The 142174-nt window shown below is 42.6% G+C and overlaps 7 protein-coding genes and 1 long non-coding RNA gene across 15 annotated transcripts in view; 1 reads left to right on the top strand and 7 right to left on the bottom strand.

Moving 5' to 3' along the window:
* Positions 1-4459, bottom strand: part of PFKL (phosphofructokinase, liver type) — an 18160-nt gene extending 13701 nt beyond the window's left edge. Inside the window, exons 1-3 of the mRNA XM_051998184.1 lie at positions 4275-4459; positions 1800-1873; positions 448-525 (exon numbers count right to left, since the gene is read on the bottom strand). Coding sequence (XP_051854144.1) covers positions 448-525; positions 1800-1873; positions 4275-4383 — 261 coding nt within the window. The 5' untranslated portion in view covers positions 4384-4459. The remainder of the gene's footprint in view (positions 1-447; positions 526-1799; positions 1874-4274) is intronic.
* Positions 4460-24532: 20073 nt separating this feature from the next.
* Positions 24533-44261, bottom strand: LOC127562444 (zinc finger protein 271-like). 2 transcript variants are annotated; one of them, XM_051998166.1, is made up of 5 exons: positions 34784-44261; positions 33294-33378; positions 32342-32468; positions 31777-31872; positions 24533-29169 (listed from the first exon to the last, which is right to left on the bottom strand). In XM_051998166.1, the coding sequence occupies exons 2-5, from the start codon at positions 33327-33329 to the stop codon at positions 26693-26695; spliced, it is 2736 nt and encodes a 911-aa protein (XP_051854126.1). In that variant the 5' UTR covers positions 33330-33378; positions 34784-44261; the 3' UTR covers positions 24533-26692. The 2 variants fall into 2 exon arrangements, with proteins under 2 accessions (XP_051854126.1, XP_051854125.1); XM_051998165.1 differs by having other exon boundaries at positions 33294-44261.
* Positions 44262-49215: 4954 nt separating this feature from the next.
* Positions 49216-51641, bottom strand: LOC127562449 (zinc finger protein 883-like). The gene has a single exon (XM_051998177.1). It carries the CDS (start codon positions 51548-51550, stop codon positions 49736-49738), a length of 1815 nt encoding a protein of 604 aa, XP_051854137.1. The 5' UTR covers positions 51551-51641; the 3' UTR covers positions 49216-49735.
* Positions 51642-52836: 1195 nt separating this feature from the next.
* Positions 52837-133821, bottom strand: LOC127562447 (zinc finger protein 883-like). Of its 4 annotated transcripts, XM_051998174.1 has the most exons (4): positions 80167-81952; positions 78685-78811; positions 77514-77609; positions 71196-74497 (listed from the first exon to the last, which is right to left on the bottom strand). In XM_051998174.1, the coding sequence occupies exons 1-4, from the start codon at positions 80200-80202 to the stop codon at positions 72678-72680; spliced, it is 2079 nt and encodes a 692-aa protein (XP_051854134.1). In that variant the 5' UTR covers positions 80203-81952; the 3' UTR covers positions 71196-72677. The 4 variants fall into 4 exon arrangements, 3 of the variants coding, with proteins under 3 accessions (XP_051854136.1, XP_051854135.1, XP_051854134.1); XM_051998176.1 differs by lacking the exons at positions 71196-74497; positions 77514-77609; positions 78685-78811 and adding exons at positions 52837-53340; positions 54417-54543 and having other exon boundaries at positions 80167-81959; XM_051998175.1 differs by lacking the exons at positions 71196-74497; positions 77514-77609 and adding an exon at positions 52845-53340 and having other exon boundaries at positions 80167-81954.
* Positions 80962-104426, top strand: LOC127562452 (uncharacterized). The gene is made up of 4 exons (XR_007953679.1): positions 80962-81057; positions 82248-83100; positions 85069-85128; positions 103253-104426. It is a non-coding gene; the product is annotated as an uncharacterized LOC127562452 (long non-coding RNA).
* On the bottom strand, positions 100835-107352 carry LOC127562446 (zinc finger protein 260-like). 2 transcript variants are annotated; one of them, XM_051998173.1, is made up of 3 exons: positions 107290-107352; positions 106810-106936; positions 100835-103248 (listed from the first exon to the last, which is right to left on the bottom strand). In XM_051998173.1, exons 1-3 carry the CDS (start codon positions 107320-107322, stop codon positions 101024-101026), a joined length of 2385 nt encoding a protein of 794 aa, XP_051854133.1. In that variant the 5' UTR covers positions 107323-107352; the 3' UTR covers positions 100835-101023. The 2 variants fall into 2 exon arrangements, with proteins under 2 accessions (XP_051854133.1, XP_051854132.1); XM_051998172.1 differs by lacking the exon at positions 107290-107352 and having other exon boundaries at positions 106810-107062.
* On the bottom strand, positions 108556-114405 carry LOC127562450 (tRNA (uracil-5-)-methyltransferase homolog B-like). 3 transcript variants are annotated; one of them, XM_051998178.1, is made up of 13 exons: positions 113934-114390; positions 113509-113746; positions 113015-113069; positions 111973-112092; positions 111691-111790; positions 110749-110819; positions 110120-110266; positions 109909-110003; positions 109628-109824; positions 109440-109541; positions 108996-109115; positions 108815-108914; positions 108556-108737 (listed from the first exon to the last, which is right to left on the bottom strand). In XM_051998178.1, exons 2-13 carry the CDS (start codon positions 113739-113741, stop codon positions 108611-108613), a joined length of 1467 nt encoding a protein of 488 aa, XP_051854138.1. In that variant the 5' UTR covers positions 113742-113746; positions 113934-114390; the 3' UTR covers positions 108556-108610. The 3 variants fall into 3 exon arrangements, with proteins under 3 accessions (XP_051854138.1, XP_051854139.1, XP_051854141.1); XM_051998179.1 differs by having other exon boundaries at positions 114050-114390; XM_051998181.1 differs by lacking the exon at positions 108815-108914 and having other exon boundaries at positions 113509-114405.
* Positions 124912-127870, bottom strand: LOC127562451 (zinc finger protein ZFP2-like). The gene has a single exon (XM_051998182.1). The coding sequence runs from the start codon at positions 126427-126429 to the stop codon at positions 124978-124980; it is 1452 nt and encodes a 483-aa protein (XP_051854142.1). The 5' UTR covers positions 126430-127870; the 3' UTR covers positions 124912-124977.
* Positions 133822-142174: the final 8353 nt, after the last annotated feature.

Genomic DNA, 142174 nt, shown 5'->3' with positions numbered 1-142174 from the left:
CCTCAGTGTCTGGGCGGCAATGAGCCCGCTCGTCTCCTCGGGCCTTCCTTTATCGGAGCAAAAAGCTGCAGGCGGTCCCGCACAGAAAGGGGTCAAGCACCAGACTGGGGCCCTCCAGGGGTTCCCTGCAGCCCTCCGCCCCCCTTCCCCCCCACTGGGCCCGTGCCCGCAGACGCACAGCAGGGGGATGGCCAAGGGCAGAGAGCCAGGTCCTCCCCTCTAATCTGGCAGCAGGCCTCGCTCGGGGACCCTGGGGGAGCGCCAGGGGCTGGGGCGGGTGTTGCCACAGAGCTGGCCACAGGTTGCATCACAGCCAGGAGTCTGCCCCAGAAGCCTCCCCGAGGCCCCTCAGAGAAAAGCCAGCCACAGGCGGGAGAGCCCCCAGGCCCGCCGGCCACGGCCCAGGCCACCCCCCACCCCCCCAGCCCAGACCCCGGGCCCACTCACCATCTGGATGATGTTGGAGACGCTCAGCCACGTGGCTTGCTGGATGTTGTCGCCCCCTTCCACCAGGCCTTCGTAGCCCTGCAATTAGGAGGGGAGAGGAGGCGGTGAGGTGAGGGGGCAGGGAGGCGCCCGCTCAGCGAACCCACAGCCACACCGAATCCTCAGGAAGTCGGCCCCAGAGGCCTGGGCTGGGGAAGTTCTCCCTGGGGCCTGGGGCCAGGAAGGAGTCAGGCCCCTGGAGCGCGCCCGGTAATCGGCCTCCCTGCAGCGCTCACCCCTGATCTCCCAATCCCACCTGGTCAAGAAGCCTGTGGGGGGCTCACAATTAGGTCAAACACAGGGCCCGGGCGGCTAAGGGACCTGCCTGCTTCTGCTCAATGGGCTCAGCTGGTAGGGATGAGGGAGGAGGGCCCTGCCCTCCCTGCCCAAAGACACACCCACCCACCCCCAGCCTGGGGCTCACAGGCAGGCATTAGGGCACCAGCACCCAGGTCCCGGGGCCAGCTCTGGCAAAGGCCCCTGGGAGCTTGGACCTGTCCTCCAGCACCGAGTCCCAGGGCCAGCACCGAGTCCCCTGGCCAGCACCGAGTCCCGGGGCCAGCACCGAGTCCCGGGGCCAGCACCGAGTCCCGGGGCCAGCACCGAGTCCCCTGGCCAGCACCGAGTCCCCTGGCCAGCACCGAGTCCCGGGGCCAGCACCGAGTCCCGGGGCCAGCACCGAGTCCCCTGGCCAGCACCGAGTCCCCTGGCCAGCACCGAGTCCCCTGGCCAGCACCGAGTCCCCTGGCCAGCACTGAGTCCTGGGGCCAGCACCGAGGTCCCGGGGCCAGCACCGAGGTCCCGGGGCCAGCACCGAGGTCCCTGGCCAGCACCGAGTCCCGGGGCCAGCACCGAGTCCCGGGGCCAGCACCGAGTCCCGGGGCCAGCACCGAGTCCCGGGGCCAGCACCGAGTCCCGGGGCCAGCACCGAGTCCCGGGGCCAGCACCGAGTCCCGGGGCCAGCACCGAGTCCCCTGGCCAGCACCGAGGTCCAGGGGCCAGCACCGAGTCCCCTGGGCCAGCACCGAGTCCCGGGGCCAGCACCGAGTCCCGGGGCCAGCACCGAGTCCCGGGGCCAGCACCGAGTCCCGGGGCCAGCACCGAGTCCCGGGGCCAGCTCTGGCAAGTTCCTCTAGAGTAGGGCTGGGCCAAGAAGAGCTTGTCTCAGCCACTGGGAAGAGGGGCGGCCTCGGGTTCACCCCACACCCCCTCCCATCTATCTTCCCAGCAGATGCTGGGGGTCTAACCTCAGCCCCAGCCCCCTGGGCACCTTCAGTGCCCCGCCCCCCAACCACTGGAAGGACTCCACTTACCTCATAGATGAGGAAGACTTTGGCCCCCACATAGATGCCCATTCGGGTCACGGCCCGGACGGCCGCGTTCATGCCTGCAAGGAAACACCCCAGTGAGCTGGATGGGGGGAGGGGCGCCTCCATCACTGGGTCCCCAAGCACTAGGCCAGTGGGGGGAAGGGTCAAGGTTCATTCCAGGCGGAAAAGCCCTTGGAAAGCCAGAGGCCAAAAGGTGGCCCCTCTGGGCCCTTCGGCTGCTGCTCAGGGGGGCCCGAACCCTTCTCCAAGGCGGTCCCTCAGGTTCTTGCAGAAAATTACGGCCCCCTGCAGTCTCTGCCCACGTGGGGCCTCGGCCTCCATGCCCCTGGTTACAACCCAGAAGAGACCCAAGGGTCACCCAGATGTTGGCCAGGGGCAGGCCCATGGGCTCACACCCAGCTGTGCCGGGGAGTCAGGGAACTGCCTCAGGCCCAGGCCATCACCCCCCACCCGTGTCCTCAGGTCTCTGGAGGAAAGGGAGCCCCCTGCTGGGAGCACTTCCTGTGCAGGCGAGACCCTTCCCCGCCTTCCTCAATTCCCCCTGATCTGCAGTTTGTGATCTGACATCTGGTGGGTCTGACAGAACCAGCAGCATTTGGATGAGGAAAACGGGTAGGGGGTGGGGAGAAGCAGGAGAGGGGGCAATAGCAGGGGAGACCGAGGGGGCTCGGGGTGCTGAGACGCCCTCTGTGAAAGGGCCACAAGGCCTAACCTCGCCCTCCTGGGGAGGCAGGGAGGCTGGCCTGAGCTGAGGCCGTCACGGGGGCCTCTGGCCGGGTTTTCAGGCTTCAGACCAACAGGCCACAGATGGGAAGGGGGAGGGTCGGAGGGAGACAGGAAGGGCTCTGAGGAGCTTCAGGGCCCAGCACCAGGCTCACTTTTGTGAGGAGGCCGGCCTCCCTGCCCTCCAGGCCGAATTATCTACATTCTGAGACTTTGGGCCACCTCCAGGTCCAACCCTGGGAGGGGGCTGCCTCGGGACCTCAATGCCAGCTCCCCGCCTCCCATTCCCCACCATGTGGCAATTTACCTGACTGGAGGGAGGAGGGAAGAGGAAGACGGGGGAGGGGAAGAAAAGGAGGGAAGAGGAGGAGGAGGATGGGGGCGCTAGGCTGTAGAGCAGGGTTCCCTTTGGGGCCAGTGATGGGCTCTCCCTCCCCTGCTCATGTACCAGTCAATCCCATGGATATTCCTTCAGTGCCCAGAGGGCGAGGGGAGCTCCCAGGAGCCATAAGGAAGAGGGCAAGAGGCAACTGAGGCTCAAGAAAGCAAGCCGCTGGTGGCCTGGCAAGGGCACGGGTCTGGAGCCAGAAGACCCGAGTTCAAATCCAGCTGCCGACCTTTACCGGCTGTGGGCCCCGGCAACATCTGCCTCAGTTTCCTCAACAGTAACACGACAGCACGGCCTGGAAGGGTTAGGGTCCGGCGAGGGTTTATGTAAAGCGCCTGGCCGGCAGTAGGTGCAGGTAGCGCTCGCCCTCCCCTGTCCTAATTTTATCGCCTAGCTCTCAATGTCCTGGCCTGCAGAATGGGCCAACAGCTGCTCTCCCCAGTGATTCACCGAGGCCCAGCTCCTTTCCAGTCCTTATCTCCCTCAGTTTCCCATCTATAAAATGGGGAAATAACCCAGATCTGCCCGGTTCTCGAGGCGACCACCTCCCGGCTCCACCCCTCAGCATGAGGGCGAGCCGCGTCTGAGCCAATCAGCGGACCATTCCCGTGCCCGGCCCCTTCCAGCCCCAGCCTGCCTCAGTTTCCCCATCTGTAAAATGGAGGATGTGCTGGATTCCATAAGGGCTGAGGTTAGCGGCCAGCTCCGACCCCCCTGGAGTGCGCAGGGCCAGTTCTCAGGCCAGCGCCAAGGACGTGATCGCCATTTCACGGCGCTTCCGAAGCTCCAGCCAGAAGCAGCCCGAGCCGTGTAGACATGCACGTCCGCAGCCCGCCCCTCCCCCTCCCACGTCCCCGCCCACTTGAGACCAAGCACATGCGCAGTACGAGGCCTGGCTGAAACAGGAGGGCGGGCCCCTCCCCCCTTGCTCGGCTCAGGCTCCCAGATTTCCGCGCCCGACCGGTCCTTCCCCACAAAGACGCGCCCGGCTCCGAGCCCCCGAAGGCTCCAGGACCTTTCCGCCCGGTCTCAGCCCCGGCCCTGTGCCTCCACCCCGGCCCCGATCCCAGCCCAGATGGCCGATTCCACCCCCAAAGCCCCAGTCTCAGGCCATTCTTCGCCCCAGCCCTCCCGGCCGTGCCTCCTCCCTACCTGGGCTGCGCCCGGTTCCAAACCGGGTTCGCGGCCTATGCCCCGTTCCATCCCAGAGCGGGCCCTGTCTCAACCCATTCCTACAGCACGTTCTTCCCCCCGTGATGAGCTGCGCCCAGCGCGCCCTGCTCCGAGCATCCGACGGCCTCTACCCCGTAACGCCCTCCAAGCCCAGTCCCTTGCGCCCCGCTGACCTTGGGCGTCCCCGCCACTCGTGAGCACTCCCAGAGCTCGGCCGGCCCCTGCCCCGCATATCCGCAGCTGCTCCAGGCCCCCCAGCGCTGCTGCCGCCGTGCTCGCCATGATGTCGCCAAGCCAGTCCAGTCGTGCGCTCGGTTCGCTCGGGTCCTCCTGCCTCTTTGGGTCTGGGCTGTGCTCGCCCCGCCCTCAAGCCCCAAATGGGAGGGGAGGAGTTTCCTTCTGGCCCGCCCCGTCCCTTTCCCCAAGGGAGGCCACGCCCCCGGAGGCGAAGGGACCAGGCGACTGGGCAGGACTTTCTGGGCACCCCGAGCTTCTCCCGGGAGGCTGGGGACCCCACCTTAGCCTTCATCATTTGGTCTAGCCCTCTGTTTTACAAAGGGGGAAACTGAGGCCCCTCGGGCCACCAGGTAGGAGCCGAGGAACAAAACTGGATTTTAGAAACAGGGTGACTATAGGGGCTGCCTGCTCCCTGGCACCTCAGACCCAGTAGGTTGGTGCTTGGCAGATTTTTAAGGCAAACGCCTCCTGCCTCTGGGGGTCATCTGGGAGCAACAGGAGGCACCCTCGGATCCCAGCTTCAGCAGGCCCCTCAGTCCCTTCCATACCCACATCTGCAAGTTTGCTCCTGAGGCTGTCTTCTACGATCCATCCCCCTCACCCCCTCCTCAGCTACCGGAGTAAGGCTGGGTACTCCCCTTCAAGGGCAAGTCCTCGGGTCCCCAGTGCCTCCAGGATCTCTCGCAGACCTCCCCAAGTGCCTCATTCCAAGGCGTGAATTTAGGGTTAGTCCCTGTCCCACAGGCCTCCAACCCAAATTTCTGTCTCTTACTGGAGAAGTCAGAGTATCTTTCTAAACTCAGGCACCACCTCCCCAGGAAACTCAGCTTCATCCCAGGTGATGATAGTACCTCCTCTCTCTCTCTCTCTCTTTAAATTTCTAATTTGGTATTTAATTGAGGTTTTAAAACTTGTTCCTTTTCTAGCTTTTTTAGTTGCATGCCCAATTCTTTGATCTTTATTTTATTCATGTAACTATTTGAAGATAAAAAATTTCCCCTAAGAACTGCTTTGGGTGCATCTTATAGGTTTTGATGGGTTGCCTCATTTCTTTGGATGAAATTACTGAATGTTTCTGTAATTTCCACTTGGTTTTTAGTCTAGCTTTCCCTGGCCCTTTATTGAATATAGTTTTATTGTGTTGTGGTCTAAAAAAAAAAAGGAAGCATTTACTGTTTATGCCTTTTTGCATTTGATTGTACGATTTTTATGCCCTAATACATGGTCAATTTTTGTGTAGGTGTTATGTACTGCTGAGAAAAAGGGTGTATTCCTTTCTGTCCTGATTCAGTTTTCTCCAGTGATCTATCACATCTAAGTTTTCTAGGATTCTACTAACCTCCCTAGTTTCTTTCTTGTTTTTATTTTTTATTTTTTGTGATTAGATTTGTCTAATTCTGAGAGGGGAAGGTTGAGTTTCCCCACTAATATGGTTTTGCTGTCTATTTTTTCCTGTAACTGGTTTAATAATGTGTGGGTCAGAAACCATTAATTAAAAAAAAAAAAAAAAAAACTGGATAGATCTCTAGAAGTAAAGCAAAGTTTATTATACATTCTCCCAATCAGGCTGTCCCACCCATCGAGCAGACAATGGAAGGGAGAAAGCACCATAGCGGGCAGGGTCAAGGTTTTTAATCCCTAATGCAAATTCCCCCTCCCACCACTGACCCTCATCCTTATTGACTGAGGATCTTACATTCTAAACACCCCGCAAACTATCCAAGCAATTTAACTTGACCAATAAGTACACGGTTGCCCATATTTGGTCGAAATAGGGAGGCTAACAAGAAGGGGACTCCCTTAGGGAGATAACAGGTAGGAGACACTTTAAGTATGCCCTTGACTTAATGCTTAAAGTCCTTCAGGCCTACTCAAACTTTGAAATAGATGAAGCCTTACTCGATTTTCACAACTGTCTTGAAAGATCTCACCTTATCTCATTCAATAACTTCTCTAAGAATTTGAATGCTTTATCACTTGGTGCTTATACATTTAGTATTGATACTACTTCATGGTTTGTGAGACCCTTTAACAAGATATAGTTTCCTTCCTTACCTCTTTTAATTTGATTTGTTTTTACTTTTGCTTTGTCTGAGATCAGAATTGCCCGTTTTTTTGTTTTTTTGCTTCAGCTGATGCATAATACATTCTGCTCCAATCTTTTACCTTTACCCTATATGTATCTCTGTTTCAGATGTGTTTCTTGTAAACAACATATTACAAGATCCTGATTCTGTCTTTAATCCACTCAGCTGTTTGCTTCCATTTAGTGGGAGATTCCATCCCATTCATATTCAAAGTTATGATGACCCACTCTGCATTTCCCTGGTTTCTCCTGTAAACATTTTTGTTTTTCTCTTTCCAACCTGTCCCTTCTTAGTAGAGTTTGTTTCTAACCCTACCTTTATCCTTCCTTTCTCTTACCTCTTTGTCCTAGTATTTCTATGCTCCCTTTTACTCAATCCCACCCTTTTCTTTCCCCTTTCTCCTCCTACGTCTTTATAGGGTAAGAGTACTTTCTTTCTTTCTTTCTTTCTTTTATTATAATAACTTTTTATTGACAGAACCCATGCCAAGATAGTTTTTTACAACATTATCCCTTGCACTCACTTCTGTTCTGACTTTTCCCCTCCCCCAGATGGCAAGCAGTCCTTTATATGTTAAATAGGTTACAGTATATCCAGATACAATATATGTGTGCAGAACAGAACAGTTCTCTTTGTTGCACAGGAAGAATTGGATTCAGAAGATATAAATAACCTGGGAAGAAAAACAAAAATGCAAGCAGTTTATATTCATTTCCCAATGTCCTTTCTTTGGGTGTAGCTGCTTCTGTCCATCATTGATCAGTTGGAACTGAGTTAGATCCTGTCTTTGTCAAAGAAATCCACTTCCATCAGAATACATCCTCATACAGTATCGTTGTTGAGGTATATAAAGATCTCCTGGTTCTGCTCATTTCACTTAGCATCAGTTCATGTAAGTCTCTCCAAGCCTCTCTGTATTCATCCCGCTGGTCATTTCTTACAGAACAATAGTATTCCATAACATTCATATATCACAATGGGTAAGAGTACTTTCTATATCCAACTGAATGATTAAGTTATTCCCTCTTTGAGCCCAACTTGATAGTCAGGTTAGAGTTGGGAGTCGGGACACATTTAGAATTAGAATTAAGGTTAGGAAAATTTTTCCCTCTATTGAAATAGGTCTTTTGTGCCTTTTCTTGTGATTTAATTTGTCCTCCCCTTTCTTCTTCTCCTAGTACAATTCTTTTTCTACTCCTTGATGTCTTTTTCTTTTATATCATCACATTAGAAGCCATTGATAACCACACCCTCAGTCCATGTATGTCCCCTCTAACTGCCCCAATAACAAATATAGTTCCCAAGTTCCCAAATCGGGATGTAAACAGTTTAACCTTTGAATAATATGTATTTCAGCCCTTCTGCCACCTCCACCTGTCTTTACCTTCCTATGCTTCCCTTGAGCCCTGTGTTTGAAGATCAAATTTTCTGTTTACTTCTGGTTTTTCAATAGAAATGATTGAAAGTCTCTTCATAAAATATCTATCTCCTCCCCTGAAAGATGATGCTTAGTCTTGCTAGTAAATTCTTATTTGTATGCCCAGGTCCTTTGCCTTGCAAAATATGGCATTCCAGGCCCTCCAACCCTTTATCGTGTCCGCTGCCAGATCCTGGGTAATCTTGATTGTTGCTCCTCAATACTTGAATTGTTCTCGTTTGGTAGCTTGCAATATTTTTTCCTTAAGATTATAGTTCTGGAGTTTTACAACAATGTTCTTTAGGGTTTTCCTTGTGAGATCTCTTTCTGCAGGTTATCAATGGATTCTTTTGATGACTATTTCCCTCTCTGGTTTTGGTATATTAGGGCAGTCTTCCATGATGATCTCTTGAAGAATGCTGGGTTTTTTGGTCATAGCTTTCAGGTAGACCAATTATTTTTAAATGGTCTCTCCTGGATCTATTTTCCAGGTTGGCTGTTTTTCCTGGGCCCTTTTCAAGACTATTCATCCATCTTTGTGGCCACTTGTCCCCCATCTCTCATCTCTGACTTCAAGAAGTTGTACTATGATCAGCTGTCACATGTGCATAAAGCATCTGGGTGGCTGGGCCAAATTGGGCTAAGGTAACAGACAGCACAGGTATGGGTGAATCAGAGGAGTGTTCTCCCCAAGCATGTGAAGGCTTCCTCTGGCAGGCTGAGTGGATGAGAGCAATTTGTTTGAAGGGCCATGAAGGCACCTGAACTCGGGAATTGGGGAGCAGACACAGGCGCCTTCATCCCATGAATCCTGGACCTTCTTGTTGTCCTGACTTTTGTCCTGCCACAGTAAGGCCAGTGACTTGTGTGGTTCTGTCTCACATAACCATGAGAAAGTCAAGACATCACCCCATGAAGTCACTGATACTCTTACAAATGAAGGAGCAGTTGCTTTTCTGCTGCCTATAAATGTATCCATGTCTCTTCCTTCCCCCCCAAACCCTCTAGATCCTTGTATTTCCTCCATCCTTTCATCTCTTTTCTCCTTTCTGTGGCAAAGTCCCTTGAGGTGGCAGCCTGCCAGTTGAAAGGCCTCCACACCTCTCTCTCATGCTTCAGCCTCTTCCCCAAGTTCTCTACAACTGACCTTTTCTCACTCCCTTCCTCTTGGCCTCTTTGTGGCCATTGCCTCTCCTCAGTCCCTCTCTGAGACTTCAAACCCTAACTTCCCTAAGTTCCTGACCATCTTCCCTTCAAGTGCCCTGAGCCTTCTCTAACCCCGTTAGGTATCATCTTCCCATTTTTGATTACTCATCTTTGCCATCTTTGGATGTCAACAGCCAGCCAGCCAGCTTCAACACCCCCCAGGCCTCCTGGCACATGTTCCTAGCACCCTTGGGAAACTCCAGTGCCTCCCCCTGCTCTAGCCCATCATCTACACTTCCTGTCCCTTATGCACTCTATCAGCCAGTAGCATCTGCCTACCATTGCTCACCTGGGAGAACACTCACCTCTTGCTTCCCACCCTTTCTAGCAGACTTTCTCCCTCCCTCTCATTTCATCCAAGAGAACTTCTGTTTTATCCTGCGTGCCTCTTGGATGTACTGGATCCCACTGCGAGCTTCTTGAGGGCAGGACTCAATGTTGGCCCTTGTTGATCTCCTCATGGATTAGCCCCAGGCTCCATTAACAGGCTCTGATAAAGAGAGGCTGGGACCAAGGATCTTGGGGTAGGATCTCATTCCCTTCAGTCTTGCCTCCTTAGTATCAAGTGCAGGGAATGCTGGGTTACCCCCTTGTGATTCAGCTTCTTGAAATCCGATAGTTCAAGGCCCTAAAAAGAGAGACATTGGTGTCCAAAAGGAACCAAGAGAGCAGATTAGATTTGAGATTCCATTGGTGGGGGGACCATCAGATGGGGTAAATCCCTTCACCAATCCAGATAGCTGTCTTCCCACTTCTCTCCTCTATCACACTGCAGAGGGCACTGCCCCAGGCTCTGAGTTCAAATCTAGCTTCAGACACTTATTAGCTGTGTGACCTAGACAAGCTACTTCATCCTGTTTGCCTTAGTTTCCTCATCTGCAAAATGAGTTGAGAAGGAAATGGGAAACCATTCCCGTGTCTTTGCCAAGAGAACCCCAAATGGGGTCACAGAATCAGACATGACTGAACAACATACATGTGTATAGAGTCTGATGTGTACTCTCTCCCAGGATGAGGTCAGTTCCTTGTCTCCCCTCAAGATCCTAGCGGAACCCTTAAGAAGTTGGGGAACAGTTAATGTTATCTGCTCAAGCACACAGTCCAATGTGTTCTCTCCTCCAGTAATCACCAAGACTAGTGCATTAATTACCCAATGAAAGAATGAATGAACTTTTACAAAGGGACAGATACTCTGACAGCAAGGACAGAACTATGAATGTTTTCCCCTGACCTCTGGAGACCTTCCTGGATTCTGGGAAGAGTTGCCTGGAAGTTCTGCATGGCCTTGGGTCCAGTTAGATCCCAAAGGCGAGAGGGTGCCATGGAGGAACCCCTCAGCTGCCAGTGGGCTGGGTCCTGCCACATCCCAGGACTGGACCGACAGACTCTGCCTTGCCTGACTCAGCAGATTGCAGCTTCTGAAATAACAGAGCCTCCCATTCAGGGTCTTGTTCCTGAGAACCAATTGTTAAGTTCTCAGTCTGACCGTTCAGGCTTCAGAAATGGGCAAACTGCACTCGGGCTCTGATCTGTTTTGTTAATTATTTAGACAGGAGAATGAGACAGAGAAAATGTTTCTTCAGATTCCACAGAAGTGGATCCTCATTTCCCTGCCTCCCTGTGTGAGCCATTCACTCTCTCAGGCTCACCGGGCCTGTGGGTAATCTATGATTTCACCAGAATTTGGACACCGGGAAGAGGGAAGACAAAGGGAGCAATTAGTCAGTCATTCCATAATCTTACTGTACCAGCCCTATTGACTCACTGTCCCCAAGTCCTCAGAAATCCTTCCCAACCTTTTCATCCCTCCTCAAACATCCCATATTTCCTTTCCCCCCTCGCTCTTTCAGCTGAGAAATCTAAGAACACATGTTTTGTGGAAAAAAGGGAGCTCCCTCTTCCTCATCTTCCATTGCTCAAGTGCCTTCTGCCCCTCTCTTCTCAAGCTGGGCATTGGGGCAGAGGGAGAGGGGCTAAAGGGCTTGGAGGAGGCACATTCTAGGGCTACCCTGAGTAAGTGGTTTTACATAACAAAATAAAGAAAACATGGCAATCTCTGGAGTATTACATCCTATTCATGCACCCCAGTGACCAGTGATCTCTTAGTGGCCAAGTCCAGGAGTCTTTTCTGCTTGTTCTGTTCTCTCTCTGCCACCTGGGGCACCCTGGGGCGATCTCTCCCATTTTCTGCTTGCTTCTCTCTAGGTTTTTAGTGTACTCAATGCTCCAGGTTGTCTTCCTCCTCCTCTGCTAGCTCCTCCTCAGCTGGATCCTCCCTCAGATCATTCCATCTGATCATGAGAGTCCCTCAGGGCTCTGTCCCAGACTCTTTCTGGGCTCTTCTCCCTTTAGGCTACCACACCTGGCTTTAATGATTACCTTTAGACTAAAGACTATTAAATCTAGCATTCCTGCCCCAAACTCTCTAGTAAAGATCAGATCTAGCAGTCCTGTCCCAAACTCTCTGGTGACCCCCAACCCCATTTTTAATTGCCTCACAGACACCTTAAACTGGATGTCCAGTAGACACTTTGCACTCAATGGGTCCCAAATGGAACACATTGTTTTTTCCCTTAAGCCCCATTCCCCTTCTACTTTCTATATTATTGTAGAGGACCACACCCTTCACTGAGTCCCTCAGGTTCCAACCTGAAAGCTATTCTGGATACCCTCACCCTAATACTCCCCCCCCCATCCAATATGGTGTCAAGGCTGTCGATTTCACCTCTTTGAGGTGAACCCTAACCCCCTTCTATCCTGCCCCTGTCCCCACCCTAGTACAGATCCTTACCACCTCATGCTTGCACTATGGCAAGAGCCACTGTGGGGGCGGGGGGCTCTGCCTTCCTCAAGTCTTTCCCCATCTGGACCATCTGGGCTATCAAAGTGATTTTCCTAAAATTCAGGACCAACCCCCTACTCAATAAACCCCAGCAGTTTCCTATTGCCTCCAGGAGGAAATCCAAAATGCTCTGCTTGGCCTTCAAAGCCCTTCAAGACCTGCCCGCCATCCCTTTCCAGTCTTCTTACACCTCACTCCTCACTCTCTAATCCATTCTCTTGGATCCTGTGCCCCCGGCTTCTCAGCTGTTCTATTGAAGCAGAACCTCTATTGAACCAGAGCTGAGAAACTGGGCATTCTTTGTGGCTGTCCTCACACCCTGGGATGCTGTCTATACTCTGTTCTGACTATTGAGGTTCAAAAGGACCCCAAAAAATTGGGGGTAGCAGACCAACATTGCCAGGTATCTCTCCAAAGAATCAGCAGGCTTGAACCCATGTCCAAATCAAGGGCCAAGTTTATTGGAATTGTAATGCCATTGAAGTGGGCTAAGATTTAGGATTTAGCAAAGAACAAAGGGCAAGAAGATAAATTGATAGGAAAAAAACAGAGAGAGCAGGTGCTTTCTGTCACTGATAGGTGGATTTTATGGCTTAGAGGTAGAACTGAGGAGTGGGCTTAGAGGGGGAGTTGAGGAATGGTCTGGTATGCACCTTATTATTATTTCAGAAACTTTGTTATTTCTTATCAATAGATCTTAATCTGGCAGCCAGTATTATCTGTGGAACTAAGCATTGCTAAAACCGGTAGCCTCAGGGTTATTGCCATATTTCCTCCTGAACCTGTATTCCATCATCACTATTGACCTTCTTTCTTCAATCCCACCTTCCCCAGGAAGTCCCCTCTAACCCCTCTCCATTCCAGTTCCTTCCCTCTCTTCATTATTTCCGGTTCATCCCATATATAGTTTGTTTATACAGATTTATTTGCATGTTGTCTCCCTTATTAGATTGTGAACTCCTGGAGGATGGGGACCGTCTTTTGCCCTTTTTGGTACCCTAACAATGGGAACTCAAGGCAAGGTGTTCTTCCCCTCAGGCCGAAAATCCTGAATCACATCGTCCACTCTGAGATCATCTCCCCAATTCCTCTATGATTTGATCCATCAAGGTCTCCCCAACTCCTGGATTCCTTCAAACATCCTTTATTTCTTTTAAACAAATAACTTTTTATCTTCTGTCTGTAAAACCCCTCCCTTCCCAAAGTATTTCACAAAATCATCTTTGGATTTTGTCTGTGACCTTTTCTCATAAATAAAGAGGTTCTTTGGCAGGAAGAACTTCATTCCATTGTCTTTTTTTTTTTTTCTTTTCCTTGTCTTTTTTTTTTTTTTTTTTTTTTTTTTTTGCTTTGTCTTTCAAATCAATAATTGTTCTCCCAAATTTCACCACTAGTACTTGGTATAGTGCCTGGACAGGGTGGGAACTTAATAAATGTTTATTGATTATTTGATGAAGTGTTAAGCTCTGTGGAACAAAAAAAGAGAAAAAGGCATCTCTCAACATGAGTGTTCTGTATGATTCCCCCTTCTTTCTTTTCTCCAGAGAACTCTATTCTCCTCTCAGCTCTAGTCTAACCTCTACTTCCTCTCTCCCTATTTAGAAGCCTCCCATCAAGGATGCAAATCCACCAGAGATGAGGAGGAAATTGGGAGTTTGCTTCAGTTCTGCTCCTTTCTGTTCACTTCTAGCTCTTCAAACTTTCTCTTGCCCTAATCTTCTTGGGGTTTTTATCTCTTGACAACCCTTCTCTATCCTGGAGTAGCCTTTTTTCCCCGCTATAAGTTAGTTTGCTTTTAAAAATAACTCCCAAATATGGAGCAATTTAATTCATTAATTATTATTTCCTTGGTAGGTTTGCATCATCATCATAAAAGCTGACATTTATGAATGCTTAAAATGTGAAAGGCTGACTTGCTGCATCATAGCTGAGAGGTGTTATTCATTCAAATCTCTTTCAGTCCTCTATTTTATTTTTATTTTTGATGCTTTTGGACTTGTTTCCCAATATACTATATCATTACCTTCCACCCTATTTATTTTTACCTGGTAACAAGGGGAAAAAAGGGTTAAATAAGACCAGCCCTCACAGCACTCTGCTATGGAAGCTTGTGTAGCATTCATGCTCACAATCCCCCCTGGCGCCTCCCCTCCCCCCTTTCACTCCCCACTCCTTGTAGGTCAGTCTGTTCTACTGTCCTCTGGTGTCTACTCCAAGCCTAAGAAATAGAATCAAACTTCTCCTTTCATAGAAATTAATTTTCCTGACTTCTCTGACATAACTCCAAATTACTTTCTCCAAATGGCTGAAATAATTTATTGCTCTAACCATAACAATGATCTCTGTTACATAGTTACATTTTGCAAATGTTTGCAAAACATTTCAGATAGATATGTATATCACATGATTTGCTCAAACACACTAACAATGTATCTGTATGTCTGCCTTCCATTATTTTACACTCTAACTTTGATCACTGTGTGAGAATCGGATGGGGGTTTGGTTCCACAGGGCTACAGAAATTAAATTGCAGGGATGGAGAGAGATGAAACTTAAATCAACAAGGTGGAAGCCTAGGAGATGGAGGTTGGGACTCGGAACAAGAGAAAAAAAAAAACTAATTGAAGGAAAATATACTCAGAGATGAGGACTACAAATAAGAATTGAAACACTTTGCAAAATGTAACCAAAGATAGAAACTTAGAATGAGAAACACCTGTAAAATAGAATTCGAGATGGGGGTTTAAAAGGACAGTGCAGTGATGTGATCAGAAGGGGAGACTTGGATTCAGGTAGGAGAATTAGACTCTTCAGAGAGGCCATAACCTTTACAACACTCAGCCAGTAGGGAGTCAAGGGAAGGACTGAACTATGTCAACGTGAAGGCCAAGGGAGAAGGAATAATGCAATGGGAAGAAGAGAGGAGGGGAGATTCACATTCAGTGGGGGGGAGTATGGGAAGTTATGATAATCTATAGTTCTCAGTCAATGGGGAATGGGGCATGGGGCAGGGACTTGCATTTCTGGCATTAAAAAATTGTTTCTATTTTCAGCATACCAACTTCTGCTGTTGTGTAATTAATTAAAACTTTTTATATTTCCCCCCCCCCCAAGTCCAATGAAGTTATTCCTCACAATTGCCACTTTGAGGTGTGTGTTGGAACCTCTGATTTAAATTGATGAATTGATACTAGATTTGAAGTCAAACCCAGCCTCAGAAATTTCATATCTGTGTGAATGTGGACAAGTTACTCAATCTTTGTTTCAGCTTCCTCACCCATAAAATGAGGACAATAGTAGCATGTATTTCTTAGAGATTTTGTGAGACTCAAATCAGATCATTGCTGTTATTATTATTATTGTACAAATAGTTACTATTATAATTATTATTAAACTCACATTCTATTAATGATTCAGAGCAGTTTTCCTCAAATAATTCTTCCTCATTTGCATAGGTTCCTTTAAAAGAGGTAGTCCTAATGGGAACTCTGGACCAGCTTGTGCGGTGGACCAGTTTATTCTCAAGAATTGTTAAAATGAGTGCATCCTGTTTCTATTATCAACCATGATGGGAGCTCAAGTTTTTCCAGACTGTCTTGATTAGTACATATGAGACAACCTTGATGGGAACTCAGTTTTTTCAGACTGTCTTTGAGACAGTCTTATCATCTCATTATACATCCTTGTTACTCTCTAGATCTTATCCCCTCCATCTCCTTTGAGACTTTAAAAGTCATATCCCCTCAAAAGCAAGTTGCTCACTTATTATGACTCTGACTTGTTTAGTTGTATTTGTATGAGCCTGTGAGCTATTTCACATAATAAATGGCACACCGTTATAATCTGTGATGGATGTCTTCTTTCTGTCACTGTTTCACAAATCTGTTTCATATGATCACTTCTGGTGCTTTTAGTTTTCATTCAGTCCTATTATAAAAGCTCACATGTAGCTGGGCTAGTACATATTGTAGCTGAGTCTGCTTCATGTTAAGGTGAAGGAACCTTGATGTAATGTAGCTTTTGGGGGAGATAGCAATAATTTTAAGGTCCCCTGACTTTAGGGGGCTTCTGTTCTAACAATCTGTCAGTGATTCTAAATCTTCTGACGTTGGAATCTGTGAACCTGAGGCATTTAGGGTTAGGGTTCGGGTTGCTATTGTTCTATCAATGATTGTAAAAGTCTTCTGGCCTAGGAATATCATAAAATTTCTTCCCTTGAACTTTAGGAAAGATATATTAGTGATCCCGAGACTCTCTAACCTTCAAATACTATTGTTCTAACAATTTTGTCCGTCAGTGATTCTAAAGTCTTCTGACTTTAGGATAGTCCTAGGTCTTCTGGTCAGTGCTAACCAAATCTCTGAAAGCACTCTTCAGTTCTATCCCTAGACCATAAAATTAGCATATCAGTATCATGAACTGGATAAAGGTGTCTCCTTGCTAAATTCTCTTGGACTTTAGCCCACTTCAATTGGTGACACAATTACAATAAACTTCGCCCTTTGAGTTGGATACGAGTTCAAACCTACAAATCCTTTTGAGACAATTCAATACCCGTCTGTGACTCCAACCTTTTGTGGTCCCTTCCCAACTTCAAGGGCTTCATGCCTCACAGGTTCTATTGTTCAGATTTCTACAGATAATCCCATAGACTGTTCTAAGAAATGTGAGATAACATTTATACTAGGGCAGTTTAATGTAAGATTTATAAACTATGCTGTAATTGATAGCATGAAATCAGCAAGTAGATGGTACAGTGGGTAGAATGCTAAATCAAGAAGATCTTGGTTCAAATCTCACTCTAGATATTTATTGTTTTGCACTTCTGTTTGTTTAAGTTTCCTTATCCTTAAAATGTGAATAATACTATCTCTCAGAATTACTGAAAGGTTCAAATGAGATATTGTTTAGAGTGTTTTGCAAACCTTAAAACGCTATATAAGTAAGCTATGAGTATGATAATGATGAGTCAGAGTAGCAATTCCTAGTTTGAAATAAACGTAACAAATTCACAATGGCCATTCTCTTTGGCAAAAGGTAGGTTTATTTCGAGGAAGTGTTTTTAGACAAAAGAGGAGGTAAAAAATATACACCAGGACTAACATATATGAAATACAGGGGAGAACAATTGGGTTATCATTATCAAGGAAAGGCACTCAGAAGAATCTATTAGAAGATAATGACATGAGGCCTTAGTATGCATTGACTGTCAGGTTAGAGCCATAGAAGAGCTTAGCAGACTAACCATCATTAGCTACAATAAGAAAGTCGCCATTAAAGGGAAAACACTCTGAGGAACAGCACCAGTAACTCATAGTGAGCTTAGTCCTAAAAAGAACTTAGAAAAGAAGCTCCTCATGAGCAGATTTCTTATATGGGAAATAGAGCCTGGGGGTTTTTCACCATCACCATCATCATCATCATCATCATCATCATCATCATCGAAAGAGATGAGGTAAGATCTTTCAAGACAGTTGTGAAAATCGAGTAAGGCTTCATTTACTTCAGAGTTTGAGTAGGCCTGAAGAACTTTGAAGATTGAGTCAAGGGCATACCTAAGTCCCCTTCCTGTTATCCTCCCATGACGTCAGCATCTCCCTATTTCAGTCAAATATGGGCAACTATGTACTTATTGGTCAAGTTCGATTTCTTGGGTAGTTCCCACGTTTAGAATGTAAGATCCTCAGCGAATAAGGATGAGGGTCAGTGGTGGGAGGGTCAGTACATTAGGGATTAAAAGTGTTGCCCCTGCCTCTACTGTGCTTCCTCCCTTTGATTATCTCCTCTACGGCTGGGACGCCCGATTCTTGCGAGAACATATCATAAACTTTGCTTTGCTTCTAGAGATCTCTCCAGCTTTTTTTTTTTTTTTTATTAAATGGTGACCCCTCACCATTTCTGAACCACACATCATCATAATCATCATCATCTTCTTCTTCCTTTCTCCTCCTCCTTCTTCTCCTTCTTCCTCCACCTTCTCTTCCTCCTCTTCCTTAATTCGATATTCTAGAAGTCATGAATCTCCACCTTTCATTACATAGCCAGTCCCTGCTCCCAAGGAGCTTCCATTCTAAAAGGGGGAAGGTAACTGAGGAGGGCTGGGGGCAAAGAACAAAATATTCTTTTCAAATCTCAGCCCCTATTGCAAAAGTCAGCCCCTGCCCCTAAAGAACTTATATTCTTTTGGGGGAGATTATTATTCCTTGATGTCCTTGGGGGTTTCAGTTTTCTAATTTCAATTTCATCTCTCAAATTTAATTTCCATAACTGTGGAAAACAAAGGTCCATTATTTCTCACCAGTGCTTCTACTTGTATCAATGGAATATTAGCTTCCTCCAGCCCCCAAAACCTGGCTCCACAAAAGGACCTTTTCCCTTGCATATTTAACTAGTATATCCTGACTCTAGAACAAAAGGATTTTCCCATGTATGTCATATCTGAGATGTATTGTACCAAAGTTCCCTTTTAATGTCATGACCCAGTTTCTCCAATTGTCCTGTTTAGTTATTCTGCCTCAGGTTATAACCTTTCCCTCTTAATGTTTGATGAGATAAAGGTCTACCTTAGTTGCTCTGCCCCAAAACCCCAGGCTATAATCATTCCCTCTTAAATGGTTGATGAGATGAAGATTTTTATATCTTTAAATTATAGACATTCCTTCTTAATGTTTAACAGGATAAAAGTTTATCCATTTTAGATGTTATTAGAATATCAGTAACCTCCCTCCATTGTGTCATCCTAGGGGCCTCCCCCGCCATTAGGTTATCCCCACCTACGTACTTCCCCCATTATGTCACTGTTCTTGTTATCCTTTTTTTTTTTTTTTTTCCCCTTGTTATCCTATAAAAAAGCTTGTTGTCCCAGTACTCAGACCTGGATTCTTTGAGATGATAGTCTTCTCCAGCCCTGGGACCAAGATCCATCTGGTCCCAGTATCTCTTTCCATTTAATAAACTATTGAATTGGTCTCTAACCTCTGTCTTGCTCAGTTTCTTCAGCATTACAGTATCTAATAACAGGGGTTTTCCCCATGCTCATTTTAGCTGAGGTTGTCCAATTTTCCTGTTCTCTCTTATTCTCCCTGCTCTCCCTAACCCCTCCACTTACTCTGCTTGGGGCTCTGTCTCCCTTAAGGAGAAGGCCCCCAGGTACATTACCCTTTGTCCTAAGTAAATACCCAAATAAATGCTTTTGCTTCATTTGAAGATGTTTTGAGCCTAAATTCTTTCAGAGATGACCCTGCAACCCACAACTTGGTACCCCAATTTTTTGGCATACCCGAATAGTATGACACTGATTTAAAGTGTAAAAAACTAGTAATGAGAGCTAGAGAGAGCTCCCCCAAAAGAGAACTTGAAATGAAGTGCCCCTTCCCCTTCCAATGTTTTCTCTAATTATCACCTTAGAGTAATAAGGATCCTAGGGGGACATCACTTGCCCAAGAGCCTAGAGGGAGCCCCATTCACCTCTTAGCATGACTGAGGCTAAGCTTACCCAGGGTCCACATCTTGAAGACTTGCAGACTATGAGAGCTTCTTGGGGAAACCTTACCTTGCAGAGGAGGTAACAGAGACCCAAGATTAGTTTGTGTCCAAGCTAGGCCAGAGGTTAGAAGTCGCCAGCATTTAATTCGAGGGTTAAGGCCCCACTTGAAATTCTTGCGCCATTCCAGCGAGTCAGAACAAAGGCTCCAGGCTCTGGAGATGGTAAGTGAAGGGGGATGCAGGCAAGGTCCTCTGTGAGCTTTGGCTTTTTGCTCTTGCCTGTTGTCTATTAGGATTAGGGTTAGGGTTAGGGTTAGGGAATGCGTTTCTGAAGTAGGTCTCAAGATTCAGGAGGGGCTGTGGAGCAGAGAGAAAAGCCTCCTATTTTTCCAAGTCTCAAGCTCTCCCTCTGTTTCCATCATTCATTACTCCTAGAAAAGCTTAAGCATTTTGGTAGGACAAAGTTTTTATTTTTTTCCTTTTTTTTAAATTAAAGCTTTTTATTTACAAAACAAATGCATGGGTAATTTTTAAACATTAACCCTTGCAAAATCTTCTGTTCTAAATTATTACTTCCTTCCCCCCATCCTCTCCCCTAGATGGCAGGTAATCCAAAACACATTAACTATATTAAATCCAATAAATGTATACATATTTATACAGTTATCTTGCTGCACAAGAAAAATCTGGAGGAGGACTGAGAAAAAAAACAAAATGCAAGCAAACAACAGAAAGAGTGAAAATGCTATGTTGTGATCCACACTTTCTGTCTGGGTGTAGATGGCTTTCTTCACCAGATTATTGGAACTGATCTGAATCATCTCATTGTTGAAAAGAACCACATCCATCAAAATTGATCATTGTATGATCTTATTGTTGCTGTGTACAATGATCTCCTGGTTCTGCTCATTTCACGCATCATAAGTTCACGTAAGTCTCTTCAGGTTTCTCTGAAATCAGCCTGCTGATCATTTATTATAGAATAAATCCCATAACATTCATATACCATAACTTATTCAGCCATTCCCCAAGTGATGGGCATCCACTCAGTTTCCAGTTTCTTGTCACTACAAAAAGGGCTGCCACAAAGTTTTGAGGAAAAAAATATTTCCAAGGTTGGGGGGAGGCAGAGGTTCCCTCCCTGGCATTGACTGGTTCCACTCAAGTGCCTCCCACTCATCCTCTCCCAGTATAGAAAAAACTGAAGCCCAGAGAGGTCAAGACAAAGTGTTCCAAGTAATGAATTGTCTAGCCAAGATTCCAAGCTGCCTCCTCTCCCTCTCTGGTCACCATCTGTCTTCCCATGAGCCTCCCACTTTGCCTGCTCAGTACAATCCAGCTTCTTTGGAACAAATCAGATGTCCATCACACGGGTAACCATTGAACACATTGTGGCCCAGGAAAGTAATGAAATTATTCCCTTCCTATTGAAATGAATTCAGCTATTAAAAAACAAAAGCAATGAATATAGTGGATACAGAAAAGCAAGGCAAGTTTTATGCAAATGATGCAGAGCCAAGAAAACAACATACACAAACAACTCCAGTAATGTCAATGCCACCTCCACCAAGCAATGGAGAGTGAACACTGCAAAATGATGAAGAATAAACATGGCTCCAAAGAAGAGAATGAGAAGACCCCTCACTTCATTTCTCTGCAGAAGCAGAAGATTTAGAGGTTTGGAACATATTTAAAAAAATTTTTTAATAGAATGATTGTGTTTTGCTGATTTTTTCTTTTTTTTTCTTCCTTTTATAAAATTTTGAGTTATAAGGAAAAGCTTTCTGGGAAGGGATAAAGAAAAGGCAGGGGCAATGTAAAAACCAAAAAGTAGTGAGATTTTATTTTACATATGGCAGTTTTATTATCCAGCAGTAGGATAAATTAATCAAAGGGTTATACCATTACTTTCCTACCTAATTCTAAATGATTTTTGACAATGCCTGGCCCATTTTTCATGTCCACCAACAGAATATTAGGAGACTAGTTTTCCCCCCAGTAATTCAAACCCTCAGTACTGAGTATTGTCATCACCATGAATCTGATGAGCATGAGATGCCAATTTAGAGGTGTTTGGGTAAGAATTTCTTTTATTTGCTTTGAAAGATCTTCTATATAATTTATAGTTGGCATTTTATTCTTCAGGAAGTGTTTGTTGAATAACTTTACTAGAATATGAGTTTTGGTCATACACATAGATATGCCCCATCCCTATAAATCTTCTGAGATAACCATTATAAGGAATCCCCCATTCACTTATTCTGGTTTCAATGGCATCCTTCATATAATTTAAACACTTTTAAGTGTCTGGACCCTACCACTGGGGACAGTCAGGGGTCTCACCATTACTGGTCTTCAGAGTACTACTGGACACGGCCAGCTGTGTTATTGAGAAGAGTCAGAAGCCACAGGAGTGGGAAAGAGAAGACAGCTTTATTGCCAATCAGTTGCATATTCAGGAACTCCTCTCCTTCCCTCTCCGTCTGCCTCCTTTTTTAGACCTTATAGCTCTCACTGCCACGTATAACCCTAAAGAATTACAGCCAAGTTAAAGTTGGTGAGGGTCTCCTCAGATCCCGTGCTCACTCCTGTGCATTTATTACCAGTCAAGGTATTCTCATGCATTGTAATGGGCTGAGGCTTGAGTTGATGCACTAAGGTCCCAAGCATATGAGGCTAAATAGTAATCGGACCATACTCTATTAATATATATGCTTGGAAAAAAAATGGCCCCCGCCCACTCTTTGTGCAAGTCCTGATGTGTTGTATAAGAAATGACATTTTTGGTGGGTGGAGGCAGGGGAGTGGAAAGGGAAGCGGAAAGAGAGACTGCTGGCTGGCATCTTATCACAGCTACTCACATTGCTATTGCCACTGTCCTTCACCTCTGATCCCCCTCTGCTAGCTGGCTTCCTGTTGCAGCTGCCCATATTGCTATTGCAATCCTTCTTCACCTTTACTGAGAATAAAGATTGAAGATTTTTCCCTTAAACTGAATTCCTGACTCCGGCTGATTTTAAATACGTGGTCATCACAATGCATGACAGCAAACACTCTGAAGTCCTCAGCAACGATCAATGATCATAGTCTCAGTTTGATGGAAAACAGGCCCTGAGTACATGCACAATGAGGTCCTGCCTGTACCCATTCTTATTCAATGCTGTTATCCATCAATCTGAAAAGTTGATCTTGCACTACCCCAGCTTGGTATTTTCTCATTTTCTCAGAGCTTTTCTAAGCTTTCAGAAAAGCCCTTAACATACAAGTAATTGAAAAGGTTTCTTTAACTTTTTCAAGTCAATCCTTCTTGTTCAATTATGAATACTTCCCCTGGCCATAGTGAACAGCTTGATAGAGTCATCTCCAAAGAGTATCTCCACTCCCTTTTCTCTTCCTTTTCCATACTCTGAAGTCTGGCTCCTAACAATCATTCCATTGGAAGTATTCTCATGGCCTTTTTTCAATCTCCTGTAATCTTGGACATTTAGAACCTATATCACACTTTCTCACATTCCTAACCTTGATTTCTAGATTTTGGGATAGCCATTTTTCCTGGTTCACCTACTTCTCACTACTTCTAACTCTCCCACAGAGTTCTGTCTTGGATCTTCTTCCTTTCTCCTTCCTCTTTTTTTGGGTCCCATTTCATTTGGTGACCTCATCAGCTTCTATAGATTCAACTATTATCTCTATGATTCTCAGATCTACTCATCTAGCCTTAATCTCTCTTCTGACCTCTAGTCTTGCATCTCCCACTACCTACTAGACATCTGAAACTGGTAATCTCATAGCTATCTTAAACACATGCAAAACTGAATTCTTCCTAACTTTCCCAATACAGTCAAAGGCACCATCATTCTCCAAGTCACTGAGATTCAGAACCTCAGTATTATTTTCTGTTCCTTCCTTGCACTGATTCCTTTATGAAACAATTTCATTATTTCTTGTGGCACAATATTTTTATATCCACATATAATTTGTTTAAAAACCTTCCCCCCTTCCTCATCCTCTTAGTTTCCAATTCTTTGCCACTACAAAAGAGCTTATATGAATATTTTTGGGTGGTACAGGACATTTTTCTCTCTGCCAACAATTCAGTAGTAGACCTGCCTTCCTGTAGCCCCATCAACATTTGTTATTTTCCTCTTTTGTCATCTTTGTTAGTCTTACAGGTATGGTGTGGTAAGTTGATTTAATATTTGATTATTGAGAGCATTTTTTTCTATATTTGGTAAAGTTTAGATTTTTCCTTGTGAAAACTTCATATTTTTTTGACTTTTTAGCTATTGGAGAATGACTTTTAGTCTTATAAGTCTGAATCAGTTTATTTCTCTTAAACTGAGACTTTTATTAATGAAATTTGCTGTGAAGATTCTTTTTACCAAGTTTTCCCTTCTAATTTTAAGTATATTAGATGTTTTGAAAAAACTTTAAAATTTTATATTATCAAAATTATCTAATTCCTGTGATCCTATCATATGTTTAATCACAAACTCTCCCACTTTCCATAATTTCTTCCTTGCACCTATAATGTGAATTTTTAGATGTAGGTCACATATGCATTTGGAGTTTATGGTAGAAGGCAGTGGTCTAATTCTAATTTCTGCAAGATCATTGTCTAATTTTCTTAGTAATTTTTAATTAGTCTTTTCCCAATTGGGATCTTTGGATTTAACAAACACTGGATTTGTTTCCACTTGTTGTACACTTAATTTATTCTATTGCTCAATACTGTTTATTAACTAGCCTCAAATTAGTTTAGATTACTGCTCTGTAGTATAAGTAGAGAATTGGTACTTATAGAGCTGTTGCCTTCCTTCCCACTATTTTTTTTCATCAATACATTTGAGATTCTTGCCTTTTGTTCCTCATGTTCTCAGAAATATATTTTGTTAGTGGTGATGTTATTGAGTTTTTAAAAGTTCTCCAATATATTCTTTAAAAATTTTTTAAAAATAATATTGCTTTATGAATCATGTTGGGAGAGAAAAAAATAAGAGCAAAAGGGAAAAACCATGGGAGAGGAAAAAAACAGAAAAAAGTGAATATAATGAAATTAAACACTAAATTATGGTCTTTTACTATAATGTATTGTGTATCGTATGTGTATCTAATCTATTTCACTATTCCACAGCATCAGACTGTTTTGATTACTGCTTTGTAAGTTAATAGAATATTTTTAATACTTTATTTTTCATATTCAATAGTTTCTTACAGAGTAAAAACAATCCCTTATATTCATGAACCAACTTCTCAACACACCATTTTGCCTCCAGGTTTTTGCTGCCAAAAAGCTACTGATATGAATTTAATATTGTAGTACATTTGCCAGATTGTGATATGCTATGTGCTAGAGCATATTTAATTTTAGGTCAAAAAAAGCATTATCCATTCTGGTTACATTTCTCCTCAACAAGGTCAACTCCTTTATATGACACCATCCCATCCCATTCCCCTCCAGGAACATTGTTATCATCTCCCCTTCCACACTTCCTTTCTCCATCTTTTGTCTCTTTACCTACTGTTGCTGTTCTTTTGCAGTGCAATAAATCTATTTTTGTCATTAATTCTCCTAGAAAGGACATGTATCAATTACATTCATCACTTCTGACTGCCCAGAACAAAACACTTGTCTGGAGTAATTACTTCATAAAATGTGTTGTCTTGTCCTATTATGATAGATCCTTGGGGTCAGGAACTATGTTGTTACTTCTAATTGTATCCACAGAACTTAGGCACAGGATCCAGCACATACTTACCTTTTAACAAATGCTTATTCATTCATTGGGAGATGAAACACATATTTTTGGTAAAATACTGACATTTAAGCATATCTTTGTATAAATATGCAGTTAACACATGTACTTTTTTTAAAGCTCATAGCTGTTTTTTCAAGCTAGAAAAACAAATTCTGCATCTATATGATGCAATAACTCTACTTAATGTTTTTTTTTTTGACAAAGAAAAAAACTTCTAATGGATGTATTTAACACATTTCTCTTTTGAGGAAGAACTGTTTGATGTACAAAAACAGTATTTAAATCATGGTAGAATGCCTATCACTTATTCCATTCATAATCTTTCTGCAATATGAATTCTCTGACATTGTATAAACTGTGCTGACATAAGGAACACCTTCCCAAATTCATTACAATCACAGAACATTTAGGATAAAAGCACTGATTTCAGGCAAGATCTCCGTTTTGAAAGAAAACCCTTTTGCATTATTTTTTTTAAATATAATTAAGCCATTTTCTTTAGTTATTTAGCAATGCAATCAGAGGGAAGACTTTCCACATTTATAAAATTTCTCTTCAGAAGTCTCTATCGTTACACTATTCTAATTTCAAGAAGGCCTGCTCACCGTTTTTTACATTAGGTTTCTTTCAAATGAATACTCTTGAAGACAAGAAAGTTTTGCATTTTAGGAAAAGATCTTTCCTTATTCCTGACATTCCTCCATTGTGACATTCATGGTGTGGCAACTCAGGGAACAAGAGCACCTCCATTCATTTATTTATAATGTTATACTCAGTTACATTAATTAAATTATTTTTCACTCGAATTTCACATTAACTATTTATAAGGTTTCTATCCAAAATGATACCACTGATGTTGGGATACCACTATGTGTTTAGATTTCCTTACATTAAAAACATATTCAAAAGAATTTCTCCTCTATGAATTCCATAATGTTAGGTAAGCTATATCCTAACTTGCAAGGCCTTCCAACATTCAGTCTCTGGTATAGAATAAGGAGCTCTCTAAAGCAGACTTCCCCAATCTCTTTATGTTCATAAGGTTTTACACCCATATATATTAATTAATGTACAGATAGAAGGCCTCTATGGCTGAATGCCTCATAATATTGATTATATTCATAAAGTTTCTCACAGATAAGAATTCTTTGATATAAATTGGAGATATCACATTGAAAACCTCAACACAATTGAGTACATATCTAAGGTTACTATCTATTGCAGGGTAATCTCTATACTTAGACTGAAGGACACCCAATACAGAATATATTTACAAAATTTTTTTCTCTATGAAGATTCTCATGTCAGTTATTTCTTTATAAGAAGCCTTTTTCACAAGATTTTTCTCCAGTTTGAACTGTCTGATGCTAAGTAGTTTACACACACACACAATTTTTTTTAACATTGATTCATCTCATAAAGCTCATCTCCCATACGAAGGTTCTGCTGTTGCTGGGTAAGTTGTACATTCTCTTCAAAGGCCTTCTTATATTGATTATGCTGATAAACACTCTCGTGCCTAATAAGATGCTCACTTTGTCTAAAGGCTTTCCCACATTTATTTATAAGGTTTCTCTCCAGTATGAATTCTCTGATGTTGGACAAGGATTCTGTTGATGAGAAAGGACTTTCCACATTGTTTACACTCAAAAGGTTTCTGTTCAAAATGAATTCTTTCATGTTGAGTAAGATTGCCTTTCTGGTCAAAAGTCTTCTCACACTGATCACATTTATAAGGTTTTTCTCCAGTATGAATTCTCTGGTGTCGAGTAAGATGTGTTTTCCAAAAGAAAGACTTCCTACATTGATGACATTCAAAAAGTTTCTCACCAGTATGAATTCTCTGATGCTGAGAAAAGTGTGTACTCCGATGGAATGTCTTTTCACACTGATCACATTTATAAGGTTTTTCTCCAGTATGGGTTCTCTCATGTTCAGTAAGTTGCCCTCTAAGGGAAAAGGCCTTCCAACAATGATTACATCTGTAAGGTTTCTCTCCAGTATGAACTCTCTGATGTTGGATAAACTGTGGGCTTAGCCGAAAGGTCTTCCCACAGTGATTGCAATAAAAAGGTTTATCTCCAGTATGAATTCTCTGATGCTGGGTAAGCTGTATACTCAAGCGGAAGGTCTTCCTACAGTGGTAACATTTATAAGGTTTCTCTCCAGTGTGAATTCTCTGATGCTGGGTAAGCTCCTTCTTCACATGGAAGGTCTTTCTGCATTCATTACATTCATAAGGTCTCTCTCCAGTATGAATCCTCTCATGCTGAGTAAGTGATTGCCTCGTGGAAAAGGTCTTCTCACAGCAATTACATTCAAAAGGTTTCTCACCAGTATGGATTCTTTGATGCTGGGAAAGATGTGTGCTCCGATGGAAGGTCTTCTCACACTGATCACATTTATAAGGTTTCTCTCCAGTATGGATTCTCTCATGTTCCGTAAGTTGACCTCTCTGGCGATAGGCCTTCCAACAATAATTACATTTGTAAGGTTTCTCTCCAGTATGAATTCTCTGATGTTGGGAAAGATGTGTGCTCTGGTGGAAGGTCTTTTCACATTGATCACATTTATAAGGTTTCTCTCCAGTATGAATCCTTTGATGCTGAGTAAGTGACTGTCTTGCAGAAAAGGTCTTCCCACAGTGATTACATTCAAAAGGTTTCTCACCAGTATGAATTCTTTGGTGCTGGGAAAGATGTGTGCTCCGATGGAAGGTCTTCTCACACTGATCACATTTATAAGGTTTCTCTCCAGTATGGGTTCTCTCATGTTCAGTAAGTTGCCCTCTCTGGCGAAAAGCTTTCCAACAATGATTACATTTGTAAGGTTTCTCTCCAGTATGAATTCTCTGATGTTGGGAAAGATGTGTGCTCTGGTGGAAGGTCTTCTCACACTGATCACATTTATAAGGTTTCTCGCCAGTATGAATCCTTTGATGCTGAGTGAGTGATCGTCTTGCAGAAAAAGTCTTCCCACAGTGATTACATTTAAAAGGTTTCTCACCAGTATGAATTCTTTGATGTTGGGAAAGACGTGTACTCTGACTAAAGGTCTTTTCACACTGATCACATTTATAAGGTTTCTCTCCAATATGGGTTCTCTCATGTTCAATAAGTTGTCCCTTCTGGCAAAAGGTCTTCCAACAGTGTTTACATTTGTAAGATTTCGCTACACTATTAATTATCTGAATATGGGTGACTCCTGAGCTCTGGGGAAAAGCCTTTTCACATGCATTACATTTATAGGGTATCTCTCCAATACAAGTTCTCTGATGAGTTAGCATTCTACTCTCAAAAAAAACCTTTCCACAATCATTGCATTCATAAGGTTTCTTCTCAGTGAAAATTCTCTCATGATAACTAAGATATGAGCTGTGATTGACAGACTTACATTCATCATACTCATAAGGTTTATCTCCAGTATGAGATCTCTGATGTTCAAAAAACTTCACACTTTTTGAGGAAGCCCCTTCAAAGTTGCTGCATTTAGATTTTTTTTCTCCAATATCTATTGTCTGATGGCAAGTAATAAATAGGCTGAGGTTTGTGTCTTTCCCACATTCTTTATACTCATTAATTTTCTCTCCAGGATATAAGCTAAGGGAATCAATAAAGTCTGATTGAGAAGTAAAAGATTTCCCATATTCATTATACTGAGAAAATATCTTCTTTGAATAGATATATTTATTTTGGTCTGAAAGTGGAAGAAAACTTTTTCTGGGTGAAGCATATTTATAGAGGTTCTTTCCTAGAGACATTTTATACTGTGAAAAAAGATTTGGTTTTATCCTGATATTTTGACTGAATGTAGGGCTTCTTGCTTCATTGAGAATTTCTGTTTGGGTGATTTTTTCTTGCTGAGAATCATTCATCTCAATACTCTGATGTCTCCCTAATCTGTCATCAATTTCCCAGTCTTCCTTTAAGTTGCAGAGACAGAGAACATCACCTACAAGTTTCTTGGAGCCTAACTGTTCTATCAAAAAGCCCAGTTTTGCAGTTGACTCTTTGTTTTCAGGCCTAGTCTCCCAATCTGAAATAAAGAAAATGGAAACATTTATTAGAGCCACTTGTTACATACTTAGCTCCTTCTGCTTCTCTTCTTAAAACAGTAATTTCACTAAACGTTAGGGGAAAGAACAATAACACCTTGTTGAGCCAGACATTACTTATGGTCTATAAAAAATTTTCACATTGATCTTCCCAACCACCTTGTGAGGGAGAACAGTTATTAAGACTCCTAAAAAGAAACACCTAAAAAAGAAAAGAGGTGTTAAACAATAAAAGGATTTGGACCTGGTCACACAGGTCATCAATAGATGGGTCTCCTCATTATTATCCTCATGGTCTTCAGGCTGCTTCCTCATAATGGAGTCAGCTCCTGCTATCTGGAAATCACTGGGCAGTGGCTGGATGACTTTCAGTCAGGGAAGATCTAGTGAGAGAGTCCTATCTGGGCAAGGGGCAGAAAGGGAGGTCCAGTGACTGGACTGGCCATCAGCTCCACCACAAATCTTGGGTTCAAACTCTAAATCTTACCACGGTGCTGACAGTTTACTTTTCCCTTTATCTAGACTCCAGGGAACTCAAGGCTATGGACTTCAAAGGCACAATGGCAGGCTATCAGGAGGTGTTCCTGAAGACATGGATCAAAGTCCAATTGAGATCTGAACACTACAATGCCAGCATGAAGAGGGAAATGATGAGCTGAGGGGAGGTGCCCTGGGGCCATGATGAAGAATTCTGACCAATCAGCACAGAGAACCCGGCCTTCTTACTAGCCCAAGATTTACTCTGTATGCAACCCCCTGCAGTCCAGGTCTTGAGCTCAGTGCTGGGAGAATGGGACAAAAACAGGAAACCAGCCCTACCCTGAGGATCAGGAGTACAACAGCTTCTCTCTGTGTGTGCACACATATACACAGAGAAACATGTAATTGTATGTAGATGCAGAGGGAGAGGGGGGAGTCAGCTCCCTAAGGGAAGGATGGTCTCTATCCCAAGCACGTACAGCAGGGACCCATTGCCCTGTCTTCAGGGTTCCTGTACAATGACTGTCTGCTGAGTTCTCCATATTAGTTCCATTGTAGGGTGGCAGGCAGATGGAGTTCTGGCTAAAGTCAGGAATTCTCAGAGACTTCTGTGACCCTAAGCTAGTCACTTAACATGTTTGTCTCAGTTTTCTCAACTCTGAAATGGGGTTCATAAAAGTACCTAAGCTCACAGCTCTGATTGACATTAAAGGAGATCTCTGTAAAGTCCTTGGCACACAGTACATGCTCCATAAACACTTGTTTCCTTCCTTTCTTCATCTCACCAATTCCTAAACATTTCATTTCCTCCGAACAGTTCATCTGATTTCACCCATATTTATTTCCCAACTGCTTGTCCATGGATTCGATGGCTCTTTAAAGTAGCTGATTTCTAAATACGGAATGATTTTTCCTATCCCAAAAGGGGTTCCAGCTTCTTAATGGTTTACTGAGCTTTGTTTTAATAAATAAGAATAATGACTGTAATTCTGAATTGGGCAACCTTGGTGATTGCACCTACAGCCTCGGTGAAAACTTTGTATCTAAGAGGAGCCAAATTTGAGAGAAAGCATCACGTCATCTCGAAGTCATTGAGCCTTCTGGTTTCTGATGTGAAGTCAACAGTCCCACTGCGCCGAGTGCTTCAGCTACAAAACAAGACGTTGCTCTCCAGGCAGTCCCGACCTATTGAGGGAGTCGCCATGCAGACCACCATGCACGATGAGACAGAATTTCAGAGAGCAGAATGGCTGGGAAAGGTTTCCTGGAGAAGGTGGGCTTCCAGCTGGGAACTGAAGGGAGCCAGGGGACGCCAGCGGGGAGGACAAAGTTCCAGGCTGGGGGAGAGCCGGAGAAAAGGCCAGAGCTGGGAGAAGAATGACCAGGAGGGAGGAGAGCGAGAGCACAGTTGTGGACCAGCTGTTAAATGCTATTGGCCGTCCAAGCCCCAAAATGGAAGGAATAGCTTTCCTTCAATGCCGTCATTTCTTTTTGTCTGAGCTTGAGACAATTCAAGCCAAGGCCTGAGAACCCCCATCTAAAGGGGAAATGACAAGTGGGGGGACCCGGGGCCTCTGCCAGCTGAGGGATGAGGTCAGAAGCCAAAGGGCAGAGGGGGAGAAGAAGCCAATGGATGATTCGAGGCCTTGAGCTGAGAAGGGGAGACCAGAGCCAGAGCTGGCACCCGTCCAAGGCAGAGCAGATCACGTTCTGATCTGGTGTGGATGTGGGCCACCGATGGGGACACCCAGGAGACATAGAGAAGGGGATGGGACGTGGGAGCTGGGAGTGCTCCAGACCAAGCACAGGCTGACCTTGGCCAGAGGAAGGAGCGGGTCACGGCACAGAAATAGGCACCCCCTGGCTTGGCTTGGGGGAAAATGGAGGCCACTCTCTGAGCCTCCATTTCTGACTCCTCTAACATGAGTCAGAACAGGTGACTCCTGCCAGCTCCATATCCGGGGCCCCAAGAGCCTTCTCTGAGACGGGACTTGTCAGGAGACTGAGGAGCAGGGAATGGCCCTCCTGGGGCTGACACGCAGTAGGGGTTTTTTTCCACAGGCCTGGGCAGAGGCTGCTGACCCACTCTGTGGGATGGTCGCACTCACCTGGATGGCTGCTGTCCAGGACTCTCCTCTCTGGCATCCAAGGAGCCTCCCCTTGCTCCAGCTGATGGATCATCCAGGGCTTACACCCGGCCAGTCCTGCTCAGGGCAAGTGGGAGTCTTGGGTCAAGGGAAAGCTCCCCAAGCCTCAGCCCAAAGTACCAGGGGAAGCAGAGATGAAAAAACCCAAACCCAAACTGAGAGGGACAGCCAGAGCTGGGAGAGCCACCCCGCCCCGCTTCCTGCCTCCCCCCAACATCCTGGCTCTTGCCAGCTTTGAGGGGCTGAGCCTGCCCAACTCTAGCCACTTCCCACCCACAACCTTTCGCCTCTGTGCCTCTCTCCCCACCGAAGCATCTCCAGCGAGGGGCCCCCTGACCTGCCAAGAGGGGTCCTTACTTCTGAAACCTAAGCTCCTGAAGGGCAGGGGCTCTGACCCTTTTGTCCCTGGGTCCTCAGCACCCAGCACAGGGCCCAGCTTCTGAAGGCCCAACAGGTGCCTCTCAGCTTTCGACCAACGAAAGGCCCAGAGACCCCACAGGGGCCCAGTTCCCAGAAGCCCCCTCACCCAGGCACAGCAGGTTTTGGTAGGTCTCCAGCATCACATCCCGGTACAGCTCCTTTTGAGAAGGGTCCAGGCAAGCCCACTGCTCCTGCGTGAAGACCACCGCCACATCCTGGAAGGTCACTGGCTCCTGAAACACCAAGGGCCTCTGACTGTGCTGCTCCAGGCCCCTGGGGGGAAGGGGCTCACCGAGACCCCTCCTGATAGCCATCCATCATGCATCACAGCAGCAGCCTGGGTTGGGGGGCTCATGTCCAGCCTCACCTCCTGGGGGTCTCAGGAAGCCCCCAGCAGCCCCAGAGAATCCCCTCCGATAGCCTGGACCAGGCCAAGGCCCAAACCTGCTCAGCAGCAGCCCTCCCCAAAGATGGCCCCCGGCTCTGGGCAGGGATAGCAGAGCGTTCCTCTGGGCTGAGGCCCAAGGGCAGGGCAGTTGCACCGGTTGGCCGACACTGGCCTCGGAGACCAAGCCTCCCTGACCGCCAGACTCTGCCCTGATGCTCCTGCGCTCCGTGGCCCCAAGGGGGTCTTGGCTCCTGCATGTCTCCGGCCCTCCCAGATGCAGGGGTCCCGGACAAACGTCTTCCTCTGGGACCTCGGGGTCTCTTGCTGGCGCCCCAACAAGCTGGCACAAAGAGCGAGCCTGGGATGCCCAAGGGGAAGGCCGGCTCTCCCGCATGAAAGCCTGCCTCTGCCTTCCTCACAGCAAGGCTTAGTGGGGAGCCAACAGCAACCCCAAAGCCCTTGACAAGGGCCAGAGTGACCCCTAGATGCAGATGGGACTGACTCCAGAGAGGTGCTCCCTGGAGCGGTCCTCCCCTGGCCAGAGAGAAGTCATCACAGCTGCAGCTGAGGGTCAACAGACTCCCTTCTCAGGGCGGGGGCTGGCTGAGCAGCGCCCCAAAGGTTCTGGGGCTCCGTCCAGATTGTGCTCCCCAGGCCTCAGGCCACTCACCTGGCAGAGCGTGGCCGGCAGGAGCACGGGGGCCATTCCCGAGTCCACAGAGCTCACTTCTCCTCGGGAGGCTGGAGGGGCAGGGCTGGGGAAGAGATCGGGTCATGGGGGGGGGCCTGCGGGGGTGGAAGGCCAACAGCCCCCCATGCCCCTCCTCATGGGAGAGCTGGGCAGGGGAGAAGCCCCCCCACAAGAACCCAGGGAGCCCCATCCCCCTCCTCGTGGGAGAGCTGGGCAGGGGAGAAGCCCCCCCACAAGAACCCAGGGAGCCCCATCCCCCTCCTCATGGGAGAGCTGGGCAGGGGAGAAGCCCCCCCACAAGAACCCAGGGAGCCCCATCCCCCTCCTCGTGGGAGAGCTGGGCAGCAGAAACAAGCCAGGAGTGGGCAACTTTCCTGGGGGAGCCCTGCCCTGCAGGGGAGGGGGAGAGAACCCCTGCAGGCTGAGTGAGCCCCCACCGGAGCCAGATCACGGCAGGCTGGGGAGCTCCTCTGCTCCCAGAAAATGGGGCTGGGCACGGGACTCCCACAACTACTTGAAAGGTCGATTGGACTAGTTTTGGGCATTTTGGCAGTGAGACTCTCCCTGGAGGCCCCACCACCCTCTGCCCGGGAGGGGGGAGGGGGCCATCCTCCCAGACAAGGATTTGCTCATAAAGGGAGACAAAAAGACCCCTCCCCTCCCCAGATCAATTCCTTGTCCAGGAGGTGGAACCAAGTTCCTTCCACGCTCCTCCATGCCCCCCCTCTGCCAAGTGTTCTCATCCGGGGCCGGGGCGCTCAGGTGCCCCGTGGGGGTGCGCCAGGGCTGGCCCGGGCTGTGCCCATGGGCAACATCCGCCGGGAGGGGCCGCGCCCGAGGGCAATGGGGAGCCAGGAAGGCTCAGGAGGGGCGTGTGTACAAGTCCGGGGGGGGGGCCCGACACCATGGGGCTCTGGCTGGCATCCTGGGAGGTCGCGGTCAGTGGCCGGGGGTCTCTCTGGGAAAGTGGGGGCGGGGCGGGGCGAGATCTGCGCTGGCCAAGGCAGCTTCCTCCCCAGGGAGCTCCTCCCCGCCAGGCTCTTCCCCGCTGCCCCTTTCCTTCCAAGGAGCCCAGGCCAGGTAGGGGAAAGGCAGGGACTCCCTGACCCAGAGCCGGGGGGAGGAGGAAAGGGGGAGGAACCAGAGATGGAGGGAGGGGTGGGAAAGATAGGGGGAGGGGCAAGAGGAGGAGGGAGGGGATAGAGAAAGGGGAAGGAGGGGAAAGGGGAAGGGAGAGGTTTGAAGATGAGCGGCGGGGGAGGGGCCGAGAAGAGGGGAGGATAAGGAGGAAAGGAAGGTAAGAAATAGGAAGGTGGGAGTGACTGGGGGAGGGGAGGGAAAGCCCTTGGAGGGGGGAGGGCAAGGGCCAGAGGTCAGGGGTGCAGAAGGGAAAGGGGTGTCCGGCAGAGGGAGGGGCCACACCGTGACCCCTCTGGCCACAATGACCCCCGCCTCCCCTCAGAACTGACCGCGGCCCGGACACCGCCTCTTTCTTGGAGGACTGCGACCCAGGAAGCAAGCCCCACACGGAAGTTGCGTCAGAAGACACGTTCCCTTACCCCACCCCTCTGGCCGTTTCCATGACAATCGCTCCGGAGAGGAGAGGAGGTGCGGGAGCGCCCGGCCTTCTGGGAAACAGGCTCGCGGATCCCTCCCGAATGCGCAGTTGTGCGCATGCGCCACGCCCTCCCCCGCCCCTTTCCCTTTCTGGGTCTCGCCTCTATTTTTCCGCCCTGTAGTTTGACTCAGCGACCCCCCGGGGACTTTCCCAACTCCCTGCCTCCACCTAGCCGCGTGCCGCATAAGGCAAGTCCATCCCCAGGGAAATGTGCGGGAACTGGGGCAAACACTTAAGTGCCACAGCCAATCAGCGTCTGAGGCAGGATTTGAACTCGGCTCCGAGCCCCGCCCTCTATCCCCTGTGCCCCCCGGCCGCGGGGTTCTAAAGGAGCGTCTGAAAAGGAAAGGAAACGCTTCCCGCCCTGGGCAAGGTCAGAGGCGGACACGTGGCCTGTGGAGCCACATTCTGTTGTCTGGGAACGAGGTGACCCGACGGGGCCCCCGCCCTGCAAGGAAGGGAAGAGTTGGGGGGCCCCCGCAAGGAAGCGCGCCTCCAGGGAAGGGCTCTGAAAGTCCCGGGGTGGGAGGGTCCGGGGGTGGGCGAGGAAGCTGGAACCAGGGAAATCTGCCCCCGGGAACGCTTCCCTTCCCCCTCCCCCTAACTCCGCCGTGCTTCCCGGCCCCACTTCTCCTTAGCTGACTCTTGTAGGGGGCCGAGCCAGGGCGACCGCACGGGGGCTCCCTTTCACTGGGTAGTTTTAAGTTCCGCTGAGGAACTTGTTTTTCATACGCTCTCCGCTCGATTTCATTTTTGCCCTTCCCGGCTCCATTGTGTCCCCTCATTTTGCCTGGAAGTTCTTCCCTAATCAAATCTACCTTTTGCCAACGTGAACGCCCGTGAGTTCTTCCCCTGACTGAACCCCGACTTTGGTTCTGCCCTGAGGAACCGCCCTCATCCGGTGGCTACACCTGCCCCATCATTTTGTTGCCAACCCTCACGTCGCCATGCTTGGCAATAGAAAAAGAAGGGGCCGGATTCTTCTGAGGGGTCTTAATGGGGGGAGGATGTTGGCCCTTGTAGCAAAAGGTACCCCCAGAATGATGACGATGTTCCTTTGCCTCTGAGTTCCGCACCTTTGTCATTTCTTATAATAACACTCCATTACAGTTAGAAATTACTTTTTCAGCCATTGCCCACCCAGTGGGAGCAAAAGTCTGTTTCCAGAGTTTTGCTACCTTTTGCTTTCATAAAAGTGCAATTAGGAGTATTATTGTATGTGGCAGTTTTGTTTAGTCATTGATTTCTTTGTCACTTAGGTCCAGTGATGGGATAACTGGATCAAAGCCAAGTGATTATTGTTGCCTTGTTCCTAACTGTTTTTCTGAATGGTTGGACGCAGTCACAGATTCTCCCGACAGTGGTTTAGCGCTGTTTACCCCTAGTTCCTCCAGCGGCGACCACTGTCCCTATGGTGGACCCGATGGGCAGTCCCGATTCAGACGGCTCCCCTCGCTGTCTTGTTGGCTGTTAGTGGTTGTATCTGTGCTCTCAAAAATGCTAATTCAAGCCCTGTAACAGTGGTTGGTTTGGGATAGGCTTTGGTCATAAGTAAATGAATGCAGTGCATGTGATATATGTGTGTGTGTATACAAATGTATGTGAATATATATGAATATATGGGTGAGTGGGTAGAAGTAGGTTTGAGAGTGTGGGTATGGATGTACATGTGAATGTAGATATATTTTGTGACTATTTTGGGGGGCCAAATGCCACTACATTTTTAACCTCAGATTGCAGGCTTCTTTGAGAGACATTTAATGAGAAGGTTTTAAAAACATATCTACAGGTATTTGTCTTCATCTGAAGCCAATGGTTTCCTTTGTGAATAACTTCTAAGATTTTATGTCATCAAAATTTTTTTTTTTTTAATCTTGTTGGGTCACCTCCAGAGGGAAAATGTTTCTTCATGCCTCTTGACCATCGGAGAAGGGCTTTTGGCCATTGATTCCAGTCAAATTCCTACACACTTTAGATACCAGACTTTTACCACCCAATTCTGAGGTGAAGATTTGTCCTCAGTAAGAGTTTCTTGTCTTAGTTTGCTTACTCAGATTTTTTTTTCCTGAAAAAGTTTTTGAATTTTATGGAATTTAAATTGTCCATTTTGTCACTTAGCGTCATCTCCCTTCTTTGTTGGCTTGTGATTTCTTCTTCAACTCAGGGCACATCTTTCTTCCATTTTTCTCTTCTATTTTTCTTTGTTCTTTCTGTTAGGACCTCAAATATTTAAACAGCATCTTCACTGACAGTTTCTGGGGTATTTGATGAAAATGTATGCCTTTGCCCATTCCCTTGAAAACTGTTCTTCAGTTTTCTCCATAGTTTTTGACAAATGGAGCAATTCATCCACTAGTTTGTGTTTACTTAATCTGGAGTATTAAGTTTGATTGTCTCTGGAAGAAGAAAGAGAAGAGTGCAGAGAAAAGCTAGTAAGCCCAAGATGATGGAGAAAGAGAACATCTGAAGAATAAGAGTCACTAGGCCTAGAAAGGGGCAAATTAAAGTGATTAAAAAAAAACCCAACAACAACAACAAAAAATCTCCCAAACATGGCAAATATATGTCAGAGGGGGAGAATGGCTGACCTCAGGATTTTCAAGAAAAGATTGGGAACACAGGCTGCAAACTGGATCAAGAGAATGTCTTAAAAAAATGCAGTAGGGATCCCAAATGGCTGGACTGGTTTCCACAAGAATAAGTCAAACTCCCTTGATGCCATAGTACCAAGATACCTTGGCCTTGGTTCCCCATTTCACATTCAAGGTTTCTATAAAAGTACTAATTGTGAATCATTAATGATAAAACAATCTTTATAGAAATAAAGGATGGTTCAGCTGATTGACAAGATCTTCATCAAAAATGGTTATTAGGCAGATTTCAAACTTAAATGAACCATTTCTAAGTGAAGCAAGAAGAACCAGGAAACAATTAAATCTCTAAATGGAAAAAACATTTTATAATGTCTGGGCTAGCTCTCTGGAGGACCTCAGGATCAGTCAGAATCAGGATCAAAGTCTTTAAAGTCCTTAGGTCTTTAGGAGGAGAAGTGAAGGAGGCAGGCAAGCTGCCACGTGGCTCATCAAAGATGGATCCTGGACTCTAGAGTCTTAAACCTGAAGTCCTCTCCTTAGTGTGCTACGGTAAAGAGGCTCTGTCCCTTTCCCTCAGCCCTCCAATCCTTGCCCCTGATTACTTCATCACAACACATTCAGAAAGCCCTAATAGTGAGGAGAGCCATCACTTCACCATATGTTTATAGACCCATTATCACACCTTGAGTAGGTAATTAGCTTTAAGTGCTTTTCTGTCTTAGATTCAAATATACCTTTTCAGAGTTCCAGCCCTCTACACCATTTACAATTCATTTTCAGTCTAATTAATAAAAGAGTGAATAAAAATGAATTAAAAAATGAAATTGCTTTCAATGCAACTAAGGGCACATCATAATATTTTCCTGATCCTGATTCCCCTTTCCTCATTCTAATTCCTCTCCATCCACAATAACTTGTGTTTCTTTTGTATATAATTATAAGTGGTCATGTTATCGCCTCTAGTAGACTTGAGTTTTGGAGGGCAGGGGCTGTTTTTATATTATTTTTGTGATACAAGCATGTAGCATGAGTTAGGAACTTTTATTGATTTATTGCTTGATAGGTGGTCATTTATCTGTAAAATGGAAATAATATCAACTTTCCAGGATTATGTTGAATAAATGTGATAATTCTAAAGCACTTAGCACAGTGCCTGACATAAATATTATATATCTTACTCATTTTCTTTCCTTTTTGATCTGAATTTTTTTATACAGTAAGATAATTGTATAAATGTTTACATATGTTGAGTTTAACATATGTATAACATATATTGGATTGCTTGCCATCTAGGGGAGAGAGTGGGGAGAAGGAAGGGAAAATTTGGAACATAAGGCTATGCAAAAATCAATGTTGGAAAAATTATCCATGTGTATGTTTTGAAAATAAAAAGCTTTAATAAAAAATAAGTATTACATAAATATTAACTGTTATTATTCTTGAGGTAAGCATAAGAAAAATTATTTTATGTGCAACATGTGTTGAAAATAATGAAATAAAATCAGCAAATAATTTGTTGAAATATAAATTAAGTTAGAAGAAGAAAAAACCCAGGAAAACATTGTACACAGCAACATCAGGATACATAGCAACAGCAAAATACATAGCAGCAGCAAGACTGTATGAAAATCAACTATAATAGACTTAGTTTCATGATCTAAAAAAATTTCAAAAGAAATTTTGAATGGAAAATGCCATCGGCATCCAGAGAGAGAACCATGGAGATTGAATGTAGACTGAAGCATATTATTTTCACTTTTATTTCCTTTCCTTTTTTCTTTCTTGTGGTTTTTCCCCTTTGTACTGATTTTTCTTCCCCAACATATTACAAATGAATGTACACATATAACCTTAACAATTAAATTAAAATTTTAAAAAATAATGCTCCATGAATTTATCTATAAATTTCATGTTACATATTAACCCAATGGCCAAAGAAATTTCTCATAAAAAATTTAAAAGTTCTTAATTATAAATATGTTTAGGATTTTGAATAATTAATGAAAAAGGTAGAGATATAGGGAGCCTAGCATTGCCATGTCCCAAATTATTTTATATCAATCATTTTTAAGCTATAAAAAGAGAACTTGCATAAAGCTTTGAGATCTTGTGCAGATAGTTGACCCAAATTATGGAACCAAAAGCTATCCTCCCATAAATGGTCAGCAGGTATCCACAAATCCAGAGCTAAGAGAAAAAATATGTGCACCTGAGAAGAATATATGCGCTGAGAGTGCTCTGAGAGAAATGGTCATTGAGTTGAAGCTAATGGTTACCAAAAGTAAAAAGAAAAAGAGAAGAGAGCCCAGGATAGAGGCTGGAGTGATACCTGAAGTTAAAGCTGTGGATGAAGACCTGTGATAGTTAACCATAATGGAAGGATTAGAAAGGAAAGAACATTTGCCTGAAAACTCAGAGAGCAAAGAAAAGAGTATCCAGAAGACAACATGATCCACACTCTACCCCTCCACACACACACACACACACACACACACACACACACACACACACGCCAAAAGCTGCAGAGAGCAGTGGAAGGAGAACTTTGGAGAGAACACTTTCTGTGGAAGCCAGATCCTGGAAGGTTTAGAAGAGAGGGAGAGAAGTGAAAATAACTTTGCTCTGTAAGATGAGAAAGGGAGGAGAGATACAGGCCAACAGCTGGAGGATGGAGGAGTGACTAGCAGATAAGGAGAGACTGAGGAAGGGGTAAGGGGAAGTGAAGAATGAAGCAATCTGCTGGAGAAGACAGGATAGGATGGGATCAAGCCTTGGTTAGGAAGTGAGTGGAATAAAGGATGAAATCATGGTGGAGAATGTCAGAGAGATGTGCAGATAAGAGATAGCATGTGGTGAATGGCCTAAATCTAAGAGGTCCCCTGCTGAGAACACAGAGGGAGGTCTGAGGAAAGAATTAGAAAGGAGAAAAGAGGAGGAGGGAAGTAAAGAGGGGAGAGAGAGAAAAGAGAGAAAGAGAGAGAAAGGGAGGGAAGGAAGCAGGGAAGGAGGGAGAGGAAGAGGGAGGGAGGGAAAAGAGAAAGAAGGGAAGGCAGAGATAAAAATGAGGAGAGATGGGGATGAAAAGAAATTGCTTCAGAAAATAAGAGTAATTGAGATTTCTGACTCAGAAGAAATATTAAAAATAGTAATCATCAAGAACAGTGGGTCTCAAACTTTTGTTCTCAGTATCTTCATGTTAAAAAAACTATCAAGGATCTGTTCAAAGAATTTTTGTTCACATGGGTTATATTTATAGCTATTTACTATATTAAAAATAAAAAAATAATTTTGAATTTGTAGACCCTCTGAAAGGGTTTCAGAGACCCCAACAATTTTTTGGACTACACTTTGAGGACCACTGATTAAGAGTAACTGTATTGGTGGGGGAAAATATGTCAGTAGAATATGCCAAATCACACGAGTATAGTAAGATATTATTCAATAAACCTAATACTACAAAGCACTGGGGGAAGAGGTCTTATTCAAAGGGAATTGCTGAGAAAATAAGAAAACATTTTGGCCAAGAATAGGTTTTAATAACAATACTATATATTATAAAGGGATTAAACAATCAAGAAATAAAAGATCTCATCTCTTTCTTAAAAAAAAAAATTGAGGAAAAGAGAAGGTCCTACCTTCCATAACTAAGAAGCAAAAAATTCATAAGTAAACTCAGATTAGAATTCACACAGACCAATTGACAATTTTGAGTATATTACCTTTAAATTTAAAATCCCTTTACATGAATAAAAATGCAGCTAGAATGAAAAAAAAAATATGTTGGGGGAAAAAAAAACTTTACATCAAATAATTCAGAGTAATTTCACACCAATGAAGAAGTAAAACTTTTCTTAGAAGAAAAAATGTTCATAAGCTTTAAGAAGAGAAAGAGAATGAAAACAACATCAGCCTTGCACCCCTCTGATTCCCTTGGATACTACTGGGCAGGGCCTGAAGTGAGGAAGATTGATACTTTCTGGCTGTGAAGTAGCTTACCCACTGCTTGTCCTAGTGTTCTCATCTGGGACAGGACCCACTTCCCAGAGTGCTCAGCATGACATCTGGCACATGGGAAGCACTCTTTAGATAATTATTATCTTCATCCTCAATCAGGATGAGCAGCTCTGCAGGAGGACCATCCCACTACCAGCCCATCCAGGTGCTGCTGGGAAAGGTCTCAGAGTTCCTCTGACCCAGGAAATTCACTCCTGGGCATATCCTCTGGGAGATCAGTGACAGAAAGGAGAGGGATGGAGGAACCAAAGCAGTCATGGCAGAATTATCTGCAGGGACAAAAGCTGCTGAACAAATTCTAATCTAGGCAGGTCATGGAACATGACTATGCTGTAAGGAACAACAAATAGGAAGCCAACAAGCACAGAAAAAAAAAAGCAGAAGTGACAAAAAATACACAGGAAGACAAACCCATGAAAACCAACTGCAAAGCCAACAGCTTGATTCAAACAAAGACCAAGAGCACCCTCTGGTGACCAAGGTTCACATACTTGCTTTCTGGGGGAGGAGATCCTGTTGTCAAGGGCTCCCCTGTCTAGGGGTCAGTCATTGCTCCCTGGGACTCTTGCCTTTGGTCTCTGAGGTGCCTCCTCTCCTTCTCACTGGGACAAGCCATGGAAGATTCCAAACAAGCTCAGCTTTCCAAGAATCACCCCTCCAGAAAAGCTGAAAATGAACACCAGGTGAAAGAGATTCAAGGAAAATCAAGGAATCCAGTCCATAACAACACAAGGACACCTATGGAGGTTCTAATTAGGAATGAGTCAAGGGACCAAAGGCCAAAGTATAATGGGCATGTGGGGACCCAAGAGTTGGGGAAACTCAGCTCTAGTTAGGGACTTTATAAAGAGAAAGAGGGCTGAAAGCAGCTCCCAAGTCTAGCCAGCAAGCTAGCTCCCATTATCATCAAAGCATCAAAGATGCTTCCCCCTACTTCAGCTAGGAGGTCTTATTGGGCTTGGATATTGCCAAAGATGGGACAGAGGGTAAATTCTGAACCCTGCCAAAGCCAGGGCTCTGAGGAGATAAGGACCCAAATAGCCACCCACAACTGTAGTGAGAAATAGCCCCATCATGAGGAGAGCCTTGGCAATCCACTCAAAAGTTGGAAGGGTCAGAACCTCTCAGGCTAGGAACAAAGGTGGGAAAAATGAGGAAACCAATGAAAACTCCTTATACAATAAAGGAAAAAAAAACTATGGAGTAAGAAAAAGCAATGAAGTAAACTCAGAATATCCTAGTATCCCTACCACAAAACAAAGACCAAAAACAAACCCAAATCTAAATAACCAAACAATTACAGCAACAATAGCTTGGACTTCAGCAGTAAGAGTGAAAAATAGAATGGAGCAAATGATTCATTGAGACAAGAAACACTAGAACAGATATAAAAGATTAAAAGAAATATACAGGGATCCTAATGGGTGTCATAGAAAATCTTGCCTGCCAAAATTGACTTTGAAGAATTGGAAATTGGGGGATGCCCATTAATTGGGGAATGGCTGAACAAATTGTGGTATGTGATTGTGATGGAATATTATTGTGTTGTAAGATATGATGAGCAGGATGCTCTCAGAAAAACCTGGAAAGATTTCCCTGAGCTCAGACAAAGTAACACATGCTGGATACAAAGTAACAACAATAGCATGAAATGATCTGCTGTGAAGAACTTAGCTCTTCTCAGAGATACAATGATACAAGACAACACTGAAAGATTTAGGATGAAAAATGCTGTCCATATCCAGAGAAAGAATTGATGACTGAATGCAGACTGAAGTATACCTTTTTGTTTTTACTTTATTTTTCTTGAAGTGTTTGGTTTTTTTGGGGGGAGGCGTTGTTATGTTCTCCATTCAATAAATGGTCAAAGGATATGAACAGACAATTCTCAGATGAAGAAATTGAAACTATTTATAGACATATGAAAATATGCTCCAAATCATTATTAATCAGAGAAATGCAAATTAAGACAATTCTGAGATGCCACTACACACCTGTCAGATTGGCTAGAGTGACAGGGAAAGATAATGTGGAATGTTGGAGGGGATGTGGGAAAACAGGGACACTGATACATTGTTGGTGGAATTGTGAACACATCCAGCCATTCTGGAGAGCAATTTGGAATTATGCTCAAAAAGTTATCAAACTGTGCATACCCTTTGATCCAGCAGTGTTTCTACTGGGCTTATACCCCAAAGAGATACTAAAGAAGGGAAAGGGACCTGTATGTGCCACAATGTTTGTGGCAGCCCTGTTTGTAGTGGCCAGAAGCTGGAAAATGAAAGAATGCCCATCAATTGGAGAATGGTTGAGTAAATTGTGGTATATGAATGTTATGGAATATTATTGTTCTGTAAGGAATTACTAGCAGGATGAATACAGAGAGGACTGGCGAGACTTACATGAACTGATGCTAAGTGAAATGAGCAGAACCAGGAGATCATTATATACCTCAACAATGATACTGTTTGAGGATGTATTCTGATGGAAGTGGATCTCTTCGATAAAGAGAGCTTTAATTGATCAAAGATGGACAGAAGCAGCTACACCCAAAGAAAGAACATTGGGAAATGAATATAAACTGCTTGCATTTTTGTTTTTCTTCCCGGGTTATTTCTACCTTCTGAAGTCAATTCTCCCTGTGCAACAAGAAAACTGTTCGGTTCTGCACACATATATTGTATCTAGGATATACTATAACCTATTCAACTTGTAAAGGACTGCTTGCCATCTGGGGCAGGGGGTGGAGGGAGGGAGAAAATCGGAACAGAAGTGAATGCAAGGGATAATGCTATAAAAAATTACCCTGGCATGTGTTCTATCAATAAAAAGTTATTTTTAAAAATCAGAAAGCTTGATGTTTGACAGAATTCACTTGTAAGTTCATTTTTTTTTTCTGTTTAAAAAGTTTTTGCTTGAGGTTTTTTTTTTTTTTATGAGTATCTTTTCTATGAGACTGTTATTAAAACCTGTTATTTATTTTGAGTATCTTGCATTTTTATAAATAATTACCTATTTAGCTTGTTACAAATTTTGTTGGCCAAGATAGTATCTAATAATTTTGTGATTTACCCTTCAACTATTAATTCTCTATTATTTTTGGTGCTGGCAATTTAACTTTTAATAATTTTTTATCTTTTTTTGTCTCAGTTTTTCCTATAAACTGATTATTTGAATGTATTTTTATTCAATTTTATTTTGATTTTCAAAATTTGTATTTTAGGGTTTAGTTGGAGCTCCAACTAAACCCTAAAATACAAATTTTGAAAATTTTTAAAAAGTGTTGCTTTTCTAACTTCTAGTTGTAGGTAAATTAATCAACATGTTCATTCTCTTATTTCTAGATGAAAATATTTAGAGATTTATATATTTCTATGAGACCGTCCCTAAAGTTTCAGCTTGCCATCTCATTACTGTCATTTTCTTTCACAAAATTATTATTTCTATGATTTGTCCTTTGCTCTATCAATTCTTTGGAATTAATATTTCCTACATTTAGATTTCAGTTCTTTATTCAAAGGTCACTTAATAATTATAATTTTTACTACATTGGGGTGAGTTAAAGAAAAGTTTAATATTTTTCCTTTTCCACACTTAAGAGGTTTTTATACATTTAGATATGTCAGTTTTTTAAAAGATTCTATGCACCGTGACAAACTGATATATCTCTTTCTAATCCCCTTTTGTAACTACCAGAGAGCTATCATATCTAACTCTTCTAAAACTGATTCAGGTCTTTGATTTACTTTTTGTCGTCAGTTTTATCTATGTCTAAAAGAAACAGATTGAGTCCCCCAGCTATTATTGCTTTATTATCTGTTTCTCCTTGTAATTCCACAACTTTTCCTTCCAGTACATAAATGATCTACCATTTGATTCATATACATTAAATACTGACACTATTTCATTAGTAACATTATTTTAAACTGATAGCTTTTTTTTGAAAATGAAAAGCAGCTCTGTTTCATTTTAAAGGGAAGAAATCTGCCCAAATCAGAGAAGGTCTTCACAACATAGAAGGAACAAAACCTCGAAGCTCTTTTTTTCTCAAATACTCTAGATAGATCTCAGTGGGGGGGATTTGGGGATGATATCGTAAGATTACTATTGACAGCTAGGTCATGCAATTTATAGAGTCAGAAAGACCTGAGTTCAAATCCTACCTCTGACTTCATTAGTAAAATGGGGATCATAGAACCCCAAATTATTGGGAAAATCAAGGGAGATATTTATAAAGTGAGAGGTTGAGGAAATGAGGGCTCTAAAAATGGAGAAAAACTAAGTTCTGTAGGGATGAAACCCCTTAGTCCCTTCTTTCATTCACACAGAAGTTATGGAAGTGTTGACACAATACTGAAGGAGGGCCAAGTTCCACAACATGTACATGTCAAAGCAAACTAGGTTAGAAGCTGAGGCCAGGGCTCCCCTGCCTCCCCAGAGTCAAGTCTCCCTCCTGCAACTGTGAAGTGTCTGGGGAAGACTTTACAGCCATTAGCCAGGGAATTCAATATGGAAATGAAGGTATGAGCTGGACTTTGGACTCAGTCCCAGCAATGGCTGAGAGGAACCAAGGAAGCCTCAGTTCTCCACTGGGTTTTTGAGGTTCTTCAGACTTAAGAGGGCAGATCCCAGTATCTTGCCCTACTGGAGTTCCCTTATCTTTTCCTTTTTTTCTACAGGTTTCCATGATCAAACATTTTCCTACAATTCCAAGGAATCCCATCCTGCGCCTTCTCCTAGTCACCCACCTCCAGAACTGAGCCAAGAGCAGGCCAGGTGAGATCAATTGCAGGGGGCTTCGGAGTGATCACTGTTCTCTGGTCCAAGGGCACCAGGAGCCTGACCAAGTGAGGGCTCCCTGGTGATCACTTTTAACCATATCCATTTTTACTGTCTTCTTGTCTTAGGAAACAGTTGCTATTGTTTTCTTTCTTTCTTTCTTTCTTTCTTTCTTTCTTTCTTTCTTTCTTTCTTTCTTTCTTTCTTTCTTTCTTTCTTTCTTTCTTTCTTTCTTTCCTTCCTTCCTTCCTTCCTTCCTTCCTTCCTTCCTTCCTTCCTTTCTTTCTCTTCTTTCTTTCTTTCTTTCTTTCTTTCTTTCTTCTTTCTTTCTTTCTTTCTTTCTTTCTTTCTTTCTTTCTTTCTTTCTTTCTTTCTTTCTTTCTTTCCTTCCTTCCTTCCTTCCTTCCTTCCTTCCTTCCTTCCTTCCTTCCTTCCTTTCTTTCTTTCTTTCTCTCTTTCTTTCTCTTTCTTTCTCTCTTTCTTTCTCTTTCTTTCTTTTCTTTCTTTCTTTCTTTCTTTCTTTCTTTCTTTCTTTCTTTCTTTCTTTCTTTCTTTCTTTCTTTCTTTCTTTCTTTCTTTCTTTCTTTCTTTCTTTCTTTCTTTCTTTCTTTCTTTCTTTCTTTTTTTTGAATTTGCAGCTCCTAATTCTACCTCTTTATGAATCTTGATGTTTGAAGTATTGGTATAACTTTGAAATGGCCACAGTGGTTTGCTAGTCTGCTGTCAGACGCCTGAGGGAGGAGTTATTACCTCTTCTTGAGCTATTTGTACACATTACAACAATGGCCCAAGCCATAGTCTCTCGAGCTAGTTTATATTGGGTAGCCCTTAAATACTGGTCCTACCACAATACATGTCTCCAATGGGTATTAACTTGCCCACAAAAATGTATGTAGTTGGAGACATTAACTGATTGATCAGTCCTATTCTCATGGTACAGGCTAATAGCTACAAGGCAAGTATTTGAGATCTAAATTAACTTGATTCTTGAGTCCTTCTTGCATACCAGCTCCCAGCTCACTAAGAGAACTTGCTAGGATGCCCTATCTCTTAATAGGTCTCCATCTCAGGATGGGACCAGGCAAAATGGTGCTCCTTAGAAACCAGATCCTTGAAGTATGGGCCAATTGAGATAGTAGGTGTTTTGGTTGAGACTGGAGGCCACAGTCATTAAAGTCTACTTATGAATGCTACTAATATCAAAGGGATTGGGAGAAGTATCATCTTGAAAGTACCATCTCCATTTAATAAGAGGCCTGCTGGGTCCTACCAGCTTGTTAGGACTACCTTTTCTATTCAATTCACAATAGGCATCTTTTGATGAAAAGTATTGCCTGCATAATTCACTCACTAGGTCTGGCAATAGCAGAACAATTGCTTTTCACAAGTAGTATATAGAGGGAATTTAGGGGAATTTAGAACTCCAGAATCTGATGGTCATTTGGTCTGGCCATTCGTATTTATCTGCCAGACTCCATTCAGCTTGGTCTTTATAAAGATCTCTGAAAACTTGAGGATCATAAAGGTTCATTGGGGTAAGATTATTGGATGGTCCACTCTATTCCATTCAGGACTGTATTCTGTTCTGTGCTCCAGTAAAAAAAGAAGGGGGAGAGGGGAGGGAATTTATAGGTATTTCTGTAAATTTGAATTCAATAAATGTTAGGGCTTCCCTTTGCAACTATCAAGAAACAAATGGGAATAGATCATTTTGGAATGTCTACATTAGGGGGATTCCCTCTATCCATGACATTTCCTCAAACTTGATAGCAGTCTAGATTCTGGATTGCTTAAGAGTTGGGCTATCATACAAACTATAGCTTCTGCTATCATGTCCCTGGCAAGCTCACTAAACATTAAGTTACCAATTTAGCGTTATATATCAAAACCTTCATAGAGTGAGACCTTGCTCCACTTTTTGGAATACCAGGCTATGGCAGTGTATGTAAATAAAAAAAAGTTTAAATAAAACTGGGCAGATGAAAAAGTCTAACAAACTACTTTCCAGATGAAAGGAAACTGTTCCGCTTGCTCTCAGCTCTAGGAAAAGGGAAAAAGAAATTATGAAGTAATAAATGTCTAACACTCACCTACTCCATGACACTAATTAGGTCAGAGATGGCCTTAACCATTAGCATGGCAATTTCATTCTGTTCCTTTTACTTCATTATAAAATCCCAGCTGCTATCTGCATTCCTCATTGGTCAGAATATAAGGGGAGCAAGTATATTAAAATGCACTAGTCTTCTCTATTTTCATCCCCAGGGAAGAAATGGGACTCCATATCATTTGGTGTTAACTACTCAGAATGGCTAAGTAGTAATTCTAGATGGGATGGTAGAACTATTTGTACAACCTTCGAACTCCACTTAGTTGAGAGTAGCTGACCCTATAAACAACTGAAAAGAACATAGAACTTATTCTAGGATGTATAGACAGAGAAGCACTAAGTCAAACTGCCTCCTAGTAATAACTTTAATTTATGCTTTTTATAATCACTAGAATAGCTGCCAAATATACCATCTATCTGAAATCCTCTTTTGTAACAAAGAAAACAAATAAAATCCAACAGCCAAACCAATCATATCTGATAATATATACCACAGTTTGTGCCCCCTAGTCCCCCACTTCTCTAGTGAAAAGCTGGAGGTCCATTTCCTCCTTTTTTTTCAGGAAATGAAGCAGGACATTATAATCAATCTGAAGCATTTTAGAAATGATTTAATTTTAATTGTCATAATCATTCTGCTTCTTGTTCTTCCAATTCTCCTTTTTTTCTGCACCATTTCACACAATCTTTCCATGGCTCTTTGAATTTATCATACTTATCATTTTTTGATGTACAACAATATTCCAGCTCAAGCATGTAACCTAAGTTTGTGCAATGTAAATGCGCGCTACCCATTGCATTCACAAAAGTGCTATAAATGTTACCTATGAAACATAAGTGTGAGTGCTGGGTCTGGAGTCAGGAAGACTTGAGTTCAAATCTGGACTCAGATACATATTAACTGTAGACTCTGGGCAAGTCACATAACCCTATTTGCCTCAATTTTCCTATCAGTAAAATGAGCTGGAAATAAAAAGATACTCCAGTATCTTTGCCAAGAAAACTCCATTTGGGGCAATGAAGTGTCACAGATGACTAAAATGATTGAACAAGAACATGGACTTTTATTTTCCTAGTGATCTTGACACAAGCCTAGCATTTGGAAAACAGAGTCAAAAACTTTGAACAGCCAAGACGTTTTTGGTATTTTGAGGAGTATTCTATGAAATTTATAAATTATCTTAAGTATTTTTCACGTATTAGTCAGAAAAAAACCATTAATAGTGAATTTCATACAATTTAGCACTTTAATTCGCTACTTGGGGTTTTTGTAGTTGTCCATATTCAGGTCCTATAAAATCTTAGCTTAATTTCCAAATGTGGGGTGACATCTCTTACTCTGATGTCGAGTAAGTGATCCTCTCAGGCTAAAGGCCTTCCCACATTTATTACACTCATAAGGTTTCTCTCCAGTATGAATTGTCTGATGTCTAGTAAGGTGTTCTCTCCGGCTGAAGGCCTTTCCACATTCATTACATTTATGAGGCTTCTCTCCAGTATGAATCCTATGATGTTGAGTAAGGTGTTCTTTTAGACGAAAAACTTTCCCACAGTCAGTACATTCATAAGGTTTTTCTCCAGTGTGAATTCTCTGATGTCCCGTAAGGTGTCCTCTCTGGCTGAAGAACTTCCCACATTCATTACATTTGTAAGGTGTCTCTCCAGTATGAATACTATGATGGAGAGTGAGCAGTTCTCTTGCATGGAAGGCCTTTCCACATTCATTACATTCATAAGGTTTCTCTCCAGTGTGAATTCTCTGATGTACAATAAGATGTCCTCTCTGGCTAAACGCCTTCCCACATTCATTACATTTATGAGGTTTCTCTCCAGTATGAATACTCCAATGGAGAGTAAGGAGTTCTTTTAAGTGAAAAGCCTTCCCACACTGATTGCATTCATAAGGTTTCTCTCCAGTATGAATCCTCTGATGACGAGTAAGGTGTTCACTTAGGCGGAAGGCCTTTCCACAGTCACTGCATTCATAAGGTTTTTCTCCAGTATGAATTCTCTGATGTCGAGTGAGGTGTTCTTTCAGACGAAAGAGCTTCCCACAATCATTACATTTGTAACGCTTTTCTCCAGTATGAATTCTCTGATGTAGATTAAGATGTCCTCTCTGGTTGAAGGTTTTTCCACATTCATCACATTTGTGAGGTTTCTCTCCTGTATGAATACTCTGATGGAGAGTAAGAAGTTCCCTCAGGTGGAATGCCTTCCCACATTCATTGCATTCATAAGGTTTCTCTCCAGTATGGACCCTCTGATGTCGAGTAAGGTGCTCCCTCAGGCGGAAAGCCTTTCCACAGTCATTACACTCAAAAGGTTTCTCTCCAGTATGAATTTTTTGGTGCTGAATAAGCTGTCCTTTCCGATGGAAGGCCTTCCCACATTGACTACATTCATGAAGCTTCTCTCCAGTATAAATTTGCTGGTGATGAGAAAGCTGTGAACTCTGAAGGAAGGACTTCAAACAATGGTTAGGTTTTTTCTCAGTGTGAATCTTCTGATGGGAAGCAAGGGATGAGCCATGGTTGAAAAGCTCCCCATATTTACTATATTCAGTTGTCTCTCCAGTGTGAATTCTCTGATGTTCAATTAGTTGTACATTTTGGACGGCAGCTTTCTCAAATGTAATATAATGAGGAACATTCTTTTCAATATCGATATTCTGATGAGAATTAATATGTGAGCTGAAATCAATAGCTTTCCCACCTTCATTAGAAACACCATGGTTCTTTCTAGGATGAAGTCTATGATATGCAATAAAATCTGACTGAGAAATGAAGGATTCCTCACATTCATTATATCTAGAATCTATCTCCTTAGATAAAGTTTTATGGCACTTTCTTGGTTTTGAAGACAAAAAGAGAAGCTCTTTTCCTATGAATACTCTCTGTTGAGTTAGAAACTTTGGTTCCACACTGACACTTTGGTCATATTTTGTATCTTCATGGTTTTTTACATCACAATAAGTTTTCCTTTGAGTGATTTTTACTTGCTTAATTTTCTCCTCAATGCTCTGTAGCCTCCCTAATCCTCCATCACATGTACAGGCTTCTTTCCAACTGGAGATAGAGAAATCATTCCTTGTGAGTCTATTTTGAGACAAATTCTCCATAGATATGTTCAGTCTAATAGCTGACTCATTGGTTTCATGCTTAATCTCCCAATCTGGAAAAAAAAAAGTAGTAAACAAAGAATATAGAAATATTCTCTATGCCCACCTGCTATACTTTTAAAGCCTTATTTTGAGCTTCCCACTAATAGTACTTATGTGTATTATGGGGATATGAGTGGGTATATGAGAGACACACACACATCTTTCTTGCTAATACTCAAAAGTTTTTGAGAGAAGGAGGAAAGACATTAGCTTTTAACAGAAAACCAAAACCTGGAGAGATGTTTTAAGTTTCCATTGTCACAAGTTTAACTAACAGAAGAAACAGAATGGAGCAAAGTACTTAGAAAAATTAGGCAGTAGCTAGATGACCATCAGTAAGGAGATACCCAGAGAAACCTCCTATAATAAAAGGTCAAATGGAAAGATCCTAAGTTTCACTGACAATCTTGGATATGGATTCTTTCTGTTTAGGATGAGGAAAGTAAGAATACTAAGTCACAGGGGAAAGTTAGGGAACAAGCAGAAAGCAAAAGTGGATGAGGAGCCCCATAAATCAATCTTAGAAGCACTATCTTTACTCTCGTGATACACCCATGAAGATTGAATTTGCTCTTGTTATTTAATTTGCACATGGCTTCATTTATCACTTAGAGCATGTAGCTCTCTTTGGATAACTCTGATGGGCTCTGACCTAAGTCACTTATGGGTGACTTTGCTTATTATCTCAAGTAGGGCTCTCTTTGTGGGGATGTCCTCTTGATCCTCATGATGAATAAGTTACAGAGATGATTATAACTTTGTATCTGTTCCTCGACACTCTAATCTAGGGTCTCTGATAAATTTTCGAGTTGAAAATAGCAGGCTCTCTTGACGATATTGAGTCAGCTCCATGACGTTGGAACCATCACTAGCCACTGGTACACCAAACATCATATGCCTCTTTCCTATCCTATGGAAGCATTCAGAAATGTCAACTTGCCATGAAATACTCTGGCACCATCCCATTAGGGCAGGAAATGTGCTAATAGCAATAATAGCTGTATTTTTTCAAATGGTAGCTGTATTTTTTCCTATTTAACCCCAAGGCTTAATATATTATATTTCTATGAAATTTTACGCTTTTATTTATGTGATTTCATTTGACTTCGTTATGGCATGAATATATGAGATAATTGTTATGATTCCATCAAAGTCCAAACACACAAAAAAAGAGAGAAATTAAAACAGGAGCAGGACTGCTGAGAATATTACATCACAGAAAGGTAAGAAAGAAACAGGACACATCCTGGTTCTGAGACAGGACCACTGGGCTTGGGGTCAATGACCGTGCCAGAAGTCCAAATACTCGTATCCCTCTGGTTACCTGGGTGATCTTAGTCAAGTCACCCACTCCCTGAGCCTCCATTTCTTCACCTTTAACATGAGGGGGTAAGAACAGGAGGCCCCTGGGCCAGACCTACATCTGGGATCCCAAGAGCCTTTTCTGACACTGGGACTTATCACGAGACTGACTTGCTGAGGTGGCAGGGAATGACTCTCCTAGGGCTAACACACAGTAGGTGCTTTTCTCCCTAGGTCTGGGCAGCTCTGAGCAGAGGCTCCTGTCCAACTCTGTGGAAGGACTGCACTGACTGACCACTGGGGACACCATTGTCAAGGACTCCCCTGCCTGGGGTGAGGCACTCACTCACCTGGATGGCCGCTCCCCAGGACTCTCTTCTCTGGCGTCCAAGGAGCCTCCCCTTGCTCCAGCTGGTGGATCACCCGTGGCTTACACACGGCCAGTCCTGCTCAAAGGGTAAAGATGGACACAGAAAGGTTCCACTCAAACTTAGCAATCCCAAGTCTCACCCAGGACACAGGAAACGAAAACCAGATGATGCAGAGATTCAAGGAAACCTAAAGAGGAGACTTCTAACATCTCTGGGGACAAACGACGCGATGGCTGGACCCTGCGGCTGTTCTAGTAGAGCTAAGTCAGGACATCTGCCCTCAGCCTGATGTTTCACTTTGGATCTACCCTATGTAGGCATGGGGCCAAGAAAGCCCCAGGGGGCAGAGCCTGGCACAAAGCCTCAGCCCAGGGGCTGAAGCCAGGAGGAACAGAAGAAAATGCATACAGACCCATGGAGTAACTCCAGGCAACCAGAATACCTCCATACTAAAGCCCAGTGGAGCCCACAAGGACAACGCAGGTAGAGAAATGAAGCAGAAGCCAAAGGGCTGCTCTGGGCTGGCCTTAAACTATTTTCTCTCTTGTTCCTCCTGCTTGCTGAGGGGATCTTGTGGGTGGGGTCTGAGCTGGGACAGGGTCAGCTCTTCCTTCCTTGATTTCTTCCTCTCCTGCAAGAGGGTCCCAACCACAGCCCCAGAGGACCCTCTGGGATCAGAACAAGTACCTCTCTCTGTGCTAGCAATGGTAAAAAAAAAAAAAATACATTATAAATTGTTATAAATTAATATGAAGGAAGGGGAGGCTTCTGGGTGGGAGTGTGATCCATACCCACCAAGGATCCCTTTCTACACAAAGCTTACCATGGCTGCCACACTGAGGACCCTCCCCCAGAAATCCCTGGTGGTTCCTTAGCTGTAAGAAGCCAACAACAGGCTGTTTCTGAGACACAGACCTGAAGCAGCAAGGCTTGCACGGAGTTAACATAAAGGACCAGGACAGAAATCTGGGATACTTCTGCTCAAGCCCAAAAAGCAGAGATCACAATCACAAAGGAATGATTCCCTGGGACCAAAGGGGATGAAGGTCAATCAGTCTCTCTCAGCCTTTGCCCAAGGAAGGACCCAAAGACCCCAGGGTGGGGAAGGGGAGGGGGAGGCAGGGCCCGGGTCCCAGGAGAAGCTGTCCCACCCAGGCAGAGCAGGTTCTGGTAGGTCTCCAGCATCACATCCCGGTACAGCTCCTTCTGAGAAGGTTCCAGGCAAGCCCACTGCTCCTGCGTGAAGACCACCGCCACATCCTGGAAGGTCACCGGCTCCTGAAACACCAAATGCCTTTGTTTGTGCCCTTGCAGGGACCAGCCCTTGAAAGGAGCCGGGGGCGAAGGGCCCAGAGACTGAGCCAGGGCCATGTGGTTCTCGGGATTCTGGCCAGCAAACTCAGAAAATATTTATACTGTAACATCACACAGAAAAACCACCTTGAAAGACTCACTCTGGGGAAGCTCCCATGGAAACTACCCTTCAGAGGGTTGCCAGCTTGGCTTTGGAAGGAAGCATTAACCCTGATGGCCGCCCCTCCTCCCGCCCAGAGCCCTTCAGGTCCCATGCTGCACTCTTCCCCTTACACAGCGCAGTTACATTGTGCAGGAAAACACAAGACACACAGAGTGAGTCTTGGCTTGGAAGGAGAGAACGCGCAGGCGGGAGGAAGCCCAGTTTGTGCTGCCATCAAGAACCTCAGAGCTTGGAAGGGGCCCCAGAGGCAGCGGGAGCAAGCTCAGTGCAAAGGCAAGAGGGTTCTGTCGGAGGACCAGGGCCCGACTTCGAGTCCAGAATTTGAGTCCTGACCTTTCTGAAGGAGATGGACAAGATGGCCTCAAAGGTCCCTCCCAGGCGTCAGCCAGGCTAGAGTGGAAGCCCTTCTGAACTGGGGAGCTCACTCCCTAAAGAGCCCATGATACTTCAGGGTGAAGGATTCTGGGAGCTGCTCCTGACATCAAGCCTCAAAATTCTGCCTTCTGCCACCAAAGAGAACCCGAAGGACCCCCTTCCCCACGATGGCCCGACCAATCCTGGGTACGAGTTACTGTGGCCTCCCCACATGGCATGAGCCCCAAGGCCTTTCCCTTCCTGGGCCCTTCCACTGGACACTTGCCAGCTGCTCCATCCTTTGCTGGGCCAGGGACTGATCCCCTCCCTAGGAGGACCTACCCTCCCCCCTGCCCCCATCCTCCCAGCACATCCAACCAAGGCAGGGCAAGGAAGCTCCTCCAGGTCTCATTCCATGCTGTGGGGACCAGTCAGGCTCTCAGGCTGTCCATCCCCCGCCCCTCATTCTGTCCACCATCTCTCGCATCCCACGGGTCATCCCTGAGGTAGCGTCTGAGTGACCTCCAAATGGTGGGACCCCCCTCCCTGCCCCGAGAACATGAGGGTGCCAGCAGAAGCAAAAAGCAGCCCAGGAAGCTGGCTCTTCTTCGAGATTGAACAAAGCAGCTAACAGACAGTTAGAGCTTCATGCAAATCCTTGCTCCTGCTGCCTGTGCATTTGGATGTCTGGTTCTGGATTCAAATTCCGGAATGGCAACTTACAATGACCTGGGCAAGCTGTCCCAGGGGACTCAATGCCCAGGAGCGGGGCCATTGCTGGAGGCGGGAACCTCCCACTCACCTGGGGAGACCTGGCTGTCAGGAGCATGGGGGCCATTCCCGTGTCCAGAGCTCACTCCTCTTGGGCAAGGGCAGAGAGCTGGGGAGGAAAAGGAAACCATGAGTGGGGCTGGCCCTGCCCTGCCTGAGAACACTCCCAAAGCCGTCTCCCGAACCTTCAGTGCCATCTGCCAGATGTTGGGGATACGTGGGGAAAGAAAGCCCGTCTGGTCCCCCAGAAGCTTATGTTCCCAGGGAGAGGCAGCAAGTCCAGTCTAAGAACACTCGGGTTCACTCCCTCTCTGAGCCTCAGTTTGCTCACCTAGAAAATGGGTAAAATCAGTCCCACCGACCTTGGGGCTGTTTGGGGCATCAGGGGCATAAACCTCAGTGATTATTCCATCAAATGACTCAACCTATGCAAAGTGCTTTGTAAGCCTTAACACACTAAATGCAGGGCATGGGTCTTTTTAGGGTCATCCTGTTTCCAGGGAAAATGAGGTCTAGGTAAGGATCAAAGAGGCAGAGATGGGAGGAAAGGGTGGGGGGTTCCTAGTGCTGGAAGAGAGGAGGAGGAGGAGGAGGGCGAGCAGGCAGGGAAAGGAGAAGGAAGAAAGGGAGGCGGGGGGAGAGAGAGAGACAGAGGAGGGAGAGTTAAGAAGAAAAGACAGAGAAGGAGAAGGAGGAAAAAAGGAGGAAGGAGAGGAAGTAGGAAAAAGGAGAAGAAAGGGAACATGAGGGGGGAGAAGAGAAGGAGAAGGAAAGAAGGGAGGAAGAGAAAGGGGGAATAAGAGTAAGGGAGAAAAGGGAAAGAAGTAAAAAAAGGACGGGAAGAGGAGGAAGGAGAAGAGACAGGAGAGAAAGAGGAGGGGTTAGAAGGTGAAGAAGAGGAGGTGGTAGAAGAGACAGAGAGGAAGAGAGACAGAAGGGGAAAGACAAGAGGGAAGAAGGGGAGGATGGTGAGGAGTAGCAAAAAGAAGCTGTAAGAGAGGGAGGATGAGGAAGGGAGGGGTAAGAGGGAGGAGGGCAGCGAGCAGAGCCTTTGGGCAGGGGGCAGGTGGCCCCGCAGGACACTGACCCAGAGCTCCCCTCGGAAACACCCGTGGCTCCCACCAGAGAAGAATCAGGACAGTAGGGGGAAGCGGAAGTCACTTGTGAGAGCCTGCCAATCAAGCGGAACCTCCCGGCGTTTCCACGACAACTGTTCTATAGTTGACAAGCCCTATGCTTTCTGGGAAACGTAGTGTTGAGGAGCTGGAGAGCTGTGCTCATGCACGATTTAGTTGCTGCTACCCTAGAAACCTGCCAGTGCCCAGGTGGAGGAGGAAGAGGAGGGAGCTGGCTGGGTCTTTGTCCTGTTCTCCTTGCTGCCTTGCAGTGAGATGCCCCAGGCCTGGGACAGGGTGAGTCGGTGGGCAGCCTCTGCATTTTGCCCCAGAAATGTGCTTTCAGCGATTGGGAGCCCGCGCTGGAAGATGCTCTCAGAGGTGGCAGCCACAGCCTGTTCCCCTGTGGAGACTCCTCTGCTGCCTGGGGCCTGGGAAAGGGCCAAGAGTCTCCTGAAGTGGACAGACACAAGATAGACAGCTCAGACCAGATTATTTAATTAAAGCGCCCTTTATTGGCTGGCTGGCCAGTGACTGACCCCACGAGGACAGGCTAGTAGAGATCAGGCCCGAACCTTTAACAAGGTGCACTTTTAAGTGAGCTTGCCACATCCTGGTACAGCCTTGCAACAAGTTTCGGAAATCACCGAGTTTCTCGTTTACAATGGGGATATGTCTGGATGTGAGTGAGCACACAATGGAACCTGTTGACATGTTTTGCACTGTTGTCCCAACTCATTTGGGTCCCCAGTAATTAGAATAGGTAGCCTTTCCCAAACAAAAATGACTATCAGCAACAATCAAAATACTAAAAGAGAGCTATATCCATCTAGCAACAGATAGATGACTAGGCCAAGTACTCACTTATTTAGTTAGGATATAATGACTACATGTTTTCAGATAGGAAACTGCAAGCTCTTGTATCCACTAAACACTTACCCTGATTATAGAAAATTGCTATAAGAGGAAAAAGCAGGGACATGATTATAATCAAAAACTGGTCCTTCAGGCCTCAGGCTGAGAGCACATACATGACAGGATAAAGCATTCTTAGCTTAGATAAACAATTCCACCTTATAGCCAGATTCAGTAATAATCAAGTAGGTTCTTATTCAAAGGAATACTACCAGGAAACTAAGTCAGAAGGATCTCCCCTTAAGCAGAGGCCAAGGTTGTCTTTACAACTCTTATCCAGACACTAACTACTACCTGTAACAATTCAAGATCACATTCCTCTCAATAGCTTGTGGCATTTTCCTTTCAGATGATGGATTACTGGCTTGATGATCAGACAATCATATCTGAATTCAAAACCTTAAATAATATCAGCTTCAGTCTCAGATTATATCTCAAATAGCAGGACTCATTAATCAAAGCTTCAGGTGAATTTAGGTCTCTCTCAAGGATTACATATCCTCAGTAAGTATTGACCATATCAAAGTAGATGAATTTTAATTCAACATTACACAAACCATTGTACTTTAAGATGCTCAATAACCAATCTATATCAAAACATGTTCAGGTATTAACCATGTTCAAAGGACAAAGATAGACTATTTGCTCAGAATTTCCAAAACAATGAAACAACTCTAAAATGACTCAATACAAACCAACTAAAACTCACATAGAATATAAAGTATCCTATTTCACATTAAGGAACCCTATCGGAATTAATTTTCTTCATCCTAAAAAAAAAGTTAATTCAATTTCCTCCAATTGAAGAGTCTCTTTAAACTTTTCTCAAAATATAAATAACAGGTAGAACATCAATATAGTTAAAATTCCTCTAAGCACAATTAATCTTCCCTCCCACCAAAACATTCCTAATTGCAAAGTGAATTTAGGAGGTTATAAATTGTCCATACCAAATCCATTCTTGAGGTTGTTCCACAGGTCCTTTAAATCTGGTGTACTCAGCCTCCAGATTGCAGTCTCAGTCATCTGTAGAGTCTGGTAAAGTCCTTCCATTCTGCTGCTTCAAGGAGGACTTAGTAAACATCCATTCTTCTGCACACTGTGAACTCCAAAGGTGTTATCTGGATCAGCAATCCTTGTTTTCTAAGGGCTAAAAAGGGATGAGGGTTAATGCCTCTAAATACTAGTGTACAGTTTCTTAAAAACTTATCCTTTGTTTCAAAAGAGGTTTTTTCTTTTTTTCCCCCAAATAAAGGTAAACCAAACAGCATCTCATCTGGGGAAGATCACTTCTGGGAACAGTTCTTCTTCTTCTTCTTCTTCTTCTTCTTTTTTTTTTTTTTTTTTTTTTTTAACAAAGCAATGGACAAGCATTTGGTCCAAGGCAATCTAGTCTCTAACATCAATTTAGTAATCCATTTCTTAAGAATCTGATTCATTCTTTTTACTTTCTCTGATGAGGGCAGTTGCCAAGTACATGGAATTGTCACTCAATTTGCAATCCTTTCCTATTATTTCTTTAAAAAACCTTAGAAGTAAAATATGTTCCTTTGTCAGAGTCAATAATCTCTACCAATCCATGCTTAGGTACAATTTGTTCCAATATTATTCCACTAACCCCTCTTAGCAGCAGAGCCCAGAGGAAAGCTTCCACCCATCCTCACTGGAGTTGCTTCATTAAAGCCTAACCTGAATATTTTGGAGCCAGGCTTCCTCCGTACAGAGGGGCACTTCCTCAATACCTTCTTGTTTATCTTTAGACATCTAAAGTGTTTATCACACAACTTCTAGATACAATTTGTTCTACAACTACACATAACCAAAATGTCTTGATTTTATGTCTTTGTTAAAGGTAGAAAGCAAGACAAACCTTAAGATTCAGAATACAGATAATATTTAAATAACCTTGGACCAAATTTCACAAAAATTATACCAAATATCCAGCTGGGCTGACAAAATATTAAAGTACAGCTCATATAATTTTTACAAATTGTCAAATGTACAAATTAGAAAGCATCATAGTAGCTTAATTATATTTCATCTAAAGAGGAAAGTCCTCTTGAGTTGCCAGAGAACCAAAATTTCTTTAAATTTAAAATCAAATGAAATACATACTTAAATTCTAGTAGCAATACTTCAATATCAATGGACATATATTTCTGAAATACCTAAAAAACAAATTCACAATTTTGACACACACTAGTTACTAGTAATTATACAATTCCAGAAGCAGAATTCCAATTTAAACACACACATACATACACACACACAACCCCAAAATTTAAGGTACCAGAAAACTGCCCTTTCAAATCTGTCTGTCCACAGGATTTTAAGAATATGGAGGACTTTAGGACCCTGGGGAAGAGGAGCAGAGAAATTTGAACCAGAGTGTCCCTATGGTCCAGTGACTAGCCCATCTTCCATGCCAGAAATGATGGGGAGCCATGGCAAAAATGTTGGAGCACCAGTGCAAATCCCAGAAGAATTCAGGCCATCCAGGGACACTATCCTAGCTATCACAAACCTGAGAAGTATAGAAAATCCCAAGGAGGGCTGTTTTTTTTCCCTTCTGCAGTTTTGTTTTGTTTGTTTGTTTGTTTGGTAAATCTCAAGTTCTGGCCTTTTTTGATCATGTAAATTAGGCCATATAGGAAAAAAAATTCTTTGGGAGAAAACCCATAATCCCTCTCTCTCGTATCCCACAATTCCTCCCTCTTGCATAAAAGAAACAGACAGAGGCTCTCGGTCAGATTTCAGCGGAATTACGCCAGAAGCCCTCTCTCTGAGGCAAGAGAGATTCATTCGAATATTTTCCACTTGGCTGGCTGGTGGTGGAAGAAGAGTTTTGAGAGGAAGAAGCTATGAGTCAAGATTTCACCGGAATTACATGAAGAGTGGAGCTGGCGGGAGGCAGAAGAAAGCAGAGGCAGAAGCAAAGGACAAAACTGCAAGAGCTCTTAGAACCAAGCAGAGAGAGAGGCCTCTAAGCTAACCGGGCTATATTGGAGACAATAAAAGATCTGAACTTTTATCACTTGGCTGTGTTTTGGGGTAATTATTGATCTGAACTGATACTAAAGCTGCCTCCCAGAAAACCTCCCCCGAGAAACCTGCACCTCTCCCCAGAGAGAACTATTCTACTTATTATAAAAGAAGAAGATCACCACATTTTGGGATGAGAGAATTCAGTTATCTGAATTTTGAAAGCAATCATCTTCTTCAAAAGCAGTACTTAAATGCTAATTAAGAGGTGTGTGGAGGGGAAACAGGAGGAGAAATGTTCATCCAAGACAAACACCTGCAGTTTTTTAGCTATAGCTTAACTTATCATTGCAAAATCTCAAGGCCATATTCTCATGAATGGTCTGGGTTGCTTATGGGTAGGCTGTAACTATAGCCCCCACTTTCAGCTATCCACAGCTGCTGTTTCATCACTCTTCCTCAAAGGCATTTGAGATAGGTAGAAATGAGCCCCCAAAAGACTGACAAATGCTTTTTGAATCAATCACTCGAGAGCCAAAGAATGACCAATCAGTCCTCAGTGAGCCTGGAGGAGGCAAGTAAAAGTAGGGGTATTCAGCTGGAACAGACAGTGTGAGAAGCATCTGCTGACAGCAAATGAGCTGAAGAACCTAATCTGGAAGAGACACTAAGGGCACAGAGAGAAAAAAGGAAATGATCCCTCTTGGAAGGAGGAGCCAAACTGTGCATCATAAACATTTGAACAACATCCTGAGTGAATAGGAGGTCATTTTGGGAGGGTCTCTGTAGAAGGATCTCTGTAGAAAATAGCATCTCAGTTCAGGTGCTACTTTGAGGAGATCCAGAAGTCCAAGAGGCAGAGGTGAAGAGGAAGAGCCTTCCAGGTGGTCATAAAGAAATAGCCAGGACACAGGATGTGTACACAGGACGGTTGGCTCCATCTGGTGAAGAACTTCCTTTTTTTGTAGTAAAACATGATTTTGCATGTGTTCTCTCATTATAAACTCAAGACAACTCAAGACCAAAAGATTAATTCCCATTTTCTTTCACCCATCTCTACAAACAGTTGATAGGGAACATCCATCCAATCAAAAGCAACATGCTCCCTCCTTCCTTCCCTTGAAATGTCATCTGGGTCTTTACAAGTAGATTTATGACTGCTTTTTTGACTTGGAATGTCTTCAGGAGACTCTGTCAATGATTAGACTGCAGGAAAAACCACCTATGGTCCATTTGGATTTTAAGGAAAAGAGAATAGGAAGACGCTGTTTAGATATTCCTCCAATTCTGTTGGGATGTTCTTCAAGTGTTTATTTTATTTTATTTCATTTATTTATTTATTTATTTTGTAGCGCTGAATTCTTTTTTCTTTTTTTTAATAACTTTTTATTGACAGAGCCCATGCCTGGGTAATTTTTTTGTTTTTACAACATTATTCCTTGCACTCACTTCTGTTCCAGCTTTTCCCCTCCCTCCCTTCATCCCCTCCCCAGATGGCAAGCATTGCTATACAAGTTAAATATGTTGCAGTGTATCCTAGATACAATATATGTGTGCAGAACCAAACAGTTCTCTTGTTGCACAGGAAGAACTGGATTCAGAAGGTAAAAATAACCTGGGAAGAAAGACAAAAATGCAAGTAGTTTACATTCATTTCCCAGTGTTCTTTCTTTGGGTGTAGCTGCTTCTGTCCATCCTTGATCAATTGAAACTGAGTTAGATCTTCTCTTTGTCAAAGAAATCCACTTCCATCAGAATACATCCTCATACAGTATCGTTGTTGAGGTATATAATGATCTCCTGGTTCTGCTCATTTCACTCAGCATCAGTTCCTGTAAGTCTCGCCAGTCCTCTCTGTATTCATCCTGCTGATCATTTCTTACAGAACAATAATATTCCATAACATTCATATACCACAATTTACTCAACCATTCTCCAATTGATGGGCATCCATTCATTTTCCAGCTTCTAGCCACTACAAACAGGGCTGCCACAAACATTTTGGCACATACAGGTCCCTTTCCCTTCTTTAGTATCTCTTTGGGGTATAAACCCAGTAGAAACACTGCTGGATCAGCAGGATGAATACAGAAAGGCTTGGAGAAACTTACATGAACTGATGCTAAGTGGAATGAGCAGAACCAGGAGATCACTTTATACTTTGACAATGATATTGTATGAGGATGTATTCTGATGGAAGTGGATTTCTTTGACAAAGACTCAGTTTCAATTGATAAATGATGGACAGAAGCAGCTACACCCAAAGAAAGAACACTGGGAAACGAATGTGAACTATTTGCATTTTTGTTTTTCTTTCCGAGTTGTTTTTACCTTCTGAATCCAATTCTGCCTGTGCAACAAGAGAACTGCTCGGTTCTGCAAACATATATTGTATCTAGGATATACATATCTAACATATATAGGACTGCTTGCCATCTAGGGGAGGGGGTAGAGGGAGGGAGGGGAAAAATCGGAACAGAAGCGAGTGCAAGGGATAATGTAAAAAAATTACCCTGGCATGGATTCTGTCAATATAAAGTTATTATGAATAAAATAAAATATTAAAAAAAAAGAAACACTGCTGGATCAAAGGGTATTTACAATTTGATAACTTTTTGAGCATAGTTCCAAATTGCTCTCCAGAATGGCTGGATGTATTCACAATTCCACCAACAATGTATCAGTTTCCCTGTTTTCCCACATCCCCTCCAACATTCCTCATTATCTTTCCCTGTCATTCTAGTCAATCTGACAGGTGTGTAGTGGTATCTCAGAATTGTCTTAATTTGCATTTCTCTGATTAATAATTACATCTTTTCATATGGCTAGAAATAGTTTCGATTTCTTCGTCTGAGGATTGTCTCTTCATATCCTTTGACCATTTATCAATTGGAGAATGGTTCAAGTGTTTATAATGCATGATTTATCTCTTCCCTCCAAGAGGGACCATTTACTTTTTATTTCTGTGCCCCTAGTACCTCCTCCAGATTAGGTTCTTTAGTGCTTGTTTCTTTGTGGTTCCTCTCTTTGTTTTCCTCCTCTTTTCCTTCCCCTTCCACTTCCTCTTCTTCCATCCCTTCCCCTCCTCCTTTTCCCCTCTTCTGTGCTTCTTTTTCTTTTCCCTCTTTTTCCTTTCTGTCCCTGTTACCCTTCTTTCCTCTCCCAGCTTCCAGGGAACTCTGATCCAATTCAGCCCCCCAGGGATACCCCTGTTTTGGTCTCCAACTCATTCAAAGTATATCAAAAGGATCAAAGGATCAAAGTAATAGATCCTGTCCTAAGTTCCTGATTAAAAAGCTTGCTCCCCATTGCCTCAGATTCCCAAATATCCCATTAAACCTCTCTATGCCTGATCTGCCAGCCTTGTTTCCTGGTCAGCTATCATGCCCTGCCATCCAGATTCCATTCACTGCACAAATTGCCCCTTAAGCCTACCATGAAATTTGCTTTAGCCTTCTCAATCCATATTTTTCTTCAAGCCTTGGCTTGAGACTAGATCTCCTGGAAGACATTTGGTGATTTTTCCTTCTGCAAATTTCTTTGTCTTTATTATCTTTGTACATAATAAAAAGAGCAAATGTTTATGACTCCAAAGCCATAAACCTTGATTCCTTTGTTCCTCAAACTAGCTGATGATCATTGCTAGGTCTGTATCCCAAAGACTTAAAAAAAAAAAAAAGATATATTTATAGCAGTTTTTTTTTTTTGTAGTGGCAAGAAATTGAAGGGGTACCCATTGTAGAAGTACTCTTGAGACATGTTTGTATTTTTTGACCTACCTTACCAGGCAGGTACACTAGACATCATTGGATGAGCCTTTTTGCTGATAGGAGCAGTGACCCAAGTCTTGCTCATTTCCACATGTCTTATGTGGGGCATGTATGTGAGGGCACTGGGAGGTTAGCATTAGTGTCTGATTTTCCTCTGAATAAAACTTTTCTGCTTTCAACCCAGTTTGGACTCCTCTGCATTTTGAAAGGTGGACTTCACCTGGTTGACATTTCTGGTTGACACCATCAATTGGGGAAATGCTTAAACAAGTTGTGTTATACAATGTAATGGAAATTACTGTGCTATAAGAAATGATCAATAGATAGGTTTCACAGAAATCTGAAAAGACTTGCATGAACTGATGCAAAAAGAAATGAACATGATGGGATTTGTTGTCCCCAGCTCCAGCCCAGCCCAAACCTACCTCCAACTCCAAGCCCCATAGAAATAATCATGAGCAAAATAGAACAATGAGCAAACTAACATATTCTGTAACCACATCGCCAGATTATCACTTGATGGTTATAATATATAACATTCTTCCTCTCTCCCTTCCTATCTTCCTTCCTTCCTCCCTCCTTCTCTCCCTCTCTCCCACTTCCTTTTCTCCCTCCCTGTCTCTTTTTTCCCTTCCCTTCCCTTCTTTCCTTCCTTCTTTCCTTCCTTCCTTCCTTCCTTCCTTCCTTCCTTCCTTCCTTCCTTCCTTCTTACCTACCTACCTTCTTTCCTTCCTTCCTTCCTTTCTTCCTTCTTTCCTTCTTTCTTCCCTCCCTCCTTTCTTTCCTTCCTCTCTCCCTCCCTCCCTTCCTTCCTCCCTTCCTTCCTTCCTTCCTTCCTTCCTTCCTTCCTTCCTTCCTTCCTTCCTTCCTTCCTTCCTTCCTTCCTTCCCACCTTCTTACCTACCTACCTTCTTTCCTTCCTTCCTTCCTTCATCTTGCCACTGAACCCCAATGGCCTCTGGAGGAGAAAGCGAGGCTGGTGACTTTGCCCATTCCTTCCTCACTTAAATCCAACTCACTTGCATGTCATGGCATCACTACCCTGATATCTTGCTTCTTTTCAAAGGACAAACCACAAAACACACTATTCACCCAATGGAATTCACTAGGGAGAGACATGGAGGAGCCAAAGCAGTCATGGCAAAATTATCTGCAGGGGCAAAAGCTGCTGAACAAATTCTAATCTAGGCGGGTCATGGAACATGACTATGATGTAAAGAACAACAAATGGGATGGAAGCCAGCAAGCAAGGAAGAAAAAGCAGAAGTGACAGAAAAACACACAGGAAGACAAACCCATGGAGACCAACTGCAAAGTCAATAGCTTGATTCAAACAAAGGCTGAGAGCACCCTTTGGTTCAAGCACTTGCTTTCTGGGGAGGAGACCCTGTTGTCAAGGGCTCCCCTGTCTGGGGGTCAATCACTGCTCCCTGGGACTCTTCCCTCTGGCCTCTAAGGTGCTTCCTCTCCTTCTCACTGGGACAAGCCATGGAAGATTCCAAACAAGCTCAGCCTTCCAAGAATCACCCCCAAGAAAAGCTGAAAATAAGCACCAGGTGAAAGAGATTCAAGGAAAATGCAGGAGTCCAGTCCATAACAACACAAGGACACCTATGGAAGTTCTAATTAGGAATGAGTCAAGGGACCAAAGGCCAAAGTATATTGGGCATGTGAGAACCCAAGAATTGGGAGACTCAGTCCAGTAAGGGACTAAATGAAGAGGAAGAGGGCTGAAGGCATCTCCCAAGTCCAGCCAGCAGGAGATCACCATTTCCCACTGTTTTCAAAGATATTTCCCACTGTTTCAACTAGGAGGTCTTATTGGGCTTGGATATTGCCAAAGATGGGACAGAGGTTAAACTCTGAACCCAGCCCTCTGTGCCAAGGCCAGGGCTGAGAGGAGACAAGGACCAAGTAGTCACCTACAACTCTAGTGGGAAGCAGCCCCATCATTAGGAGAGCCTTGGTAATCCACTCAAGAGTTGGAGGTGGGAAAAATGAGGAAACCAATGAGAACTTCTTACGCAATAAAGAAAAAAACAATTATGGAGTAAGAAAAAGCAAAGAAACAAACTCAGAATATCCAAGTACTCATACCACATATCAACCAAACACAAAAAATAAACCTAAATCCAACTCGCCAAACAAAAACAGAAATAGCTTGGACCAAGGACTACTAGAGTAAGAGCAAAAAGCAGAATGGAGCAAACAATTCAATGCAACAAGCAACACTAGAACAAAGACCAAAGGTTAAAAAGAAAGGCTTCTACCTGCAAAAATTGACTTTGAAGAATTGGAAATTGGGGGATGCCCATTAATTGGGGAATGGCTGAACAAATGGTGGTATGTGATTGTGAAGGAATATTATTGTGTTGTAAGTAATGATGAGCAGGATGCTCTCAGAAAAACCTGGAAAGATTTCCCTGAGCTCAGACAAAGTAATGAGTGCTGGATACAAAGTAATAATAATAGTATAAGATGATCAGCTCTGAAGGACTTGGCTCTACTCAGAGATATAATGATCTAAGACAATTCTAAAAGATTCAGGATGAAAAATGCTGCCCATATCCAGAGAAAGAATTGATGGTGTCTTGATGCAGACTGGTCAACTATTTTTGTGTTTTTTTTTCCTTGAAAGCTTTTTTTTTTTGGGGGGGGGGTGTCTATATTTTCTTTCACTGACTATTAGAGAAATATTTTGCATGACATATATATTGAATGGTTTGCATTCTCATTGGGGATGGGGAGGAAGGAAGGGAAACAATCTGGAACTCAGAGTTTTAGAAGTAAATGTTAAAAAAAATTTTTATAAGAAAAAAAAATAAAACAATGAAAAACTGAATGAGAAAACAGCAAGGAGAATTTTATAATCAACTTGATGTCTGACAGAATTAACTTGTATATTAACCTTCTCTTGTTTAAAAATATTTTTGCTTTAGGAGTTATTTTTTGGAGGGTTATGTCCTTTTAAAAAGACATTAAGTCTATTTCTTATTTTAAGTATTTTGCATTTTTATAAATACTCATTTAGCTTGTAATAAATTTTGCTAGCCAACATAGTATCTAACAATTTCCATGACTTACTTTTAAACTGTCAATTCTTTTTAATTTTTGACGTTGGCAATTGGAATTTTTTCAGATTTTTTGTCATTTTTTCTTTTTTTCAAAAACCGATTTTATTTTTCAATATATTTTTTATTCAATTTTATTTTGATTTTCAAAATTTCTATTTTAAAGTTAGGTGTATTAAAGGAGAAATTTTACCATTCTCAGACAAAACTGTCTCTCTTCCTATCTCTTCCTATCAGGGCAGGTGCCTTATCACTTCTGCAGATCTATTCCTATATACCTCAATCAGCTCTGCTGCTATGCTTCCCAGCCTTCCACTGGCCAATAAGCGACCTGAAAGCGAGGTTTGTGCCAGGTCAGAATGACATAAATTACTGCAGACTGAGTGCAGATTGAGCAGACCAGAATGCCTGGGAAAGTATAGCTTGGAATATAGCAAGCTATGCACAGACTAGGCAGGTGTGATGACATCACCAGGCAGGTGTGATTACCTGGGAGGTCACAGTTCCCAGAATAGTCCTGGTTGGTTAAGATGCCCTGAAAGCTGGATCTCAGAGGTCCCTGTGGAGAGCTCTCTCCATTCTGGGGGTGGCACTAATTCATCATGGAGATGGCTTTGGGGAAGTAAGAACATATGACCACAACAGTACAGGACTGACTTTTGCATCCACCCTCTTTCCAAAAAAAAAGTGGGAGAGGGTCAGTTTGCCAACTAGGGGCAGACTGAGGAACATGGGAAATTGCTCTTGTTGATTCAGAATCCCATTGCACTGAAGTAGCTTCCTTGTTCTTAACTGAGGGAATCATATGGTCCTGAGCTCAGAGCCTGGCAGATGGTGCTCCATTCCCCCAGATTAACAATGGGCCTATTCCCCAATGTCTACTGGTTTAGTTTGGCAGAGGGAATATGCTCTAGGCCAGGCCTGACTCAGGCTGGTTTGATACTTAAAATTTGAGACTGGAATGATAGAAGACACTTACAGTCTAACAGTTAACAAAACACTTCTTGCAAATAACATCACAACTTAAAAATAAGTTTACTTAGCCGTAGCAAGGAAATAAAATTTAATAAAAAATATATTGAAATAATAAAATCGTTTTTTGAAAAAATGACAAAAAATCTGAAAAAATTCCAATTGCCAACATCAAAAATTAAAGAGAATTGACAGTTGAAAAGTAAGTCATGGAAATTATTAAACAGTATGTTGGCTAGCAAAATTTATTACAAGCTTAATTCATCAAAGGTCCCATGTTGATTCTGCTGGCTGTAGCCTTCCTGCAATTGGCCATGGTGTTGGGCCAAGTTGTGAGATGCCCTGAGGGAGGAGCTATTGCCCCTTCCTGAGCTATTTGTCTCTGGCTACCACCCTGTGACAATAATAAGCCAAGCAATAGTCCCTGGAGTTAAATAGTCTATACTGGGTAGGCCTTAAGATATTGGTCCTGCCACAGCACATGTTTCCAATGGGTGCTGATCTGGCTACAAACAAATGTATATAGTTGGAGGTATCAACTTTTTTTTTTTTGATGCTTATATATATGCACTGATCCTGATCCCAAAGAAGAGAGCTTCTGATTGTTCAGTCCTATTCAAGTTCTAGACCAATGGCTGCAATATAAGTATTGGAGATCTAAACCAAGCTGACCCTTGAGTTCCCTTTATACAACACCTCAGCCTACTCAGTTAGGATGTCCTATAGCTTAAGAGTATGGTGTCCAAAGTGTAGCTGTACCTATCTCTCTCATGAGATCAGGCATTCCTTAGAAACCAGATCCTTGAAGTAGGGGCCAATTGAGGTAGTGGAGGAGGTAGGTTTTTTAGTTGAGACTGGAGGCCAGTAATTAAAATTACTTATGAATACTACTAACACCAGAGGGATTGGGGGGAGTAACATCTTCCATTTAATAAGAGGCCTTCTGGGCCTTACCAGCTTGTTCCTATTCAATTCACAATAAGCAACTCTTGATGAAAGGTATTGGTCTGACCCAGCATTATATACTCAGTAGCTAGGTCCAGAAACAGTTGAACAACTGCTTTTTAAAAGTAGTGTGGAGAGGTCATTTTGGGGACCTTAGAGCTCCAGAGCCTGATGATCATTTGGTCTGGCCATTCTTAGGTACCATTCAGCTTGGTCTTTATGGAGATCTCTGAAAACACAAGTTCAGTGGAAGAAGATTGTTGGATGACCTACTTTAGTACTTTCAGGACTATATTCTGTTTGGGGCTCTAATTAAAAAAAAGGGAGACTTATAAGTATTTCCATAATGGGGGCCATCAAAAAACTTAAGGCTTTCTAAAAATCTGAATTCAGTATTAGGGCTTCCCATCCCAACTTTGGAGAAACAAATGGGAATAGCTCACTTTGAAGGGTCTACATTAATGGGATTTCCCTTATCTGTGATATTCCTTTGATAACTTGGCTAGATTCTGGATTGTCTAAGAGTTGATTTCCCACATCTTTCTCTCATGTGAGCTATCATATAAATCGCTACCAAGTCCCTGACAAGTCCAATAAACATTATGTCACCAATTTAGTGTTATACATCATAAAGTGAGGCCCTGTTCCATTTTTTGAACATCAGGCTGTGGCAGTAGTCCTGAGGCAGATGATAAAAGGCATAACAACTCTTTCCCAGGTAAAAGGAAACTGTTTACTCTCAGTTCTAGGAATAAGGAGAAAGACATTAGTGAAGTTCATAAATGCCTCACATTCACCTACTCCTTGACACAAATTATGTCAGAGACAGCCTTAACCACTGATGTGCTGATTTTGTTCTGTTCCTTTTACTTCACTACAACAGTTCAGCTGCTATCTGCATTTCTTATTGGTCAAAGTGAGCATGAGGGAAGAACATCTATTGAAATGCACTGGTTTCCTCTATCTCCATCCCTAGAGGGGAAATGGGACTCTAAATCATCTGGTGTTAATTATTCAGAATGGCTTGGGCAATGTCAAGAGCAGTAAGTAGTAAATCTAGATATAATTCAGGACTGTTTATACAACCAAACTCTACTGAGCTGAGAGTTGAAAAGAAGAAAGACCTTATTGAGTTAACTTTTCTCAGCAATTCATTGATCCAAGACAATTACAATAGAGTTGGCTTAGAAAATGCCATCTACATTCAGAGAAAACTATGGAGACTGAATATAAATTGAAGCATACTATTTTCACCTCTTTTTTTGCTATTTCTTTCTAATGGGTTTTTCTTTTCTGTTTTTCTTTTACAACATAATTAATACGGGAATATGTTTAAAATGATAGATATATGTAACTTATATTAAATTCCTTTCTATCTTGGGGATGGGGGAAGTAAAGACAAGAGGGAAAAAAGGTTTGGAGCTCAAAATCTTACAAAAATGAAAACTATCTTTACATATAATTGAAAAAATAAAATATTATTTACAATTAAAAACAAAAACCAAAACAAAACAAAGACCTTATTCTAAGATGTAAAAATAAAGAGGTATTTGTCAAATTGCCTCTTAGTAATAATTTTAATTTATGCTTTTTATAACCACTAGAATAACTTCCAAATATACCATCTACATAAAATCCTCTTTTGTAACAAAGAAAACAAATAAATAAAACCCAACAACCAAAGCAACCATATCTGATATTATACACAAGAGTTTATGTGCCTAGTCCCTCACCACACTAGTGAACAGAGGTCTATTTCCTCCTATTTTCTCAGGGAACAAAGCAAGTCAATATAATTAGTCTTAAGCATTTTAGAAATGGTTTAGTTTTAATTGCTGTCATCATTCTGCTGCACGTTCTTCTGGTTCTCCTTTTTTCTGAATTAATTTATATAATCATTTCATGGCTCCATGAATTTATCATATTTATCACTTCTTGCTGCCCAATAATATTCCACCTCAAGCACACACCCAAAATTTGTGCAGCCTTTTCACAATGGATATATACTTAATTTTTTGCTACCATTGCATCCATAAAGGTATTATAAATGTTGTCACCTATGGAACCTCTGGACATAAGTGGCATAGTGGACTGAATGTTGAGCCTGAAATTAGGGAGACCTGAGTTTAAATACAATACCTGTGTGATCCTGGGCAAGTCATGTAATTGTTTGTCTCAGTTTACTCATCTGTAAAATGAGCTGGAAAAGGAGATGGCCAACCACTCCAGTATTTTTGCCAAGAAAAGCCCAAATGGAGCCATGAAGTGTCACCTATGACTAAAATGATTGAACAAGAGCAAGGGATTACTATTTTTTTCTAGTGATCTTGGCACATGCCCAGTCAAAAGATTTGAACAGCTAAATTTTGTTTTTTTGGTACTTTGAGTAACATTATATGAAACTTGTAAATTATTTTAAGAAATATTGGTTTCATTATGCTAGAAAAAAATTATGAACATTGAATTCCATCCAATTATTCAGTTCTTTAATTTACTTCTCAGAATTTGGTAGTTGTCCATATTTAGGTCTTACAATCTTAGCTTAATTTCCACATATGGGATGACATTTGTTACTCTGATGTCGAGTAAGTGATCCTCTCAGGCTAAAGGCCTTCCCACATTCATTACACTCATAAGGTTTCTCTCCAGTATGAATTGTCTGATGTCTAGTAAGGTGTTCTCTCCAGCTGAAGGCCTTTCCACATTCATTACATTTATGAGGCTTCTCTCCAGTATGAATCCTATGATGTTGAGTAAGGTGTTCTTTTAGACGAAAAACTTTCCCACAATCATTACATTCATAAGGTTTTTCTCCAGTGTGAATTCTCTGATGTCCCGTAAGATGTCCTCTCTGGCTAAAGAACTTCCCACATTCATTACATTTGTAAGGTGTCTCTCCAGTATGAATACTATGATGGAGAGTGAGCAGTTCTCTTGCATGGAAGGCCTTTCCATCTTCATTACATTCATAAGGTTTCTCTCCAGTGTGAATCCTCTAATGTACAGTAAAGTGTCCTCTCTGGCTAAAAGCCTTCCCACTTTAATTACATTTATGAGGTTTCTCTCCAGTATGAATATTCCAATGGAGAGTAAGGAGTTCTTTTAAATAGAAGGCCTTCCCACATTGATTGCATTCATAAGGTTTCTCTCCAGTGTGGATCCTCTGATGACGAGTAAGGTATTCTCTTAGACGGAAGGCCTTTCCACAGTCACTGCATTCATAAGGTTTTTCTTCAGTATGAATCCTCTGATGTCGAGTAAAGCATTCTCTCAGGTGGAAGGCCTTTCCACATTCCTTACACTCATAAGGCTTCTCTCCAGTATGAATCCTCTGATGTCTGGTAAGTTCTGTGCTCACGTGAAAGGATTTTCCACATTTGTTACATTCATAAGGTTTTTCTCCACTATGAATTCTCTGATGTCGAGTAAGTTCTGTACTCAGATGGAAAGCTTTTCCACATTCATTGCATTCATATGGTTTCTCTCCAGTATGAATACTCTGATGTCGAGTGAATGATCCTCTCAGGCTGAAGACCTTCCCACATTCATTGCATTCATAAGGTTTCTCTCCAGTATGAACAGTTTGATGTCGAGTAAATGATTCTCTCAAGCTAAAGGCTTTACCACATTCATTACATTTGTAAGGTTTTTCTCCAGTGTGAATAATCTGATGCCGAGTAAGAAGTCCTCTTCGTCTGAAAAACTTCCCACATTCATTACATTCATAAGGTTTTTCTCCAGTATGAATTCTCTGATGTCGAGTGAGGTGTTCTTTCAGACGAAAGGGCTTCCCACAATCATTACATTTATATGGTTTTTCTCCAGTATGAATTCTCTGATGTAGATTAAGATGTCCTCTCTGGCTGAAGGCTTTTCCACATTCATCACATTTATGAGGTTTCTCTCCTGTATGAATACTCTGATGTCGAGTAAGGTGTTCCCTCAGGCGGAAAACCTTTCCACAGTCATTACACTCAAAAGGTTTTTCTCCAGTATGAATTTTCTGGTGCTGAGTAAGCTGTACTTTCCGATGGAAGGCCTTCCCACATTGATTACATTCATGAGGCTTCTTTTCAGTATAAATTTGCTGGTGATAAGAAAGCTGTGAACTCTGAAGGAAGGACTTCAAACAATGGTTAGGTTTTTTCTCAGTGTGAATCCTCTGATGGGAAGTAAGGGACGAACCATGGTTGAAAAGCTCCCCATATTTACTATATTCAGTTGTCTCTCCAGTGTGAATTCTCTGATGTTCAATTAATTGTACATTTTGGATGGCAGCTTTCTCAAATTTAATATAATTAAGAGCATTCTTTTCAATATCAATATTCTGATGGGAACTAATAAATGGGCTGAAATTAATAGCTTTCTCATATTCATTAGAATAATCATGTTTCTCTGTAGGATAAAATCTATGATATGCAATAAAATCTGAGTGAGAAGTGAAGGACTCATCACATTCATTATACCTAGACTCTATCTGCTTACAGCAAGTTCTATGACACTTTCTTGGTTCTGAAGATAGAAAGAAGTTCTTTCTGCCAGAATCACATCTGAGAAAATCCTTTCCTAAGAAAGTTCTCTGTTGAGCAAAATCCTTTGTTTCCAAACTGATGCTTTGGTTATATTTATTACTTCCATGGCTTCTTACCTCACTATAAGTTTTCCTTTGAGTGATTTTTACTTGTTTAGAAATGTTCTCCTCAATGCTCTGTTGCCTCCGTAATTTTCCCTCACATGCCCAAGCTTTTTTCAAGCTGGATATAGAGAAATCTTCCTTTGTGAGTGTATTTTGAGAAAAATTCTCCCCAGATATGCCTAGTTTGGGAGCTGACTCCTTGGTTTCAGGTATACTGTCCCAATCTGGGAAAAAAAAAAAAAAAAAGAAAGGAAATAAAGAAAATGGAAATATCCTCTATACCCATCTGCTATCTGCTATATTCTTTAATCCTATTTTGGGCTTCTCAACAATGTGTCTGTGTGTGTGTATGTGTATGCTTCTGTGTGTGTGTGTGTATGTTTGTGTGTCTGTGATACACATCTTCCCTATTGATCCTTAAAAGCTTTTGAGAGAAGGAGGAAAGACAATTCCTATAGTGTTTTGTTTTTTTTTTAACAGAAAATAAGGCTTAGAGAAATGTTTTGAGTTTCCCATTGTTCTAAGAATGAAACAGAATGGAGCAAAGCTCAGAACTTGCCACCAAGTACTCTGGCTCCATTCCATTAGGGCAGCAAATATGCTACTATTGCTGTTATTCTTCAACTCATACCGTGTTTCTCCGATAATAAGACCTATCCCGAAAATAAGCCCTCCCCTTACGGTATAAGATTCCTCTAAAATAAGCCCTCCCCCGAAAATAAGCCCTATTGAGATTGCTACTGTAGTGAAGGTGATCCCCTGCGCTACACGCTACATTACGGTACCCTCTGTATGCACCCTTCCCCTACCCCCCCCCCCCCCCCGCCCTGGGTGAAACGCACACCGCGCTCCGAGCTGCATCTAATCAGAGCTGCAGCAGTGAGCGCGTCATCCTGTTCTTCCCTAGTGATTTGCTTGTTGGCGCCATTGAGAGCAGTGCTGCGGAGGAGAGCTGAGGCAGGACAACATAAAAACCCGGTATGTAAGCGGGAGTAAGGGGGCATGATGGAGGATAAAAGAAGAACTCAGGGGGCATCATGGAGGATAGAAGGAGCACTCAGGGAGCATCATGGGGTTAAAACATTATTGAGGGGCATGATGGAGTGAAAAGAAGGACTGATGGTCATAATTTTATTATTCTGTCTGTTTTGACCCCCCAGACATGAGTACAAAAAGGAAGAGCTATATATACTGTTGAGTACAAGAAAGCAACTGTTGAGGAGTCACATGGCAAGAATCTTGCAGTTTTCTGTAAAGAAAAACTTTTGGATCTTCGAATGGTCAGAAAATGGAGAGCAGATTATAATAACCTCAATCAACAGGTGGAAGAGGGAAAAGGGAAAAAGAGCAGGTCTGGATCAGGTCGGCAACCCTTATATCCTTACTTGGAGATCCTCACTGGTGAATGGATTGCTGACGGGAGAGCAAAGGCCTTGGTTGTGCGCAGGGCTGATATTCAAGCATTTGCCCTTTCAATGGCACCATAGTTTGAAATGGTCTCAGAAGGATTCAAAGCATTACAACACTGGTTGGACCGTGTCCTTCAACAGTATGAACTGTCCCTAAGAAGATCAACAACACTGTTTAAGCTGGAAGATGCTGAAGTTATTAAACGTGCACTTGCATTCAAGTCCTTTATTGATAGGATCGACATTTCCAAGTACCAAACCTGCAATATGATTGCTATGGATGAAACTGCAGTGTTTATGGGACAAGGATCTTAAACAACAATTCATCACAGGGGTGCAACGTCAATCTACATTCCCACCACTGGCTATGAAAGTGCACGGGTCACCTGTGTTTTGGCAATTCTTTGGATGGAAAGAAAGCCACACCTCTAATCATCAGTAAGGGCAAGAAAGATAAGATTGAACGTGTATCAGGCATTTACGTTCTTGAAACCGAAAAAGCCTGGTGTACACAAGCCATTATAAGAAAGTGGGTTGATTTAATGCTGCCACTTGTTATGCGAGGTAACCAAAGAGGTCTGATAATCTGGGATTCAGCCAGCACTCACCATGCTAAAGAAATGAAGAACTTCCTTGCAGAGAGAAAAATAGATCAAGTAATGATTCCTGCAGGAATGACTGCCTATCTCCAGACCCTTGATAATAAACAAGCCATTCAAGGACCATTTGCGCATGGAAGTCAGTGACTACATTGAAGTAGAATGGAAAGAAATCAGCGTGGAAACTTTGTGAAGCCCTGTCTGTGAGAAGTCGTGACTTGGATGAAGAAGTCATGGGATAAAATGACTGACAGCTGCGTCGCCAAGGCATTACAAGCAGGTTACCTGGACAAGACATGTTCATTTAAAGAGAGCTATATTGCTGGACATGGCAGATTGGATCCACTTCTTCTGAAGGAAATAGAGGCGCAAGACATCCAGGATGGAATTCAGGGTATGGACACTTATGACGATGTTGTTGAAGAAGATGACATGATCATTATTGAATAAAGGTACTTTTTTTGGTTCACATTTACCTGTTTATTAAAATTGCTGTCAATGTTCATTAAAATAAGCCCTCCCCTGAAAATAAGCCCTCTGGTGTTTTTCTGTCCAAAAAAATAATAGGATAGTGTCTTATTATCGGGGAAACACGGTAGCTGTATTTTTTGCTGACTAATACCAAAGCTTAATAAATTCTATTCCTATGAAGTTTTATATTTTAGTTTATGTGACTTTATTTTATTTTGTTATGGCATGAATACGTGAGATATTTGTTATGATTCCATCAAAGTCCACATACACACACAAAAACAGAAATTAAAACAGAAGCAAGACTGCTGAAAATATTACATCACAGAAAGGTAAGAAAGAAACAGGACACATCCTGGTTCTGAGACAGGACCACTGGGCTTGGGGTCGATAGCCATGCCAGAAGTCCAAATACTCGTATCCCTCTGGTTACCTGGGTGATCTTAGTCAAGTCACCCACTCCCAGAGCCTCCATTTCTTCACCTTTAACATGAGGGGGTAAGAACAGGAGGCCCCTGGGCCAGACCTACATCTGGGATCCCAGGAGTCTTTTCTGACACTGGGACTTATCACGAGACTGACTTGCTGAGGTGGCAGGGAATGACTCTCCTAGGGCTAACACACAGTGGGTGCTTTTCTCCCTAGGTCTGGGCAGCTCTGAGCAGAGGCTCCTGTCCAACTCTGTGGAAGGACTGCACTGACTGACCACTGGGGACACCGTTGTCAAGGACTCCCCTGCCTGGGGTGAGGCACTCACTCACCTGGATGGCCACTCCCCAGGACTCTCTTCTCTGGCGTCCAAGGAGCCTCCCCTTGCTCCAGCTGGTGGATCACCCGTGGCTTACACATGGCCAGTCCTGCTCAAAGGGTAAAGATGGACACAGAAAGGTTCCACTCAAACTTAGCGATCCCAAGTCTCACCCAGGACACAGGAAACGAAAACCAGATGATGCAGAGATTCAAGGAAACCTAAAGAGGAGACTTCTAACATCTCTGGGGACAAACGACGCGATGGCTGGACCCTGCGGCTGTTCTAGTAGAGCTAAGTCAGGACATCTGCCCTCAGCCTGATGTTTCACTTTGGATCTACCCTATGTAGGCATGGGGCCACGAAAGTCCCAGGGGGCAGAGCCTGGCACAAAGCCTCAGCCCAGGGGCTGAAGCCAGGAGGAACACAAGAAAATGCATACAGACCCATGGAGTAACTCCAGGCAACCAGAATACCTCCATACTAAAGCCCAGGGGAGCCACAAGGACAGCGCAGGTAGAGAAATGAAGCAGAAGCCAAAGGGCTGCTCTGGGCTAGCCTTAAACTATTTTCTCTCTTGCTCCTCCTGCTTGCTGAGGGGATCTTGTGGGTGGGGTCTGAGCTGGGACAGGGTCAGCTCTTCCTTCCTTGATTTCTTCCTCTCCTGCAAGAGGGTCCCAACCACAGCCCCAGAGGACCCTCTGGGATCAGAACAAGTACCTCTCTCTGTGCTAGCAATGGTAAAAAAAAAAAAAATACATTATAAATTGTTATAAATTAATGTGAAGGAAGGGGAGGTTTCTGGGTGGGACTGTGATCCACACCCAGCCAGGATCCCTTTCTACACAAAGCTTACCATGGCTGCCACACTGAGGACCCTCCCCCAGAAATCCCTGGTGGTTCCTTAGCTGTAAGAAGCCAACAACAGGCTGTTTCTGAGACACAGACCTGAAGCAGCAAGGCTTGCACGGAGTTAACATAAAGGACCAGGACAGAAATCTGGGATACTTCTGCTCAAGCCCAAAAAGCAGAGATCACAATCACAAAGGAATGATTCCCTGGGACCAAAGGGGATGAAGGTCAATCAGTCTCTCTCAGCCTTTGCCCAAGGAAGGACCCAAAGACCCCAGGGTGGGGAAGGGGAGGGGGAGGCAGGGCCCGGGTCCCAGGAGAAGCTGTCCCACCCAGGCAGAGCAGGTTCTGGTAGGTCTCCAGCATCACATCCCGGTACAGCTCCTTCTGAGCAGGTTCCAGGCAAGCCCACTGCTCCTGCGTGAAGACCACCGCCACATCCTGGAAGGTCACCGGCTCCTGAAACACCAAATGCCTTTGTTTGTGCCCTTGCAGGGACCAGCCCTTGAAAGGAGCCGGGGGCGAAGGGCCCAGAGACTGGGCCAGGGCCACGTGGTTCTCGGGATTCTGGCCAGCAAACTCAGAAAATATTTATACTGTAACATCACACAGAAAAACCACCTTGAAAGACTCACTCTGGGGAAGCTCCCATGGAAACTACCCTTCAGAGGGTTGCCAGCTTGGCTTTGGAAGGAAGCATTAACCCTGATGGCCGCCCCTCCTCCCGCCCAGAGCCCTTCAGGTCCCATGCTGCACTCCTCCCCTTACACAGCGCAGTTACATTGTGCAGGAAAACACAAGCCACACAGAGTGAGTCTTGGCTTGGAAGGGGAGAACGCGCAGGCGGGAGGAAGCCCAGTTTGTGCTGCCATCAAGAACCTCAGAGCTTGGAAGGGGCCCCAGAGGCAGCGGGAGCAAGCTCAGTGCAAAGGCAAGAGGGTTCTGTCGGAGGACCAGGGCCCGACTTCGAGTCCAGAATTTGAGTCCTGACCTTTCTGAAGGAGATGGACAAGATGGCCTCGAAGGTCCCTCCCAGGCGTCAGCCAGGCTAGAGTGGAAGCCCTTCTGAACTGGGGAGCTCACTCCCTAAAGAGCCCATGATACTTCAGGGTGAAGGATTCTGGGAGCTGCTCCTGACATCAAGCCTCAAAATTCTGCCTTCTGCCACCAAAGAGAACCCGAAGGACCCCCTTCCCCACGATGGCCCGACCAATCCTGGGTACGAGTTACTGTGGCCTCCCCACATGGCATGAGCCCCAAGGCCTTTCCCTTCCTGGGCCCTTCCACTGGACACTTGCCAGCTGCTCCATCCTTTGCTGGGCCAGGGACTGATCCCCTCCCTAGGAGGACCTACCCTCCCCCCTGCCCCCATCCTCCCAGCACATCCAACCAAGGCAGGGCAAGGAAGCTCCTCCAGGTCTCATTCCATGCTGTGGGGACCAGTCAGGCTCTCAGGCTGTCCATCCCCCGCCCCTCATTCTGTCCACCATCTCTCGCATCCCACGGGTCCTCCCTGAGGAGGCGTCTGAGTGGCCTCCAAATGGTGGGACCCCCCTCCCTGCCCCGAGAACATGAGGGTGCCAGCAGAAGCAAAAAGCAGCCCAGGAAGCTGGCTCTTCTTCGAGATTGAACAAAGCAGCTAACAGACAGTTAGAGCTTCATGCAAATCCTTGCTCCTGCTGCCTGTGCATTTGGATGTCTGGTTCTGGATTCAAATTCCGGAATGGCAACTTACAATGACCTGGGCAAGCTGTCCCAGGGGACTCAATGCCCAGGAGCGGGGCCATTGCTGGAGGCGGGAACCTCCCACTCACCTGGGGAGACCTGGCTGTCAGGAGCATGGGGGCCATTCCAGTGTCCAGAGCTCACTCCTCTTGGGCAAGGGCAGAGAGCTGGGGAGGAAAAGGAAACCGTGAGTGGGGCTGGCCCTGCCCTGCCTGAGAACACCCCCAAAGCCATCTCCCGAACCTTCAGTGCCGTCTGCCAGATGTTGGGGATACGTGGGGAAAGAAAGCCCGTCTGGTCCCCCAGAAGCTTATGTTCCCAGGGAGAGGCAGCAAGTCCAGTCTAAGAACACTCGGGTTCACTCCCTCTCTGAGCCTCAGTTTGCTCACCTAGAAAATGGGTAAAATCAGTCCCACCGACCTTGGGGCTGTTTGGGGCATCAGGGGCATAAACCTCAGTGATTATTCCATCAAATGACTCAACCTATGCAAAGTGCTTTGTGAGAGAGAGAGAGAGAGGGAGAGGAGGAGGGAAAAGGGGAGGAGGGAAAAGGGGAGGAGGGAAAAGGGGAGGAGGGAAAAGGGGAGGATGGTGAGGAGTAGTGGAGAAGAGAAGCCGTAAGAGACGGAGGATGAGGAAGGGAGGAATAAGAGGGAGCAGGGCGGGGGTAGGTGGCCCGGCAGGACACTGACCCGGAACTCCCTTCAGATACACCCGTGGCTCCCACCAGGGAGGAAACAGGACAGTAAGGAGAAGCGGAAGTCACCTGGGAGAACCCACCAATCAAACGGGACCTTTCCGCGTTTCCATGACAACCGTTCTATAGTTGATGGCAGCTAAGCCGTCACGCGCCATGCCTTCTGGGAAATGTAGTCTGGAGGAGCTGGAGAGCTGTGCTCGTGCACGATTTAGTTGCTGCTGCCCTGGAAATCTGCCCGTGCTCAGGTGGAGGAGGAACCAGGGAGCCGGCCCGGTCTCGGGTGGGTCGTTGTCCTGTTCTCCTTGCTGCCTGGCAGTGAGATGCCCCCGGCCTGGGCACCGGGTGAGGCGGTGGCGGCCCCTGCCGTTTGCCCCAGAAATGTGCTTTCAGCGGTTGGGAGCCCGCGCTGGAGGACGCTCTCAGAGGTGGCAGCCACAGCTGCTCCCCCGTGGAGACTCCTCCGCTGCCTGGGCCTGGGAAAGGGCCAAGAGTCCCCCAAAAGGCGGCCCCGTGTGCCCCCCCCTCCATGCTGAGCCCCCCACTTCTGGGTGAATCTCAGGTGACCCAGGAATGACAAAATGTCTTTTCCTTATTCTGAAGACATTCTCTTTCTGAGATCATCCAGAATTATTCTCTCACTGAATTGTGTGATTTATGAGCTAGACTAGCGTCTCCGCCAGGAAACTTATGAATGATTTTTCTCATCTGACTAGTCTGTTATAGTCAGACCCAACTTAACCTTCACCAGTGACCTCCATATACTAGAGAAAAGCATTTCTCACTGAGCACTTTCATTATAAATCCTTGAGTTCATAAATGCCTTGTCCCCAGAGTGAATTTTCTGCTAAACAGTTCTATGCTCCATTTCTCTGCCTTCCCTCCTTCAGACCAGTTCTAAGATTTCTATATCGCCCACAAATTCTGGTAGTAAACAAGAACTGACTCTGGCCTGAAGGCTGTAATACATTGATTACAATCACAGGCATTCTCTCCAGTGTCGATTCTCCAATATTTAATAAGTCTTTTTTTCCATGTAAATTCCTTTCTCCATTTACTTCATTCTTAAAGTTTCTCTCCTGTATGGAATCTCTGGTGTCCAATAAAATCTCTCTTCAATCTAAAAGCCTTTCACACTGGTTACATTCATAAGTCTTCTCTCCAGAATGGATTCTCTGATGTGCAATAAGCTCTTTCTTCACTCTAAAGGATTTTTCCCATTGATTACATTCATGGGCGTTCTCTCCAGTGTGGATTCTCTGATGTTTAATAAGATGAGATCTCTGTGTAAAAGCCTTTCTACATTCATTACATTCCTAAGGTTTCTCTCCTGTATGGATTTTCTGATGTTTAATAAGTTTATTCTTCAATGTAAAAGCCCGTTTGAGCTTTTATTTATTTTTATTTATTTATTAGGCCAAGATCTCCAACTGAAAGAAATCATTTTGAAGCCTTTTTTTTTTTTTTTTCCAGAATCTGGAATTTTCTGAAGGAGATCCAAGCCACCCCCAAAAGATCAATGGAGGGTGATTTGACCAAGATCTCCAATTGAATGATGCTGCTTAACTTGGAAAAGCCTTGTTTGAGAAAGTATGCTTTTCCCCAGACTTTTAGGAGTCTGAGACCCTGAATTTAGCTTCAGGGTTCATTCCTGTCACATTCAGTATGAATAGAACATCAGCCTAAGCACAGAGATTATCCTGAATAAAGACTTCATACTCAAGAATAACCTTATGAAGGCTGTCATTTTGTCAAGGCTTTCAGTCTAAAATATTACTCTCCATCAGAAAATTTCAGGAGGAAGATTGTGGGAAGATGATGGAGCAGGTCAAGAAATTCCAAAGTCTCTAGATTTCCCCTACAAACAAAACAAACAAGTTGTGCCTTAGAGTGTAGGTAACAAATGAAAGTGTGTGAAAAACAAATAAGTTTTGGGGCACGGCTGGGTCTTCCAAGATAACTGTTTCCCAGAAGAAAAATTCCAGGAGGAAGGATTAACCAATGTAAAGTGCACACACTTCCAGGCTAACTTCCAGCACCAAGGGGGAGCTAGGGTTAACTGGGTTTAAAGGTAGCCTCAGCCAGAAGCATAGGAACTCCCACTTTTCCAGCAGTTTAGTTGAGTCAGGCATCTGAGAAGAGGAAGATTGAAGGAACCTCTGCTGATAAGAAATCAGCTACTGGGTGAGAAGGAACGGGCATACCCAGTGGGAGTGCTGCCGTGGGACAGGGAAGCTGCCAGCTGCAGGCACAGAGGGGTAGAGTTCTTGGTTTGGGGTTCCAGTCCAGAGAGGAAAAGTAAAGTCCAAGGCATCGCCTCCCCCAGGTGATTAAGCTATTAAATTCTCATTAAAAAAAATGAGTAGGCATAGGAGAAGGAACCCAACCATAGAAACCATGGAAATAGGGATAACAGGGTTTATCTTCAGAGGAGGCTATTGAAATAAAAAAAATACCCTATTATTTCTCTCTCCCACCCAAAGTTCCATGACTACTTGCCCAAAAGAATCTGTAAAATAACTCAAAGACTTTAAAAATCAAATGAAAGAGATTGAGGAAGGACAAAAAAAGGTATAATCCAAGAAAACCAAGATTATAAAAGAAAGTTAACTAACTAGAAAAGGAGATCCAGAGTTAAATAGAAAATGACTCTTTGAAAATTAGAATTAGGCAAGAAGCCTAGACCAAGAAGTAAACAAAATATAAATTAAAATATTAAAGAAATATTAAATAAAATATTAAAGAAAATGTGAAACATAAGAAAAACAACAGATCTAGAGAACAGATCAAGAAAAGAAAACATAATTGGACTATTTAAAAACTATATCCAAAAAAAAAAAGAACCTTGACACAACAAAATAAAGACAATTGTTCTGAAGTGATAGAACAAGAGAGGAACATAGAAATAGAAAAAAAAAAAAACAACTCCTCCTGCAAGGAAAACATAAATATCATTGTTAAAATTTGAAACCCCCAGATCAAAGGGAAAATTTTACATGCAACAATAAAAAAAAAAAGCATTTCAAATATGCTGGAGCTATAAGATTTGCACAGGATTTAGCAGCTATAATAAAAGACCACAGGTCCTGGAATACTATGTCGACAACAAAAAAATTAGGGTTGAAGCCAAGAATATTATATCCAGCAAATTAATATTGAATGAAATAAATTAACATTTATTAAACTCTTAAATTTTCAGGTTTTTGTCTCAATCTTGAATCCAATAGGAAGTTTAACACATAAGAGCCAACATCAAAGACTAATTTCAAGGGACTCAAGGATAAGTTTTTTGTTTTATATGTAAAAATGTAAACCATATGTCTAAGATTGACATTAGTAATTGGTAATCCCAAAAGAAAGATTGGGATAAAGCAGAATATGATATGACCCCAAAAAAACAAAACCATCTAGGAAAAGGTAAAAATAGATACAATAACAAGAACCAACACACAGGAATTAGATGGAGGAAAGGGTTGGTAGTTCTGAAAATCTATTTGCATTGGGATTGGGAGTGAACAATAAATACATATATCATATACTCAGAAGGGTACAGGCCCCTCCAAAATCTATAAGGTGGGGGAGGAAATAAGATGAAGTAGGGTATAGAAGGGTATTTAGATTAACAGGAGTGGAATAAGGTGTGTAGATAAATAGGAATGGAATAAAGAAGGAGGGAAAGAGTAAGGGGAGAAAATAAGGGAAGGATCCATGGATAGATGTGGGATGGCACTGAGGTTAAGTAATAATAGCAAGGCAAGTCAACGGGTAGAAGTGAAGTAGGTTAACAGGGGTAGGAAATAAAAGATATAGACAAACATACCAATAATTAAGAATAGAATTTATTAGATATAAAATTTCCCTTAAGAACTGCTTCAACTGCATCCCATAAATTTTGCTATGTTGTCTCATTGTCATTCTCTTAGGTGAAATTATTGTTTTTATGATTTTTTCACCCACCCTTTTTTTTTTTTTTTTTTCTGAGTCATTTGAGGTTAAATGACTTGCCCAGGGTCACACAGCCAAGATGTGTTAAGTGTCTCAAACCAAATTTGAACTCAGGTCCTCCTGACTTCAGGGCTAATGCTCTATCCACTACACTAACTAGCTGCCCCACCCACTCAATCTTTAGGATTATATTAGTTGCCAATTAATTTAAATCTATTTTTCCCTGACTTTTTACTATATGCAATTTTTATTGCATCATTATCTGAAAAGATGCATTTACTATTTCTGCTTTTCTGCATTTGATTTTTGAGGTTTTTATCCCCTAATACATGATCATTTTTTTGTGTAGGTTCCATGTCACACTGAGAAAAAGATATTCCTTTCTGTCCCCATTCAACATTCTCCAAAGGTCAGTCATACCTAACTTTTACAAAATTCTATTTATCCCCTTAACTTCTTGTTTATTTTGTGGTTTGACTTAATCTAATTTTGATAGAGTGAGGTTGCGATCACTCACTAGTATAGTTTTGCTGTCTATTTCTTCTTGCAATTCTCTTAACTTCTCTAGGAATTGAGATGCTATAGCACTTGGTACATATAAGTCTTCTATTGCTATAACTTCATTATCCATGGTACTGTTTAACAAGATATAGTTTTCTTATCTCTTTTAATTAAATATATTTTTGCTTTTGCTTGATCTCACATCAGGATCGATATCCCTACTTTTTTTTTTTTTATTTCTGCTGACACATAATAGATTTTCTCCAGCCTTTTATCTTCACTCTGTATGTATGTCTCTCAGATGTGTTTCTTGTAAACAACATATTGTAGGATTCTGGCTTTTAATCCACTTTGCTATCCACTTCTGTTTTATGGGAGAGTTCATCCCATTCACAGTCACAGTTAAAGTTGTTTCCTGTTATCTCATCTTCCCTGTTATGCTTTTCTCTCTCCTTTCTTCCTTTCCCTCCTCACCAGTTGTAATGGGCTGAGGCTTGAGTTGATGCACTGAGGTCCCAAGCGCATGAGGCTAAATAGTAATTGGACCATACTCTATTAACATATATGCTTGGAGAAAGAATGGCCCCCGTCCTCTCTTTGTGCAAGTCCTGATGTGTTGTATAGGAAATGACGTTTTTGGTGGGTAGAGGCAAGGGAGTGGAAAGGGAAGTGGAAGGAGAGACTGCTGGCTGGCATCTTGACACAGCTACTTACATTGCTATCGAGATCATCCTTCATCTCCAATCCCCCTCTGCTACCTGGCTTCCTGTCGCAGCTGCCCAAATTGCTATCACAATCCTTTTTCACCTCTTCACTTCAATAAAGATTGGAGATTTCCCCCTTAACCTGAATTCCTGACTCGGGCTGATTTTAACTACACGGTCATCACAACCAGTGTTTTGTTTCTGATTACTAGCTCCCTCAATCTGCTCTCCCCTTTTTTCAGCCCCTTCCCCCTTTCTTATGCCATTTCCCTTTTACTTCTGTTCTTCTTTCTTTTAGCTTCCCCTTTCCTTTCCTCTTTCCCCTCCTACTTCCCTATAGGGTAAGACAAGTTTCTATATCAAACTAAATATGTATAATATTCCCTCTTTGAGCCAATTCTCATGAGATTAAGGTCTAAACAATGCTCATCCCCCTCCCTTTTTTCCCTCAACTGCAATAGTTTTTTGTTTTTTTTTTTTTTGCCTCTTCATGTGATGTAATTTACCCCATTTTACCTTCCCTTTCCTTTTCTTCTAGTACATTTCCTTTTACCTGTTTTATATCATCACAAAAAGTCAAATTTTACCTACACCCTCTAAGTAGCTTTAACAAATATAGAGTTTTCAAGAATTACACTATCTTCCCATATAGGAATACAAACATTTTAACCTTTAAAAAACATAGGCTTTTTCTTCCCTTTTTATCTTGTTATGTTTCTATTCATCATCTTTTCATCAAAAATAATTGAAAATCCCCTATTTCATTGAATATCCATCTTTTCCACTGAAAGATAACACTTAGTTTTGCTAGGAAGTTGATTCTTGGCTGCAGTCCAAGTTCTTTTGCCCTTGGGAATATATGCCAGGCCCTTCAATCCTTTAAAGTGAAAGAGGTCCTGGGTAATCCTGATTGTGGCTCCTCCACATTTGAATTATTTCTTTTTGGCTACTTGCAGTATTTTCTGCTTAATCTGAGAATTCTGAAATTTAGCTACAATATTCCTGAGAGTTTTTATTTTTGAGGTTTCTTTCAGGAGGTGATTGATGGATTGTGTTCTGATCAGTTGATCCCCAGGTATTTTATGCATTTTGTGGTTATTTGCAAAAGTATTTTCCCTATTGTTACTGTGTCATGCATTTTATTATTATATTGAAATCCTATTAATTTTTGAAAACATGTTTTATATTATACTTTTGCATCCATATATGCTTATAAAAGGATTTTGTTAGGATTCTTTCTCTACTTTTAAGAATAATTTGAATGGCATGGGTAGTATTCTTTTATGTTTGATAGAATTTTCTTGTGAATCCTTCTAGACTAGAGGTAATAGTAGTACATAGTAAATAAAAGTAATAGTAAGAGGAGGAGGAGGAGGAGGAGTAGTTGCTGCTGCTGCTGCAGTTTTAGTAGTTCCTTTATATCGAATTCTTTTTCTTTTTTGACATTAGGTTATTTAAGATCTTTATCGGTTTTTCTGAGAGTTTTAGTATATTTTTAAAGGTATTACTATTTTTCTTATGTGTTCTCAGTTGAACAATAGCTGAACAATGTGTTCTGATTATTCTTCTCTAAAATGTAATATTCTCTGGAAGCAGATTTCTTAGGGGGGTCTGGAGGCAGCCTTAGTTTCATTCAGTAATCACCCCAAATGCAGCCAGGAGTTAAAGTCCAAATCCTTTATTGTCTCCTTCAAAGTTTTATCTCCTTCACTTGGGGCTTGGCTAGTTTTCTGGAGGCCTTCCAGATCTTGGTTTCAGTGTTTTCCACAGGACAGCCTGCCACCACTTCTTTGTCTTCCTTAGTTCTCCCCGACTTCCTTCTCTGACTTCTGAATCTCCTCAACTGAACCCTGGCTGAGGCTCTGAGAGCTTATATGTACTCTCTTAAAGGTGTGAATCTCGTAGAATTATAGTAAGTACATGTACTGTACTAGAGAACTGTTAAATACCATGCTAAATAATCATTGTCAATTCCACTGACTTAGCACCTTGTTTCAGTCCTTTGTTTCAAGTTCAAATAACAGGCTAGGCTGATATCTGTTATCACCTCATTTAGTTACTATTTTATTAATTTTATTTTATGCTCATTTCCTTTTAATCAGACTAGTTTAGTGATAAAACTTTTATTAGTCTCTTCAAAGAATCAACTTTTTTTTTTTTTAACTATGTTATTATCTAAAAAGAATGTACTATCTCTGTTTTTTTACATTTGGAATATTCATGTAGTCTACTACATGGTCAATTTTAATAAAAGTTATAATCCAATTCAATTCAGAAGAAATTGTGTCTTTTAAGTTTAGTTTTCTAGAAATTTTTTCTCTATTTTCCATTTTGCTAGAGAGGCCTATTGAAATCTATCACTATTATGTTGCTAGCTATGTCTTCTTGTATCTCAGACAATATTTCTTTAATGAAGTTGGATCCTAAGGCAATTGGAGTATATAAGTTTATTACTGATATTGGTTTATTGTCTATAGTTCTTATCAACATAATATGATTTTCTCACTAATTTTTTTTTTTTTTTGCTTTATCAGGACTGCTTGATACTCAGTAAATTTTTTCCCTGTCCCTTTAGTTTTATTTTGTATTTCTTTGTTCTTTAAGTGAGTATATCATAAGAAACAGATTATAGGGCTTTGTTTTCTTTTCCAAACTTCTATTCTTTTTTGTTTTATGAATTTCCCTCTTCTGCTGTTCATATAGTACTTTCTCCCCTCTCAGTTACTGTATTTTATTCATTTTTTAAAGTGATCATTTAAGGTGGTCCTCCTTCCTTTACCCTGGTTACTTTCCTCTCATGTGTTATCCTTTTCCCACTGGAAACCCCCACTGGGGTTTTGCTTATTTGTTTTTTCTTTCCTGCTTTAATCTAATTCCTCCCTCTTTTTTCTTCCCACTCTAGATAGATTTTGCCTTTCCTCCTCCCAATTATTGCTGTTCATAACTTTTAAATTTTATTTTTGTGCCCCTCTCTAAAGATTTCTCTCATTCTCTTCATTATTTATCCTATCTCCTCCAACCTTACCTTCTGCCCAACCATTCCTGAGAAGATCTGGAACAATCTCAGAAAACATCTCAGAAAGTAATAGTTGCATTATTCTTCTCCACTCTCTCTAAAGAGTGGAAAGATACATAGCTGGTGTTTGTATTCTGAATCTCGGACAAGCACAGAACCTCAAGCATTCAAGAGACTGCCCATGGTTTTCCATATTGTTCTTGGGCTGTAATTTCCCCCAGATCGCCATGGAGGAGCAGAACATTTCCATGTACCTACCTGAATTTGACTAGTTTGAAAGATACCTCTTAAGGATGCATGATTGAGGAGGTACATGTGTACAAAAACAAGATATAAAAACATCTCGAAACTAACAAAACTCAGAGATCAAAACTGGCCTAAGCTGACCCAAGCAAGCATCTGGGAGAGATTGAAAAGGAGAAATCTCCCAGGGGAGGGCCTAGAATGGGCATCTTCAAATGTTTTATTGCAGGAGGAAGACAGAAGTCAGAGAATCATGAGGGTTCATGAATCAGCATGAAGGTTGTCTTAACATGTTCTCAAGGTATGAGGGATATTGAATGTATCCAAGAAATGACTCCTAAGATCCAACTTTTCCAAGTGGGATGGATCCATGAATGGGTCCCTCTTTCTCAATAGATTTTTGGAGCTGTCCCTAGTACCAAGAATAGCCAATTATCTCTAGGTGGTATTTGGAACAAGTTCTTGTCATCCAAGAGCCATTTCATGACTTGTCACCCACGTGCTTAAATGTTCCCATTCACAGGGCATTATTGACTTATACATACAATGATGGATTATATATGTGATGATAAGAAGGAGGAAATAAGCATTTATAGGATGCGTACTATGTCCCACGCACAGTTTCTATGGCTATGATTTAATTTAATTCTCACAGTCACTATGGGAGGTAAGTGCTAGCATGACCCCCATTTTATATGCAAGAAAACTGAGGCAAAGAGGAAAAGTGACTTGTGCAGGGTTCCAGCCAGTGTCTGAGACTGGAATTAAACTCAGATTTTACCGACTCTAAGTCCAACACTCTGTGCCTAACTGGGAAGTCTCCAAGAGAATTGTGATATCCTTGGCTACCCACGTCAAACAGTCACCATTCACTCATCTGTGAAATGGGGACAATAAGGCAATAGTTCAATCATGACTGACTCTTCACAAGTCCATTTGGGGTTTTCTTAACATAGATTGTGAAGTGTTTTGCTATTCCCTTCTCCAGATTATTTTACAGATAAGAAATGGAGGCAAACAGGGTGAAGTGACTATCCCACGCTCACAGCTGATCAATGTGTGAGGACAAAGTTGAACTCAGGTCTTTCTGACTCCAGACCCAGTGCTCTGTGCACTATGCACTCCCAGTTGCCTCAGGGGAAATGTTCACCTAAATGAAACACATGCTTCCACAGAGAGAGAACACCCAGTTTGAACATTCTTAAATATAAGATTGCCAACATCCATAAGTCCCAAGTTCCCACAAGTTTGGGGAAAAACTGCAGAAGGAATCCCTTCTGAAACACAAGGATTATAATCAACTCTGGAAAATGACTAAAAAATTGAAATATGAAGAACTAAAAGCTAAGTTAAAAAGATTTTCATCGAAGAATAATTTATCAGTGGAGCCGAAATGACCATGGAAGAAGGCATGTTTGCTTATCTCCCTCAGCATCTCTGCACAACAACCTAAACATTTTGCCAGAATGAATATTGAATGGGACAGCAAAGAGATGGTCATAATGAGTCATTTTTTTCCACCTCAGGTTTAGAAAGACAGACAGACTGATCTGGACATACTCGAGTGAAAGCTGCTCAAAGACACAGGACAGTATTAGAACAATTGTAGGGAGCATCCCAGTATCCCGGGATGATAAAGAGGCTGAGACTGAACAAAGCAGGAAGTCAAGGGACCCCTGAATCAGCTTAGGGAGTTACAAGGGGTGCTATCTAGTAGCTCTGTTGTCCATTATACAGTTTTGTGTGGCAGAACCATAATAGAGAAAAGCATTACTGAGCACAGAACCAATTCTGTTGTGTGGCTCTATAGAATCTTTGAGGCTAGGATTCTAGGCTCAGAGCACTGAGTTCTAACTTTTAGTACAGTGCATAATATATAGTAGATACTTAATCAATATTTGTGGACTACTGACTTGTCTTCAGCACAGCATATTAATCTACAATGGAACAACCAAGATCAAAGAGGAATCAAATTTTAATCACTGGACCTGCAATACCTCCCATTTGATTAACTTGACTACCTATGAGCCAGCAGACTCAGCCTGCAGATCTTGATCACTAGGACAATTTCTTACCTAGATCCCACCACTGAAAATTTACAGGCCCCTAGACTGAACTGTGAAATTAGCAGAACAGAAAAGGACAGAAGCTCAGGTCAGACAGCATATTCTCTAGAAATGAACAGATCCATTACTAGTCAAGAATTAGGCTACATAAATGAGCAAAGAGGAAAAGAAACCAATGATAAAGAGCTACTATAGTGATAGAGAAACTCAGAAACACAGAAGACCATATCTTAAATGAGGCAGAGATCAGAGGCAAACCAAACTTTTAAAGAAGGAGAAAGGTTTAAAAAACTGGTATAAGAGAAGAAAATAGAGTAAAATACAAAGTTAGGGATCATAACTGAGAATGTAAATAGGATAAACTTATGAAATGAAAGAGAACAAAAGAATAGATTTGAAATCAAAATTCAATATTATGTTGTTTACAAGAAACATTCTTTAAAAAAGGATATACATAGAATTAAAATGAAAAGTTGTGGTGGAATCTATTTGTGCTTCAACTGAAGTAAAAAAAAAAAAAAGGCAGGGATGGGAATCACGATTTCAGATAAAGCAAAAGCAAAAGTAGACCTAATTAAATAAAAAGATGAACAAGGAAAGTACATTTTGCTAAAAGGTGCCATAAACAAGGAATTAAGATAAATGCCAAATATATATATATATATATATATATATATATATATATATATATATATATATATATATATATATACACCAAGGAGTATAGCTTCCAAGTTTTTTTTTTAATAGTCATTGTTTTGTTTTGTAAGTTTCTGATGCAACTTAATAAATAAAAAAAAAGTTAAGGAACTTAATAATTTTTTTTGAAAAATCATGATAGACCGCTGAAGAATTTTAAATTGTACTAGAAAAGAGTATATTTCTTAATTGTGCATGACATCTTTACAAATATTGATCAATACATAAAAATACTTAATCCTTTTTTAGAAAAAGAAATTGAACAAGCTATAATTCCTTAAGGAAAAAAAATTCAGGATTTCTAGAGGTAGAGTCAAGATGCAGAGCAGAGGAAGTTATCAGCTGAGCTCTCCCAATATTCCCTTCCAAACAACTTAAAAATAACACTTTAAATCAAATTCTGAAGAGGAAGAACCAATTAAAGATCAGGGTGAGACATTCTTCCAGGGCAAGACAATTTAGGAGATTGGAGAGATCTGTGACATGGGGTGGGGGTAAGGTGAAGGCTAGCCCGGAATTCATATGGATGCAATATGAATGGTGGCACTAGGTGCTGGAGGTGATAGAAGAAGCAATATTTTCAGGAGCTGTTAAGATAGAAACACTAGATGGATCTAGAAACAGAGCAGAAAAAAAATTACAGGGATCCTACCATTTGAAATAGAACTGGAAACTATTTGGCAACTCTATTGTCTATACCCACTTTTAATTCACAGTTCAAAGGGTGATGAGTACTTTTTGTCAAAAGGGAGAAGAAGCCCTAAGGAGCAGTACTACTTCTGGTTTCAAGGGAACGGAAGTCCTGAGAAGCACTCTTATTGTAGTTTCAAGTGACCTTTCCTGAGTAAAGACTATAGGGAACAGATTAGGAGAGCAGTGGCCACACTTCTCCCCTGGTGTGGAAAAGTTTCAAAACTTGGAAAACTTTCAAATCCCCAAAACTAGCTCTGAAAATAGCAGTGCACAAAATATTGAAGTTTGGAATAATGCTCCCACTCTTGTGGTGGCAATGCAGCCCAATTTTAATATAAAATTCAAAATTAAGAAAGTAGAAACTATGGGAAAATGAGCAAACATTTGTTTACCTGACCACAAAAATCTATGAGAGGAAAGATCAAGACATAAATTCAGAAGACAATAAAGTCAAAACATCTCCAAAATCTCAAAGAAAAAATGTGAATTGTACACAAGTCCAATAAGAATTCCTGCAAGAGTTTTAAAAAACGATTTTTCAAATTAAAATGGTAAAAGAAAAATTAGTTAGGAAATGAGAATAAAGGAAGAAAATTTATGAAAAGACAATTAACATTTGGTAAAAAGCAGGAAAAATATTGAAGAAAATAACATTAAAAAATAGAATTGGCTAAATGGAAAAAGAGATAAAAATAACTCTTTAAAAACAGAATTGGCCAAATGGGAAAAAAAAAAAAAAAAAAAGGGATACAAAACTTCACTGATGAAAACAACTCCTTAAAAAAAAAAAATTGGCCAAATGGTAAAAAGAGCTATCAAAGTTCATTGGTGAAAACAATTCTTTAAAAATTAGAATTAAGGGGCAGCTAGGTGGTTAAGTGAATAGAGCAGCAACTGGTTCAAATCTAGTCTCAGACACCTAACACTTCTTAGCTGTGTGACCCTAGGCAAGTCATTTAACTCCAATTGCCTCAGCAAAAAATAACTGACTTCCATGAGATACCAAGAAATGATAAAATAAAATCAAAAGAATGAAAAATGGAAGAAAATATGAACTATCTCATGAGACAAACAGCTGATCTTGAAAAACATTGAGGAGCGGTGACTTAAGAATTATTGGATAACCTGAAAGTCATGATGAAAAAAAGAGTCTAGACTTAATATTTCAAGAAATTATCAAAGAAAACTGCTTTGATACTCTATAATTAGAGAGTAAAATAGAAATGGAAAGAATTCACTGATCAACATCTAGAAGAGATGAAATGAAAACTCCCAGATATTATGGTCAAATTTCAGAACTCCCAGGTCAAAAAATAACCCTCACTTCCTTGAGCAGCCAGAAACCATCTAAATATTATGAAGCCATAATCAGAATCACAAGATTTATCAGCTATTAAGTTAAACGAGTAGACAGGTTTAGAATATGTTATTCTTAAAGGCAAAAGAACTGGGATTACAACCAAGAATAACCAATTCAGCAAAACTGAGTATAAACTTTCAAAGGAAAAAATAGATATTTAATGAAATAAAGCAGAGCAGAAACTGAATAGAAAATCTGTGGGATGCAACCACAAAGCTGTATAAAAAAGCAAAAGGGCAGGTCAATAAGTTGATCATACAACTAAAAAAATTAGAAAAAGAACAAAATAAAAATTCCAAATTAAATGCCAAAACGAAAATCCTAAAAATCAAAGGAGAGATTAATAAAATTGAAAGTTAGAAAACCAATAAATTAATAAAAACTATGAGCTGGTTTTATTTATTTATTTATTTTGATAAAAGAGGTTTATTATTAGATAAGCAAAGTTAAAGTATAGGCGAAAGTAGAGATAAGGAGGGCACTGGACAGAGGGTCCAGTGGACAGAGGGTCCTCACATGGTAGCCATGTTTGGAATCTCTGCAAAGAGATATTTCTGTAACTATCCATCCATTTCACTTAGATTGTCAGCTTTGCTTATATATAATTAAACAAAATAATTTATAATTGCTTTAACTTCTTAAAGCTGGGGTTCCCAGTGTGGCCTTTTTATAATAGGAGACTTAGCTCGAGGGGCTTTCGGGTGTAGCCCCAAAGTTGGCTCATATCCAAGTGGGGCTGGGAACAGGTCAGATCTTCTATTGGAATTCAAAGGGACCAGGATTTGTGAGTTAAAGGGCAATTTACATTATTAACTAGGAGAGGGTGGGAATCTAGAAAGGAATCTTTCCTGCATCATTCCCCCCTATGAGCTGGTTTTATGAAAAAGTCAACAAAATAGACAAACCATTGCTTAATTTGATTAAAATAAGAAAACCAAATTATTTATATTAAAAGTTAAAAAGGACAAAGGTATCATCAATGAATAAGAAGTTAAAGCAATTATAAATTATTTTGTTTAATTATATATAAGCAAAGCTGACAATCTAAGTGAAATGGATGGATAGTTACAAAAATACAAACTACCCAGATTAACAGAAGAGGAAACAGAATACTTAAATAACCCTATTTTAGAAAAATAAAATGAACAAGCTATAAATGAGCTCCCTAAGACCCCAAGACCAGATGCATTTACAAGTGAATTATACTAAACATTTAAAGAATGATTAATCCCAACACTATATTAACTATTTGAAAAAAAACATGTAAAGAAGAAATCCCATGAAATTTTTTCTATGACGCAAATATTTTTGACAAAGGGAGAATAAAAATAGAGAAAGAAAACTATGGACCAATCTCTTTAATGACTATCAATGCAAAATTTTTCAATAAAATGCCAGCAAGGAGATCACAGCAATATATCACTCAGACCATGCACTACGGAAGCTAAGTGGTGCAGTGGATATAGTATCAGGTCTGGAGTTGGGAAGACCCAAGTTCAAATCCAGTCTCAGACACTTACTAGCTATATGACCCTGGGCAAGTCACTTAACCCTGTTTGCCTCAGTTTTTGTTATATGTAAAATTAGCTGGAGAAGGAAATGGCAAACCACTCCATTATCTATGCCAAGAACACTCCATCCCTTTTTCCCCCAAAAAAGAGGTCACAAAAAGTCAGACATGATTCAAACAACTAAATCAAATTGGATTTGTATCAAGAATTCAGAATTTGTTCAATATTAGGAAAACTATCAGCATGATTAACCATATCAATAACAAAAACAACAAAAATTATGTCAATAGATGCAGAAAAAATCTTTGATAAAATACACCTTTTACTATTAAAAACACTAGAAAACATAGTGACAGAGCCTTTCTTAATATGTTAAGAAGTATCTATCTAAAACCAAGAACAAGTATTATCTATAACAGATAAACTTGAACGTCCATTATCACCACTATTATTTAACATTGTATGAGAAATGTCAGTTATGGCAATAAGGAAAAGAAATTGAAGAAATAAAAATAGGTCACAAGGAAACAAAACTGTCACTCTGCAGATGATAACGATGGCATACTAATATGGGGATTAAAATTATCTCATCTACAATAAAAGATCCTGAGGCAGAGCTGTGAACCAATGGAGCCTTATTAAACGATCCATGATTCCCTCTAAGGAAGAAAACCTCAAATCTTCTTTAGGAGCTCCTCCTTCTTCCAAGGTCCTATTTTCATAGAGATAACTGTCCAGATATTTAAGAACAGGTATACTAAATATAGAATATACATCGATTGATGTATGATCATAAACTAAAATAATCAAAATAATATCAGCAGAATAATAAGTTGGATGAAACAAGGAATCTCTCTATACGAGATGGAGAGATTTCTTAAGTTAGGCAGGAAGAAATAGTACAAGCTATTATGGTCAGTGACTTAAGTGGTCATAAGATGAGGTCCCCTGAATAAGAGATTGGGCCAGAGCCACAAAAATATTTTGGGGGGACTTTCTATATAGTTGAATCACCTTTTCCATGCTGGGCTTGGTTACCATGACAAGGAAAAATAAGGGTTCAGGGTCTCTAGTTAACTTCTTATAATTAAGCAAATGAATTTAAAATATGTAGCTCATGGCTCTAGGGCCTTATATACAAATCTTTTGATTCTATCAAATTGAGTAATACTGATTGGAATAGAGTAAAGGTCCAAAGCAATTATTTCACAGAGAATTCTAGAGAGCTAACAACAACAACAACAACAAAAAACCCTAAATGAAACAATGAACAATTTTAGCAAAGTTGCAGAATGTAAAATAAACCCACATAAAACCATAGGCGAAGCTGAATAGACATTTTGAAATGGAAGTTGGTTTTCTTTAAAATGATGTCATTGCATAATTCTCTTAGTTCTCATTACTTCACTTTGCATCATTTCTTAAAGTGAATTTTTATGACATTTTGTCATTTATGGTACAATAATATTGCATTCACATACCACGATTTGTTTAGCCATTTTAAAAAGCACTCTCTTAATTTGTTATTTGAAAAAGCTGTCATATATCTGCATCTCTTTTGTTGTTTTATCTATTCTAAATTGTATTGGTGGTATTGCTGGGTCAAATGATATGCATAATTTAGGGAATCTAGTGACATAGTTTTAAATTGCTTTTCAAAATGGCTGCAATTTCACCAGGAGCATGGATGCAACTATTTTCTATATTTCTTCCAACAATGATCATTTCCTTCCTTTGTCATCTTTGCCAATGTGATGGTGGTGAGCAGAGTCTGAGTTGCTTTAATGTACATCTCTCTCATAGTAATTTAGAGCATCTAAAGCATTCTTTTCACGTTTATTCATGACTCTTTAAAACCTACCTTTTTATATCTCAAGATTAAACCAGTATCAATTCTCCTTGACTTTATTTGCTCCCTAGATATTCCATTTTACATATTATTATTTTTTCAGGTACTCTTGCAATCTTTGTTAGTAGGCCATTTTTTTCTCTTCCTTTGAGGCTCTGTTTGGACTTGTCAGGTCTCTTTGGGATTTTATCTCTTGGGTATCTTAGCTTAAGGGCTTTCTTCATTGTATTTGCTGTTTGTTGAATTTTCTCCTATTACTAGCCTGTGTCTGGGTTGAGAACTTCTACCTGGATTAACGTTCCAATTGGGTAGAGATGATTTGGCCTTATCTCTAGCTCTGGTTCTGGCCCAGGCTGCTTGGATGTCAGGATCTTTTTTCTGTGATGATCAAGGCTTTAGGGCCGTCTGAGCTCGAACCCCTTTCTCTCCTGCTGCCATGGGATGCCTGGCAGCTGCCCTTCTCCTGGGGGCTGGCTCTGCCTGAGGCTTTGCTTTTCCATTCTCTTGGGGCCAACCTTCTCTCTCTCAGCAGATCTACCAGCATGGATGAACTCCCACCAGCAAGTGCCAGACAATAACCTCACAATCTGGCAGGTATGTTCTAATATTGTCAAAAACTGTCCCTAATGAATACCTTAATTGATTCAAGGCCCATTGGCAGAGGAGGGAGGCTTCAGATTGGCTTCTCCCTCTCGATTTAGTTCTCTCAAATGTTCTAAGCTTAGATAAAAATGGCCAAATACTTCATCACCAAATTCCATCAATCATCACTTGACAAAGTCAATACATCACTTAACAGGAGGCAGTTGGGCTCACTCACTCTTCTCAGCTCTCCTGCCTCAGGCTGATGGGGCTGTTTCACCCCCAGACAAGATTTTCCTCAGCACTGTGCTCTGTCACCAACTACATAATTCTTAGCAGAGTTTGTGCATTTTCCATTGGCACCTCAATGGTATTCAAAGCTTTTCTGCCTCTTCTGAACCTTATTTGACTTCATCAGGCTGAGTCAAAGTCTCACTCTGTCTAGGCTACCACAAACCTAAGATTTTCTGAAGAATCTCTCCCCAGCCCCAGGCTAGTTTGCCCAGTCTCCTTGACCACCTCTCTAGGAAGACAGGCTGGTAAAACTCCACCTGAGGTCAGTCAAGATCATTTCTGCCCAGAAGTAGAGAATACCAGGCACAGATGGGCCACAGAGCCTCCAGAAAGAAAGAGTATCAGGGACAAGCTGGTTGTCTAATCTGCTCCAACAGGGAGGTTGAGAACACACCCCTAAAGCTACATCAGAAACAGGCTGAAGTGAGAACCTGGCCTACTGGCAGTTCCTTGGGACAAAGAAGGAGCAGTTTTCATGTGGTTACCAATCCTCTATGGGCATCCCTTACTGAACAGCTGTCCTGAAAGCACAGATGGCAATATCCTAGGAAGCAGAGGATTGGAGAAAGGACTCCTTCCAATACCCAAGGATGGCTGAATTTGTCTCACAAAGTTGTTTGTAGAAAAGACACTGCCTATTTTCTTTAGGAAGCATAACAAAAAAACATAGTCTCACAAAGTTTGGTGTCCATAGCATCAGAGAACTCTTTGCTTGGGCATTCCTGATTACATCTTTTTCTCTTTAATTCCTAAATCAATTCTTTGTTCTGAACAAGGCGCTTTTTCCTCACATTCTTCTAACCCTAACCCTAATCCTAACAAGTCCTTATTCACTACAGCAAAGGGATTTTTAGAGTTTCTTTATTGACCTCTCACAAAAACTGCCTGTATCTACAAGTAGTCTTCATTTAACTTGTAATAGTAACTTGCAGTTTAATTCGACCCCTTCTTTGCCTAAGGCAAAGAGTTAAAGTGTGTCATAGAATTGTGTAGTGTTTAAAAATGTTAGAAATAACCAAGTGGGGCTTTGGCTTAACATTTTGATATTTGAGAACTGTATTGGGAGCAATATCCTAAGGTCCCATCTTATAAAGGGTAGGATTTTTCATTCAATGTGCATTTTAAAATTTAATGACTCTCTTCTTGGCTGAAGAGCAGGTAAGCAATTAGACTTTCCTGCAAAACTACCCCTGATGTTTCTCTTCTCAAATTATATAAATTATATAATCGTATATGTTTTCTTCATTGCCTCAGTATCAAAATTATAGGGGTCAGTCAATACAAACTATTATGTAAGAACTCTCTGTTGACAGAAGTTATGATTAAGTTATCATCTTACATTATCTCTAGAAAAGGAAATAAAAACAACCACAAAAACTGAGACTCCATGAATCAAATTAGACAATTTTGATGATTAAGATTAGAACACTTTTTAAACAAATAGAAAATTTAGTCATACGATATGGTGGAATGGGGAAGATCTAATATCCAAAGGTAACTGACACATGTCTGAGCCCAAAGAGGTAAATGGTTAATGACAAAATAATCACAAGAAATGGAAATAGCCAAACCACCACTAACAGTGAGAGACATACCATTTAAATACCTTACACTTACACTTTACCTCATACACATTCAGTAGATAAAACTAGAGCATGGAAAACAGGCTAGAGAAAAGCAGAAAACTTAAGATTTTGATAACTGGCTGGGAAGTATGGGAGAAAAGTCACCCACCACATCCTCTGATCTCAGTACTGAGCATTTGTCCAAGGGGATCAGTAACAGACTTGAGGAGAAAAAAAATTCATTCAGAGAAACACAAAGATTTAAGACAATAAAGAGCCAGAAGAGACCCCTAAGGCTATATATTTCAGTCTCATTTTGCAGATGAGGGAGGCTAAGTGATGTCTTCACACTCACAAAGACAATAAGCAGCAAAAGAGAATTTAGGCTCAGGTCTCTTAATTATAAATCCAGCATTCTTTGTCCTGCATAAAATTGTGCAAAAGCAGAACCAGGCAGACAGTATGCGCAACATGATGATGAAAAGATAGAACAGGTTTAAGGGGCAGCTGAACTATAATGAGCTTGATCCTGACAAAAAGAGCAGGAACCCTTTCTCTTTGGAAGGAGGTGGAAGGTGATGATGGGTATAGAATAATACCTCCATGATCAGGTGCTGTCATTTTGTAAACCGAATTTCTTGACTTTGCTGTAATGGAGGATTCTATAACAGTGAAAGCAGGGGAGGAGGCTCTAGCTCTATATAGGGGTGGAAAAAAACAAGGCAACAATGAACCTTTTTTTTTTTTAAAGGACATGAGTAGTATCCTCAGCATTTAAGCTTTTGCTGAATTGGTAACATGATAACCTTGTTTCTACTACTCTAGGTTAACATCATTTATATTACTGAATGGCAGCTCACTTGGCATACAGATAATGGGATGAACTCCTCAAAAGGGATGGCTTGGTCACAGAGCTCGTTGATACTTTCAGTATACTTCCTCACACTGTCAAAGCTGCAATCAATCCTATGGAAATTCCCTGTATTTTTGATTCTAAAGAACTGATCTCTAAAGACAGATCACTCTAAAAGATAGTCTTTGATAAGTTTAATTATAATTTAAATTTACATCCATTAGCACTTCTAGTTTGTATCCTAGTAAACCCACTGGTACCAAATAAAGCTTGAGGTCTAACAAAAGTTTTCCTCACCATTACCACCTCTCCCCAAGTGTAATATCCAATACTGAAATAGCTGTGACATTCCAACAAAAACCTCTTCATTAATCTAGATTCTCTTTAGCATGCATTTCTTGCTGTTGAATACAGACTGAATTTTGACTGAAGGATTGCCCACATTCGTTGGGTTTATTCTCTTTTGTGTGAATTTTCTGGTGTTTAATAAAGACTGAATTTCGAGTGAAAGATTTTCCACACTCGCTACATTCAAAGGGTTTATGATCTTCACTATGAATTTTCTGGTGCTGGGTAAAGACTGAGCTTCGGCTGAAACACTTCCCACACTCATTACATTCATAGGGTTTCTCCTTAGTGTGAGTCCGTTGGTGTTCAATAAGATGAAAGGTCCGATTAAAGGACTTCCCACATTCGTTACATTTACAGGGTTTATCGCCGGTGTGAACTTTCTGATGGTCACGAAATGTTGATTTGTGCCTAAAGGCTTTGCCACATTCATTGCATTTATGTGGTTTCTCATCATTATGGATACTCTGATGTTGAACAAGATGTTTTCTCAGACTAAAAGCTTTTCCACATTGATTACATACATAGGGCTTCTCTTTGGTGTGAATTATCTGATGTCCAATAAGAAGTGCACTTCGACTAAATGATCGTCCACATTCAGCACATTCATAGGGTTTCTCTCCAGTGTGAATTCTCTGGTGCTCAATAAGACGGAAACGCCGATTGTAGGATTTCCCACATTCATTACATTCAAAAGGTTTCTCTTTGGTGTGAGTGATCTGATGTCCAGTGAGGTATGATTTTTTACAGAAGGCTTTCCCGCATTCATCACACTTGTAAGGTTTCTCTGTGGTATGAATTCTTTCATGCTCAATAAGAAATGAACTATTGCTAAAACATTTGCCACATTGATTACATTCATAGGGCCTTTCCCCAGTGTGAATTTTCTGATGACGTATAAAGCCAGAATTCCTAGTAAATGATTTTCCACATTTATTGCACTCATAAGGCTTCTCTCCAGTATGAGTTCTCATATGTTCAAGAAGTTGTGAACGATGGCTAAAACTTTTCATACATTTTTCACATTCATAGGGTTTTTCTCCAGTGTGGATTCTCTGATGGTCCAGAAGCCGTGACTTGCGCCCAAAAGCCATACCACACTCACTGCAGCCAAAGGGTTTTTCTCCTGTGTGGAGTTTTTGATGATGGAAGTGACATGAGCTATCTCTGAAGGCTTTCCCACACTCGGTGCATCTATATGCTCTCTCTGGGGCATGGCTTCTCTGATGTTCTGTGAGGTACCAAGAACGTCGGAAGGTCTTTCCACATTCCTTACATGCATAGGGCTTCTCCCCTGTATGAATCCTCTTATGTTCAATGAGATATGAGTTACGAATAAAGCCTTTCCCACATTCATTACAATGATAGGGTTTCTCTCCGGAATGAATTTTTAGATGCTGGAAAAGACTTGAACGATTACTCAAAGTCTTTCCACATTCATCACATTTGTAGAGCTCTTCTCCTGTGTGGATGAACTGATGCCGAAGGAGGCTTGAGTTATTTCTGAAGGCTTTCTCACATTCACCACATTTGTAGGGTTTTTCTCCCGTGTGGATGAGCTGATGCTGAAGGAGGCTTGAACTAGTACTAAAAGCCTTCTCACAATCATCACATTTGTAAGGTTTTTCAATAGTGTGCATTTTCTGATGCTCCAAGAGGTCTTTGCTTTGACTGAAGGATCTCCCACATTTATTACATCTATAAGGTTTCTCACCAGTGTGAATTCTCTGGTGCTCTGTGAGAGTTGATTTTCTCTTGAAAGCCTTCCCACATTCATTACATGAAAAGGGTCTTTCTCCAGTATGAATAACCTGATGTCTAATGAGATGATAGCTTCGGGTAAATCTTTTCCCACACTCATAACATACAAAACGTCCTGGTCCACTGTGAATGCTCTGGTATTGAGTGAGGTGAGACATGGTAACAAAGTGTTCCCCACGCTTCTGACAGTTGTATGGTACCTCATTAGTTGGAAAAACATTAAATCCAACTAAGTCTGAATTCTGGCTGCTGAAAAAGTTTTCATATTCATTAAACAGGCTTGGTTTTTCCTCTGTATGGAGGAAAAGTGGACTGTTATGATCAAGGATTCTCTGCTTCAAAGTTGGCTCTTCATTTGGGCTAAAAGAGTTTCCATATTCATTAAACATGTCTGTTTTTTCTTCTACTCGAAAAATCTGATCACTGCTGTCTACTATTTCATGCTTCACTGCTGTTGCTCCATTCCCCGTTTTGTCCTCACCATCTAGGGAAAAAACAAAACAGAAAATGAGAATGAAAAATAATGCAGATATCAGCTGCTTTGGGAGATGAAAAGTGAAAGAAGGGCCAAGAATACTCATCACAGGCAAATGTGAGCATGGTTCAGAATATAGTCTTACACTATAGACAGATAAGCAAAGGAATCCATATACTTAACCTGGATTCTAGATCTTTCTTATGTGATGAAGTCCTTTGCCTACCAATTAAATGTCCACAGAACCTGGAAAATCACAGAATTTCACAACTGGAAAGGAACTTGGAAGCCATTTTTCTGAACATAACACAAATAAAATGAATTTCCATTTATGTAGCAAGAAAAAATATAAATGAAACTATGAATCTATTACATACAACTAGCTTTCCCTTTTAGGTTTATAATTCAAGATGTAGTTTTCAAAGCTGTCCCATTTATATATCTTCTTCCTTCTGTTCTTTTCTGCTGCCCCTCTTCCCATAAAACAATTAGCAAACAAAAAAATAAGACAACAAATACACACAATCCAGCAATTCCCACAGGAATTTAGACAAATTCACTCATAATTTGTCCAAAACAGCATTCTTCACTTTAGATTTTTAAGTCTATCCATCTCTAGTAGTAGTTGGGTGGCAGGATCTGTTTTCAGATCTCTGGACTCTTGGATCACATTTCAAAGATACACATTTTGAAAGGCAATGTCTCTATAAAAACCAATTGAAGACAATTTGCAAAGGCAATTTAAGAATCACAGGTTTCTCAGAATGTGTCAAAAACCCCCCCCCCAAAACTGAGTTACTTCATGTAGAAAATAATGCAAGAGAGCTGCCCATAATTTGTGAATTCAGAAAACAAGGCACAATCAAGAAAATCTAGATTATCTCCAGAAAAGCAGAAACAAAACAGTATAGCAGAGTGGTTAGAAAACTGTACTAAGAGTCAGTCAATGAAATAAAGCCCTACCAAAATGTTAAATACTCAAATGAACAAACCCAAATAGAGATCTTATAGATGCCAATCATAGGAAAGGAAAGAGAACTAACTGTAAAAGGATCACCAAAACTCTTTGTTCAGATGGACTGGAAAACACAACCAGATTTTAAATAATTTTAATTATTCTATTCAAATTATTCTCAGAAGTTGAGAAAACACTCTACTGATGAGGAAAATATAGTTCTACTACCTAAACTAGCAAAAGATAAAGCAAAGAAAGAGAATTATAGCCAATATTATTAAGAATTTTAAAAAAGAAATTAAATGAAATCTTGGCTAAAGGATTACAGCAATTTACTAATTTAAAAAAATAATAATTTTCTATTATCAAACCGGATATATATCTGGAATGCAAGGATGATTCACCATTAGGAAGACAATTAACATAATCGTTAAGAATAAAAACATTCAAAATCAAAAGCTATAATTTATGCAGTAAAGAAAGTCTGAAAGTTTTCCTATTAAACATAATAGTAAAGGAGGGATGGTCCCCTACCTCCAAGACTGGAAATAGTTCTAGAAATACTGGTAATAAAAATGACAAATAAAACAATTCAAAGTCTAACAGATTGGTAAAAACACAAACTATTTTTATCTGAAATGACTTTAAAGTTGTAGGTTATCAGTAGAGAAACTAATGGAAACAATTAAGTGCTTTGGTACAATTTTAGACTACGAAATAAACTCACAAAAATAAACAACTTTTCTATAAAAGTCCAATCTAATAATAAAAAGGGAAATTCTACTCAAAAGACCTACTAAAAAACTCTTGAGCTAAAATTCATTCAATATTGATGAATATAATTACAAAGGGGTTGTGAAATAAAACACAACACCAATAACTGGAAAAAAAATTCAGTGCTCAGGGCTGGGCAGTGCTAATCATAGATATGACACAACTACTGAAGTTAATATATTAATTTAGTGCTGTAACAAAAAATTTTCCAAGAGAACTCTTTACAAAGCGAGAAAAAATAGTTAACATTCTTTTTGGAAAATATCTTCAAAATATGGGGAAATAATGAAGAAAGATAAGAATGAAGCAGCAATAAATAGCATTTTTAGATTGAAAGCAATCATCCCATCCATGTAGCAGTGGTTAACCAATAGAAAAGTGTCCATGGAATAGACTACTACTATTACTTTTACTATTGCTACTACTACTACTACTACTTACTACAACTATACTACTTATAGTTGTTAATACTGCTACCTTTGAATAGCTAGCTCTTATTTAGGGCTTTATGTATATATTCTCACTTGATCTTCTTATTTTACAGATGGGGAAACCAAGGTTGAGAGAGACTAGGTGACTTGTTCAGTAGCTGAGAAAAAGGATCTGAAGCCAGACAGGAACTTAGATTTTCCAACATTTGGACTACTCCCCATCAAGACAAAAGAGATTCAGGAAAAAAAAAAAAAGAACTTAATAAACCCAGTGTGTAAATACTAGCGGAAAATTACGTTTAGACTACTATCTTACACTATGTTTTGATATCTTAATTGATATTTTTAATTAAATTGGTCATTGGACACAAAACCCTATTCACAGCCAAGGAGGGTGATGATGAATTCTTAACCAAACATAGAACAGAAGCAATCCCCAAAGACAAAACTGGTAACATCTCATTACATGCAATGGACAAACTTACTCATGAACCAAGCCAACTAGTGCTCACTGAATGATAATACCTTTATAGGGGAAGAAGGGGAGCAATCAACGAGGAAAAAAGTATTAAATGTTTCTTAAAAGAATCCAAGACACATAGACAACTAATAGGAAAATAAAAGACCACACAAAATGGCAGAAATGGCTAATGTCTATGCAGCTACCTACCAAGGGCAGTATTTGGGGGCTCTTTTTATTTACTCAATTTTATTTACAACACAATATGTGTATTGGGGTATGGAAATGAAGGGTGGAAAGGATAGTAAAAGACATTAAAAAATGCTTACAATAACTTAAAAAACCCCAAAAATGGTATCTCAAAAAAAGTGAAGGTTATTTCCTGTATTTACTTAGTCCAATGTTAGATCTTGCTAATCTCCCTTGTGCAGAACTATTTTTAGATGTTTTTGTCAGTCTGGTGAAGTCAAGAAACCCCTTTTTTTGAAGGGAAGAATTATTAAAAAAAAAAGAAACTTAAAAAAATTTTACATCTTAAAAAATAAAAAAAATTTATATTAGAAGAAAATGTAGACTTTCTGTTAAACTTTGGTGAAAATAAGTATGAAATCTTTCCCATCTACTTTCTTGTACCCCTGCCTTAAAGACAAGTGTCCTCCTCTCTGTGAACCTTGACTTCTTCTATTGTCAGTAGAGGCAAGACAGAGGTTGTGCTTGTTGGATATTCGTGGGAAACTGAGTCATGACCAAAAACTAGAGATAACCCAGGCTTTGGAAAGAAAGAGAAAAATAGGGTTCAGCTGGGCCAGGCACCCAGACAGAACCATGAGGACCTGGGAAAAGGCCAACAGATAATCATTTCTAGTTAGAGGTGGGAGGTTTAAGGTCCAGCTTTCCTGAATTATGAATTAGGTGAAACTAAGAGCTCAAGCGTGGTTGGCCCCCCTCACCTTTGTCTCCCCTGGGCAGCAGATCCTGGCTCACCCCTTCTGGCTCGACCTTCACAGTGGGGAAGAAAAGGGTCCTTGGGGCAGGCTGCTCCATCAGGGTCAGCATCTTCAGGGCCGGGCCCCAGACCTGTGGACAGATCACATCGGAGCAGAAACTTGGCATGGAGAGGGAGAGGGAGATGGAGGGGGAGAGGAAGAAGGGGGAAAAGGGGGGAAGGAAGGGGAAGTAGAAGGAGGGAGGGGAGAAGAAGAGGGGGAGAAGAAGGGGATGCAGGGGGAGAGGAAGAAAGAGGAAAGAAGGGAGAGGAGAAAAGAAGAGGGGGAAAGAGGAAGGGAAAAAGATGGAAGGGGAAGGGGGAAGAGACCGGGCAGGATTCCTTAAGCAGACCAATACAGAGATACCCCAAAACTTACAGAGCTGCCCCGAGGGCTCTTCTTTCCCCCTCCCCCGGGATGACCTCCGAGGGGCAGGGGTCTCACCTGTTGGGGTCGGGAGGCCCCCGTGGCCGCCATCCCAATGCTCCTCCTCCTGATGTGGGGACCCCAACTCTGGGGAGAGACACGGACACGAGAGGGAAGGGCACCGAAGACTCGCGGAGAAAAGGGCTCCCACGCAGAGATGGGAGACCCACGGGAAGAAGCACCACTGACACCCCCCCACACCCCCCCCCCCAGGAATGATCAGGTGGCGGGTCTCCTCACCAGGAACCCACGCACGAAGAGGACGGAATATTCACCGAGGAGGAGGAAGACACCCACGGGAAGAGGTCCCACTGATGCCCTCCTCCTACAGATCACCCTCAAGCGTGGAGAGCCCCAGAGGTCTCCCTGGGGGAGAAGGAAACCCACGCGGGAGGAGGCTCCATTTGACAGCTCCTGACAGCCATGGGGGACGAGGGTTATCACCCACGGATCCGCCCCGGGGCTTGAACTCACGGCCGTCGCTGGCTCCACTCGGGACGTGCGCCCACGAACCACGTGCACCCAACAAGAGGTACAGACAGGAAATGTCCCCGTTCGCTCGTGGGTCTGAGCAGCTACTCCGCCCCCTCCCCCCCCACGGCCTCCTCCCCTCTGTCAAACGCGCTTCCGGGGCCGCTCTAGGTAGCCCGGAGGCCTCTTCATCTCGGTGGTTCAGGACAGGGAGTGTAAGGTCACGTGAGCTCGCTCCAAGCCAGAGCACCGAGTATTTTTCTGGGACCGCTCTAGGAAATGCAGACACCTTTCATCTCAGTAGTTTGGAACCCGTTATGGGGGCGGGGAAGCGGAGCCCGGGTTACGTAGATCCACGGGAGGGGGAGGAGGGGGCTTCTCCTGCCCCCGAGCGCACTTCCGGGGCCGCTCCAGGCTACCTGGAGGCCGCTCTCGGTGGCAGGAAGTAGAGGGAAGGGGCGGTGCCGACCCCTCAGCTGAGAAGAGAAAGTGGCCGACGGCACCAGACCGGACTCCTCCGGGAAATGAAGGTGGCCCTTGTGCTTCCCCCCAACCCTTGTGCCTCAGTTTCCTCCTCTGTAAAATGGGGCGACAGGGCCGGTATTGAGTTCCCGAGAGACTGTGAAGCACCGCCCCTCCCCATCTTCGGACCCCAGCCCCAGTCCGTCTGTGGCCAGCGCGCTCAGAAGCAGCGCCTGGAACCAAGGGCTTCCCCCAGCCCCGCCCACTACTGCTTTCACCCCCCACCTCCCTACCCCGCCCGTCCCCCCTTGCTAAAACAGCCGGGCCTGGATATCACGCCAGGAGAACCGATGGGTCCGCAACTATTTATTGAGGGCCCTGGAGGGCCCGGGGAGCTCCGTGGGGGTCAGCGGGTGAAGGCCAGGACCAGCTGGGAGGCCAGGGTGTGCGGGGCCGCGTCCACAGGCACAGCCTGGCTCAGCCTGAAAGGCTCTCCTCGGAGGTCCTGGCTGGAGGGCGCGGGGCAGCAGAGCCTGCGGACACAAGAGGGCCTGCGTCAGCCCAGAGACCCCTCAGGAACCCCTCCCGAGCCCCGGCCTCCCTCACTCACTGCACCAAGGTCTCCATGTCTTCCCCGTGGGGCCGGCTGGACACAAACACTAGCTTCTGGATGGCTGGGCAGCCCCGGATGGCGCTGATGACCTCGGGAGCTGAGGGCAGTGACAGGGGTGAAGCTCAGTGCGGGGCATGCAAGCGGAACCTTGGGGAAGGCGCCCGGGGTCCCCACTTACACGGGCCACTGTCTGCCGGGGCCACCAGCACCACCAGCGCCTTGCCGTCCTCTTGACCCTTCCTGAGGCGGGCCATGGCCTTCTCCACCCCCTGTCGCCGGCATCGCCAGTTGGTGATCTCTGCAGGAGGAAGGCCCTGCCCTGAGTGGAGCGGCTCCCTTGCCCTCCTTGGGTCTCCTTGCTTGGCTCCGGGGGTCTCCTGAAGGTGCCCAGGGCGGGCTTGGCCCACAGACCCTAACCCTCCCCCTCCTCACATGCACAGAAGAGAAAGAAATTCTCAATCTTGGCCAGAGGTGAGAGCAAATCTAGATGGCTGTTCCCTTCAGGGACCCTCTGGGACCTGACCATGGACCCTGCAAGTGGCACGGGATGACTTGGGTTCTGGGCCATTGGCCCCTCCGCCCGCTGCCTGCCCACACCGGAGGGGAGACCCTGGTGCTGTACCATTGAAAGCTGCGCTCCACTGGGCATCCTCCACGGCCTGCCCTGCCAGCCGCACGCTGAGCACCTGGGCTGCCCACTGAGCCAGGGAGAGGCCCGTGGCCCCTACACAGGAGAGTCCGAGGATCAGGGAGGGAGGCCACCGGACTCCTTCCCACCTCCAGCTGCCTACAGGGTGAGTGGCCACTGACCTGTGCCATGGCTAAAGTCAAGGACAAGGGTGCGCCGGTCTACCCCGCCCAACTCTGCCACAACCCGGAGGAGGGCCTCGGTGGCACTCGTGTTCAGGGGGAAAAAGGCCCCTGGAGAGATTCGAAGTTTCAAGTCAAGGACATCCTCGAACATGTGGGCTTCCCCTGCCAGGAGCTGGTAGCAGCTGGGCATGATCCTGGGGATGGAGACGGGCAGCCCATGAGGAGGGCATCTTCAGGGGCCCAGGGAACGGCCCACTTCCTGGACCTGCCGGACTCACCTCTCTTTCAGGTAAAGGGACGTCAGCTCGCACACAGAACCCTGTCCCGACATGAAGAACTCCTTCGCTCTTTCCTTCTGCACACAGATGGCCTCCTGCCCAGATCCAAAATGAGCAGCTGTGGAGAGATGGCCTGGCCTGCCCCCTTGCCAGGAGACCACCAGGCTGACTGCCAGACTGGGGGCCGGTGCGGACTGCTTGACGGTCTTACCTGACTCAGTCCCTCGGCGTGGAAAGTGAGGATGGCCATTGTGTGGCCTTGGCGGCTGGTCCGCACTCTGAGCCGGCGCCAGGGCCCAAGCTGGTGAGCGTCCAGGCTGGGCTCGGGGGGAGCCTGTCGCAGAAATGCCTCGTAGCACTAGGAAACCAGAGGAAAACACCCCCCCCCCTTGTGTTACCAGAAGGGAAACTGAGGCCCAGAGCCCCTGCCCAGATTTACATTCCTGTTTTAGTTTGACTTTAGGTGGAGTCTGTGCAGCAACTCCCTCTGGAAAGCTGGGAAGTCCTGGGTTTGAGCTCAGCCTTGGGTCCCCAGCAACAGTTCTGTAACAGACCCATTCACTGGCATGTCTGGCAATGCCCACCTCCTCCTGCCAAGGCTGGGAAACACTGAATGGAGGGAAACTTCCCTCCTGTGGCTTCTCCAGGGCCTCTACCAATCTTCCCCTCCAGGCACCCGGAGGCAGCATCTCCACTCACATTCAGTTCGTCCTGGGCACCAAGGAGGCCTGTCTACCAAGAAGTCAGTGGGCCCTGCTGACCCAAGCTTTGTCACAAGAGAGCTGGATGGCCCAGAGGCAGAGGGCCCAGTCGCTCTGGGGCTCCCTGGGCTCTCCTTACCTGGGCCACCTGGAGGTGCTTGGCGGGAAGAGCTCTCAGATGGTCGGCCGGTACACAGAACATCCTCTTCCCTAAGGAAGAGCAAGGAATTATTTGGTCTCCTGGAAGCAGGATCCAGTGGTCCCAAGCCCACCAGGCGGGAAGGCCCCAACAAGTCACAGGTAAAGGACCTGGGGGGCCCCAGCAACGGGCTCGATTTAATGGAACAGTCCCTGGCCCTAGTCAGCCCACTTGGGGTGAGGGACATGCTCAGGCCTGAGGGATGGCAGGATTTGTGTTCCCTAGTGGAGAGAAGCTGCAGGGCTGGGGAAGAGGGCTGGTTAGAGAAGCCTCAGGAGGACTTTGTCCACAAGCAGATTCTCCTGGTTCCATTTGGTTCCCAGGCAGAATCGCCAACTGTGGGTGGGGTGCGCATTGAGACATGATTAGACCCACTGGTCCACTTGCTGGGGGAGGTTTCAGGGAAGGGGACTCTCCGCCAGGTATCAGACGCCACAAAAGCCCCCGATTGGCCCAGCAGCCAATGGCTCCTGTGCTGGAGCTACCAAGCCACAAGTGCAAGAACGGTCTGCTTCCTCTGTGCCTCTGGAGTTTCCTAGAAGGTGGCTCAGGGGCCGCCTCCTACAGGAAGCCCATCCCCATCTCCTTAGCTGTTTGTGCCACTGTCTCCTCTTCAAGTTAGCAGCAGTACCTGGTGCTTAAGAAAGGCTTTTTGGGTTGGAGCAGACCCATTCAGGGGCAGGGCCACCAGTCCCAAAGGGCGTTAGCTTTCGGGGGCTTTGATATGAGGACGACCACTGTCCCTGGAGCTAGCTGTCCCTGAAAGGGATGGCAGATTTGGAAGTGGCCTGAAGGATTCCCTGGCCTCCACAGGGGTATCCTTGTCCCTCAGCTCCTTCCCTGTCCCTTTGATCTCTGGTGCATCTGTTCCACTGGACTCACCTCCGGGGGATCTCAGAAAGAACCCCACAGTCCTTGGGCGGCCGTCTGGGCCCTGGTTTACAGAGAAGATGGATTTGTTTCTGTACCCATCAATGACAGGCTGTAAAAAGGGAGGGAGAGAGAAGAGGGGGCTATGGCAGGTTAAAAGGGGCTATCCATTACCCTCAGGATAGGAAGGGATGGACTTTAGATCCCCACAAGGAACGGTCCTGGAGGAGCCACACAGAAGGTTGGCACCCTGGGGCCACTGGCTGGGTCTCAGAGTGGAAAGAAGGAACTTACTGATGGGATGAAAGGCTGGAGGAGGTCATCCAGCCTTTGGGCCTCCATCACCGTGGCACCCAGCTTGTGGAGGCGACTCTGGAACTGCTCCAAGGTCTTCTTTGTCACCTCAAACTTGACCTGCAGCAGACAGAGACATGGAGCTCTTCCTGGGCCCTCCAGAAGCCTTTGGCCACCCACCAAGCTGGCCTGATCCTGGGGCCTCATCTCCCTCCATTGGCCTTTGCTCCACAGGCCCTCCTCTCATCCTCCAAAGTTCCTGGGATTCCTTCTCTCTGGGACCGCTCTCTGCAAGAGGCTGCATGGAAATATCAGGGAGTGAGGTGGTGACAGAGGGACATGTGAACTGACACACAGGTCCCACCACAGGCTGTGGTGTCAGGGCTCATCCTGGCAAGGGACAGATATGGCAGGCCCCCTCCCCAGAAGGGGAACGTCCAGAGCTGTGACAAAACCAGGGGAGGACTGAAAATCATGTCTTTGGCAGAGTGCCTACTGGGAGAAGGGGCCACCTGATAGGGGCCATGGTCACTCCCATATCCTAGGGTAGGAACAGAGACAGGGGCCAACTGAGTCAACTGGAAGAGACCACTGGGTTATAAAAGTGGCAAACCTCAGCCTGGGTGTCTAAAAAAAGATTACACTTGGGAAAAAGCTCTCTGTCCCAGTGATTGCACCAGCACTCACTGCTCACCATCCTGCAGTGGGGCTGTATGCCAGCCACAAATTATGCAGATATGTGGAAGAGATCCCACGTCCATCAACCCAGGGAGAATCCTGAAGCCATGTAGAGACCAGAAAGGCCAGGACCCAGGCCTGGGATTCCAGTGAAGTGGAACCACACAAAATAATCAAGAAAGAATAGGCTAGGCCAGCAGAAAGAGCACAGACACCCAGGGCCAGGCCATTAGGGTCAGCTCCTGGCCTCCTGTGGCTTCTGAGTCAGGGAACAAAGGCTCTTTCTCCGGATCCCAGAGGGCTGCTCTCCCCTACCTAGAACATTTTACTGTCCTCAGTTCTTACCCAAGAGTCAGACCCCCACCTTTAGTTGTTCATCATAGCTCAGTCTCCAGAGGGGCAGCAGTTGATCTGCCAACCTAAAATAAATCCGGGCCTGAGCTCTACCTATCCATCACCCATCCAAGCATGCATCCATTCAGCTACCCATAAATCTATCCAACCACCCGTCCATCCAACTACCCACCTGTCCATCCACCCACTTGTCCACCCACCACTGATCCATCTACACATTCATCGATCCACTCATTTGTGGAGCCACCTATCCACCCAGAGCCAGTTTCCCAATTGTCTCCTATGGATTACACCTTTTTGTCCTTTAGGAGAGAGCTTGTCATCTCTCCGGGAGTCACCAGCACTTTCTTTCTTGCTCAATCCAGTGGCTTGTTCCCACTCCTCTCCTTCCTGGACTTCTCCAGGTCCCCCGGACATCTCGAGTATGAGTTTCTATGACCCAGCCCTCTCCCGGGTCTCTTCCCTCCCGGCTGCCGATCCCTCACCCCCGCCCCCCAGGCTTACCTCTCCTGCCAAAAGCCCAGGTCTCCCCCCGGCTCGCTTTCTCCCCGATTGCACTCCGATGCCGCCTGGGTAAAGTTTCCCTCTCCTGCTGAGGCCAGGGAAGCCTGGGGCTGGCTCTGGGGCGCCCACGCCCTCCCGAGAAGCAGTCTCCTTTTGGAAAGGCGAACCCCGGGAGCCAGGAGGGAACTTGGGCTAGCCCCCAGCCCCTTCGTACAAGAGCAGCGAGCGAACATCTCTCCTGCACAAGGACGGATGGCCGATCAGCAGGGCTGGCTGAGGAGGCCAGCATCCCATCTACCTCACCCCCAACCCTTGGCTCCGCTAGGGGCCCCGCCGGCCCCCGAAAATGGTGTGGAGGCCGCTCTTTCGCCCCACAAGTAGAAGGTACACTCTCTGAGGGCGGGGGAAGTCTGCAGGGCCCTGACCGAGAGGTGCTCCACGTGGGAGAAGCCGCGTCGTGGGAGCAGACTGAGGGCCTGCAGTGAGGGGGGCGGGGCGCGTCCCAGTAGACCCCTCAGCCTCCTCCGCTCTGGGTACTTGCTTTTAGAATCGGGATAAGTACAAATTAGGCGCCAGCTACGGCCAGGACACAAACACTAAGGCAGGAAAGCTAAGTGGAGTGTCAACAAGGGGAGAGGAAGTACAGGAGTGGGGGCGGGACTAGACAGAGGTTCTCCTCCTCCCCCTCCCGCCCCCTCGGGCCCCGACTGTAACCCGGGCTGTGTAGAGCGGAGGACTCGAGACCGGAGGCGCGGCTCCGCGGCAGCTTCCGGATGGCCCAGAGGGGCGGGGCCTCGGACGAGTATCCTCCCTATTTCTGATTCCGGTTCCACCTCCTCCCGCCTCGCCGGAGGTCTTCCGGGCCCCTATGGCCGAGGGGAAGGACGCCCCCCTTCTCCCCCCCCCCCCCCACGCGCGTGATGCGTCCCCAGGCAGCCGTCCCCTCGGGAGTGCGTCTTTGCCCTCTTTAGCCGGTGATTCGGAGGCGCCTCCTTTTCCTAGGATTTCCATCAGTTTAGTGTAAACCCCACGATCCCCTCGTCCGTGGTCCCGTCCCACCCCGGCCTGTCCCGATCTTTTCCTGGTCACTTTAGGTGTCCGACGCCGGGTTGTAGCCGCAGCTCGTTCTCTGGTGGATCCTCCCTCTCGTCAGTTTCTTGCGCTGATCGGCGGCAGCCGGGCGTTTGGTGCCAGTCTGGCCGGCCCGTCCCCAGCAGGGGGCGCCCCAATTCCGACCCCTACGAGAAGGATGCCCCGGGTTTTGTATGTAAGGGGCCTTTCCCTCCCTTTTCCGGCCCTCTTAGCCCTGGCAGCGGTGTGTGAGCACAGGGGCGCTCAGTTTTCGAAGAGTTCCAATGGCATCACAAGGTGATATTTTGAACTGGCAGGGAACTGGATTTCAGGGAGACAAAGTTGCCCAGATCGTCAGCCATGGAAGTCCAGTGGCAGGACCAAAGTCAGGAGGTCAAGAAATGGCTCCGGATGCAGTGGATGCTCTTGACTGTTCTTTTTTTTTTTTTTTTTGGCTGGGGCAATTGGGGTAAAGTGACTTGCCCAGGGTCACACAGCTAGATCTTGATTGTTCTTAATAAAGGTCTGTCCCAGGCCTCGGTTTAAGGCCGTGCCCATTCAATGACTAAGAGTTGGGTAAGAATCGAGCAAAAACTGGCCTTATTTGCTATCACAAAAGTATCAGTTGGGAGGGCAGAGTAGGGGCGCTCCAGGAATGGGGAAAGTCTTCATGCTGAAAGACTTGGTCCGAAAGGAGACATGGGATTCCAAGAGATGGGAGTGGAGAGAGCATGGAGTTGGGGGAGGATGCCACAGGTGAGGAACATCATAGCTGGACCGTGGTGTGTAGTCATTATGGGGTTGGAGAGGAAGGATGCCTCGTGAAGGAAAATTCCAGACAGAGGAGTTTTTGTTTTATTCTGGTGAAAACATAATCCTAAATGTCGGAGCTACTAAAGTTTATTCCCTCCCACTCAATATTTTATTTTTTCCAAGACAGTTTTCAACATTTAGTTGATAAGATTTTGATTTCTATGATTTCCATTTTTTATCATTTTCTTTTTTTGCCATCTTACCAATCTGACAAGTGTGAGATGATACCACAGTTGTTTTAATTTACATTTCTTTAATCAATAGTGACTTAGAGCATTTTTTTCATATTACTAGAGAGAGCTTTGATTTCCCTATCTGAGAACTACCTGCTTATATCCTTTGATCATTTATTAATTGGGAAATGACATATTCTATCAAATTTGACTCAGTTGTCTATATATTTGAGAAATGAGACCTTTATCAGAAACACTGGCCATAAAAACCATTTCCCAGATTTCTGCGTCCTTTCTGATTGCATTGGCTTTGTTTGTGCAAACTCTTTTTAATTTAATGTAATAAAAATTAGTCATTTTACATTTCATAATGTTCTCACAATGTTTGGTCATACTATTTTCCAGTTTTTGTCAAATAGTTCTTATCCCAGAAACTGGAGTCCTTGTGTTTTATCAAATAATAAATTACTATAGCATTTATATCTTGTGCTATTAGAGTTTATTTAGCAAAGCTGGCAATGTGGGCAGACTGCACTTTGGCAGCTGTATACAGAACTGATTGATCAACAAGCTTTTAAAAGTACCTTCTATGTGCCAGATACTGTGCTAAGTGCTGGATACGAAAAGAGGCAAAACTCTTTTTTTCAAGGACTCCCAGAATAATAGGAGTGTGAATAACTATGTACAAGCAAAGTATATACAAAATTAATTGGAGTTCATCAACATAGGGAAGGCTTCCATTCCTCCCCACCCCCTATCATCCATTGAATAAACAAAAACAAAAACAAAACACCCCAATCCCCCAAATCCACAAACTTTAAAGCCCATTATAAATATGTGGTTTAAAAAAAATTCCTACATTGCCTTTATCCTCTGCCCACCCTTCAAAAAGAAAATATGCTTTGATTAAGTAAATCATCAAATTACCTGCAAAAAAAGTGATAATTTTTTCTTTGTTGCCTATGCTTATACTTGCCATTTCTTTTTCTTGTCTTATTGCTATGGCAAGTATTTCCAGTACGATATTGAACAGCAATGGTGATATTGGACATTTTTGCTTTACCCCTGATCTTAGAGAAAAGACTTCTAATTTATCCCTAAATGCTTGTCTTGGTTTTAGGGAAATACTTAACTTTTTAAAGAAAAGTTTCATTGGAGATAGAATCAAGATGGTGGTGTAGAGGCAGGATCTTATTTGAGCTCTTTGAAATTCCTCTCTAAACAACTTTCAAATAATACCTCAGAATGAATTGTGGAATGACAGAATTAACAAAATGAGAAAGCGAAATGATTTTAAAGTCCAAGACAATACAGAAGTAGCAAGAAAGATCTGTTTCATTGAGGTGAGAGTAAAGTGCAGTCCAGTGCAGTTCATATCCACAAGACAATAGCAATTCTTGAAGGTGCCTCAGTGGTGTGGATCAGACAGTAAGAAGGCTGGACAAGCGGTCAGAAGGAAATTATAGAGGGCCCTTTGCTGTCATTGGGTGCAGGATTCTGTTGTATTTACTATACATAGATCTAGCTGGGAGTCCTAGTCATAGTCCCAGGGTGAAAAGGAGTACTAACCTAGTAGAAAGTGAGGTTAGAATGTGTATGTGGATCCTGGCTGCAGTTTCAGAGTGGAAAAGAATGCTTGTACTTGCTCTCAAACAAGAGCATAGACCAAAACACACTTCTTAAATCATACTACTTTGGAAGAACTGAAAACTTACAGATTAGTTCTGAAAATACCTGCAGAAACCCCCCAAACTTGGGACAATGTTCTCTCTACCCTGGGAGCCAAAACCAACTTCAACATAAAGTAAAAAATCAGGAAATAGCCTGGAAAAGTTAGGAAACAACGACAACAAAGAACTTATAGAAAATTAATATGTGACAGAAAAGAGCAAAACACAAACTTAGAAGAATAATGTCAAAACAGCTGCATGCAAAGCCTCAAAAAAAAAAAAAAACAATCTCAATATACACACATTTCCCCACCCCCCACCTCAATTCCTGGAAGAATTCAAACATTTTTAAAAAGTAAATAAGAGAAGAGAAAAAATGAGAAAAAAAATTATGAAGAGTCAACAAATTGGTAAAGGAGGTACAAAAATCCACTGAAGAGAAGAATGCCTTAAAAAACCAGACCTGGCCAAATGGGAAAAGATGTACAAAAATTCACTGAGGAAAACAACTTCTTAAGAAGTACAATAGGCCAAATATAAGAAGGTATAAAAGCTTAGTGAAGAAAGTAATACCTTAAAAATTAGAATTGGGCAAGTGAAAGCTAATAACTCCATAAGACATCAAGAAACAATCGAACAAAATCAAAATAATGAAAAAAATAGAAGAAAATATGAAATATTTCATTGGAAAAACAACTGACCTGAAAAACAGGTTAAGGAGAGATAATTTAAGAATTATTGGACTATCTGAAAACTGTGACAAAAAAAAAGAGCCTGGGCATTATCTTCTATATAGAGATACAAGATGCCTAGGTTCTTATGTGCTTTATGAGACCAGCATTAAAATTTAATTTAATTCAAAATAACATAAGGATAAAGCCTGGGGCAATCACCAAAGCTTTAAGTATAACTGAGATTCCTGATCTTTCCCCTACTCAAGACTTTCCTCCCTAATTACCTTGTAATTAATTATCTTGCATTTCTTTTGTATTTACCATGAGATGTTTATGTATATATTTAGACAGAAGATATATTGACATAATGGATAGAGAACTAGGCTTGAAGTCCGGAATACTTGAATTCAAATCTAGTCTCAGATACTTAGTAGCACATAATCTTGTACACATCACAATCAGTTTGTCTTAGTTTTCTCAGCTGTAAAATAGGGATAACAATAGCACCTCTCAGAATTGTGGCAAAGCTCAAATAAGATCACTGCAAACACAGTACCTAACACAGACTTGGCGCTACATAAACATATATTTACATTGTTTCTCTCAACATATTGTCAAGTTCTTGAAGGCAAAGCTTGCTTCAGCTACTTTGTATCCTCAGCACAGAGAATGCCTAGGAAAATGACCTTTTCTAGATACTTTGTTGTTCCAGTATAATTCTGGCCTGTTTAGTTCACTATACAATTTTTTTTTTTTTAATAACTGCATCTGTTGGGACAATGGAAAAAAAACCCAACACTATAACTCTTTGGTATTTTGATTGGTATTACATTATGTGAATCAATTTTATAAGAATGATGCCTTTTATTTTGCTAACTTGACAAAATCTACAAAAGTTGAATAACCTTCTAGTTATTTAATTGCTTTATTTCTTATTTCTATTGCACAGATTTCTTTATACAAGTCTCAAGAGTCCTAGGTAGGTCAATTTATAAGGAAGAGGATGTCCTTTCACGTAGAAGGCCTTCCCACATTGCAGTCATAAGGCTTCTCTCTAGTATGAATACTCTGATGGCTGGTTGAAAGTCTTCTCATATTCATTATATTCAAAATGTTTTTCTCCATTTTGGATTTTCTGGTGTAGGAAGGACTTCAAAAATAAGATTTCTTCTCAATGTGAGTTTTTTTGATTGGAAGGAAGGGATGAATTGAGGTAGGAAGCTTTCTGCGCTTTGTGAATTTGCTGTGAATTTCATTTAATTCTCTGGTTTTGGAGCAAGCCTTCCCAGAGTGAGTTTTCTCTCCAATGACCTATTTTTGATGGGAACTGATGGTTGGGCTTAGATGGCTTTCTCAAATTCATTAGGCTCCCCAGGTTTCTTTCCAGAATAGATTCTATGATATGCAATAAAATCTGATTTAGATGTAGAAAGTATCTCCCCAGAGCAAATTTTATGACCTTTTCTTGGTTCTGAAGATTAAGTGAAGCTCTCCTGCCTCTCTTTCTGTGTGTGTTATATTTGGGAAGATCCTTTCCTAGAGATACTATTATCTCTTACAAAAAGATTGCTTCCAAACGGATGCTTTGGACACATTTATCACCTGCACAACTCATCATTTTACTGAGAGTTTCCTTTTGGATGATTTGATGATTTTGATGATTTGAGATGATTTTGAGGTGATTTTGAGATTGATTTTGGATGATTGCTGAGGATTTTTATCCTCCATGCTCTTTCTAATCTGCCATCCCAGTCTCAGATTGCTCTCAGACTGGAAACTCAGAGAACATCCTTTGTGAGTCCACAGAAATATCCAGTTTTCAGGCCTTTTCTCCCAAATTGAAAAAAAAAAAAGAAAATGGAAATGTCCCCATTAAGCCACTTGCTAGACATACTTTGTTAGTACAGTTCCTTTGTGTGGGATGTAGAAGACCCTTACCCAAAATGACTACTCAGAGACTACTAGTAAAAAGCAGAAAGGTTGTTTATTAAAACAGGATAGCTGTCCTATCACGAGATAAGAGAAAACTTATGGTAGGAGGACTAAAGAAGTAGTAAAGATACACAGCTTTTATACTAGAGATTACAAGTAAAAGACCCTTGAGAAGGGGAAGGGGAGGCATCTGATTGGTTATTGCTATCTGGAGAGATTGGAATGGAAGCTTTCTGTTTCTAGGAAACAGAAAATCAGGCCTTCAGGCTTCAGATAATTAAACAGACAGTGGTCAAGCTAATAGACTAAATATCCATAAATGTCAAATACTGATAAATGTCATCAGCTCAGGTTAAGTAAATATGTTTATAGCTGGTCAAGGCTCAAGTAAATATGGGCCTGCTCTTATTATATAGGTCATAGGGGAAACACAGAAATAATTAAAATAAAATCCAGAAAAGAATTCACATGTTCCTGTAAGTTCTTCACCTTATCTCTCTATTCCACACACCTTCCAGGCTGAGCAAAGATTTCCATGGAACCTGCCCACTATCTTGTGAGGGAGGAAGGATAGTGATCACGGAAGCTCAAAATAATCTTAGGAGTTTGCTAAAGGGCAACTGACTAAGTAATATCTAAAACATAACAGGAATTCAACTGTCATTTCTATGCCCATGGTCCATGCAGTGTAGGATATGTACAGCACTTTAAAATATTTCAGTAGAAGCTGAATGGTCATCAGTTGGGGGGTGCTTAGAGAGGATTCTTTTTTTTTTTTTTTTTTAAATAACTTTTTATTGATAGAACCCATGCCAGGGTAATTTTTTACAGCATTATCCCTTGCACTCACTTCTGTTCTGATTTTTCCCCTCCCTCCCTCCACCCCCTCCTCCAAATGGCAAGCAGTCCTTTACATGTTGAATAGGTTACAGTATATCCTAGATACAATATATGTGTGCAAGGCTGAAGGCAGCTCCTAAGTCTAGCCAGCAGGAGATCACCATTTCCCACTGTCATCAAAGATGCTTCCCCCTGCTTCATTTAGGAGGTTTTATTGGGCTTGGATATTGCCAAAGATGGGACAGAGGTTAAACTCTGAACCCAGCTCTCTGTTTCAAGGCCAGGGCTGAGAGGAGACAAGGATCAGGTAGTCACCCACAACTCTAGTGGGAAGCAGAACCATCATTATTAGGAGAGCCTTGGTGATCCACTCAAGAGTTGGAGGCAGGAAAAATGAGGACACCAATGAGAACTTCTTAAGCAATAAGGAAAAAAAAAAACAATTATGGAGTAAGAAAAAGCAAAGAAACAAACTCAGAACATCCAAGTATTCATACCACATATCAACCAAACACAAAAAACAAACCTAAATCCAATTCACCAAACAAAAACAGAAATAGCTTGGACCAAGGACTACTAGAGTAAGAGTAAAAAGCAGAATGGAGCAAACAATTCAATGCAACAAGCAACACTAGAATAAAGATCAAAGGTTAAAAAGAAAGGCTTCTACCTGCGAAAATTGACTTTGAAGAATTGGAAATTGGGGGATGCCCATTAATTGGGGAAGGCTGAACAAATGGTGGTATGTGATTGTGAAGCAATATTATTGTGTTGTAAGAAATGATGAGCAGGATGCTCTCAGAAAAACCTGGAAAGATTTCCCTGAGCTCAAAGTAATGAGTGCTGGATACAAAGTAATAATAATAGTATAAGATGATCAGCTCTTAAGAACTTGGCTCTTCTCAGAGATACAATGATCCAAGACATTCTGAAAGATTCAGGATGAAAAATGCTGCCCATATTTAGAGTAAGAATTGATGGTGTCTTAATGTAGATTGGTCAACTTTTTTTGCATTTTTTTTTCCTTGAAGGCTTTTTTGGGGGGGAGGTGTCTATGTTTTCTTTCACTGACTATTAGAGAAATATTTTGCATGACATATATATTGAATGGTTTGCATTCTCATTGGGGATGGGGAGGAAGGAAGGGAAACAATCTGGAACTCGGAGTTTTAAAAGCAAATGTTAAAAAATATTTTTATAAGTAAGAAAAAAATAAATAAAACAATGAAAAACTGAATGAGAAAACAGCAAGGAAAATTTTATAATCAACTTGATGTCTGACAGAATTAACTTGTATATTAACTTTCTCTTGTTTAAAAATATTTTTGCTTTAGGAGTTATTTTTTGGAGGGTTATGTCCTTTTAAAAAAGACATTATTAAGTCTATTTCTTATTTTAAGTATTTTGCATTTTTATAAATAATCACTCATTTAGCTTGTAATAAATTTTGCTAGTCAACATAGTGTCTAATAATTTCCATGACTTACTTTTCAACTGTCAATTCTCTTTAATTTTTGATGTTGGCAATTGGAATTTTTTCAGATTTTTTGTCATTTTTTCTTTTTTCAAAAACCGATTTTATTATTTCAATATATTTTTTATTCAATTTTATTTTGATTTTCAAAATTTCTATTTTAGAGTTAGGTGGATTAAAGGAGAAATTTTACCATTCTCAGACAAACTGTCTCTCTTACTATCTCTTCCTATCAGGGCAGGTGCCTTATCACTTCTGCAGATCTATTCCTATATACCTCAATCAGCTCTGCTGCTATGCTTCCCAGCCTTCCACTGGCCAATGAGCGACCTGAAAGCGAGGTTTGTGCCAGGTCAGAATGACATAAATTACTGCAGACTGAGTGCAGATTGAGCAGACCAGAATGCCTGGGAAAGTATAGCTTGGAATATAGCAAGCTATGCACAGACTAGGCAGGTGTGATGACATCACCAGGCAGGTGTGATTACCTGGGAGGTCACAGTTCCCAGAATAGTCCTTGTTGGTTAAGATGCCCTGAAAGCTGGATCTCAGAGGTCCCTGTGGAGAGCTCTCTCCATTGTGGGGGTGGCACTAATTCATCATGGAGATGGCTTTGGGGAAGTAAGAACACATGACCACAACAGTACAGGACTGACTTTTGCATCCACCCTCTTTCCAAAAAAAAGTGGGAGAGGGTCAGTTTGCCAACTGGGGGCAGACTGAGGACCATGGGAAATTGCTGGATGCTCTTGTTGATTCAGAATCCCATTGCACTGAAGTAGCTTCCTTGTTCTTAACTGAGGGAATCATATGGTCCTGAGCTCAGAGCCTGGCAGATGGTGCTCCACTCCCCCAGATTAACAATGGGCCTATTCCCCAGTGTCTACTGGTTTAGTTTGGCAGAGGGAATATGCTCTAGGCCAGGCCTGACTCAGGCTGGTTTGATACTTAAAATTTGAGACTGGAATGATAGAAGACACTTACAGTCTAACAGTTAACAAAACACTTCTTGCAAATAACATCACAACTTAAAAATAAGTTTACTTAGCCGTAGCAAGGAAAGACTATTCATCAAAGGTCCCATGTTGATTCTGCTGGCTGTAGCCTTCCTGTAATTGGCCATGGTGTTGGGCCAAGTTGTGAGATGCCCTGAGGGAGAAGCTATTGCCTCTTCCTGAGCTATTTGTCTCTGGCCACCACCCTGTGACAATAATAAGCCAAGCAATAACCCCTGGAGTTAAATAGTCTATACTGGGTAGGCCTTAAGATATTGGTCCTGCCACAGCACATGTTTCCAATGGGTGCTGATCTGGCTACAAACAAATGTATATAGTTGGAGGTATCAACTTTTTTTTTTTTTTGGATGCTTATATGCACTGATCCTGATCCCAAAGAAGAGAGCTTCTGATTGTTCAGTCCTATTCAAGTTCCAGACCAATGGCTGCAATATAAGTATTGGAGATCTAAACCAAGCTGACCCTTGAGTTCCCTTTATACAACAGCTCAGCCCACTCAGTTAGGATGTCCTATAGCTTAAGAGTATGGTGTCCAAAGTGTAGCTGTACCTATTTCTCTCATGATGAGATCAGGCATTCCTTAGAAACCAGATCCTTGAAGTAGGGGCCAATTGAGGTAGTGGAGGAGGTAGGTTTTTTAGTTGAGACTGGAGGCCAGTAATTAAAGTTACTTATGAATACTACTAACACCAGAGGGATTGGGGGGAGTATCATCTTCCATTTAATAAGAGGCCTTCTGGGCCTTACCAGCTTGTTCCTATTCAATTCACAATAAGCAACTCCTGATGAAAGGTATTGGTCTGACCCAGCATTATATACTCAGTAGCTAGGTCCAGAAACAGTTGAACAACTGCTTTTTAAAAGTAGTGTGGAGAGGTCATTTTGGGGACCTCAGAGCTCCAGAGCCTGATGATCATTTGGTCTGGCCATTCATAGGTACCTGTCAGACTCCATTCAGCTTGGTCTTTGTGGAGATCTCTGAAAACACAAGTTCAGTGGAAGAAGATTGTTGGATGACCTATTTTAGTACTTTCAGGACTGTATTCTGTTTGGGACTCTAATTTTAAAAAAGGGAGACTTATAAGTATTTCCATAATGGGGGCCATCAAAAAACTTAAGGCTTTCAAAAAATCTGAATTCAGCAAGTATTAGAGCTTCCCATCCCAACTTTATCATATTTATCTTATTTATCATTTTTATCATATTTATTATTTCTTGCTGCACAATAATATTCCACCTCAAGCACATACCCAAAATTTGTGCAGCCATTTCACAATTGATACATACCTAATTTTTTGCTACGATTGCATTCATAAAGGTATTATAAATGTTGTCACCTATGGAACCTCTGGACATAAGTGGCATAGTGGACTGAGTGCTGGGCCTGAAATTAGGGAGACCTGAGTTTAAATACAATACCTGTGTGATCCTGAGCAAGTCATGTAACTGTTTGTCTCAGTTTATTCATCTGTAAAATGAGCTGGAAAAGGAAATGGCCAACCACTCCAATATTTTTGCTAAGAAAAGCCCAAATAGAGCCATGAAGCTTCACATATGACTAAAATGACTGAATGGGAAGAAGGGATTACTATTTTTTCTAGTGATGTTGGCACCTACTCAGTCAAAAGATTTGAACAGTTAAAATTTTTTTTTGGTATTTTAAGGAATATTATATGAAACTTGTAAATTATTTTAAAGAAATAATTGTTTCATTATACTAGAAAAACTATGAATACTGAATTCCATCCATTTAATTTACTTCTCAGAATTTTGTAGTTGTCCATATTTAGGTCTTATAATTTTAGCTTAATTTCCAGATATGGGATGACATCTGTTACTCTGATGTCGAGTAAGTGATGCTTTCAGACTAAAGGCCTTCCCACATTCATTACATTCATACGGTTTCTCTCCAGTGTGAATAATCTGATGCCGAGTAAGAAGTCCTCTCCGTCTGAAAAACTTCCCACATTCATTGCATTCATAAGGTTTTTCTCCAGTATGAATCCTCTGATGACGAGTAAGGTGTTCACTCAGGCGGAAAGCCTTTCCACAGTCATTGCATTCATAAGGTTTTTCACCAGTATGAATTCTCTGATGATGAGTAAGGTGTTCACTTAAGCGGAAGGCCTTACCACAGTCATTGCATTCATAAGGTTTTTCACCAGTATGAATTCTCTTATGTCGAGTAAGGTGTTCTTTCAGACGAAAGAACTTCCCACAATCATTACATTTATACGGTTTTTCTCCAGTGTGAATTCTCTGATGTAGATTAAGATGTCCTCTCTGGCTGAAGGCTTTTCCACATTTTGCACATTTATGAGGTTTCTCTCCTGTATGAATACTCTGATGGAGAGTAAGGAGTTCCCTCAGGTGGAATGCCTTCCCACATTGATTACATTCATAAAGCTTCCCTCCAGTATAAATTTGCTGGTGATGAGAAAGCTGAGAACTCTGAAGGAAGGACTTCAAACAATGGTTAGGTTTGTTCTCAGTGTGAATCTTCTGATGGGAAGCAAGGGATGAACCATGGTTGAAAAACTCCCCATATTTACTATATTCAGATGTCTCTCCAGTGTGAATTCTCTGATGTTCAATTAGTTGTACCTTTTGGATGGCAGTTTTCTCAAATTTAATATTATTAGGAGCATTCTCTTCAATATCAATATTCTGATGGGAATTAACAAATGGGCTGAAATTAATAGCTTTCTCATATTCTTTAGAATAATCATGTTTCTCTGTAGGATAAAATCTATCAGATGCAATAAAATCTGACTGAGAAGTGAAGGATTCTTCACATTCATTATACCTAGACTCTATCTCCTTAGAGTAAGTTCTATGACACTTTCTTGGTTCTGAAGATAGAAAGAAGTTCATTCTGCCAGAATCACATCTGAGAAAATCCTTTCCTAAGAAAATTCTCTGTTGAGCAAAAACCTTTGGTTCCATACTGATACATCGGTTATACTTAATATTTTCATGGCTTCTCATCTCATTGTAAGTTTTCCTTTGAATGATATTTACTTGTTTGGAAATGTTCTCCTCAATGGTCTGTTGCCTCTCTGGTTTTCCACCATATGCCAAAGCTTCTTTCAGACTGGATATAGAAAAATCTTCCTTTATGAGTGTATTTTGAGAAAAATTCTCCCTAGATATACCTAGTTTGGGAGCTGACTCCTTGGTTTCAGGCCTACTGTCCCAATCTAGAAAAAAAAAAAGAAGAAAGGAAATAAAGAAAATGGAAATATCCTCTATACCCATCTGCTATATTTATAATCCTATTTTGAGCTTCTCAACAACGTATCTGTGTGTGTGTGTGTATCTGTAATACACATCTTTCCTACTGATTCTCAAAAGTTTTTGAGAGTAGGAGAAAAGGCATTTCTTTGTTAGGGACTTTCCTTCTGATAAACCATGTATGCCATATCGGCTGGTGGGATGGACCCAGGATGTAAAAAGGGGCTTGGCCTCTGAGGCAGGAGGTTGTTTCTCACAGGTGTTTCCTTGAAAAGGTGAGGGATCTGTCTTCTTGCTAGATCTTTTCTTAAGATGCAGCACTAACTCCAGGTATCCCTTCTGTGGATCCACTCATGCACTGCTGAGTGGGCTAGGCATGGGGTAATCCCAGAGGACAGTAAATATAAATGGCCAGCTTTGAGTCCATAGAAAAGAAAAATGTGGAGAGAAGTAGAGAGAGGCAGAGATGTGGAGAGATTCAGGGATGCAGAGAGAGAGACACAGAGACATACATACACCTGCTCTTGCTTCCTGCTAACCCCTGCTGAGATTGCCAATTAAAAAAAAGGCTGTTTGGCACTTTAACATCAGCTCATCTTCATGTGTATCCAGGGAAGATTGGTATGTATGGCCCTGACAATCAGTAGTCTCAATGGGAGGTTACATTTCTTATAGTTTTTTTTTTTTTTTTTTTTTTTTAACAAAAACTAAGAAATGTTCTGAGTTTCCCATTGTCACAAGATTGAAACAGACTGGAGCAAAGCTCAAAACTTGCCACTAAGTACTCTGGTTCCATCCCATTAGGGCAGGAAATGTGCTACTATGCTGTTACCCTTCAACTCATAGCTGTATTTTTTGCTGATTAATCCCAAAAGCTTAATAAATTATATTCCTATGAAGTTTTATAATTCAATTTATGTGACTTCATTTTATTTCATTATGGCATGAATATGTAAGATATTTGTTATGATTCCATCAAAGTCCATACACACACATACAAAAAAAAAAAAAAACCCAGAAATTTAAAACAGGAGCAGGACTGCTGGGAATATTACATCACAGAAAGGTAAGAAAGAAACAGGACACATCCTGGTTCTGAGGCAGGACCACTGGGCTTGGGGTCAAGAAGTTGCAGTGCTAGTTTCCCTCTGATTACCTGGATGATCTTAGTCAAGTTCTGAGCCTCCATTGCACCTTTAACAAGAGGGGGTCAGAACAGGAGGCCCCTGAGCCAGACCTACATTTGGGATCCCAAGAGCCTTTTCTGACACTGGGACTTATCACGAGACTGACTTGCTGAGGTGGCAGGGAATGACTCTCCTAGGGCTAACACACAGTAGGTGCTTTTCTCCCTAGGTCTGGGCAGCTCTGAGCAGAGGCTCCTGTCCAACTCTGTGGAAGGACTGCACTGACTGACCACTGGGGACACCGTTGTCAAGGACTCCCCTGCCTGGGGTGAGGCACTCACTCACCTGGATGGCCGCTCCCCAGGACTCTCTTCTCTGGCGTCCAAGGAGCCTCCCCTTGCTCCAGCTGGTGGATCACCCGTGGCTTACACATGGCCAGTCCTGCTCAAAGGGTAAAGATGGACACAGAAAGGTTCCACTCAAACTTAGCGATCCCAAGTCTCACCCAAGACACAGGAAACGAAAACCAGATGATGCAGAGATTCAAGGAAACCTAAAGAGGAGATTTCTAACATCTCTGGGGACAAACGACGCGATGGCTAGACCCTGCGGCTGTTCTAGTAGAGCTAAGTCAGGACATCTGCCCTCAGCCTGATGTTTCACTTTGGATCTACCCTATGTAGGCATGGGGCCAAGAAAGCCCCAGGGGGCAGAGCCTGGCACAAAGCCTCAGCCCAGGGGCTGAAGCCAGGAGGAACAGAAGAAAATGCATACAGACCCATGGAGTAACTCCAGGCAACCAGAATACCTCCATACTAAAGCCCAGGGGAGCCACAAGGACAACGCAGGTAGAGAAATGAAGCAGAAGCCAAAGGGCTGCTCTGGGCTGGCCTTAAACCATTTTCTCTCTTGCTCCTCCTGCTTGCTGAGGGGATCTTGTGGGTGGGGTCTGAGCTGGGACAGGGTCAGCTCTTCCTTCCTTGATTTCTTCCTCTCCTGCAAGAGGGTCCCAACCACAGCCCCAGAGGACCCTCTGGGATCAGAATAAGTACCTCTCTCTGTGCTAGCAATGGTTAAAAAAAATACATTATAAATTGTTATAAATTAATGTGAAGGAAGGGGAGGCTTCTGGGTGGGAGTGTGATCCACACCCAGCCAGGATCCCTTTCTACACAAAGCTTACCATGGCTGCCACACTGAGGACCCTCCCCCAGAAATCCCTGGTGGTTCCTTAACTGTAAGAAGCCAACAACAGGCTGTTTCTGAGACACAGACCTGAAGCAGCAAGGTTTGCACAGAGTTAACATAAAGGACCAGGACAGAAATCTGGGATACTTCTGCTCAAGCCCAAAAAGCAGAGATCACAATCACAAAGGAATGATTCCCTGGGACCAAAGGGGATGAAGGTCAATCAGTCTCTCTCAGCCTTTGCCCAAGGAAGGACCCAAAGACCCCAGGGTGGGGAAGGGGAGGGGGAGGCAGGGCCCGGATCCCAGGAGAAGCTGTCCCACCCAGGCAGAGCAGGTTCTGGTAGGTCTCCAGCATCACATCCCGGTACAGCTCCTTCTGAGCAGGTTCCAGGCAAGCCCACTGCTCCTGCGTGAAGACCACTGCCACATCCTGGAAGGTCACCGGCTCCTGAAACACCAAATGCCTTTGTTTGTGCCCTTGCAAACCTGCCCTTGAAAGGAGCCGGGGGCGAAGGGCCCAGAGACTGGGCCAGGGCCACGTGGTTCTCGGGATTCTGGCCAGCAAACTCAGAAAATATTTATACTGTAACATCACACAGAAAAACCACCTTGAAAGACTCACTCTGGGGAAGCTCCCATGGAAACTACCCTTCAGAGGGTTGCCAGCTTGGCTTTGGAAGGAAGCATTAACCCTGATGGCCACCCCATCTCCCGCCCAGAGCCCTTCAGGTCCCATGCTGCACTCCTCCCCTTACACAGCGCAGTTACATTGTGTAGGAAAACACAAGCCACACAGAGTGAGTCTTGGCTTGGAAGGGGAGAACGCGCAGGCGGGAGGAAGCCCAGTTTGTGCTGCCATCAAGAACCTCAGAGCTTGGAAGGGGCCCCAGAGGCAGCGGGAGCAAGCTCAGTGCAAAGGCAAGAGGGTTCTGTCGGAGGACCAGGGCCCGACTTCGAGTCCAGAATTTGAGTCCTGACCTTTCTGAAGGAGATGGACAAGATGGCCTCGAAGGTCCCTCCCAGGCGTCAGCCAGGCTAGAGTGGAAGCCCTTCTGAACTGGGGAGCTCACTCCCTAAAGAGCCCATGATACTTCAGGGTGAAGGATTCTGGGAGCTGCTCCTGACATCAAGCCTCAAAATTCTGTCTTCTGCCACCAAAGAGAACCCGAAGGACCCCCTTCCCCACGATGGCCCGACCAATCCTGGGTACGAGTTACTGTGGCCTCCCCACATGGCATGAGCCCCAAGGCCTTTCCCTTCCTGGGCCCTTCCACTGGACACTTGCCAGCTGCTCCATCCTTTGCTGGGCCAGGGACTGATCCCCTCCCTAGGAGGACCTACCCTCCCCCCTGCCCCCATCCTCCCAGCACATCCAACCAAGGCAGGGCAAGGAAGCTCCTCCAGGTCTCATTCCATGCTGTGGGGACCAGTCAGGCTCTCAGGCTGTCCATCCCCCGCCCCTCATTCTGTCCACCATCTCTCGCATCCCACGGGTCCTCCCTGAGGAGGCGTCTGAGTGGCCTCCAAATGGTGGGACCCCCCTCCCTGCCCCGAGAACATGAGGGTGCCAGCAGAAGCAAAAAGCAGCCCAGGAAGCTGGCTCTTCTTCGAGATTGAACAAAGCAGCTAACAGACAGTTACAGCTTCATGCAAATCCTTGCTCCTGCTGCCTGTGCATTTGGATGTCTGATTCTGGATTCAAATTCCGGAATGGCAACTTACAATGACCTGGGCAAGCTGTCCCAGGGGACTCAATGCCCAGGAGCGGGGCCATTGCTGGAGGCGGGAACCTCCCACTCACCTGGGGAGACCTGGCTGTCAGGAGCATGGGGGCCATTCCAGTGTCCAGAGCTCACTCCTCTTGGGCAAGGGCAGAGAGCTGGGGAGGAAAAGGAAACCGTGAGTGGGGCTGGCCCTGCCCTGCCTGAGAACACCCCCAAAGCCATCTCCCGAACCTTCAGTGCCGTCTGCCAGATGTTGGGGATACGTGGGGAAAGAAAGCCCGTCTGGTCCCCCAGAAGCTTATGTTCCCAGGGAGAGGCAGCAAGTCCAGTCTAAGAACACTCGGGTTCACTCCCTCTCTGAGCCTCAGTTTGCTCACCTAGAAAATGGGTAAAATCAGTCCCACCTACCTTGGGGCTGTTTGGGGCATCAGGGGCATAAACCTCAGTGATTATTCCATCAAATGACTCAACCTATGCAAAGTGCTTTGTAAGCCTTAACACACTAAATGCAGGGCATGGGTCTTTTTAGGGTCATCCTGTTTCCAGGGAAAATGAGGTCTAGGTAAGGATCAAAGAGGCAGAGATGGGAGGAAAGGGTGGGGGGTTTCTAGTGCTGGAAGAGAGGAGGAGGAGGAGGGCGAGCAGGCAGGGAAAGGAGAAGGAAGAAAGGGAGGCGGGGGGAGAGAGAGAGACAGAGGAGGGAGAGTTAAGAAGAAAAGACAGAGAAGGAGAAGGAGGAAAAAAGGAGGAAGGAGAGGAAGTAGGAAAAAGGAGAAGAAAGGGAACATGAGGGGGAGAAGAGAAGGGAGAGGGAAAGAAGGGAGGAAGAGAAAGGGGGAATGAGAGTAAGGGAGAAAAGGGAAAGAAGTAAAAAAAAGGAGGACGGGGAGAGGAGGAAGGAGAAGAGACAGGAGAGAAAGAGGAGGGGTTAGAAGGTGAAGAAGAGGAGGAGGTGGTAGAAGAGACAGAGAGGAAGAGAGACAGAAGGGGAAAGACAAGAGGGAAGAAGGGGAGGATGGTGAGGAGTAGCAAAAAGAAGCTGTAAGAGAGGGAGGATGAGGAAGGGAGGGGTAAGAGGGAGGAGGGCAGCGAGCAGAGCCTTTGGGCAGGGGGCAGGTGGCCCGCAGGACACTGACCCAGAGCTCCCCTCGGAAACACCCGTGGCTCCCACCAGAGAAGAATCAGGACAGTAGGGGGAAGCGGAAGTCACTTGTGAGAGCCTGCCAATCAAGCGGAACCTCCCGGCGTTTCCACGACAACTGTTCTATAGTTGACAAGCCCTATGCTTTCTGGGAAATGTAGTCTTGAGGAGCTGGAGAGCTGTGCTCATGCACGATTTAGTTGCTGCTACCCTAGAAACCTGCCAGTGCCCAGGTGGAGGAGGAAGAGGAGGGAGCTGGCTGGGTCATTGTCCTGTTCTCCTTGCTGCCTTGCAGTGAGATGCCCCAGGCCTGGGACAGGGTGAGGCGGTGGGCAGCCTCTGCATTTTGCCCCAGAAATGTGCTTTCAGCGATTGGGAGCCCGCGCTGGAAGACGCTCTCAGAGGTGGCAGCCACAGCCTGTTCCCCTGTGGAGACTCCTCTGCTGCCTGGGGCCTGGGAAAGGGCCAAGAGTCTCCTGAAGTGGACAGACACAAGATAGACAGCTCAGACCAGATTATTTAATTAAAGCGCCCTTTATTGGCTGGCTGGCCAGTGACTGACCCCACGAGGACAGGCTAGTGGAGATCAGGCGAACCTTTAACAAGGTGCACTTTTAAGTGAGCTTGCCACATCCTGGTACAGCCTTGCGACAAGTTTCGGAAATCACCGTTTCTCGTTTACAATGGGGATATGTCTGGATGTGAGTGAGCACACAACGGAACCTGTTGACATGTTTTGCACTGTTGTCCCAACTCATTTGGGTCCCCAGTAATTAGAATAGGTAGCCTTTCCCAAACAAAAATGACTATCAGCAACAATAAAAATACTAAAAGAGAGCTATATCCATCTAGCAACAGATAGATGACTAGGCCAAGTACTCACTTATTTAGTTAGGATATAATGACTACATGTTTTCAGATAGGAAACTGCAAGCTCTTGTATCCACTAAACACTTACCCTGATTATAGAAAATTGCTATAAGAGGAAAAAGCAGGGACATGATTATAATCAAAAACTGGTCCTTCAGGCCTCAGGCTGAGAGCACATACATGACAGGATAAAGCATTCTTAGCTTAGATAAACAATTCCACCTTATAGCCAGATTCAGTAATAATCAAGTAGGTTCTTATTCAAAGGAATACTACCAGGAAACTAAGTCAGAAGGATCTCCCCTTAAGCAGAGGCCAAGGTTGTCTTTACAACTCTTATCCAGACACTAACTACTACCTGTAACAATTCAGGATCACATTCCTCTCAATAGCTTGTGGCATTTTCCTTTCAGATGATGGATTACTGGCTTGATGATCAGACAATCATATCTGAATTCAAAACCTTAAATAATATCAGCTTCAGTCTCAGATTATATCTCAAATAGCAGGACTCATTAATCAAAGCTTCAGGTGAATTTAGGTCTCTCTCAAGGATTACATATCCTCAGGAAGTATTGACCATATCAAAGTAGATGAATTTTAATTCAACATTACACAAACCATTGTACTTTTAAGATGCTCAATAACCAATCTATATCAAAACATGTTCAGATATTAACCATGTTCAAAGGACAAAGATAGACTATTTGCTCAGAATTTCCAAAACAATGAAACAACTCTAAAATGACTCAATACAAACCAACTAAAACTCACATAGAATATAAAGTATCCTATTTCACATTGAAGAACCCTATCAGACTTCCGGCCAACATGGTGGAGAGGAGGCACACAGCTGTGTAAACTCCGCGTTTTTCTCTCAGAATCCCTTTCATTACAAGCCTCTGAATTAATGCTTGACTGAAAAAAAAAAAACCCCACAAATAGTTACCAATAGAAGACGTCCTTGAAATTCGCCAGGAAAGGTCTGTTTTTGCTCGAGAGCAGGGATGGTTTTAGATCGGGCACAGGCTGAGGGCAGGCAGCGGCAGCGCCCGGGAGGCAGCTCATAGCCAAGCAGACCGGAGTGGGATGGGGTATGATCTCAGCTGTCTCAGTGCGGGGAGCTTTGCTACAGGATTGGACACTTTGCCCTGGCAGCAAGCCAGCAGCCCAGCAGAGAAGCTAAAAACACCTGGGGGTGAAGAATACAACCCCAAACAGCTGGAGTCTCTGGGGACCTGGCCACCCCTCCCCCACAGTTTCTCATCATGCTCTCAGAGTCTCAGAGCGCGGGCGCAGCACAGTCCTGCTAGTGCCTCGCTGCTGCCCCTGCAGTCTGTAGAAGAAGCTCGGTAACACCACCCAGCCCCTCCCCCCCAAAAAAGCAGATTCCATTTAGGGGTTTTTTCTTTTTCTCTTTTTGCTAGTTTGTCTTTGATTCTTCTCTGACAAAATGAGCAAAAAATTGAATAGGATTTTAACCCTCGACAGCTTCTATACAGAGAGCAGACTCTAAACCCTGAGAAGACTAAAAACAGACTGTCCCCAGGCGAATCCCCAAAGGAGGAGATCATCTATTCCTCAGCACAGATGAACCTCATAGAAGAAATTAAAAAGGCTCTCACAAGAGAGCTAGAAGGAAAATGGGAAAAGGAGAGGGAGGCTTGGCAAGAGAGTCTGGAGAAGTCATCCCACTCATTTAAAGACAGAGTGGATAAAGAAATAAAATCCTTGAAAAATAGATTAGTGAACTGGAAACAGAAAATAGCTCTCTAAAAAACAAAATTGGCGAAATGGAAAAAAATTCCATAGAACAAAAGAACTCAATTGGACCATTAGAAAAAGATTTTTAAAAAGTGAGTGAAGAAAATACCTCATTGAAACTCAGAATTGAACAAATGGAATTGAATGATTCGAGGAGACAAGAAGAATCAGCAAGCAAATCCAAAAAAATCAAACAATGGAAAAGAATGTGAAATACCTTATTGGGAAAACAACAGACCTGGAAAACAGATCCAGGAGAGACAATCTGAGAATTATTGGACTCCCAGAAAAGTATGATGAAAAAAAGAGCCTGGACACTGTTTTCCAGGAAATTATCAAAGAGAACTGCCCAGAAGTCATAGAAACAGAGGGTAAAATAGACATTGAAAGAATTCATCGATCACCTACTGAAAGGGATCCTAAAATCAAAACACCAAGAAATATAGTGGCCAAATGCCAGAACCCTCAGATGAAAGAAAAAATACTTCAAGTGGCTAGAAAAACCCAATTCAAGTATCAAGAAGCCACAATAAGGATCACCCAGGATCTGGCAGCTTCCACATTAAAGGATCAAAGGGCCTGGAATATGATATTCCGAAAGGCTAAGGAACTTGCTATGCAACCAAAAATAACTTACCCAGCTAGAATGAGCATCTTTTTCCAGGGAAGAAGATGGACATTCAACGAAGTAAGCAAATTTCACCTATTTTTGATGAAAAAGCCAGAACTTAACAAAAAGTTTGATCTACAAATATAGAACTCAAGAGAAATCTAAAAAGGTAAAGAATAATCTTGGGAACTATATTTCTGCTATAAAGATGTATAAAGAATACATGTATACCTTGTTCTAGAAACTAGATGTGGAAAGGACATTGTACCAGAAAAAGGGTAAAGTGGGGGTACTACATCTCATGAAGAGGCAAAGGACACCTATTATATCTGAGAGAAAGAATAGAGGGAGATGAATATAGTGGGTATCTTACTGCCTTCAGAATTGGCTTTAAGAGAAAAATTTTAGACATATTCAATTTATGGTGAAACTTCTCCCACCTCATTGAAAAGTGAGAAGGGAAAAGTGAAAAGGGAAGGAATAAGCTAAGGGGAAGGGAATACAGAAACTGGAAGAGAAAGGGGTAAGATAGGGGGAGGAACTCTAAGGCGGAGGGAGAGATACTAAAAAGGGAGGGCTGTGAGAAGCAAGTGGTGTTCACAAGCTTAATATTGGGAAGGGGGGTAAAGGGGAAAGAAGGGAGAAAAGCATAAACAGGGGTTAACAAGGTGGCAAGTAATACAGAATTAGTCATTTTAACCATAAATGTGAACGGGGTAAACTCTCCCATAAAGAGGAAGTGGTTAGCAGAATGGATTAAAAGCCAGAATCCTACAAAATGTTGTTTACAGGAAACACACCTGAAGCAGGGAGATACATGCAGGTTAAAGGTAAAAGGCTGGAGCAAAAGCTACTATGCTTCAGGTGAAGTCAAAAAAGCAGGGGTAGCCATCCTGATCTCAGATCAAGCTAAAGCAAAAATTGATCTAATTAAAAGAGATAAGGAAGGGCACTATATCTTGCTAAAGGGTAGCATGGATAATGAAGCACTATCTATATTAAACATATATGCACCAAGTGGTGTAGCATCTAAATTCTTAAAAGAGAAATTAAGAGAGCTGCAAGAAGAAATAGACAGCAAAACTATAATAGTGGGAGATCTCAACCTTGCACTCTCAGAATTAGATAAATCAAACCACAAAATAATTAAGAAAGAAGTCAAAGAGGTAAATAGAATACTAGAAAAATTAGATATGATAGATCTCTGGAGAAAATGTAATGGAGACAGAAAGGAGTACACTTTCTTTTCAGCAGTTCATGGAACCTATACAAAAATTGACCATATATTAGGACATAAAAACCTCAAACTCAAATGCAGTAAGGCAGAAATAGTAAATGCATCCTTCTCAGACCATGATGCAATGAAAATTACATTCAACAAAAAACCAGGGGAAAGTAGACCAAAACATAATTGGAAACTAAATAATCTCATACTAAAAAATGATTGGGTGAAACAGCAAATCATAGACATAATTAATAACTTCACCCAAGAAAATGATAATAATGAGACATCATACCAAAATGTAGGGGATGCAGCCAAAGTGGTAATAAGGGGAAATTCCATATCTCTAGAGGCCTATTTGTATAAAATAGAGAAAGAGAAGGTCAATGAATTGGGTTTGCAACTAAAAATGCTAGAAAAGGAACAAATTAAAAACCCCCAGTCAAACACTAAACTTGAAATTCTAAAAATAAAAGGAGAGATCGATAAAATTGAAAGTAAAAAAAACTATTGAATTAATTAATAAAACTAAGAGTTGATTCTATGAAAAAAACCAACAAAATAGACAAACCCTTAGTAAATCTGATTTAAAAAGGAAAGAGGAAAATCAAATTGTTAGTCTTAAAATGAAAAGGGAGAACTCGCCACTAATGAAGAGGAAATTAGAGCAATAATTAGGAGTTACTTTGCCCAACTTTATGCCAATAAATTCGACAACTTAAATGAAATAGAAGAATACCTCCAAAAATATAGCTTGCCCAAACTAACAGAGGAAGAAGTAAATATTCTTAACAGTTTCATCTCAGAAAAAGAAATAGAACAAACTGTCAACCAACTCCCTAAGAAAAAATCTCCAGGACCAGATGGATTTACATGTGAATTCTATCAAACATTTAAAGAATAATTAACTCCAATGCTAAATAAACTATATGAAAAAATAGAGATTGAAGGAGTCCTACCAAACTCTTTTTATGACACAGACATGGTACTGCTACCTAAACCAGGTAGGTTGAAAACAGAGAAAGAAAATTATAGACCAATCTTCCTAATGAATGTTGATGCTAAAATCTTAAATAAAATATTAGTAAAAAGATTACAGAAAATCATCCCCAGGATAATACACTATGACCAAGTAGGATTTATACCAGGAATGCCGGGCTGGTTCAATATTAGGAAAACTATTAGCATAATTGATTATATCAATAATCAAACAAACAAAAACCATATGATCATCTCAATAGATGCAGAAAAAGCATTTGATAAAATCCAACATCCATTCCTAATAAAAACACTTGAGAGCATAGGAATAAATGGACTTTTCCTTAAAATAGTCAGGAGCATATATTTAAAACCGTCAGTAAGCATCATATGCAATGGGGAAAAACTGGAACCTTTCCCAGTAAGATCTGGAGTGAAGCAAGGTTGCCCACTATCACCATTATTATTCAGTATTATATTAGAAACACTAGCCTCTGCAATAAGAGTCGAGAAAGAGATTAAAGGAATTAGAGTAGGCAATGAGGAAACTAAACTATCACTCTTTGCAGATGACATGATGGTATATCTAGAGAACCCCAGAGATTCTACTAAAAAGCTATTAGAAATAATTCAATTATGAATTATTTAGCAAAGTAGCTGGATACAAAATAAATCCCCATAAATCCTCAGCATTTTTATACATCACCAACAAAATCCAACAGCAAGAGATACAAAGAGAAATTCCATTCAGAATAACTGTTGATAGCATAAAATATTTGGGAATCTATTTCCAAAGGAAAGTCAGGAATTATATGAGCAAAATTACAAAAAAGTTTCCACATAAATAAAGGCAGACTCAAATAATTGGAAAAATATTAAGTGCTCTTGGATAAGCTGAGCGAATATAATAAAGATGACAATACTCCCTAAACTAATCTATTTATTTAGTGCTATACCAATCAGACTTCCAAGAAAATATTTTAATGATCTAGAAAAAATAACAACAAAATTCATATGGAACAATAAAAAGTCAAGAATCTCAAGGGAATTAATGAAAAAAAAAATCAAATGAAGGTGGCCTAGCTGTACCTGATCTAAAATTATATTATAAAGCAGCAGTCACCAAAACCGTTTGGTATTGGCTAAGAAATAGATTAGTTGATCAGTGGAAAAGGTTTGGTTCACAAGACAGAATAGTCAACTATAGCAATCTAGTGTTTGACAAACCCAAAGGTCCTAACTTTTGGGATAAGAATTCATTATTTGATAAAAACTGCTGGGATAACTGGAAATTAGTATGGCAGAAATTAGGCATGGACCCACACTTAACACCATATACCAAGATAAGATCAAAATGGGTCCATGACCTAGGCATAAAGAACGATATTATAAATAAATTAGAGGAACATAGGATAGTTTATCTCTCAGACTTGTGGAGGAGAAAGAAATTTGTGACCAAAGATGAACTAGAGACCATTACTGATCACAAAATAGAACATTTTGATTACTTCAAATTAAAAAGCCTTTGTACAAACAAAACTAATGCAAACAAGATTAGAAGGGAAGCAACAAACTGGGAAAACATCTTCACAGTTAAAGGTTCTGATAAAGGCCTCATTTCCAAAATATATAGAGAACTGACTCAAATTTATAAGAAATCAAGCCATTCTCCAAATGATAAACGGTCAAAGGATATGAACAGACAATTTTCAGATGATGAAATTGAAACTATTATCATTTATATGAAAGAGTGTTCCAAATCCTTATTGATCAGAGAAATGCAAATTAAGACAACTCTGAGATACCACTACACACCTGTCAGATTGGCTAAGATGACAGGAAAAAATAATGATGAATGTTGGAGGGGATGTAGGAAAATTGGGACACTGATGCATTGTTGGTGGAGTTGTGAACAAATCCAACCATTCTGGAGAGCAATCTAGAATCATGCCCAACAAGTTATCAAACTGTGCATACCCTTTGATCCAGCAGTGTTATTTCTGGGCTTATATCCCAAAGAGATACTAAAGAAGGGAAAGGGACCTGTATGTGCCAAAATGTTTGTGGCAGCCCTGTTTATAGTGGTTAGAAACTGGAAATTGAATGGATGCCCATCAATTGGAGAATGGCTGGGTAAATTGTGGTATATGAATGTTATGGAATATCATTGTTCTGTAAGAAATGACCAGCAGGATGAATACAGAGAGGACTGGCGAGACTTACATGAACTGATGCTAAGTGAAATGAGCAGAACCAGGAGATCATTATACACTTCGACAACGATATTGTATGAGGACATATTTTGATGGAAGTGGATTTCTTTGACAAAGAGACCTAAGTTTCAATTGATAAATGACAGACATAAGCAGCTACACCCAAAGAACGAACACTGGGAAACAAATGTGAACTATCTGCATTTTAGTTTTTCTTCCCGGGTTATCTATACCTTCTGAATCCAATTCTCCCTATGCAACAAGAGAACTGTTCGGTTCTGCAAACATATATTGTATCTAGGATATACTGCAACATATCCAACATATAAAGGACTGCTTGCCATCTAGGGGAGGGGGTGGAGGGAGGGAGGGGAAAAAAATCGGAAAAGAAACGAGTGCAAGGAATAATGTTGTCATTATAAAGTAATCATTAAATAAAAAAAAATAAAAATAAAAAAAAATAAAGAAATGACCAGCAGGATGAATACAGAGAGGCTTGGAGAGACTTACATGAACTTATGCTAAGTGAAATGAGCAGAACCAGGAGATCATTATACACTTCAACAATAATATTGTATGAGGATGTATTCTGATGGAAGTGGATTTCTTTGACAAAGAGACCTAACTCAGTTTTAATTGATCAAAGATGGACAGAAGCAGCTACACCCAAAGAAAGAACACTGGGAAACGAATGTGAACTATTTGCATTTTTGTTTTTCTTCACGGGTTATTTTTACCTTCTGAATCCAATTCTCCCTGTGCAACAAGAGAACTGTTCGGTTCTGCAAACATATATTGTATCTAGGATATATTGCCACATATCTAACACATATAGGACTGCTTGCCATCTAGGGGAGGGGGTAAAGGGAGGGAGGGGAAAAATCGGAACAGAAGCGACTGCAAGGGATAATGTTGTAAAAAAATTACCCTGGCATGGATTCTGTCAATATAAAGTTATTATAAAATAAAATAAAAATAAATAAAAGTACTGTCAAAAAATAAATAAATAAAGAACCCTATCAGAATTAATTTTCTTCATCTTAAAAAAAAGTTAATTCAATTTCCTCCAATTGAAGAGTCCCTTTAAACTTTTCTCAAAATATAAATAACAGGTAGAACATCAATATAGTTAAAATTCCTCTCAGCACAATTAATCTTCCCTCCCACCAAAATTGCATTCCTAATTGCAAAGTGAATTTAAGAAGTTATAAATTGTCCATAACAAATCCATTCTTGAGGTTCCTCCACAGGTCCTTTAAACTTGGTGTTCTCAGCCTCCAGATTGTAGTCTCAGTCATCTGTAGAGTCTGGTAAAGTCCTTCTGCTGCTTCAAGGAGGACTTAGTAAGCATCCATTCTTCTGCACACTGTGAACTCCAAAGGTGTTATCTGGATCAGCAATCCTTGTTTTCTAAGGGCTAAAAAGGGATGAGGGTTAATGCTTCTAAATACCAGTGTACAGTTTCTTAAAAACTTATCCTTTGTTTCAAAAGAGCTTTTTTCTTTTTTTCTCCCCAAATAAAAGTAAACCAAACAGCATCTCATCTGGGGAAGATCACTTCTGGGAATGGTTCTTCTTATTTATTTATTTTTTAAGAAAGCAAAGGACAAGCATTTGGTCCAAGGCAATCTAGTCTCTAACATCAATTTAGTAATCCATTTCTTAAGAATCTGATTCATTCTTTTTACTTTTCCTGATGAGGGCAGTTGCCCAGGTACATGGAATTGTCACTCAATTTGCAATCCTTCCCTATTATATCTTTAAAAAACCTTAGAAGTAAAATATGTTCCTTTGTCAGAGTCAATAATCTCTACCAATCCATGCTTAGGTACAATTTGTTCCAATATTATTCCACTAACCCCTCTTAGCAGCAGAACCCAGAGGAAAGCTTCCACCCATCCTCACTGGAGTTGCTTCATTAAAACCTAACCTGAGTATTTTGGAGCCAGGCTTCCTCCCTACAGAGGGGCACTTCCTCAATACCTTCTTGTTTATCTTTAGACATCTAAAGTGTTTATCACACAGCTTCTAGATACAATTTGTTCTGCAACTACACATAACCAAAATGTCTTGATTTTATGTCTTTGTTAAAGGTAGAAAGCAAGACAAACCTTAACATTCAGAATATAGATAATATTTAAATAACCTTGGACCAAATTTCACAAAAATTATACCACATATCCAGCTGGGCTGACAAAATATTAAAGTACAGCTCATATAATTTTTACAAATTGTCAAATGTACAAATTAGAAAGCATCATAGTAGCTTAATTATATTTTATCTACAGAGGAAAATCCTCTTGAGTTGCCAGAGAACCAAAATTTCTTTAAATTTAAAATCAAATGAAATACTTAAATTCAAGTAGCAATACTTCAATATCAACGCACATATTTTTGAAATATCTAAAAAACAAGTTCACAATTTTGACACACACTAGTTACTAGTAATTATACAATTCCAAAAGTAGAATTCCAATTTAAACACACACATACATACACACACACAACCCCAAAATTTAAGGTACCAGAAAACTGCCCTTTCAAGTCTGTCTGTCCACAGGACTTTAAGAATATGGAGGACTTTAGGACCCTGGGGAAGAGGAGCAGAGAAATTTGAACCAGAGTGTCCCTATGGTCCAGTGACTAGCCCATCTTCCATGCCAGAAATGATGGGGAACCATGGCAAAAATGTTGGAGCACCAGTGCAAACCCCAGAAGAATTCAGACCATCCAGGGACACTATCCTAGCTATCACAAACCTGAGAAGTATAGAAAATCCCAAGAAGGGCTGTTTTTTTTTCCCTTCTGCAGTTTTGTTTTGTTTTGTTTTGTTTTGTTTTGTTTTGTTTTGTTTTGTTTGTTTGTTTGTTTGGTAAATCTCAAGTTCTGGCCTTTTTTGATCATGTAAATTAGGCCTACTTAAAATATAA

Source organism: Antechinus flavipes, chromosome 4 (assembly GCF_016432865.1).
Source record: "Antechinus flavipes isolate AdamAnt ecotype Samford, QLD, Australia chromosome 4, AdamAnt_v2, whole genome shotgun sequence".
Lineage (NCBI taxonomy): Eukaryota > Metazoa > Chordata > Mammalia > Dasyuromorphia > Dasyuridae > Antechinus > Antechinus flavipes.
This window is presented reverse-complemented; position numbering and strand designations above follow the sequence as displayed.

Excerpts from the sequence above, each read along its gene's own strand:
- LOC127562447 (XM_051998174.1), bottom strand. The coding sequence starts at position 80,202 with ATGGCCCCCATGCTCCTGACAGCCAGGTCTCCCCAG. Across the intron at positions 78,812-80,166 it reads TGACAGCCAGGTCTCCCCAG|GAGCCGGTGACCTTCCAGGA; the intron begins GTGAGTGGGAGG and ends TTGGTGTTTCAG. Across the intron at positions 74,498-77,513 it reads CCTGGGGAGTGGCCATCCAG|ATTGGGACAGTATACCTGAA; the intron begins GTGAGTGAGTGC and ends TTTTTTTCCCAG.
- LOC127562450 (XM_051998178.1), bottom strand. The coding sequence starts at position 113,741 with ATGTTCGCTCGCTGCTCTTGTACGAAGGGGCTGGGGGCTAGCCCAAGT. Across the intron at positions 112,093-113,014 it reads GCTATGATGAACAACTAAAG|GTCAAGTTTGAGGTGACAAA; the intron begins GTGGGGGTCTGA and ends TGTCTGCTGCAG. Across the intron at positions 111,791-111,972 it reads TCCAGCCTTTCATCCCATCA|CCTGTCATTGATGGGTACAG; the intron begins GTAAGTTCCTTC and ends CCCTTTTTACAG.
- LOC127562451 (XM_051998182.1), bottom strand. The coding sequence starts at position 126,429 with ATGGGTATAGAGGATATTTCCATTTTCTTTATTTCCTTTCTTCTTTTT.
- LOC127562449 (XM_051998177.1), bottom strand. The coding sequence starts at position 51,550 with ATGGAGAATTTGTCTCAAAATAGACTCACAAGGAATGATTTCTCTATC.
- LOC127562444 (XM_051998165.1), bottom strand. The coding sequence starts at position 33,329 with ATGGCCCCCGTGCTCCTGCCGGCCACGCTCTGCCAG. Across the intron at positions 32,469-33,293 it reads TGCCGGCCACGCTCTGCCAG|GAGCCAGTGACCTTCCAGGA; the intron begins GTGAGTGGCCTG and ends TTGGTGTTTCAG. Across the intron at positions 31,873-32,341 it reads CCAAAACCTGCTGTGCCTGG|GACTGGCCGGGTGTAAGCCC; the intron begins GTGAGGGGGCTT and ends TGCCCTGAGCAG.
- LOC127562446 (XM_051998172.1), bottom strand. The coding sequence starts at position 106,972 with ATGCCAAGTTTCTGCTCCGATGTGATCTGTCCACAGGTCTGGGGCCCG. Across the intron at positions 103,249-106,809 it reads GCTGCCCAGGGGAGACAAAG|ATGGTGAGGACAAAACGGGG; the intron begins GTGAGGGGGGCC and ends TTTTTTCCCTAG.